General features: G+C 39.9%; 1 protein-coding gene across 2 annotated transcripts; it reads left to right on the top strand.

The window, feature by feature from the left end:
• The first annotated feature begins 23,551 nt into the window (after positions 1-23,551).
• Positions 23,552-111,757, top strand: grik3 (glutamate ionotropic receptor kainate type subunit 3). 2 transcript variants are annotated; one of them, XM_076106843.1, is made up of 16 exons: positions 23,552-23,666; positions 73,092-73,265; positions 73,478-73,735; positions 73,873-74,054; positions 76,969-77,022; positions 79,503-79,673; positions 81,855-81,998; positions 85,546-85,653; positions 87,823-87,936; positions 91,550-91,753; positions 97,894-98,117; positions 102,205-102,323; positions 107,526-107,743; positions 110,148-110,373; positions 110,600-110,850; positions 111,563-111,757. In XM_076106843.1, exons 1-16 carry the CDS (start codon positions 23,552-23,554, stop codon positions 111,755-111,757), a joined length of 2,757 nt encoding a protein of 918 aa, XP_075962958.1. The 2 variants fall into 2 exon arrangements, with proteins under 2 accessions (XP_075962958.1, XP_075962959.1); XM_076106844.1 differs by lacking the exon at positions 23,552-23,666 and adding an exon at positions 71,090-71,108.
• Positions 111,758-144,179: the final 32,422 nt, after the last annotated feature.

Genomic DNA, 144,179 nt, shown 5'->3' with positions numbered 1-144,179 from the left:
ATGATACTTTATTTACAGACTATTCATCTCCAGGGACCCGATGAAGAGGTGCAGCATGACATTAAGCTCTGTAATATTCTCTGTACTCTTCATGTTGCTCAGTATAAAACATTATTTTTTTGATGATTTCCTGCATTTTTTGTGAAATGGAAATGTACGATAGTGTGCAGATACATCCAACTGCCTACTCTACCAGCATCAATTGAAACTTGTAAGAAATATGCATAATTTGAAAACAATTGCACAAAAAAATGTTTAGGCAACTCTCCAACTATTTCCCCCAACATAGATATTGTACTGTAAAATGCATATATGACTTTGGAATTGACCTTTTTTTCATTATTGATGTCAACATGAAAATAAACAGTACGAGCTGTAAACTACTTGTAACGCATCCAGTGATGAAATTAAAACGTAAACTTTTTTCCGTCACAAGATATTACATTTCGGCTGCAGACGGGTTTGCAAGCAGAAAAATCTGGGACAAATTCATTCATTATTTATCCAGCTTTTATTTCCACACTTTCTTGTCTGATTATCTGCTTTCTGAAATGGCAGCGCTCATTTGCCTTCATTTATTAATAATTCAGATACTGGTGTTCAGACACAGATACTTTCACACTCGCAGTGTCGTGTAATAGCAATGCTTTGTTTCCTTGTTGCATTCAGTAAGAGTCCAACAACATATTTGCTCTCTAAATCCCTGTGTGCTGATATTAGGCACCTTTTGAAAACAATTGACAGCACTAAAATGTAGTAAATGTTCATGTTAGAATTGATGTTGTATTCATGACTGTATCATACTAACCATTATGAGCATGTAGGGAGGAAAGGGTCTGACTCATCCTGAGTGGAGACTATTTTGAAGAAGGAACACAAACAGCCGTGCATTAGTCAAAGATATTTTGCTTTACAGTAAGAGCTGTCTTATTTTTCTGCAGTATTTTCAGCACCGCAACTTCTTAAGGTTTGTGGCAGCAGCAATTTTGTACAAAAACATCTATGGCCTCTGAAAACTCTGTACCGAATTCACCGTTCCAACAGTAGCTGCTCATTTTTTTCTGCCTTCCAATGTGATTGTAAATTCTCTTAGGCTAAACATATACCACATTTATTCTTAAATGAGACTGGTTCAAATTTGATCACATTTCCCTTTTCCGTAGCATCAGTCAGAATCGTTCACGCCTTGTGAAAATTCTGAAGCCATGATGTGAGACGAGCCTTATCAGTGAAGACAGATGGGATTGTCGATAGTTGACAGACATGCTGATAACGGATTTTTTTTTTTTTTATCTCCAGTCACTTCATAGGGTGGGAAGCCTGACAGCCTACATCTTCAAAGCGACAAAAGGCCAGAAACACACTGTGCTCCAACAGATGGAGATCCTGTGTTTTTAATAACCTCAGTGTCACCGCGGCCCGACAATGATGCCAGACACGTCGGTGGCAGCAAGGGACACCACACCAGGCCTTCTTGGCTCTCACATCTGTAAGGTGGCAAAGGTGATAACATCTTTTCTAACATAAAAAAAAATGGCAATATGGTGAGAGGGACACTTGTGGAGAGGAATTTCCTCTCTTTGTTTGCATAATGTTAATGTCAGATGTCGGGTCACACGTTTGCATTCCTCCGAGGTTTCCCAATTTGCAGACGGTTAAACGCAGCATTCCTGAAGGCTATGCATTGAAGTTCATATCGAATGGCAGTTTGTTTGTTTATTATTCACTCACATGCTGCGGCCATCAAGTAAACACAGTCAATGTCAGGTCAAAGCCATTTATCTTAAGTAGCGAAGCTCAATCCATCTGACGTCCCCGCAGCTGGACTGACATTTCACAAGCTTCAGCAAAGCTGCTTTAACTGTCTCAGTGACAGTTACAGTAAGTGCCACAGAGGACCGCAGAGTATTAATGTGAACTGATCTTGTCTCTTAACAGTGCACTGAATTCTAATGCCAACAGTCATGCTCATTTTTCATTAGCATTACGAGCCACTGCCTCGGCTCGTCATACCGTTGCTCTAATGACTCACTGCTGTGTATAGGTTAGCTGTAGCACAACTGATCATTCCCTCAACAACTCCAGGAAACTTCTCGTTCGGTGCTTGACTTCTCTGGATTTTAATCCGGCAAAAGTCAGGATTTAAAACCACTGGAGATAATATTCAAAACAATGAATCACACATACTGGGGCACTTGTGCTCCAGTTGAGGAGTGAAATTGAGAGAAAAGAACAGACTATTGACTGGCCATTGATTAATAATGTATAAGTCTACAGTGCAATTTGATGTGAATTGCAGAATGATATATTCTTAATGTTTAATGTTTAAAAGTGTTGATAGATATTATTTCCAGCCATTGACACTAAACTTTACTTTACATACCTAAGTGAATGATGTTAAAAGCATACATAACTAAAGTTAAGAGTGTTGAATTCAGCCTCAGGCATGTACAACAGGTCTAGATGCAGTGTGTGTATGTTTCCATTCTCATTCCAAAGCAAATGCAGTGGTGTTAATACAGTTGTACTTCAGAGCTGAATTTCTCAGATATTATAGTTTTTTTCATTGCAGACTATTGGAGTATACAAAATATTTAATTTACACCCAAATTCTGATCTACCAAGTTGACAGCTTTCTCTGTAAAGTATACAATATACAATACAGAATGTAATATACACAACAAAGAGAGTATTTGTTTTTTTCTCAGATGGCATTCAGTTGAGAGGCGGACCTGTTATCAGGACCCTGTAGGTGTTTGTCTTGCTGGTGTTACATATATATGTAACAAATGGCGCATGAGCCAGAGAATGAAACCCAAACTGAGTGTTAAAAAGTGGACAAACTTGCTTGCTAAAGGAATAACAAGACCACGAGTCTACAGCCACACAAGCAGCTCTGTGAGGCTGTACTTAGTTAAACACCAGGGTGCTTTGAGCTAAATGCTGATGTCAGCATGCTACCCTGCTCACAATGATAATGCAAACTTGCTACAAGCAAGTATAACGTTAACTAGGTTATCCGAAATGCCTTTTTAGCAAGCTAACTTTTGCTAATAACGTGTGTTTCCAATCCATCCAATGATTTTTGAGGCAATTCAGTTTGGACAAACATGGACAAACATCCAACCTATCCCTACAAATGACAGCCGACTGTTGACGCGCAGAGGGGAACCTCAGGCTCAATCAATGCACATCTGTCAGGCAGGTTTGAGCAAAAGCATGCTGCATTATTAATAATACCCCGCTTAGGGAGAAGCTGAAGGCCAAGCCTAGGGATGACATCTGTCAAAGAGAAGCACATCTCTTTCTAGGCCGAGGTACTTCAGTCCAGACTAGCGTGAGGGGATGAGAAGTGTTCGTTTGAGGGAGGGTGGGGGGGTGGGGGGGGGGGGCGGTGGTGGTTCTTCTAGGTTGACTCCCAGTTTCCTTAACCTTTATTCATCAACCATTCTTCCTGCTGATTCTCTTACATTACTGTTCTTTCTCTGGTGCGGTTTTGCGCAGCTTTGTCAGACAACACACTTGAGGCTATTTTAGAACTCATTAGTTTAATTGGCAATAAACTGCAATTATTTTTGCAGCTGCGAACTGCATTTCTAAGCAGCTACAAACACTGTTGGACTAGCGAATGAAAAGACTGCCAGCACCAGCTTCCCTGGTTTTCTCCCTCTACGTCCTGCTTGACTGTATAGAGAGATAATAATTACTACTGAGGGGGTAAGCAAGTTCATCTTAAAAGTTCCCCTGCACCAAAAGAGTCAATTTCTTCTCCCCTGCCTTACAGTAATAATAATACAATTGTGGGCTTGTCTGTGGCTTTCCATGACTCAATAAAAAATAGATGAATAAATAATAAGCTCAATTGAAGGCACTTGGTAGACATTCAAGCTCCAGCTTCTTCTCTCTTACACAGAAACCGCCCTATTCCCTGCTCACATGCATTATTCATACTTTTAGGAATGCAAGTGTGTTTGGAAACCTGACTGATGATAGGGAATTGTACACATGAATATATTATGTTAGGTATACTGACAACACAATATTTTGTTGGAATTTTGGTGTTTTTAATATTACAACCACTTGAAAATCCAGAGTCAAAAGCAAATGTGTTAGATAATACATGCAGTGCGGTGCATGATAGCAGCTAGCGTAGTAGCAGTGCCTGTACTTGCAAATATAGATATTAACAGATTTTAAACAAGTGCACAATAAAGTGGCACTATACTAAGGGAAAACCAGCAAATTGTAGGATACTCGCTGAATAAAAATGAAGGTGGCAAGAGACAATCACATTAGTGAAGAAAATGGACCGACTAAAAGATCAAAACTCATTTGAGGCAAGTTAATGGCCACCTAGCCAACTGTATAATGTACCACAAATAGGTACAAGGTCTGGTTCAAGAATGTGTCAGAAGTTGTGCAATTAACCTATGTGAATGACTATTCACTACACAAGGATGAGTGGGGTGTGTGAATTTGTTTTTCATGTGTGCTTGTGTACGTGTGCACATGTGTGAGTATATCTCACAGGCAATGAGACCTTGGAAAGGAGAGTAATTGATTCAGAGAATCTTCAAATCAATTCTTGGACAGCTGGGACTGAGGAGATTAGAAGTGAAGCACAGGCGGTCCGGAGTGCAGTCAGACAGGGCCGAGAGCAAACAGTAATCTCAGGATTATAGACCTGGGGGAGATGTACCTGTTTTCTCTCATTTCGTTCCCTCTTGCTCTCCCAGCAGTGACGGTCTATATTCACAACGAACCACTTTCCTACAAAATGCTGCACTCCCATCCTCCATCTGTAGGGCTTCACAATGTAAAGGTGACTAAAAGCACTTGCTGACATCGAGGTAACAGTTCAATGAGAATATATGAACGTAGGGCAATTGGGGGAGGATGTAGTCTGGCTGATATATGCTGCCAGATGACTTTTGACCCTTTTTTCTGTCTACATTTTCTTAAAATAAAGCTCATTGCAAAATTAGCCAAGTCAGAGGCAAATGTAGCTCAAAGCAACCACTTAACCTAATGAAGAAAATAAGGTAATGTGTTCAAAGGTCATTTGTATAATTGTTTTGGTCGGACTGAGTGCAGACGAATGATGCAGACCTTTGTCCCACGGCTGGAATATATCTCATTGCCCTTTCCAATTGATTGAATTAAATCACAAGAGTAAATCTGTCAGCTTAATGGCGGAAAAATTGGCCTTAGAAGAAGGTAAGGAGGAGTTACTTTAAAAAGAGCTCAGGAACAGACAGCACCACAGTTGCAGCTGCAGTTGACGCAAAATAAACCCTTATAACTTGCTGTATGTGCCATACTTGCAGTTTGACTTTGTTTTTGTAATTCTGTCTCTGAGCAGCCATGAAAAATACAGTATATAAACCCTTAATTAACTAGAGCTGGCAAGGTCCACTGAATGCATCTTTGCGTTCACAAAACATGGCAAATCCATTATGCCATCTTCAGTATTTTCCAAAATCTGAATTGTTTCTCAGGGGATTTTAATGAACAATACCACAGCTGAACAAAGGGTAGTGGGGCAGTGCATAATCACCAATCACTCACACAAGGTATTCTCTAACTGAAATGATGCTCCGTTTCTCATTACCAAGTTTAATATTCAGAGAACCCATCCACATTATATGAATAAAGTATTTAAATACTAAAATGTAGTCTAATATCTCCCACAAATTAGGAGTGAATGCACTTTGACAGTGACACAGTGTATTTTGCCCATGACCATTTTAACAAGCTGTAGGACAAGTGTTTACTTCCACGACATAGCGGCAGGTCTGGAATAAAGAGATAACATTTACAAAGAATAGCAACAGAATGCATAGCAGTACAATTGAGCTGACACCACCAAATGAGCAGTCACCATAATGTTGTATAGTCTTCGGGGACAAATGAGTCACTCATGCTTGACTTATCAGTCTGTTCATCAAACTACCTCATGTTATTTGGCACTGCAACACCGAAGACAGTTTTTATTTTGAAGTGTTGGACATTTATTCCGAGAGAGGCTATTGAGATGTCTCTGTAGGTTAAGATTGAGCAGAATGGATTGAAGAGGCATCTTCATTAGTGCTGAAATGATTAGTCGACCAATAAAACAGATTGATCCACAGAAAAAAACAACAATATAGAATTAGAATTGAGAAAGTTTGAGGATCTGCTGCTTTTCTTTGTTTTGTATCTTGATTAAGTGAGTAACTTTGAGTTTCGGTTCGGACAGAACAAACAATTTGAAGTTGTCACTTTGGGCTCTGGGACAATAGTAAAAAAAATCCTTCTATTAATCATTAGTTGCAATCCTAATCTACATATATATCTGAAACTGCCTATTCTTTGAGCAATTTGAGATCAGACCTGGAGGTCCTCACACTAGTGTCTGTGAAAAGCTGAAATTGAAAATGTTCTGTGTGAGGAGATTAGAAGAGGAACAATAGCTGGAGGATGGATATCTCAGTCAGCATATTCCTGCTGGAGGGAGTTCAAATGAGGCCCTGTAACAGGATGAGACTTCTGTCAGCTGTGTGGTCACATTAATGAGAACGGTGGCTCCAACAAATGCTCCGTCAAGGGCTTGACAGGCTCTTAAGATGATTACTAGATGATTAGTATTACAGTAATCACAAGATGATATGGATGTGATTGTTGCTCCGCAGAAGCCTCATTCCTGGCTAGTGAGTGAGATCAGGACAGATAAGAAAACCTCCGACCGTGTTCAGTGCACGATGGAATATGGTGAATTCAACTTGCATGGGTAAGTCACTAGTTATGCAGGTATTTGGTCATAAACCAAAGTACTGGACAAATTTAAACTTTGACCTGATGATGGCGTAACATGAAAAGTCAGGGCCAATATTATTACAACCCATTCTGCGAAGGGCATGAATACGAGAACCAATTTATAGATATCCATCGAATAATTGTAGAAACACCTCACTAAAAACAAAAAATGTCAACATATTCATTAGGATAACTCCTCTGGGGACCATCAATGTGATGATAATCCATGCAATAGTTATGTAGATGTCTTAGCTGACCGACCTTGTCATCCTTAGAGCCACTAGCAGGGCAAAAAAAAGAAAAATGCTGTCTCACCTTTAAATTAAAAACTACACTTCATACACACAATATAATCACAATACATGCAAATCTCCTTCCCGATGTTACTGTTGAAATAGTAAATTCCTTGTGAGCTGCACTTTGAAAACAGCTAAGAGACCTTGGATTGACATTTCCCATTGGTGCGGAGGCAAAGGGGGGAATCAAGGCACGCTGGTGCAATAGTAGAATGTTAGTGCGACATTTGCTTGGATTGTTCCAGAAATCAGATCTAGAAAAAGAGGAAAGAAAGGGAGACGGGGCTTGTGAGTGGGTACTGGTTGTAATGCACCACTGCATGTGTGCAGTGATCCGAAACCAGGAGGGATCGGATCAGGAAGAGAAATTAGAAGAGCTCCTCGCAAAGCTTTCCGCTGGAAGCCTGAGGTTTGACAAAACCGTGTAATTTTTATACTTGTCAGAATGTGTACCAGATGCATGACATGTAAATTAAACTGGCAACAAAACACAGCCAGTGGGCCATAAAGGCAACCGAGGTCTGAAGTTACCCTAAAATATCCAAAAGTATTACCAGGAAATAGATTTTGAATGAGTGTGCCATTGTGGCTGCTGGAGGAGCTCCATATACCCTCCACAAAAAAAACATTTGCAGGGTTGAAAATCCTGCCTCACTCGTCTAACATTGCCAGTGGCAGTCAAAAAATCAATAACTCCAAAATAAGACTGCTGTTCCTCCAAATCCTCTATGATTACTCCCACATCACCAATAACTACTGCAAACACTGTCCTTAGCCACACTGCCTCGGATATATTGATATAGAGTCCAAAATGACCGACAACTGAGCATGAACTCTGTTTAAAGACAGGGACAGTGCATCACATATCGATGTCTCTTTCGCTTCCTTGATAACATGCTGAAACACAAATACAACAAAAGTACATTAAATACAGCCACTGGGGGGGGTTATGAGATTATGATGATGATGATATATGATGGCCCTCCTCCAAATATACCTCCAAAATACCTTATTTGATATAAAAAATGTTTGACATTTGGAGATTTCTGCAAGAACGGCATTTTTCACCAATTGGATGGCGAGCACTTCTATTCCGGAAATTGCTCAGAAACCCGATTATTGTCAAAAAACCTATTAAAGCCTTACATCCTCTGAGTTTACTGGGTATTAAATTTGTGGTTGTAAAGTTTCATGAGATTTTGATTATCATGAAGGTCACAACAGGTCCTTTTATACAGTGAGGTCATTTTTCTAAAGAATTGTCTCACTCCAATGAGATGGCTTCTATGGGGACTATCATCATCACACATGAATACATTTGGGCTCATTGAATCCACAGGAGTCTCAGCTTTCCAGTCATACCCAATGTATGCGATTCCAGGACTGTTTAGGGACCTTAGCACATCGAAATATTCAAATACACAATTTTTTGTGTATGAATATACATTTATACACATTTATACTGCATGACAAAAAGCTGCATGGTTTTTGTCCAAAACTGCATGGGATTAGCATATAAAGGGTTTTTAACAGATATTTTGAGGTGAGAGGTCAAAGTGTGAATATGGCAATGCTACTTTTTACCACGCCAAAATATCACCTAACTTTGGGGCATTATTTATTCTCCTTCCGGACATGCTAGCATGACATGGTTGGTACCAATTGATGCCTTAGGTTATCTAGTTTTTTTATTATCCCAGTATCTTCACGGTCTTTCAGCCTGCTAAAGCCTCTGAAAGACAGTCATGTTGGCCAAGGATGTTGACATCCTAGATGATTTTAAGAGGTTAATCAGGGTCCCGGAGCAGAGTAACTGCTTGGTCTCTACCTGAGCCATTTTGGTCACAGCACATTTTGCAGGATTGTGGCAGATGTGATTCTCACCATGCATATGCTAGCTGGCAAAATCTCCATAGTGGAATTCTGGGAGGATTTTATGCTGGCGAAGAGAGGAAAGAAACTGCTCAGCACCGCCTCTCTGATACAACTCTGACACTCTGATACAATGTAAATGTATGTAATGTGTTTTTTCAAAGCACCATTTTGTGACATGTCTTGTAATTGACCTTTTTCCTGTGCCTACGTTTTTCTTTTATACAGTATTTATCCCAGAGTGACTTTCTAAAATACATACCCAGAGATGACACCTGAACTTTTGCGGTTGAAGAGATTGATAGCAAAATAGTAACAGTAATAAAGTGGAATTTTTTCAGGTCACAAAAAGGTGAGTTGAACCCATTACTCAAAAACTTGCCCTTCGACTGTGATGGATTTCTTCCTGTATGATTGCTGAACATGGAGGAAACAAGGTACGTCTAGAAAGAGGGCCTTGCTCTCTGCATCTCAAGTCCTTACAATAAAACCTGATGTTTACATTTATGTTGTAGATAGCTGAGTTTCTCTCTATCAAACTCTAATATAGCTGCACTGAAAATATCTCAGTCACATCACATGGTCCATGGTTGGCCAGTTATCCACAAGACAAAAAAGAATTGGCTCATGTCCATCACTGATATCTTTAACAGTGTGTCAGTAAATAGATTATTTTCATGAATATTTCAATAAAAGATCAAATACAGCAAATGGTAAGATTCAAAAATACGAACTTGATAATTGAAAATGATTGTTCTTTCATTTGGCACCGCTGTCTTCGTTAGCGAAATGTTACTTGTTTATTTGACAAATCCTCTTAGAAATCAGCTTTTCACATACATGCTCACCCCCACATTTGATTTCAGGAGTTCGTTATGCATTCATGCAGCCCCTTCTTTTTCCAATTTTCAGGATAGGGAGCACATTAGCGTGATTAGCAGGTGGCCCCAAATGCTGATTAATGTGATTTCATAGAGGGAGATAATTCTGCCTGATGCCTAATATTTAGCTGATCCAAAAGACAATGTACATTAATTATCATCGTTACTAATGCTTCTGGCATGAAATGTTCTCATTACCTATTCCCATCTAATTTAACACCAGGAAAGGCACACCAGCGAGAGAGAGAGAGAGAGAGAGAGAGAGAGAGAGAGAGAGAGAGAGAGAGAGAGACATGCAGATTTAGCGGGCAACGGAAAATATAAAGAGAAAGAAAAACAGTAAGAAATAATCAAGTTAGATAGACAGATATTTTTTCCATTTCTCCACATTGCCTGGAACGGTGATGCTATCAAACATGCTCCATTATAACTAGAATTACTACACCTCCGCTAACATTAGCTCCATTACTTGGTCTTGGTATTTTTTTATGTTTTCAGCTAACTCGTATTAAAAAAGGGAACCCTGCAAAAATTGTTCTAATATTCATTAACTTAGAAATGACTTAAGGCTGAAGTTACATGTCCCTATAGTAGTCAATGCAAATGGAAATCAAGGAGCAGTATTGTTCTGCTGTTGCAGGCTGGAGCTTGTTAGCCCTACTATTACAGTACAGTATTATGAGAAGAAGCATAATATGACACTATTATTTATTTCTAACATAATGCTAATCAAACTGTCTACTATAGAAGAGCTGAATAATAGGTTACTTGGACAAGCAACAACACTTATCTTGTAGTGTCAGTATTTCTTTGGCTTTAAGGATGAAGCTGAACAACAGAGTTCCACAAGTACATTTCAGGTAAATTTCCTCACATCCAATATAGAGCAGGACAAAGGCAGTAATGTTGCTGTAACTCTGGTACAGTGGCATCTACCGGTGACACACCAACTGTGATGCAAATGATGAGGAGCTCAAAAAGAGAAAAAGACTAAAAGTGTCATCCTGCATTCGAGCCTGAACAATAATAATGTTGTTATATACGACTGTGTATTGCTGTTCTCCTGAATTGATTCAGTATTGATTTTATAAGGGATATTTTAGTTCCAATAGCAATACGGTTTGGATATGAAAGAGATTCTCAGAAAACAAAAGCTGTAAATTGTACACGGAACCCTCTAACCTGGTGCATTGTTGTAGATGCTAATGTTTACATTAATAACTGTACCAAAAGCAGTTACATTAATGTCCTTGTAATTTTAACACATTACCTGCCACCACCTAATAATGTCCTGTTAAGAGGTCATGGTCACTTCATGTATTTCTGTGACAGTCTAGACGATCACTGTTTGGGGGGAGGGGTTTGATGAACTGTTCAACACAACATGGGCATTTTCTTGGCGTTAAGGAGAGAACCTGACCTACATTTGTCTATTATGATGTTTGTAAAATACTGAAAGTGAAAAGCTTCAGGTAACATTCCTCACTTTCTTTTCACAGACTCATTGCTAAGATCTGTTGCTCTCATTCAGCCTGCATTGTGATTGTTAACACCACACAACTAAGAGGAATTTCAAACACTTGCACCATTTTTTTCTCGATGAAGACTTCAATTTAGTAACTGATCGAGGACATATTCTGAGCCTGTAATACACAACCTTTTGTCCTGTTGAAGTGAGATAACCAATCCTTAGGCAGAGCTCAAAAACTGCCTCTCCTTGAGATGACAGAAGACCTGTGCAATGCCTCCCTATCCAGCATTCAATGGGAAAACAATAAACAAGCCAGAGGGAGAGACGGAGAGATTGATAGGCGTGCAGTTCTGATCACTCAACCAACAGAAGCTCACTTTACCGGTTCTGTGCTTTATGCACATTTGTGTTTATGAAATTGAAATCGATTGTTTCAATTACATGCGCGGTTAGACCATGGCGTTGTCACAATTGATGTGCTACTCCGAGTCAACCTTTGTAAAAATCATTCAAGTTGTAAGTGGTGTAAACAACTTATTTTTGTTTTTCATCATATCCAACTGAAGTCTGAAACACTACAGTCATAACTTACAAACACTTGACTTGTATATAGACTTTTTATATTGTTTTTGTTGTTGGTCATATATATATATATATAAATGTGTGTGTGTGTGTGTGTGTGTGTGTGTGTGTATACATGTGTACATAATAGTGTATATTTCTGTGTAGGTACATTGAGATCAATTCAGAGAAAACAGAGTCAAATTTCTTGTTTACTTGTCAAATAAAGCTGATTGTGATTCTGATAATAATAATAGTAATACAGCTACTTCATTGGGCTACGGTGGTGAATGCAGAGACTAAGGTCTTTGTACTGACTCTCATCTATAGACAGAAGCTTTGGGTAGTGACCATAAGAAAGAGATCAGGAGTAGAAGAAGCTTAATTTAGGTTTCTCTGTGGGGTGGCCTGGCTCTTTGGGGTTGAGGTGTTTCTTTATTTGATATTTGGCCTCGCTCTTTCCCCATGAGTAAGGAGTTCAGTGATCTGAAAACACCTCTGAGTCAAACCACTATTTCTTCACATTGAAAAGAATCGCCAAATGTAGATGGTGCACCCAGAAATCTTAAAAGAAGACAAAGTATGATATGCAGTATGTTACTTCCTGGTTAAAAGCCACTGAAAGATCAAGAAAGCCACATAAACTATCATGACTAAAATTTGTTGTGTATCATATGCTGTAGCGTCATAAAGAGTGCTTATAGGTCTAGTTTTGTACTGAACTCAACTAAACCGTTTGAAACAGCGACACACTGAACTTAGAATCAGAATCTAAAGTCAAGACTGACCAAAAGAGCGTCCTCACAGTGTATCGGATGGTAATGCAATAGCTTACTTATGTGCGTTCGTACCAACTCATTGTGTTGTGTAGCTCCGTCAGGAAATCTTTTGTTAATTACTACCACTGCACCTGTGCTGAGTTACTGTATACTGTAGATGGTTTGGTGTGTGTCTCAATCAAGCTCAATTATGCTTTTCGTGTGTGTTCTGTATGTTCTTCTATTTCCTCATTTTTGTGGGACTTCTTGTTTCATTGTGTTGGGGCTGCAGAGACCTTTGAGACTGTACCTGCAATTAAGGGCAATAAGTTAAACTCGACTCTAACGCCCTCCTGTGCCACCTTCATTTTCAGTTTACTGTAAACATCACAAATACCCCAAAAATACAAAAAAACTTGTTGCCAACTCATCGCTCCTTTCCCACAACATATAAGACACCCTTCCTCACCCAAAGTCTTTCAATTTACTGAGGTAGCACTAAGGTGTTGCTGGGGATTTCATTGACTGTACACAAATCCCTGCCTCTAATCCCCATAATTCCAGCATATTGTATTGTCATTAACCACTCACTGGCTGATAAATTGAAATCCTTTCACTTTGCAGTCCATGGATAATTGCTGTAGCCTCTCCTCAGAAGCATTTCCATGGGGAGAACCAAGCAGTACCCAGGAAACAGGCACAGTTGCACTTGACACCATAATATGGAGCTACAGTAAACTGGAGCTCACTTGGCAGCGGAAGGGAGGGCCTTGGACAGGTCTGCCATCACTGACAGAGCAGACACAGTGGCTAATAAGACCTTTGCAACCTCCCAGTGGTGAAACACTTTAATGTGTGGTCTTTGAGTTGAAGCTCCAATCTTAAAGGCTGCTCCCTGGTGGAGCCAGAGCTTGATGTTCTGCAGTTTACTTAACAAAACGGACTTTAAACTGAAGCTCCACCACTCTGCCAGTGGAGAAGGGTCTATAAATACAACAAGGAATACAAACTGATTCTCGGTTGTCAATAGCAATAAACCAGTTATTATGTCATTTCAAAGGGATTAGAGACAGAAAAGCAACATTAAGCTTAATTAGACAATGCGTCTGCAACAACTTACATAACATGTACATTCACGTCAGGTCACACCCTCTCATTGACTATTCAAGTAAAGGAGGAGCACTCCGTTGCACTATTTCCCAAAGGGCCTTCAAGGGTTGTTATCAGGAACGATGTAGGTTAATTAATTCTCATGAGACTTGTTCTGGTCTATGATGACGATGAGATTCATGAAATAAGAGAGCAGACAACAAAAAAGCTTAGCTTAGATATGAGCATGCGACAGCAGAGGGAGCATCAGTGGTATGATGAAATAGTGATATTCTCTAATGATTTATTGGATCATGTCATTCAGCAACATTTCAGTTGATATCTGTATTGTCTTTTTTATTATTAATATTGCTATGGGCCCGTCGCCGATGTTGCACTCTTATGCCCGCCCGTGGAAAACCACATGCCCCCCCCCAATACACCCCCCTCAGAGGTGCTGAGGGTGTGTTGAGATTTTTCTGTCACATTACATCCCTCCTCTCCTGGTCCCTGTCACCTGCGATATCTATTGTTTTAATTATTGTGAGCAGCACAAGCTTTCCAGATGGTTTCCTGTAATATTTTGTAAAGTGTCTTGTAGTAATTTGTCAGTAGGCCTATTGATCTGTTGTGGCAGGAGGGGTTTGGACCAGATTCAAACGGCCTCTCTAGCATGAACAAAATATAATTTAAATGCAGCTTCCAACCATCAGCGGCACTTCAAAAAGGTGGTTCAGTCGCGAGTGACGACAACTAAAGTAACCTACATTTCTATGCTGTCACATTGTTTCCCAGACAAGACATACGGTGCTTCTGTAGAGGGCTGAAAGGGCATTATGACAGTATTTTGCACAAAACTGTAAAGCGGTGGTTTTATTGGCTGAATTACAAATGTATTGCATGCAGAAAATCACATTGCATTACAGCCTCTCACAAAATGTATTTATATAAACCAATAAATTGTAAATTTGACAATATTTCCAATATTATTAAATGTTGTTTTTAATGATTAATTAACATTTTAAAAAAAGAAAAAAAAAGAAATATCAGATGCCAAGAAGATTTATCAGGCTGCAGGACTGTATTGCTGTCACGTATTGCTTTGTTTTTAGGGATGCTGTATCTTAAATATGATTTTTCTCTAGTTAATCATCTTGCAAATTTGAAATATATCAATTTATTTCTCAACTCTCTTTCTAATGTAGGGAGCTTATTTTAATTTTTTATCAAAGAAACTTACATTGAAAATCTGCTAATTTAACTTAGATGTGATGATTTATGAAAACTTCAAACTAAGAACTACCACCAGAAATCTACTGTATTTAAACTCTCAAAGACATATTTGTCTTGTCAGATCTTCCAATGCAACTGATGAAGCCAATGTCTTTCTTTAGATCAGTGTGTGTAACGTCTATATTGGTGTTTAATTGTGGTTGCAAAACAACAAACTCATTAGCGCCACCACCAGGTCACCAGTGTGTTGGATGGACTGGTTTCTTCTATTGATCTCAACACGTTCAGACTTAATTGTATCTCCACTGACTCAGTAACTGTGGCATCATTTTCTTTTCTGCTTTTCTCTCCCTTCCATCACCCTTCGTGGGTAAGTGTCCCTGAGGGTGACCACAGGTTGGGAAAAAATGTCTTAGACTATAATGCGTATTTCATTAGGACATTATGCACACAATACACACATTGATGAATCGGCTATACGGTTAATTTATTAATGAACTGCACATATGGGTTAACTTTACTGTCTCTCTCTCTCTCTCTCTCTCTATATATATACATATATATATATATATATATGTAAGTCTATAATCGATTTAGAATTACATTCCAGCCCCCTATTAAACAGAATTAACATCAAACTATAACCGCACCGATGTGTGAAAAATGATTGGAAGAAAGTGCTTTTGATGTTTTCAGATCCTCTCAGATAACATCACATGTGTTGATCCAGCGGATGGAGTCTGAGTGAGACTGACTCCTGTAACTCAATATATGCAAATGTCAGCCAAGCTAGGTTCCCTTGTAGCAATTATCCATGTACAAGATCTGTGATTAAGCCAGCACAGTGCAGTGTACATTGATTGAAAGAGCACGTTTCCCAACGACCCCTGTCTCTTGTTACGTTTATTTTCTTTTTTTTAAGGGAGGTCATTTTTCCAGTTTGCTTAATGTATGCAGTCATAATCAGTCAAGCATTAAATAGCTGTTTCATACCTAAACACGAGAATGCCTTGTAAGCATCAGCATAAATCTTCCATGAATGAAGTCTTGATGGTAAGTGTAACACAAAAACAAATCAATATTTATGAACTTAATATCAAACTCACTACACCTTCATGGTTTCATCATCATGTTCATCTCATCAGATGTATCCCAAAGGTCTACCTGATGCTCTCTGGAAAATATGTCTCATGTCATTTAGGATATTGAGAAATTCCAGAGGGAAGAAAGTGTAAGAATGGAAGATTTGTTGGTATAAGACTGCACGTTTCCAGCAAGTTCCTTACATTACCCACCCCAGTACATATCTGATAAACTACTGAAGTAATTGAGCTCTTGTTGCAACAATTTTAACTGAACAGAATCTGGTGTCTACATGTTTGACAACGTGAGCTGCATAACAAAACTGATTCAAATCAGGATAAAATGTTTTTAAAAACAGAAAACATGTCTTAAATGTTGCTTTCTGCTCTTTTTCAGTGTTAAAAAAAAAAATGCCAGTTGATTTATGTTTCATATCTTTATGTGTTGGTCAAAACTGGTCGTGAAGCAATCATGCTGTGTTCCCTAACTCAAGTGTGACAAGAGGGACTTGCTCAACATGAAACAGTGAGTGACATGCTGCTGGTTGGTATGTGCTTCACTTCACACTCATCTGCTCCTACGATGATGGACAGCACACACACACACACACACACACACGTTCGTCTCCACAGGGAGAGCTGTTTCAGGCATAGGCCATGCAAGACATAAATGATCCACGCTGCCCGAGGAATACGTTACAGTGGGTTCATTCATTCATGTTGTCAGCACTGTATCTCTGCTATTCCCTTTCTTCAAAAAAAAAGAAAAGAAAAAGGACTTCAGCTCCCCTGCCGCCTCCCAGCTTCGGTAAGCATTACACGGCTTTGCCACACATTATTTTTTAATTCCTTATCATACATAACACAAAGGGCAATCCCTCACTGACATCAACCAATACCACGGTGTGAGTTTATCTCAGTTTAATAAACATGTTTTCATGATCTAGGGAAGCTAGTCCTTGTACACCACCAGAGTGAATGTAATCGTTCAAGACTCCAGCAGAGACATTAATGCAGGAGAGCGTGTGCACTTTGTAACATAATTAAAAGTTGTCCAGGGGTAGGGACTGCTGCAGGCTGCAATTACTCATAACTGCCAATGTGATAACATGAAAGTATGCGGATCACTGTATTGTGCACAAATGCAAGCACGTTTCAAATTAGTAAGACACTTTCTTTTACAGGTTGTCTGAACGTTTGCATGCGTGTGTCGGAGTGGGACACACACACACACACACACATTTTGAGACACACGGCTAGGCATGCTGTCTTCAAGCTGCCATCCTGTGTGACCTGTCTGACGTGAATGTGTGCTCTTTTACCAATACAACCAACTTGTGTACGTTATAACAAACAGGAATAGTAAAGTTGATATCAAATGCGGCACACCTCAAGGTCCCTCTCACCACATAAAAAAAAGATATATATTGTGTTCACTCAAAAATATTTGACAAGCTCATGTCTGTCTGACATTAAAGCTAAATCAATGAAGATCCCACAAGAGGATACTCATATACAAAAAGAAAAAAATGCTGATTCTTAGTGCTGGCATGCTCTGCAAACAACTGCGCTTTCATGATATCCTTTTTATGTTGCTGCAGATTTTTTTAATGGGCCATTGATTTGGCAGACGCAAACGAAAACAAGGTGGAAATGCATTCTAAACCATTTATAATGTAGTTTTGATGCCACTAAGCTCGTCTGGGTTGGATGCTGCATATAATTAATTTCTTATTGTTTGTGTTAGACAGGGTCATTGAGGTTAATTGAGTCTTACTTCAAAATTCTGGCTGGGAGCCACACGTGCAGTCCTTACTGTACATTCATTTTAATTAATATAGAAGGAGTAGGCAGTCTTGCCAAGCCTAATGATGGGCAAACGCTGTGTAAACAACAACAAAGGCTGGCCCTGTTCAACCAACATAGCGTCTAATCGTGCTGTGGCTGTCACCGCTGCTCCCTTTCCGTCACTGATAGATGGCCTACTCGAGTGAACTGAGTGGAGAGCGAAGATAACCTCCGAAACAAAGCCTTGTGGGTATTGGCTGCTGGAGTATTTGCAAGGCATGTCATGATACCGGCCTCTTACTCCGCCTCATTTTAAAGCTCTGAACGAACTCTCTGGAGATGGTAAACACACTTGAAGGGTGCTTCGCTGATGGCCTTCTAATAGTTCTAAAACAAAAACCCATAATTATGTTTTTACAAAGATTCACATTGTGGAAACTGCCAGACCTGATACGTTGCATGAAGCTCAGCACAGTCCACCTACCAGGAAGGAAATCAGCATCACTGCAGTCCACTGTCAGTGGAGACAGACAGGAAATGTGGGGGATGACATGTACCAATGGATGTCAAACCTGTGAATACATCTGCACTTTAGACTACTAAGCAACAGGGACTTTTATATAAAACATTTTTAAACTTTTCATAATGCATGAGTAAATGTGAATAGCTTCTGAGTACATGCCTTAAACATTCATATGGATGGAGCACAGTGAGCTGAAAAAAAAAAGGAACAACGTAAACAAAAACATGCCCCCAATCTAAGAAGCCGACACATCCAAGAGGTGATGCAAATGATGTGACCTCAGCATCGGACAAAAGCAACATCCTGGCCGTGACTACATTCCGAGCGCAGCATGAGTGTAGGTCAGGACCAGTGATGCATACGGTGCACGCAGGGTCAAGAATAATCACAGTGGGTTTTGGAAGAAAATGAATCACTCCGCGATTGCACCCTATAGGTTCTCCGACCGAAGTGTTCAAGTGTGATTTTAATTTCCCCGTTCACCTCCTTGACCTTAACCTGCTTGAACATCAAGCACCAGTCACTTAAGAGATGAACAACAGGATTTTGTTGCAGCAGGAGAATTGTTCTTTATTTGACAGGCTCATATATTGTATCTTTGTAGCAACGACATTCATCTTTTTTTATATATATTTGCTCAAACTCCAAATATAGAAGTGTTGATTTAAAGGTCATGAAACTGTGTTTTTTTTATACATGGTACAAACTGCTCCACAATTTTAAACTGGCAGTAGTTATAGAAGATAGATGACGGGGATGATAAAGAGGATCACACTAATAATTCAATTGATAAATCAGGTTGGGTCAGGAATCTATTATTACTCGGTGCCTTTCTCATCTATAACCAGTGGCTGAAACCCCGCCAGCAGTCATTTCCCATCTCACAGACTGTCTGGATGACTGATCAGGGTTGTGATTGTCTCCCCTCTCCCCAACACACCACGGCTACATACGTCAGCAGCAGCACATACATCTTGAGCAGTCTCTAACTCCAAGCCAGAGCAGCAGCCCCAGTAAACGTTGCAATCAGCGCCAGAATTGGGCCAATTCCTCATAACCTTGTCTGCACATGGCACCTTGCCTTGAATCATAGGAGCGTGAGGCTGTAGCAAGTGTTCAATCTATCAGCAAAGCTGCTGTATTGCCCCAGTACAGTTGAAGAGGGTAAATCGACATTTAATTATCTGTCTGCCCACAAAAGCTGCATGGGCATTGTAGTCCTGATGGAATGGAGTTGCCACAAACCCTGTCATGGCAGCAATATGTACAAACAGCAGCTGTATGACATTGAATATAGTTGCATAAGGTATGTTCCATACTCGGCCTGACAGCGGACATGTATTTGGAACTGAAGCTTTTTGAAATGTTTGAATTCTATGAAGACACAAAGCCTTCGCAAAAGAAAGAAACATGAAATAGACATCTCAGGTGGGCTTAAGTCCTCTCACAATGAATACCCAAATATGGATTATTTATTCCCAAACATCAAGCTTCTATGCCTTCAAAACGATTTCTGTTCTTCCAAGAGATCAATACAACTCCCTCGTAGTTTGAAAAGTTGACTCTGTGGCTTTTTGATGAAACAATCATCTTTTCTTTTAACAAAGCTAAAGCCACGCCATCAAAAACAGTGAATCCAATCAAGAAGACTTGGGGGGGGATAATTTAATTTATAACCACGCAGACTTAGACTTAGAAATGAGTTCCCATTGACCCATTGTTGAGGGGAGATGTTCGATCTTCAGCATTATGTTCAGTCTGGTGACTGGAGTTCTTTATGTTTCTCTTGAAGAGAAAAGCAAAATCAATGGTGAAAATGTTTCACATTATTCATTTGTTGAGGCTCAATCGAAGTGCAGCAATTTTTCCAAATAATTATGAACAATCTAACATCTTGGATTGCACATCTTCTCCAGCCAATCATAGGTGTATAAGCAAGCAGTGAAAGCCGCCGTGTGGAAATTGATTGTCCTCTTTCGCCACTCTCACAATCTTCAAAAACTAAGCAAAATGTGCTGATCAATCCAGTCAACTAAGTACACATCTTGTCAATATCTTTAGCTTCACAATGGGGACTTGATGTTTCTGAAGCCATTAGTAATGACCAACTTGCCAGACGAGGCATTGATCGCTGGCCAGTTGTAAATGCAACAGCAATCATTTCACAGGAGAAAAGTAGAGCCGACGGTGCTGTCGTGTATGGATAGGTGACCTGCTTAAAAGTGTCAACTTAAATTACTTTTTAATTTACTCAAGTAGAAACTGGCGTGAATTATTTCAGCAGGGGTTTGATGTTGTTATACTAGACCTCAGAGTCACTTTTACCCTTTATTTTGCTTCAACATTGCCTTGCACAGAAATCCTATAAAGACCATTTTACAACATTTGAGCAAAATAATACCATTTTAGATATCAATGACAAGTCTAGTCAACCATCAGTCTTGTGGCCGACAAAAGAGACATCTCTCCTCTAAACTTAAATACCTGTTTGAGGCCTGTAATAATCTCACAACCTTTCAGATCTATCTTGTAACCCCTAGATTAGGAACCACTATACCGTACTGTAGATAAAGCAGTAACAATACCTCCACTTCAACCAGATACAATAGTAATACTTACACATTATTGCATCAGTGATAATGATAATAATCTATTTATGTATTATTTAAATAACGAAACACTCATAGGGGACACTTATTCTGCAGAATGTACTTAGGTAGGATTTTGAATACAGGACTTTTATTTTTTTACATAGTTGTACTCGTACTTTTACCTGAGTAAACTGATGTCAGACTTTGTGGGCAACATAACATAAGTGATGTGGATGTGGGTGACGCCAGCACTGCTCTGGTCTCCTCTAATAATCCTCCTGGCTCCACTCCCTCTCACTGCTAAATTGCATTTCAAGTTCTTGTAATGGCAGGTGACATTGTAACATATAGGCACTTCTTACAATGATGAGGTGACAGGGAGACAAAAACGATGGCTCTATAAAGATTTAACGCCAACTGCTGTAAGAAACACAAACAATGCAAATCCAGTTTCCTTCAACAGCTCTTCCAAATGTAGAGAATCTAACTGCGATACTACAGCTTGTGCTTCCCGTCTCCTCTCTTTGTGTCACAGCGGGGAACTCTCCTGCTCCAGGGTCTGACTCCCTCCAGTTATCAGCCCAGGTGATTGAGAGCACAGACCGCCATCTCTCTATAGAGGGCACCCACAGACCCAGGATGTCTTGTTTGCGAGAGCTGTGTACATTTAGTATTTGAAAGAGCAGCAAGTCAATGAATCTCGATAATGCGAGAGCCGGGCCACATAACTCACGTTGATAGTCCTTACATTGTGCCAAGAGGCGATAAATCTGCTCTGGGAGACATGAATATGCAGTGGCAGTCAGTCTGGCTTGTTCTTGCTTGCATGCCCCCTGATGCACAGTTTATTCCTCTACCCCATTCCAAACAGAAAAATAAAACCAATGAGCCACAGCACCATCTCATCAACAGTGTTCTATTAAGCACAAAGAAATGTAGCAGCGCATTGTCAGAATATGCTTAAAAACGGCAAATCATTAGTGTAAAAAATGCAATCTATGGTGTTGGTTTATAGAATATCTCCTATTTGTATCATCATTTGTGATGTCAAATGGGTTTAGATTTTTTTCCAGAAATCTATCAATCCATCTATCTATCTTCCTATCTGCATATTAAAAATGTTCTTTATCTAAAAGGTGATTAAGCAACCAGAAAATATTTTTTGAAGAGCTTTCAGGTTTCTGAAGTTGATTTCAGCATTTTGATGATGCTACACGTTTTAGTTATCCGTTTTAGGAAAAAAAAATCATAATTCACTTACTGCAATCTGTGCCATAAACAGGTAATTCAATACCTTCAGCCGGGCTTTACCTCCTCCACTGCAGTAGTGAGAGAGGTATGAGTAGCACTCACTGTGTCATTGTATATATAACCTGCAGTTTGTATTTGAGGGCTATTTGTAAAGCATGAAAAATGGACAGCCAGATATGGCAGAAAGCAGTTATGGGGGTTTAATGTACTCATTGACACAGACTGAATGTCTCAAATAACAGCGATAAGAAGCCTGCTTTGTTAATGTCCCAATCCTCAGCTGACACTTATTTCCCTCATGCAAATAATTCATCACATTCACAATACAGGCGGGGGTTTCCTACTTGCTTGCTTGAGGCAAAGAAAATCCATCTCAGAGCAGTAAATAAGAAATAAATCTGCATCTCGAAGAGAATACAAAACCCTAAATATCATAATATCAAATGTATAATGTAGAACATGTTGCAAGTGTATACAACAACTGTAAAAGGAGAAGACCAAGTCATTATTCGGATCCATCTCACCTCCATAAAATACTTCTTGGACATAGTTGACAAGTATGCGTAACGACGCGTGCCTCTAGTGGCACCGTGGAAGGAGGGTCGTCAGACGCACGCAGATGCACGGCTTTCTGCACTGCCTTTCCATCCAGCACAAACTAGAAGGCTTTTTTTAAACGAACACTGTGCAACAAAGAGCCTTTTTGTACAGATTTGGACGTTCTTCAACAGCCAGCCTCGTACCATCACCGTGCGCAACTGGAGAGGAGCGTCGCGGAGCGGCTTTTCCACCATCTCAAAGTACATCTGTGTTAACAGTTTTCATGACTGGAATGGGAGACTGGAGTGATTCAACTGCAGAAAGCAATATTTGAACGTCTGAAGTGCGTTCATATTCCTCAGCACTCATCGTGTGACGCTTTTCTCTGTTTGTCTTGTCGGGCGACAGAATCGTTCGAGGCGACCCAAAGTTCCGCAGGCGCAGTTCTCCTCCTCTACAGCGTTGCGGGAGTCCGGCTCGGCTGTTGCCGTGGTACTTGCCAGTAGACAGATAGCATCGGCGGAAGGAGGGGATACAGAGACTCCTGCAGGGTAATTGTAGCAGCCTGCGTTCGCAGGTGTATCACTGATCCGCCTGTGAGGGGCTTGGGGGCTTCATCCTGATCGAGCCGCGCTCAGACTTGTGAGTAACAGAAAAAAAGAAAGGAAAAAAAAACCCTGAAGAATGTTGCACCAAGTACAATGAGCGCAAATTCATCGAAGACACCAAAATCCATATATGCTCCGTCGAATTCAGTTTTGATGAGCAATTCTGAGTCGTCTTTGGAATTTTAAAAAGTGGATCTCGCGACTTTACAACCATGCGAAATACTTGGCTGTCTCCCCGGAGTGCGATTTGGGAATACTGGACATTGCTGATTGCATGTCTCTTTTGGATTCACTACTCTAACGGGATGCCTCATGTTATTCGAATAGGTAAGTGTTCCACATTTATACACACACACGCGCACACACAGACACGTTTCTGTTCTTTAAAGTTGCCCCCTTATTCCGCGCATTTTAGTGTGGGTCCTCATTCGTGAGGTCATACCGGCAGCGGGTGTTTTTTTTTTTTGGGGGGGGGGGGGGTAAAGCCTAAACAAGCAGTTCGCCTCAGTCGGGTCGTTTCATTTGACTTAAACGAGGAGCAGCCAGCATGCAACAAGAGAGCAGTGCATTATGGCTGACGATTGCCTGTAAAATTGAGGATGCCTTCTCCACTCAGAGACCACGCCAGGAAATATTGTGGGTTAGCGTGACCTCTGTGCACTCTGCTTTGTCTGTTCCATTTTCTGCAGCCAGCATGTTGAGTCACCAGCTAAATTCAGGATCATTGCCATGCCTTCTGGGAGTAATGTTTAGCTTTTAAGAAGTCTGTTCAATTAAAAAACTACTGCATCACATTAAGGAATACACCATGCGAAAGTTTCAAACAATTTTACAATTTATTCAGGGGAGTGGAGTGTAATCTAATCTTATTTTATTTTTATTTTATCTTGTCACTGCGAACAAAACAAAGTGCTCACACTATACAAAAAAACAATCTGTTCAAAGTTGCATTGCATTGCACCGTTAAATCCTGAGTCCTCCCTCCGGATCTTTCACACACACACAAAAAGAAGAAGCAGGGTCTGTGCTGGTGTTGTCTTTTTCCAATCACTCACTGACGAACAATGTGAGAATTGTCATTTGGAAGCTGGCGATGCGATGAAACGTTTTGCGCCGCCAAGAGACAGGAGCAGAATGAAGATCAATAAGGTTTTTGTCACCAGGCAAATCGTTTTTGACATTTGGCGGAGTGCCATGCAGGACAATTACTCAAAATGGCATTGGCCCACATTAACATACCACTACAACAGCCGGGGTACAGACAGGGAGTGAGTGCAGCGTAATGGTATGGAGCTCTTTGTCTTCGAGTTATAAATGACGGGTGAAAGTGGATGCATGTTATAAAATTGCATATTCTATATTCCAGTCCTCTAAGAGAGGCGAATGGCCTTTCCAAATCAGTAGTCTCTTGTGTGACATATGTGCAAATCACCAACATCCCACTCTGATTTTGTAATACGATTCCTGTCAAGCTCAGCATGTGGTCATTGAGCTACATTTATTCAAAGGAAAGTTATTCGACTTTAACAGGATGACGTATCGCTATATCTATGAGCTGGAGTGAATGTCGTCCAGCCTTCTGTATATTTTATACAAATTCTAAAAAGCAATTCAGCAGAAACACGCAGAATAAAGTGGAAGACTGTAGAATAATGTTTCGTGCGAGGCGTCATATGCCGCTGTCAGGCAGGCCCAGGACGTCCGTGTGATTGACTGCTGCACTCTGAAGAGCCATGACTTCTGTGACATCGCTGTGCATGGACTTTGGTGATGTCTTAGAAGCCGCATAAATCCTTAAAGCTCTCTCTCTCTACTGATCTGAACTGAAATCGTTTGGTCAAAAGGACATTTTTTTCCTTTTTCTTTTTGACAGTGGCAGCAGCTCAAATGAAAACCTGAAATAGAGTTGACAGGCTTTGTTTTTAAAAATGTCAAAGTGCTGAGACAAATTTACCTTGAAATGTGCTACAGTCGCACTATTGCTTTTTATAGAATCTATCAATGCGTGTGGTGCAGGAGCAGTTTCTTTTTTTGTTGTTGTGTTCCTACGATTGTATTTTGACAAGGTTGCTGAATTTGCCTCAATGCCAAAGGAAAAAAACATCTAATTCAGAAGGCTTACGTCTTCATGTGATCTTTTGAAGCTCAGTGTTTACGTAAACGGCCATGTGTGCCTCCATTTCATTTTGTCCACTCAAAAATAGGCCTGTGTGAAAATAACAAGAAATGTGAGATAATATTCTATATAATTGAATTCATACAATTAAATTGTATCTGTTTTAAGAGGGGATACGCTTTGGGGTGTTCATCAGATAGGCCATGTGTATTATTGCAGCAAAACTGTCGTCTTTTCTCAGAGAGGACGTTAGTATTCAGTCTGTTGATTCGTTTTGGGATGAGCGCTTTTTTGAGTGCGTGTGTGTAGTGCCCCCCTTTCTTGTTGTAGTTTAGTTCTTGGTGTGCTAGTGTGTGTGCGCTCTGTGTCGCAGCCACCCCGCTAAAACCAACAGAGGGCTCTCTTATAGTCAGCGCACGGTGGCCAACGTCGCTCCTCAGCACTGGTTACCAACACAAACAAACCAGTGAAAATCATCGAGGTGGGCGGTGGTATTTGAGCACGGCGCTCTCTGTCTGTGCTGTGTCTGCTCTTGGTTAGGTGGCCTGTGCAGTTCTCCAAGTACACCATCTGGGTAATGGTGGGCATCCAAGGTAGAGTTGTTGCCATTGATTTTAGTGCTTTTACAGTGCACTGCTCTAAGTTGAGGCCAGATGGTCGCTCCGTCTTGTTCTGCAGCTTCTATTTGTTGGAGGGAATAAAAGACTGCTCCTCCAGTATTTGTCCACTTACACGCTGTGCTTCTCTTTAGACTCCCTCCGTCTGCCTTTCGTAATTCTTTTTTCCTAAACCCTGAAATGTTGTGCAACCTCTCATCTCATAGGAACCATTTCAGTGGATAATGCAATGTTGGTATAATGAAGAAGAAACTGCTGGAGGATGCCATTTTTCTCTCAGAAGGTAGCATGTGTCTGGAGATAATTTGTATGTTTGCCAACAAGGAAATAAGACTCAGTACACCGATGATTTCATTGAATATGATGGTGGCTTTTTTTTGTGCTTTGTTCTGTGACCCCAGTGAGCAGCATTCAATCTGCACAATTAATTATAATCCGTAATACATTGCGTTCCTCTCCATCAAATAGGGATTGCACAATTTTGATCACATGGAAATGCATCGATCTTTTGTTAAAGCTTACAGTAATAACTGATTATTATACATTGTGTCTTTCATCTGTGGATTGAAGAAACTAATTCATCATTTGGTGTCTCTTTTCTCTCCGAGAGAGGTTATTCACTGCCTGACAGGGATTTATTGTATAATCAATTACTTTATCTAATACTCAAAGCACTTAATCAGTGCCAGTTAATCAATCTCCCTCATGATTTCATGTTGATTTCATTTCCTTTGCTCCTCGCTCTGCCCCAACACCTGGTCACATGCATTTTTCATTGAGCCTCCCTAAAATGCTTTGGGCAGCCATGACTGCAGACTTAATTATTGTGTGTGAAACAGCCTGAACATTTAAATGTAAGCTGACAAATGTGCAGCACTTGAAGTTGTATGCGGTGTGACCACTCATAAGCTTCAGTGGGATAAATCGGGTCTGTGGTCACCACTTTGGTTGAAGTCTGCAAACACAGAGCCACTTCAGAGGCTTGTCTTTATCCCCGCACCAGCAGCAGAGAGAGACTGAGTAGTTTTCATGTGATTAACTCTTTAAGCGAGCTATAGAGAGTGCACCGTCTACTTGCACGCTCCCCGAGATCCCTACTCCCCGGCCGGGGTTTTTCGCAAATGTCTCATCTGAAATGACTCAGACATATTTCAAGAGACTGCGAAAAGCTGTAATGGTACTTTGCATTTCTACTTTTAACAAAGTGAAACCCAAAGGGCGGCTTGTTTTGAGAATTGCCCACATGAGGATGGTATGGCTGGCAAAAAGAGAGAAGAGGAGGACAGTGAAATGAAATAAAAAGTGTTTGGTGATGAAGAAGAACAATGAGGAGATGTTGCATCAAAAGTTGTATCAAATAAAGATGGCCATCAGCTGCTGAGTGGAAATGAATATTTCATTTTCATCTAAATTTAATCTCTCCCTAGACAGAGAGAGGAAGCAGGGAGAAGCCTGCTGGTGGAGGCTTGGGGCTGGGGAGTTGTCGTGGTGAATATGAACAAAGGCTGTTAGAGGTCACACAAGAATTGGATACAGGGGGAAGCTTCTTTGATGTGTAATTCCATTATCTGTTAGCGAAAGCAGAGATTGAAGGGGGAAGAATACAACGGTTGTTTTACCTGCGCTTACACACTCCCCCTTCATCCACTCGTATAAACATCAACTGCAGAGAAAAAAGCAGTGTCCTGTTTTCTACTACTCCAATCTCTGGCATGTGTATCTCACCTTCCACACACACACACACACGTACTATATAGAGCCATACTCCATCCACAACATTTTCCAAAACATATGTCTGGTCTCACTGGGCCTCTTGTACACAATCCAATTCTATTCTCTCTGTCAGCACACTCGCGGCTCGTCATTAACTTCAATCTCGCTGATGAGAAACGGCAGATGTTCGCTTTGTTGAGCAGAGGGCCCCGTCTCTGAACGTCTTCTGTACTCGCCTGTGATCCGGTTTAGACGCATTAGAAAGGGACATTCTACTTCCACAAACAAATATGTGCTCCAGGCGTGCTATAGTCTGTCTTTTCTGAAGCGCAGAGCCTGTTTTTAAGTCGGTAAGTCCAAGTCGAACTGTAATAAATGAACAGTGTGTTTGTGTTTAAGACAAGGTGAAATAAATGCGTAATGCTCTGAAAATGTGCTCATAATGTGTCTGATCACTAACACTAACAAGACTTGACTGCATCCAGGAAGTGCAGGTACTTAGCTTCTTCTTCAGTCACACATAATAATGATCATCCAATAATCCCAGCCACTAGGGGCTAATAGAGCGGATCTACCAACCAGTAAGATAATCCTGTGACACAGCAGGGCCCCATCTAGCCCCAGCTAGTTTAGCCTAGCCGCTGCTAACACACCAGATGGTGTTTTCATATCGTACTACAAAGTGGGTGCTCTGCAGTGAGGCCTGCTCCAAACACATGCTTCTGATGCCTATTGACATAAATAAGGTGCTGAATTCCTTATGACTATACCTTTAATCTTTTTATTCAGAAAAAAATGAGGAAATCACTGCTGTCATAAGGATTGGTAGATGTTATTTTGCAGGCAATATTTAATTTGCTGTCATTTGTAACCATGCGGGGATGGTACAGAAGGTCAATGGTCATCTTACCCAAATCACAACAAAACGTATTTAACTGTAGCGCTAGGAAGCCATGAGGATAGTTTTGGTTTCACATGCTTTGGTCGCCGCTGAAATTTCTACTTCTACCCTAGTACAATGCAAGTCAATGGTATTTTGTTTGTTGGGCTTACAGCATTTAGAAACTAAATTTACACTATTTTAATTTTACTGTAGATAATCTACATAACCCACTTTAAACAGTTTCCATTGGGACTATTTATGAGGTAGAAAGAAATCCCAATGAAACTTGTTTAAAACTTGAATATCCAGCATAACCTGCACATAGTTTGTGGGATAACACAACTCTTATTCATTTCTTTAAACTAAGGATGCACAGATCCAACTTGTTCTGTCCCGATACCTGTCGGTTGTTACAGAGTACCGACCAGATACCAGTGTTTAATGAATGTATGCCTCACTGTGTGGACATGACTGGGATTTTTCTTTTATCAGGCTTGACTTAAACATTGTTGTTTTATTTGTTTAAGAGAAAATGTAACAGGCTAATACCCGAACAGGCTAATTGAGTCTGTATCTGATATCGGTATCAGTGAATCACTACTAAATGTACGTTTTTAATGCTGTGGGCACCAAGAACAAAACCTCCTTTGTATTCAAATATGGAGGCAGAAATCTCACAGACAGATGATATTCACACAGCACTTTTTGAAAATATGAAGTGAACAAAGTGCTTCAAAACATATCAAAAATTACAACATACAAAATTATAAGAACATAAAATCAATGCAGAAAAATTAAGGATTAAAATACCAAAGGGAAGGAAAGGGAGGAAAGCAAACTAGAATACATGAAACAGAAACTAAATGACGACAACAATAAGAGTCCTCTTAAAAGCCACCAAGTGTGTCTGAGTGTGACAGAATATCTTATGATGTGATAGAATAAAACAAAACGTATCTGAATGTCCCAATCCCATTAAAGGTAAGTAATAAAAAAGTAGAATAATTTGTAATTTGGGTGAAGCGACCCTTTCCTACTCAACGTGGAAACGTCCATCAGAAACAACAGCCTGATTGATTTGGTCCACAATCGGCCTGAGTCCCCCTGCAGGCCCCTCAGGGACTCAACGTCCATTTCCCTGTGAATGTTTCCGTACCAATGCAATGAATCAAATTTCATGCTCCAGCCATTTGTCTTTATTATGTGCCCTTGTCCTTTCTATTTGACTCTGCCATCTCAGCCGTCCTCGGGGCTCTGCTGGAAAAGTCAAATAACATCGAAACAGTTTGAACAAAGCTTGATTACGAGGCATTTCACTCTCAGGGCCAAGCTAGCAATATAACATAGTTAATTAGAATGATCTTGTTGGAGGTAATTTGGTGATTTTCCGTTTTTCTTTTTTTTTCTTTTTGTACATTTCAGCATGGGGAGCAATTTGTCTACACTTTTTCAGACTCACTGTATTTGTTGGCAAACTGCACACACGGCGGCATCGTGGGCACATGAAGTACAGCAGCAGAAGAGACGGAGGGAGGGGGACAGAGAGAGAGGGTGGTTACATAGATGAAGCTAGGGGACTCTTATTTAGCTTGTTAATTAGCTTGAACCTTTTGATCCCAATTTTAAAACCCGCCACGTTGCAATGCTGGCCGCCTTTTGTGTGTTGCCCCAAGCCAGATAAAAGTAAGCTTTATTCCTGTGCCTTTCAAACACCATGGCATTCACCGGAGCAGTATTAGCTTTGCTTTTCCTCCCCGCGTTAGCGGCATCCTTATCTATTCCCAGACGCTCTGTGTAAACTTGGTCATCTCTGACACCTCAGTTACATGCTGTTACTCACCTGCATTACAATAACAAGACCTTTTCTTTGCGCTGCTTTAAAGCAATCAGGAATTGACAGTGGAGGTATCAGCCGCAATGCACTGGTTTAAATCCTATTTAACTTAGGCTAAGGACAATGAATGGACTATGACACTGTTTCATTCTGCCCTTTTAATCAAGCTCTCATTGTTATAAATGTCAGGTCTTGGCTGTGTGATTCCCTCAAATTGCTGTTCCATGACTGTAGGGAGATGCGTGTGCATGAGTGTGTGTTTAGGAGAGAGAGGGAGTGTGAGTATGTGCATGACAAGGGGATGTATAAGGGAAGCTGGCATAGAATCCCTGGAGCGTAGCGGTAGAGCAGGAGTTACTAATCAACTGTGAGAGAGTGGGCTAGAGAAGACTCACCCTCTATTTTCCCCCCAGAGAGAGAGATAGAAGCAACAGATAAGACAAACCTCTTCATGCCAACACCACTACAAATGAATGGCTATCACCAAAAATATCAAGGGAGAAACAGAGATATTTCCTCCACATTCTACCTCACACGTCTTTTTTTCTTTTCTTTTTTTCTTCTCCCCGTCTCTTTTTATCCCGGCAGTAACAAATGCGAGGACGACCGCAGAAAGTGCATAAGACTCGGCGGTTGCCTCTCTAGCCCCTGTGCTCATCCCTCCGCTGATGGATAGCCAGGAGGTTGAAAGCCAATGTCAATTAAGTTAACACAGCCAATACCCAGAAGATTTCACTCAGCACTCGCACTGCGTGTGTGCAGGCAAGACAATGTGGGATGGGCTCTCCTGTCTCAGCCAATGTTTTACCGGCTGCGGATCTACTGTCCATGGTTGCCCCCGGAGAGCAGCGTGGTTAACCGCAAAATGTTCCCCTGTGACTCGTCTGAGGATGGCTTGTCTGCATGTGACCAACCCCAGATATATGGAACAAGACAGAGATCACCATTGACAAGGAGGAGAAGAAGAGAGGAGACTCTGGGCAGTTTGTCTTGCGGTACATTTTAGTAAAACTATAGGGGATGTTTGTACGAATGCGGGCCTTTAATGTAAAGCCAGAACATGTAGTAACTTAACTGTCCTGCAGGTTTTCACTCCTTCAGATAAGGTTTGAGAATTAGAGATGGCTGTCATGGTAACCAAGTAGAAAGTGATTGGTGGAGATTATAGCGTGTGATTAGACTGTCATCTAAGCGGCAGGTATGTTTTATTTTTTTTGTCAAATCAATTTTCTATCACAGAGAGTTAATGAAAAATTCAGCTTCTGATTGCTTTGTTCCTAAATCACGTTTTACAGTCTCAGGTGCTTCTGTTTCTTCACTTCCAGCCTCAATTTATACTTTGGTAAATTGGTTCAGTAAGTTTACTATTTTCTCATAATTTGGAAATGTATTATAGCTCACAAGCAATCATTGTAATGTTATGATATATATATATATATATATATATATATATATATATATATATATATATATATATATATATATATATAATGTATACAACAGGTTATACAATGTGTGTTTTTGTTTACCTCCTCAAAAATTAGAAAACAGAAGATCCCCCCACACACACACATTAACACTTTAACTCAACCCCAGAGTTTTTACTCATCCAGAGCAAGAGAAATAAAGGAGAATTAATTTTGTGAAAGCCGGCTAATTTCTGTATAAAACTTGGCAAAATATGAGCGATGCTCCTAATTGCTTTTCACCAAGAGTGAAAATAATACCGTGACATTTTTCTGCATCAAAATGGGATGCAATCAGCAAGTATTATCTGGTGTGATGAGAAGGATCAGTTGAAGTAATGCTGCAATAATCATATGCAAATTTAATGAGACATCTGCAGTGTATTAGGCGGACTATTTTCTTTGGTAAAGCAAAACAATGCAGGTCCTTCTTGCCTTCCATTTTTAGTCAAATATACCATAAAAAAAAGACCATAAATATAATCTGTGGTCTTCAAAACACAGTAACAATATTCATCTGCGGTATTTTCAACATGCAGATCATTTAACGTCTGTATCAGTAAACTGTTATAGGATACGTAGCAAAACCTGAGCTTCATCTCTTGTGATATATGCTAAATATAATTTTATGTCTCACAGAAAATGTAAAACAAAGCTTTCTGTAAAGCCAAAACAAGGAAAAGAAAAAGCTCTTCACTGTTATTACATGTCTAGACTTACAAATCTATTAAGACAATTTAGAGCGCAACACAGTTTAGAAATGTCAATATTATAAATGTCTTGAAAGGTCAAATAGAAATGTCAAAAACTGTATGTAAGTGGAAGCAAGGTTTCTAATGGTGGCAAAAAAAGGACCTCTATAACCATCATCAAGCTATTACTCTGAAATACATTTCTACACTACGTATATGATGCACATGTCATTTCCAATCCAATTTACAGTACAAATTTCCTTTTGTTTTCATTTCAACAACAAAATTGCTGTTCATGCTTTTGCTCTAGACTTTCCTTTTTGAGTGCATTTTCACCAAGGAGCTTTTGTTAGCCTGATTGGATACTTGGAGAAATTTACAACCATCAGAACATTGACCACATTTAAAATAATTGGCATCACGCTGGCATCACATAATTAATGCTCAGTTAATGTCCTGCTCAGCCTCCCTCTGCACTGTTCACATATGGATCGGCTGTCTGCCAGAGGGGTAATTACTTCAAATGTGGTTAGGACCATTCCTATTGTAGAACTGTATACTGGGAGAACACAGGCTACAATATACAGCATAAAAAGGAGCAATCTCTGAATGAAGCCATTTAAAATAGGGCAAAATGATTAGTCAGTCAACAGAAAAAGTATTTTTTTAGTCATTAATTCAGTAAAAATAGAGTTGTTTGCTATGTCATTCACATTATCATAAATTGAATTATTATTTGACTATTGGTCACTCCACTAAACATCTTACAGCTATTTTAGCATTTTATACACAACATATAATATGAATAATTATAGAATTATATGAATTTAATGAATCGTCCAAACAAATCTAAAGCTGAAAGAATTGGTTGAATAATCGACTATTTTTCAAGCAAACATACCCAATGTTCCCTTTTTTTGTCATTTCATAGACCAAACAATCAAGGAAATAATAGACACATGAATCAATGATTAAAATACTCATTAGCTGCAGCCCAAAAGAAACATGTTCAGCAATGATAAAGCTAATTGTTTACTTTTAGCTTTATCTAATGCCCTAATGCAAAATTAGATAATAAGTAGACAGTACGTTTGATACAGATTCCAGCACAAAGACTTGGAAATGTCTCAATAGAGAGTATTATATTGTAAGACTTCAACATGCCCCTTTGTTAGATGAGCATGTGTCCTTTGCACTCAGCATGGTGGAGATTTAACCACACAAAAAGGAGGGATGGCTTCAAAAAGGGAGGAATATGATCTTCTTTTCCTCTATCAGGGCCTTCAGGAGGCCAAGTGACAATCAGCAGGGTTTGTCAGCTGGATTTCGAGCCTGTAATGATGGTGTGTGTTTCTGTGCTTTTCTGAGTGGAGCCTATTAGTGCAGTGGGGCCTCTTCAGCCACTGTCAAACTTAAAACAGAGGACAGGAGGAGGTATTACCTCTAATTACGTGCTGTGATGCATCTGTGAAGCCTGAGCACTATCGAGCTTCCGGGCTGGCAGACTTTTGTCTGTTTATGAATTCATTTTTGTTTCACATTATACGTATCTTGGTGACAGAAAAGGAGCCCCCTCTTCGCCATTTCTTGTCTCCTTCCTCTATTACCCATCTTCCTTTCCTTGAAAAAAAGAAATAACCATTTATTTGAAGTCATGTTCTTTTAAGAGGGTAAAAGATAAGCTTTTCTTTGGGTTTCATTCACTTTCTCTTCCTCCTTTCTAACCACACAGAAGATGTGGCTCTAACATATGCTCATTGTGTTAATCCCTTGCCAGGGTAAAATGAAAACTCCCTTTTCTCACCTTTTTTGACCCGCACCCCTTCTGTCTCCTCAACGCACTGTATTACAAGACTTACATTTCAATTTGCAAGCCCAATCACAGGGATCTTCTGTGCTGCTGGTTGGAAAGCAATTGCGCCTCATTCAATCCGTTCCCCTCGTGTTTCCAATCCATTTATGCTTATTTAAAGATATTAAATGGCTTGAATTAACTGCATGCAGAACCAAAAGTTTTTTCTTTCCTTTCTTTTCGTTTTTTTTCACACTTCATTTGATTGCACCCCCACCAGCCACCTTTGCCTCCATCCAGTGCTTCCCTGGTCATCTGTGCACATTGATTTGAGAGACGAATGTGGGAGGTGGCAATAACAGCACATGGAAATGTGCTGGTGATTGCCTTCCTCCCCGCATGGTGATGGAGGCTTGAGTGATCGTTCCCCTGAAGCCCCTCCTTGGTGGTTGATTAGCTGTGAAGTCCTGGAGCTCCGGAGTGACACACTGGCTCATCAGACCCCGCTCAGCCTGTCAGGGACCCCCTGATTGGATGGTGCTTCATAATTGTCCCCTATTCTGGGTTAGGGTCCGGTGTGCTGCCATCTCATCTTTGTGTCAGAGAACGCGCCACGCTATGCTCGACTTTTCCTGTTGCTTTCCAGAAGGTACACACTTAAAATTTTGCCATATGAAAAGGATGCTTCATAGAAATTTCATCCATTGGGAAGATTCAATTTACTAACAGGAGACAACACGGTCATGCTCTTCCATACATTCAATGCACAGAATTCATTCAACTGCCTTCAAAACATACCATCTCTTTGAGGCCTAAAATTATCTCACAATGTACAATGAATAGGAAATGAAACGATCCATTACAAATGATGGTCAAAGGAATGCTGTGTTGTAATAATGCATATTGAATTGTGGCATTTATTTCAAGAAGTGCTTCTTCTTCCTCCCTCTCCTTGCAAGCACCAGCAACTGCAAATGGGCCCGGTGTAATGTCCTTTTTTTTGTCTACATGATTGAAAGTTAAAGCAGTCAGAACGGAGAACTCTGAGGGCTCAGGCCCAGGTTATTGATTCCCATAGCTCATGTGGGTAAAATGCCCAAGGTGTGGACCTCATCAAATCATTGATTGTCTTAATTAATTCATGTTCTGGCATCAGTGTCTGAGGACACTTGAATTTCTTGAATTTTTTTAAAGACTTGTGCCCATGCCATTGCCATCAATCTGTGACAACTTGGCTGATATTAGCTTAAAACATGTCTTTGGACCCTGCACTGGACATCTGTGGGTTAGGACTCGAAATGTGTGAATTGATTCAAGGATTCAAAAGGTTAATTTCACGCATAACCAAACTTAAAGCTTTGCTCAAAGATTAGAGTGAAAAAAAAATAATATTAAGGTTACAAATTCAAGATAACATTTATAAATACATGGACAAATGTAGACGTCATCATTTTAAGGCAAAATAAACTAACATTTTGTACACACTCGACTGCAAATATGCAAATGTGCAGGGCAGTGTGCAGGAGTCACCAAGGATATTGTGCGAGACCGAAGATATAGAGGACAGAGTTGACCATCCCAAAAGCCTGAGGGAAGAGGATTTTCTGAGAGTAGAAGCTGGCGTACTGTGTGTAAATCCGGCAGAGTGGGGGAGTGGAGATGGTATGCTTGGCTGGGTGACTCTGTAAGGCTTCATGGTCCTGAGCAGAGCAGACCCCATACCAGTTGGTAATGACCCTTGCTTTCCACAGCACAAGATTAGAAGGTCTTTTGGACCCCAGAGAAACTTTTTAACTTCTTAAAACTGTCAGAAGTGGTAAAGGGGTTGTCTTTATTGCCAAAATGTCGCTGTATGTGGACAATGTCAAAATCTCGATGATGTGGACCCCAAAATGTAAAGTTTCTCGGCTGCTAACTCCAACAATCGCCAGCTAGCTCCTTGATTTTGCTGACTTTTAGTAAGATGATGTCGGCCATACTGACAGGTCTGCCACCACATCCAGGTAGGCCTTCTCCTTATTGTTGGTTATCATCATCAGAAAGCTTGACGATGGAGTTGGAGCTGTTCCTGACCATACAGTCGATATTGTATAGGGAGTGCAGTAGGGGCTTAATTACACTACGTTGAGGATGAGGGGTTTAGAAGATTGACTGCCCACCTCGATCACCGAAGTTCTGGCAGTCGGGAAGTCCAGGATCCAAGCACAAAGGGAGGCGTGTAGTCCCATTTCCATCAATGTGCTGTTATCCAATATGAGTCATAGTACGTTTTAGTGTCCAGTGATGCAAAAGACTGGAATAGAAAGACATGTGTCTTGTCTCAGAGTAACGGTCCTTCTTTCTACGTTTGTTGAAATGCCCATCAGGTCTGACATGTCCACACATAACTGTAAGGCTTTTCCACTCACCAGATAGTTGAGATGACCTGCAGTCACTTAGCTCCGCAGCTGTTTTTTTTTCACTCATCCATGACACATGAAATGACATCTCTCCTCCGTTTTGGCTCCTAGAAGCCATTCCCCCATGTTGAAGACACCGCCGGCACCAATGGAGCAAAACTTAAAATGTAAAATACGAGCTCCGTGTTTTGTGGAATAGCTTGCCCGCATCTGTGATGTGTGCAATTGCATTTAACTGCATGCCAGCTTTTATCATATTTTCTACCAAAGAAGTGGTGACTGCAGCCACAGGCTTTATCATGTTCAGACTTTTTACTCACCAAATAGGCTTTTTCCTGTTGTCAAGCTTTGGCTAAAATCACTCGCTAGCGTTGTTGGTGCGTTTTCTTTTATTTATTATTCTAATTTCCCTCATGCCAAAAAGGAAAATGATGGTCTTCGATGACTCCCGTTTGTACTGGCCTTTTCTCGCTCCTCTGGCTTTGTGTAATCTTCTATGTACAATGGAACATTAGTTTTCTCCACCCATTACAGTTTCAGTGACTTCACCTGCTACATGTTTACTAGATTTTTGAGCAAAAACCATGACTTTTTCCTTAGTGTTTCTTTGATAGAGATTATAATGTCACAGCTCTCAAATGCAATAGGGCTCAGTGTCAGCCTTGCACGGGATGATGGACTTTACAGTGCCGGAGGACTCTTGTATTGAAAAGTAAATCCACCATCATATTCAGCACAAACATTTACATAAGAAGTAGAACGCTGGAGCAGATGAGTGGTTTGTCGTAACATTACACATTTGTTCAGTCAAAAAATGAGTCAAGGTGTGTGCGGTGTGTCAAAAGAGAAGCCTCCGTGAAAATATTGGCTTTGTAAGATCCCTGAAGAGTGCTGCAACCAGGGTAAAGATGACATGTTGGTTTATACCAGCGCTCCTTGGGTGTCTGTGTTTGTATCTGTCTGAGTGTGCAACAGAGGGATAAGGAAGATATGTTGAGTGATAGTATTGCATCTTTGCACAAACTGGCTGTCGAACTTGATATTTTCTATTTTCTTTGTATTAGTGAAATGAATTAGGTCATGGCAATGATGCATGGGGATACATTCAACAGGGTTTTGTTTGATTTTGTAAAACCTTTATATATCTCCCCCTTTGTCTGACACATCTGAACTTTGTGTGTACTATTTAATTGGCAGATCTCCGTTTTTTGGTTATTTTCAGGGCATTGACAGAATGACGGAGACAGACACATGTTACGGTGCTTTGAGCACAGTGAGGTTAAGAGGTGAAAGTTTAGCTAAAGAGTCTTACATTTGCTGATACAGCCTCAGCCTATTCAGTTTGAACAGTCAAGAAAAACTGAGGGTAAACTTTAACATTAGGTGAAGTGTTGACCAAAGGGAATGAGGGACACTTACACACACGCACAAATAAGTCAAGTGACGCCATTTGCATTTTATCACGTACCAGACAGAAGAGCAGTGTTCACGGAGCCTTATCACATAGACATGGTGTGTGTCGGTGAACAATACTAGATAAGGGTTGGTATTGAAAATTGCTTCCTATTTTTTGAGAACTGGAGATTGATTCACAGTTGTGCTTTTTTGATTCCACTCTTCAAAGAGTCGTGGGAGAGAGCGGTTCATCATCCTGAAGGAGGTGGTGCTGGTAGCTTGGTTACATACTTGCAGGTCTCGCAGTAGCTACTGTTAGTTGTGGCTAGGGTCATTCGAGGCAAAATGGATTTAAAGAATAAAGCTCTACTGGCGTTGCTCCTCATTTGGCAGAGCAGGTTTACATAAAACTCGGTGGTGCTATATTACCTCAAAGGTCAACACTATCCGGATGATTTGAAATGTATTTATTTCGATCATAAACGCTGGTGTAACTTAAGAGGTGCTGCTTACCTCTGTAACATGTTCGAAGTTTTACGTTTTTAATTGCTGTACGTCGCAAAAAACCTCAACAAATTAGCTCACTTGCCGCTTACACCATTCCTCCTTTGTTGATGTATTGTATACGAACTGAAGAGTGAGCAGTCACTTAACGACTAAGGCTACAAGAAACGGTGACAGGAAGTATTGTGTTTGCATTAACACATGCTCAAATTCATCAGACCTCATTTCAGCTTTGTGCAGAGCGGATGCAAAAACATTGAGCCTGCTTCCTCTATCAATGTTGACTGATTGATGATGCGCGATAGCAGGCATTTAGTATAGGGGAAAATGAGAGCTTGAAATAAATGTGTTTTTTTTAACATATTTTGTTTCTTTTATGGCTCAAATACAGTTCCAGAACAATCACGAGTCAGGACAAACTGGAAGTGAAAACCATGGTAAGAGGTGTCGCTTGGTACCATGTTGGATGTCTGACGTTTTTGCCGTAGCTTGTTCATAATTGTGCGAATATAAATGAAACCCAGCCCTTACAGACATTACTGTATGTAAGGCAAACATGATTTCACCTCCTGATGAAAGCTGAAAACATGACTCTTCCTCATATTCCTCCTTTACGAGCTGAATATTATGTAATACCCTGCAAAGCTGCACAACTTCCTGTTAATGTGTCACTACTGGAGACAGATACACTCACCTCAGTTCAAAGTAAGGCATGTCATGTTGTTGACAGGCTGTAGCTGGGAGCCTGTGAGCATGTTTGTGCATGGGAAGAAGACACATAATTCCGTATTCTCTCTCAGAAAAAAATCAGCATCGTGACAGAGAGTCTGTCAGTGCTGTGCGCTCCGATCACTTAACTGGAGTACCAGAAGTAGCTAAAAAAATCAAAGGCCAAGTAATGATAGACCTGAAGCTGAGCGGCTTGTTAGGCGCTTCAACCACATTAATAATTTGGGACAAATTATCTCGTGTAGATATTTTTGGTGGCTCGTGGTTGTCCTTCCTGAGGGAAGCAACTCAAATTGTGAGTGGTAACAGGTTAACTGCCTTGCTCAAGGGCAGGTTTATTGTGGTTTTTGGAAGTGAGATAATAACTCCTTCAGGCTACAATACTGACCTCCTGGTTGTAAACCCAAATGGCCTACCTCATCTCTATAAGCCACATGAATGTGAACAGCAAAACAGTAACCTGTGGGGATTGTGTGTGCATTGTGGCTTTGCCCCTTCCAATGCTGAAGGTCAATGTTGATGTACATGTAGCCCAACCTGTGTTTCCCAGACTACACTAAAACACTGAAACAATCATAAACTCTCTGTAGCTACAAGGAATGTGTGAATCAATAGTGCTTGCTGTTGGCATTGTGTGGGCATAGTGATTAACTTGCTCAGAAGCTTAAGATACTGTATCTGTGCTCAATTCAGGACATGGAAATATGGGAGACATTTATTTTCTGCACTGCATTTGGTTCAGAAGCAAGAAGTCAGCATTGTGCCTACTGGTTATTATCTTGTTGTGATAATAACCAGTTGTGAGTCCTTCCCATTCTTTGCAGCCTCTTTCAGTTTAAACGCTCCTGGTACTTTGCCATTCTGCGCATATCCAGCAGAGTGTAAACATTATCACTTGAACATATATATTGTTAAAGTGTAATTACATTTTACCGTTTCAGCCTGCATGTCTCCACCTAACACACAATTTTGAGAAATGACCTTCAATTAAATTTCTGCCAAAGTGATGTCAGTGTATCTCCAAATGTAATCAGCGCAAAGTTTGTTCAAATATAAGAAGGAAGTGATACTGCTCTTCACTCCCAGTTCCGCTTAATTAACAAAAGGGTATCTATTACACTCCCTCCTATATCACCTCATGGTTGTCATGTTCTTTGACAGTGTTTGATTAAAAAAGGGTCTCTCTGATTTTCTTACCAAGTTCTTGATCAACACTGATCATAGAGTGTGTTGATGTTAAGTGAAACTTGTTTTGTTGTTGCAATCATTCCAGATTTTCTTAATTTTCCAGCTGGTTTTGTGGATTTCGAGCGAGTCATTGTTAGACGTTGAGCAATGTATCCTCAACGGTTCGTATAATATCTTACGAAAAGGTACTCCTCATTTTCGTGCGTTTTACTACAAAAGCCATCAACACAATTTCCGCTTGTTACATGCATACGAAACTCAAGTTAGGTTTAGGCAACAAAATGTACTTATTTAGGTTTAAGAAAAGTTCATCATTTGGGTTGAAATAACCACAGGAGTGCCGTTACTGAGGTACGCAAGTTACGTGACAAAAACATCAACATTGACTTCTCGTTTCACATAGGGAAGGAACAGTGGTCTCCTGGCTGGAAGATTGCTGTTTGTAGGATCTGTAGGCTTTAGCATCTATCCTTCTCATTTATTCAGCTGAATCATGACAACCTGGATATATCCTTCAAACACGCATTGTACGACCTTTGTCTGCTTCTCTTTGAAATGGCTTCTTTTTTTTTTTTTTTTTTAATATTTATTCAGGGAATGCAGTTAGTGACAGTGTGGGCTCCATCTTAGTCCCTTCTGGTGGACCACTATGGGACATTTTTTTGGAAAGAATTTGTACGTTTGTCAAGGGTGAGAGACAAATACTTTCATATCACGTTTCAAGTTGTTTGTCAATTAAAAATAATACTTTTGCATGTCAAGAAATTTGCATTTCGTTGTAAAACTGATAAAGTATAAGACTTTTTTAGAAAAAGTAGACGCCTAAAAGTTGTGTAGTTGACGTTTTTCTGAAGCTACAATGTCTGTGGTTTGTGCTCACACCAACAACTGCTCTTTAGCCGTTCTTTCGCTTCCCGGCTAATAAAAAGTGTCGCTGGATAAAACACATCACTTTAGACACTGTTACATTGTTCTAATGGTACGACGAGAAACCTGTGATAAACCTACGACAAACTGTGACTTTCTTGACTTGCAAAATTATGTTTTAAATTCACAAACATATTTCATGGCACAATTCAAATAGGATCAAACATTTTTTGTCTCTTGCCGTTGGCTACTGTACACATTTTTTCCCAAATTTGGTCCAATCGGGGACACCGAACGTTGTGTGGGACTTTGCCACTTGATGAAGTTTTCATTCACACAAAGTATTGCAAATAGTATTGTTGTGGAATCAGTATTGAATTCAAGGTATTGATAATTTTCCAACAATACCCAGCCTTTATCTCCCTTTCTTTTTTTCTTTTCACGCTTCCTTAATTTTCACGCACACACACACACACACACACACACACACACACACACACACACACACACACACACAAACCTTCACTCAGGTAAGACGTTTGTGTTTTCCAGGCTGTATTCTCACATCAGGCAAGCATAGATATGAGACAAGTCAACCATTATAAGAACTTGATTGGTTCTGTCGTGTCAAATATCACAGCCCCATTTAATAGCATCACTACACACGCACACACATACACCTCAGTGCTTCCTGGCCCAGCCTCTTTCATAATGTTCTTGTCAAGCATAGCAGACAGCCTAATGTGAGAGGGCAAGCACAGAGTAAACAGTGGACATATTTTAGATGTATCACTGTAATGGAGTAATTACCTGTCAGTGGAGGACTGCACAGGGATTTTTTGAACACTCTGGTACAACAGTATCAAAATTAATCTACAATTGAGTTATTCAATTTTAATTAGCATCCTTTGGCAGCTTAGATTGTGAAAGCATAAGTCAGTCCCTTTTTCAACCTTGATGCTATTTTCCCATCTATCCTCAAATCGTCCACTATACATACGACTTTGAATAAACAGATTGATGGTATGTTATACTTTAAAGTATCCGCTGACAGAGTGATGTAATGATATACCCTGAGACAATACAAATTTGTCCCCCGACTGATATTTTGCCAGGCTCTTTATACTGTGATAACATCCCCTTCAATATCTTCTTGTGCTGAAGAAAGAGTAGTACTTCTTTATGAAAGCATTGCATATTTCAGTCATAAAAAACACATTTCAATGTGATAAGGTACTTTGATTTGTTCTCAAACAAAAACAGACCTCTCTGTCTTGTTGTTTTATCTATTGGCAATTTCTCGATTGATTTGTGTTGACGTGATAAAAAAAAAAAGACTGAAATTGCGATAGAGGATTTTATCACTGTACTAGCCCACACAAGTACCTTTATAGCAAAGCAGTTGTCAGGATCAGGATGGAGTTAATAACCATGTGTCAGATTTTCCTCTCACTTTTTCTTTTCATTGGGAAAGCATGCACTGGGAATTATGGAATCACTCTGGTCTCCATAGTTTGTGGCGGCTGCTGTACTGAAAAAAAAAATTAGATTTAATAGTATGTAGGGGAGAGAAAAGCAATGAATAAATAAGAGGTTACACAGTGATGCAATGCAAATTAGCCTTGGATTCAATTTGTCGATGGAATGGTAATAGTAAGGCCGGAGAGAGGAGACAGAAAATGCTATATGATTTCCCCACTCACTTGCATCACACCATGCTAATTTGTGTTTCATGCTCTGCAAATGCAAGCCAAACTGCAATTTTTCTCCCCCTCAACCCTGGCGCACAATAATGCTTTCTTTTTGTTCGTATGTTCTTTCATTATTTATTAATCCATTCGGTTACTTGGAGAGCATCAACCTCAAACGCTGGTTTTGGTAGTAATGGTGAGAGCTGAACAGCTGTTTAGTAGTCTTTCACAAGAACTACTTTCAGCCCGAGTGGCGGCTCACGTTTCATTTTCATGATGTCTTCGTAGCCTTGTGGCTCTCTTCAAAGACCACAAAAAAAAAATGTGTGAATAAGAAAAGCACAGTGTAAATGGCCTTCCTAATGACTCTCAGCAGGACTACTTCTTGTATCTTTTATGAGCCAGGAAGAAAGGCGCGCATCATTATACAGTGCCCATCTGAAATCCACCAGCAGCATGATGCTCAACAAAAAGAATCCCCTCCTGGCAAATCGGGCGTAATGGGACACATTAGCGTATCGTTAGCCTGTTAGCGTGCCTGGAGGTCAGACACTGGCTGCCAAATTCCTGCTGCTGCAGAAAAAGAAAAGCTGGCTCTAGATGTCTGTTCGTTCATTTGTGAACAGATAAAACACGAGCGCCGACATGTCTCTGATATTTTGAATATTTTTCCGGGATTTATCAGTGATAGTGATTAATAAATACATTCACATTCATTTTGTCGAGAATAGACAATTGACCAACTCAGCAAACACCGACAATAACGAAAGTAGCAGAGTAGTAGAGAGTAGCAGCTTAGTTCCTCATGCTGAAATACAAGCAATGGTAAATGTTAGTAAAGTCTCCTGTATGCATTAGGAGCACATTTATTACTTGTTCTCTCACTTAAAATAAACTCAATACTGTATTAGCATTAGCATTCAATATTAAGAAAATGAGTGTAAGTCTTCGGCAATAATGTTAGGTTATGGAAGCACTAACTGAAGAAAAAAATGCACTTTAAAAGAGGAATATTGTGTTTCTCCATCTATTCTTGGAATCTCTGCTCAGGTAATAACGTACTACATGTGTGCTTTGTTTAAAATGTCACCAGTTAGAGCTCAGCAAATGTGAGTATATTATAGAACACGAGAGGCTACCCATCAATGTACAGTAACCAAAGCAAATCATTCATATTGACAGATGAAAATGAGTACACATCTTGAATTTGCCTTTCTGCATTTTGCCTCATACATCCTTATCCTGCAAGAAATGACAGAGTGAAGTGTGGGGATTGGTATTATCAGTGTCAGGAATGTGTAAAGGAGCACACGGGATTTAGGTCACTAATGTAAATTACAGGACAGCTAAGCAGAGATTTATAGGAAGATGGATGGAAACCACAGCAACAGATGATGTAGATGACGGTAGAGAAAGATTGATGGTTGTGGTCAGGGAAAGGTTAATAAGGAGAAAGTGAGATAGGGTAATGAGGGCTGTGACTGTAGCAGTCACCGAGTGTAATCTGTCACTCACTCTAAGGTGCTCTGTTGATGGGACCGAACCCCAAAATATCATCTAATTTGATTCACCTTCAAAATGATACGCACCATCAGAGGCACCGTGTGCTGCATTGTGGGAACATTTCTGAGTGGTAAAACAAACGACCTGCTAGGTCTAGATGCAGTAGGCGATGCTTTGATATCCAAGGAATGATGCGCGGTGTTTCAATGTGTCACTGTGCAATCTAGTCAGGGGTGAAGGGTGGGAGAGTGGGGAATTGTAAGGCTAACAAGTGCAGGGGCTAGTCAGCAAATAATGGGAAAGTCATCTGTAAGAGATGACTATCAATTAAAGGCACTTAAGGCACTAATGATCAGCAAAGGGTTCCTAATGAGGATATGTGAAGGTGGGATCACATCTCTGGAAGTCAAGTGCAGTGTTAAGATTCCAGCAGTATGCTAAAAGCCATGAATGCACACAAGGCCCACTCATCACACTATCAAGGTCATTAGACACTGTAATCAACTTAGCTAGCACTATTTCAGGGAGAAACAAAGTTGCTACATTTAAAGCAGCGATGGGAAGCCGTGTGCCGTGGTACTGCGGGTGATTACATTAATTAGATCCTTCTGTCAGCTAGAGGCATGCTAATCAGTGAAATCGCCCCGTGTAGCGTTTGGTTGGAATGAAAACCTGCACACTCTCGGCCATTCCCTGTCACACGGTTGCTTATTCCTGCCTTATAACAGAACATTGGAGACAATGAGCTGATCTTAACCAGTTCTCTATTGGCTGCTTCAAAAATAAAGGTTGAAATATTACCAGACAAGAAAAAAACAAGTATATTCTGGTATAAAATCTATTTTAAAGGGACTGTAAGACAAAACAGTATGTCATGTAAGACAAACGAAAAAAAACCTGTTCAAATGAACTATTCAAGCAATACATTTTACATCATGATTCTTCGAGATGTTTTTCTATATACAGTGCATCCGGAAAGTATTCACAGCGCTTCACTTTTTCCACATTTTGTTATGTTACAGCCTTATTCCAAAATGGATTAAATTCATTATTTTCCTCAACATTCTATACACAACAACCCATAATGACAAAGTGAAAACTGTTTTTTGCAATTGTTTGCAATCTATTAAAAATAAAGAACGAAAACATAACATGTACATAAGTATTCACAGCCTTTGCCATGACACTCAAAATTTAGCTCAGGTGCATCCTGTTTCCACTGATCATCCTTGAGATGTTTCTACAACTTGATTGGAGTCCACTTGTGCTAAATTCAGTTGATTGGACATGATTTAGAAAGGCACACACCTGTCTATATAAGGTACCACAGTTGACAGTGCATATCAGAGCATAAACCAAGCCATGAAGTCCAAGGAATTATCTGTAGACCTCCGAGACAGAATTGTATCGAGGCACAGATCTGGCGAAGGGTACAGAAACAATTCTGCAGCATTGAAAGTCCCAATGAGCACAGTGGCCTCCATCATCCGGAAATGGAAGAAGTTTGGAACCACCAGGACTCTTCCTAGAGTTGGCCGCCCAGCCAGACTGAGTGATCGGGGGAGAAGGGCCTTAGTCAGGGAGGTGACCAGGAACCCGATGGTCACTCTGACAGAGCTCCAGTGTTGTTCTATGAAGAGAGGAGAACCTTCCAGAAGGACAACCAACTCTGCAGCACTCCACAAATCAGGCCTGTTTGGTAGAGTGGCCAGACGGAAGCCACTCCTCAGTAAAAAGCACATGACAGCCCGCCTGGAGTTTGCAAAAAGGCACCTGAAGGACTCTCAGACCATGAGAAACAAAATTCTCTGGTCTGATGAAACAAAGATTGAACTCTTTGGCCTGAATGCCAAGCGTCATGTCTGGAGGAAACCAGGCACTGCTCATCACCTGGCCAATACCATCCCTACAGTGAAGCATGGTGGTGGCAGCATCATGCTGTGGGGATGTTTTTCAGCGGGAGGAACTGGGAGACTAGTCAGGATTGAGGGAAAGATGAATGCAGCAATGTACAGAGACATCCTCGATGAAAACATGCTCCAGAGCGCTCTGGACCTCAGACTGGGGCGACGGTTCATCTTCCAACAGGACAACGACCCGAAGCACACAGCCAAGATAACAAAGGAGTGGCTTCGGGACAACTCTGTGAATGTCCTTGAGTGGCCCAGCCAGAGCCCTGACTTGAACCCGATTGAACATCTCTGGAGAGATCTGAAAATGGCTGTGCACCGACGCTCCCCATCCAACCTGATGGAACTTGAGAGGTTCTGCAAAGAAGAATAGGAGAAACTGCCCAGAAATAGGTGTGCCAAGCTTGTGGAATCATACCCAAGAAGACTTGAGGCTGTAATTGCTGCCAAAGGTGCTTCAACAAAGTATTGAGCAAAGGCTGTGAATACTTATGTACATGTTATGTTTTTGTTCTTTATTTTTAATAGATTTGCAAAAATTTGCAAAAAACAGTTTTCACTTTGTCATTATGGGTTGTTGTGTGTAGAATGTTGAGGGAAATAATGAATTTAATCCATTTTGGAATAAGGCTGTAACATAACAAAATGTGGAAAAAGTGAAGTGCTGTGAATACTTTCCGGATGCACTGTAGCTGTAGGATGTAGATTTCTGCTGAGCACCAGCTGTTTCAAGCTTTAAAAAACCCTTCAAAAGCAATACCATATTCCTTGTGTCTTAGCTACAGAAGTATTGTCAAAGCCTAATGGGAACTGTAGCAAACAGTCTCTCATCTCTGTTAAAGCTCCACTAATCAACGTTTTTTTAAGTGAAAGTGGTTGCTCACAAGGCTGAACTCCAAATTCGATTTTTTATTTTCTCTTAACTTATTGTTTCATTGTTTTTTACGGCCAGCCCGTTTATTATTGTACGTCCTTCCGCTCTCAGCAAGCCTGCTTCCAGCAGCCCACTGTAAGCTATCAGCTCAGCACCAAGCTGACAAAGCTCGTGAACAGCTGGTAAAGAAAGTTGAACATCTAGGAAGCTTAAGACTTGTCTTTAGCTGGGTGCTGACTTTTCTCAGGGATTGGTTGAGACCAAAGCAGAGACGACAAGAGAGTAAATACTGGATTTCCAATCGTCAAGGTAGCGAAAAACATGGCTAAAAAAAAATGCTTTGCTCTGTGTTTGCTGGATATGAAAGGCAAAAGTCTGATGTAGGATTAAGAAAACAACGAGGACTTATTTTAGCTGTCCAACCTTTCCTTTCCTTTTATTCTGTTTAGACAATAATAATATATTATTGATGAACACATGTATTTCTATAAGAAACATGCTGAAATGGTCAGGTCTACATCAGTAAATGAGCAGTGTAGGCACAGCGTGGATGAATGGCTGCTCTGTCTGGGCTTTAGGAACACACCATTGTCTGGACAGGAAAGAGCATGATACAACTCAGCACTCAGCACCTCCGGGTATTTGATTATCTCCGTAGCAACCTGCTCACTGATGACCCCCATTACCTACCTGGCACACAGGTCAGGCAGGTATTGCATCAAATAAAATGTACATCCTGACAATCTCACACACAAGGCCACAGAAAATGTGGAGAGGCTGGAAGAGAGTCCTCGACAACAATGGAACCACCTGTGCATCTATGTGCCGATTTAATTGTGAGCTGCACTGCTATATATACTGTATTGTCTATCCCAGATGTCCGTTTGGAGATAAATTATATTTTTTAAATATTTATTTCTGCTTATGGGCAATGGAAGAGCTTTACATCCTGCTTTGCAAATGCAATTTCCCCACCACTTCACTCTGCTAACCATTAAGGTTCCAAAAACATACAATCATTTCGAATAATACACACCTTTATTTTGATGGTTATGCAAAGGGTTATCACCGCATGCTTTTTTACATTAAAGGACAGGAATATCCAACATCCAGGATTAACACTCTCAATACAGCGATTGACAACTTTACTTAGATTGGATTGACAAGACTCATTAGGGGGGAATTTGTCTGACCTAAAGTGTCGCCACATTTGTGAAATTTGGAGCACACCGAATACTTTGGGAAAATGGAGCAACAACATGCTGGTTTGTATTTGGCCAGAACCATGAGGATGTTGTCTGTGATCAAGAGCTGATAGTGTCCATGTGAGAAAACGCTCCCCTCCATTACTTTTTCATTTTGACATGACCACAGGTGTGAGGTTTGCCATGTGCAACAGAACTAGGGCACAGCAAAACTATGTGTCTCCCTCTGTTGGTCCTACAACTACAGACTGTAAATCCATAAGAAACCTTATAGATACTGGCATCATTTCAAGACCAGTATTTGCGTTAATGAGAGCAAGCTTCCCCTCCTGAGAAAAAAAATAGAAAGTGTGATTTTGTGGGAGCCAAAAACTGTAATTTTTCAACGATGAATATCATTTGAATAGTGGTATTTTTCACCTAGTTTCCATTGGCAAAGAAGAAGCGTGACTGAGCATGTCTGTGTCATTTGCCCATGTGGGTGTTTTGGAATAGAGTGCAAGCTTTCACATATCTTGCAGGTTATTTTTTCATTCATTCAACTGTGTTAAGAAAATGGGAAAAAAAAACATAGGCCATACATCAGTTATTACGTTCCTCTCATAATAACAATGTTTCGAAAATGGCCCTCCGCGTTTCACAATGGATTACGTTTCTCTTGAACTGTAAAATGAAGTCATTCGCAGTCTGCCTGTCATCTTAATGGCAAATAAGTTTGTTTTGTGTCCGCGTTAGTTCCCCATTCATCATTCCTCAAACAATACATTAAGCCGTACTGTTTATCATACTATGCCACGCTTCATGACACAGTCACACCCAATTTAACTGCTTCGGGTATTACATGCAGCAAAAAATATATATACATCTCTAGTTCCTGTAATGTTATGGTAATTAAAGACAATCATTTAAAAATCAAATGGAAACTGGGCCAAGCACATTGTCAACTTCTACTGTGCACTACTGACTGGAGGACGTCATAAGTAAATCGGGTTAAACCTTTTTTGTATGTAGCTTGGTGAAGTCAAACAATACGGTGGCCTAGAGACTTCAAATCACTAACAGGACTCCAGCGGTACCATAAAGTGTTCAACAAACTGAGCTACAGTCATGGCCCCTAGATCAGGCTCTCAAGAGAAGTCCCTAACACCCTCCCACACCTGCCAGGGACAGGCCTTCCTGCGGTTGCCTTTCGTCTCCCCCCTCCCACTGGCAGCAGGGCAGGCGGTAATTAATTTCTGCATTTTAACTGGGAGGCAAAACGCTAACGTCCTGGGACTGAGGCGCGTGCCACACGCCTACATTCTGGATTCAAGGGATTAGGATAATTAGCCCTCGGAAGAGTGGGCAGACAGATGGAGAGAGGAGGTGGTGGCATCTCGTGGCCGGGGAGGCTGATCCCTCCTGTTCCTTCCTCTAGCTTATGGAAGCTAAGAAGCTGTAAACAATAGTTTCCTGACCGAGAAAGAGTTAAAAAAAATATCCAAGCACAAACAGATTGCCAAATACTTTTGCCTCAGGATAATCCATCTGATGTGTCATTTGTTTCCATGCAGCACATCATTTTGGAAACATTTCAAACTGCTTCCTCTGCTGTGGAAAACTTATCGTGCTAACTTGTAGCAAACATAGAAGGGACAATTCATGCAATATTCTGTGTGCGTTTTTTTAGTAAGCACAATGTAAGCAAGCCCTGTTATATCTCAAAATGGGTGCCTGCTAATGTGTGTGACGGTTGGGCAGGGTGTTTTGACAGCAGCTCTGCTCCCTGCTCGGCACAGCCTGCAGGATCCCTCAGTCACTTAATGAAAAAGAGAGTGGACTTGTTGCAAGTCATTGATGCAGAAAACAGATTAACTCAGCTGGGCTGTACTTGCCCAATATCATGTACAACAAAAGCATCACCTCAAGAGGGGAGAAAGCACAGGAGGCATCGAGGGCGGGTTTATAGTATATGATGTGTATTGGGGTTGAAATCAATATCACAATATTCAAGTATTTCTCTAAATCATTGTATATTTCATCAAACTGTCATTGACTCTGTTATGCATTACATTAGACCACACTTTTTATATAAAACACAAACTTTACACACATTTCTTTGGTTATAAGGAAGATGTATAATTAGTTGCCAAATACCACAGCATGTATAGTCTTAGTAAGTTCATAATGCCTGTCTTTGGATGCTCTTTATACAAATACATACAGCTCAGGACAACATACAAACCCACAAACACTAATACAATGAAAAGTATTAGAAAGTTAATTTAAAGCAAATGATTGACACCTAAACATCTTAGAGTCAGGTCTGACATCTATTTAACACTTGTTTCAGCTTAAGTTTAAATTGATCCCATGATGCTTTTTGAGTTCTGTGGTGTGTAAGGAAGTCCACTTATTGACTCCCAGAGCACACCAGAAATTCATCCGAAGGAGGTTTTTCTGAAGGGCCCCTTACAGCTCCCTGTAGATGAACCTTACATTACTGAGCAAGAAGCCTCTGTAAGGTTTCATTACACTGCAGCACCTTGGGACCCTGGTTATGCAGGCATTCATCGTTGGAAATTCAAGCACCGAAAGATGCACCGATACAGATACTGATATCGGATATTGGTTCCGATACTGACTCAAATAGCTGGTTCAGGTATCGGTGACAATGGGTCGATCTGGTATCGGATATCATTATTTCAATAAATAACAATTCAGTACATTTAGATCTATGTGATTGTTTGAGATATTTTGTTTAACAAATCTAGGAAAGCAATGTTTAGGTGCAGCCTGATGTTGCCTTATACATGACAGAATGATCCCAGTCACTTCCACACAGTGAGGCATACAGCTTGTTAATTAAATGCTTTATCAAGACTGAAAAAGTCTGATAGGTGCATCCCCAGCACAAACCTGCATTAACTGATTTTTGTTTTTGGTCCATTTGTGGGCAGTGCAACAAGCTGTAAACACAGCGTTGACATATTCGCCTCATTAAGTTGTGAATGTGCTCATTTACACATCCAGCTGATACAGAGAAACATGAAACTTCATTCTAACCTCTGGCCACCCGACAGATGTAAATGCTCAATGGAATAGAGCATTTTCCCTGAAAACAGCTGTCCACTATTGCTGAAAATGGGGTTGATGAGTGCAATGAGAGAGAACAAGAACAGCTTTAAAACCAAAACAATGAGGTGAAGACGATACAATTCTCCATAGTAGTGAGGGGAAGTGCAAAGTCTGGTTTATCATTATGAGTGACACCTTTAATATAAGTTCATAATTAAAATGCAAGTGTTTTGTTTCTTGTGAAAAGGGCAGCTCCCCATCCATCTTTCCAAATGATAAATAAGATATAAGGGATAACAATGCACACACACACACACACACAGCCATTACTTTCATAATCTCCGTTAGCATATTGTAGCAACATCCCTGGCAATACTAATGCTACATGCCTCCTACCATGTGTATGCTTTAATGATTTCTAGCACTGGCTGACAGCTTTCGCCATATCTTTCCTCCCTGAGTGTGTTTCGGTGCTTTCCACTCCTTTTACTCAAGAGAAGCACAGGAACAAATAAATGACGGTTAGCTCCGGAGACTCTAGCGCGGTGGTGCACTATGTCTGAGGCTGGCATCTGACAGAACGCAATAGGAGGCCTGCAATTGTGAATAGGCTTGACAAGTGATGGGGGGTGGCATTGAAGGAGGGGGGCCAGCAGTACAGTAAAGGCTTTTGACAGGTAGACAGCAGGTGTGAGGAAAAAGGATATGCTTGTTCCTGTGAAGAGCGGCCTTCAAGTGTTTCTGATATCATGTTTTTGGTTTTTTTAAATCGGCGGGCTGTTTGTAAAACTGTGTGGACTGTGTTCAGTTCTGGATTTCATCCATCTATTCTTGCACAGTTGCACTTTTAAAATGTCAAAGTAAGGGGTTGTTGTTCAACAGTAATTGTAGCAACCTGCTGCAATAACTCTTGTCAGTCTTTCAACTGTATTGGAAAAAAAGCAGTGAATGAAAAACTGCCTTTGAGGTCATTGAAATGCTACTGTTTCCATTCTGTGGACATGTATAATTAGAGTTCACTCTGGATTAAACAGTTTCACATGAATTCATTTCCTAACGTTTCTAACTTTACTCCTAATCAAGTTGACCTTCAGTTTGCATTGAATTCACAAGTACCGCAGCTACTTCACTGTGAAGTAGGACTTCATTGTTAGTCGTGCAAGTGTGATGTTTATTTTGAAAGACCTAGCTGCAAGTATTATGTGCTAACTCATATCCAGTGAGGTTATGTCTCATAAGTCAATTGCCCTGTGATTTGTAGAACAACGCTGAACATGTAATGAATACCCACTCTCTTCAAGTATTAGGTAGATGCTGACCCAAGCATTTTCCTGTCTTAATTTTGTTTTGCATGAATGCTCTCAAAGGCAAATAAAATCTGCTGTTAGTGTCAAATTTCATACAGTGAGTTCACTACAGATATTAAGGCTAAATGTGGGTCACCAGAAGGAGAGGGAGGTGGGTGCTGAGCAAGCTTAATTGCCTTGGTTTGAAGGGTAAGAAGGTAAACGTGTCCTCCCTTAGTACATTCGACTAAAGTAAAATAAACCTCCAGGAAAGCATGGCAACACTATTTTTATCAAGACACGTGAATAAAAACATGATTATTTAATAGCCTGTGTAACATACCAATCCTAAATATCTTTCAATGAGATCAACAACATCTATAGAGCGCATGCATCATTTCCATAGGCTCCTATCTAAACTTAGCTATTTTTCATCTTTTGGGAAATACATAGACTGGTTCGCTTAACAACAACACATGTCAGAAACCAGATAAACCCTGTAGATGCTGCGCAGTAGACCCCAGATTGAAAGAAGACTAATTATGTCCAAATTACCTGGTAAGTAATCATTTAATTCCCCTTGTCACGTTGAATAAGGATTAATTTGCAGGCAAATATTACACAATGAATTATTGAATAACTCATCTCCCAAGTCAAATTAATCTTGAGGATTGATGGCGTGGATGTAACCTGTGATCGGAGTAACATATTTCATGAGTCATTGGTGGCGCGCTACACGTTCACAAGGGCATTACCAAGTGATGACTTGATTTTGACTGACTGTCCCCATTTGAATTCAGGTTATATAAACAAACAGGGGATGTCAGTCGACCGAATTATGATTACAGAGTCACTCAGCTTTTTAATTAAGTCCTTTAACGGATTATGACAGTGCCTTAAACATTGCATCACATGTAATGACTCATGAACCGTTGCTTCCTGATTCCTCCAGACACCCAAAATGATTTAGTGCAGTGTCCTTTAAAAGTTGACAGTGAGACTCCCTTGATGTTTGGGATTTGGACTCAGTGATGCACAACAGTTATGCGGCTGTACAACTTGATTTTCTGCAGTATGCCATGCCCCCTCAGAAAACTGTAACAGGATATTATGGACAAGGTAGAGCAGTTCATATTTTGGTTTCTTCAAACATCTTAGTGCTTCAGGCCCTTTCTGCTTTGAATGACAAAATAGGTCCTTGACTCCATCCACTCACTGGCTTTACAGTATCTCTGCTTCACGTTACAAGGACTGCCGTTAGAGTGACTGTTACTAAACTAGTACCGTGTGGAAGTCCCTCAGGACTTTCTCTGTGTGCTAGTCTCCTCTTCCCGCCACACTGTTGGCTCTCTTTAGGCAAGGCGCTAGGCTTGCTTCGGTCTCTTGATCCCACAAGCACCCTTGAGACTGGCCAGGCGTATTTAGTAGCTGCCTCCTGGCATATGGCCTTTTTTATACTGCGTTAGATTGGGAGAAGAAAACAATTGCACTTTCCTCTCAGTGTGTTACAGGCTATAGCGCAGGGTCCCACCAAGTTTCAAGGGTGTCTGCAATAAATACATAACATCCCACCAGCATTCACCAACCTCCCACAGAACAACCCTGTTCCCTAGAAATGGCTTTTGCTGACATGTTTTTTTTAGTATACAAAGTGCTACATTTATGGGCAGCGAACAAAGCCAAGGTTTTGACACCAGGGTCAGGGGTTAGGTTTAGGCAACAAAATACATTTTGATTGAAGGTACCCTGTGAAGTTCTTGTTTTCTGATTTACCATTTGGTTAAAATAAATGTTAATTGTGGGTCTGAAAAACAAAATGGCCACAAACAACTTTCTTCATTTATTCACAACTTTTAACCGTTTACATTATCGGCATTTCCTGTTCAGTCACGTGAAGCGTCGGGTTTGATGAGTTATGTCATTTCAATTTACCCCGAAACATTGAGCCTAATAAATTCATTCCAGTGTTCAAGAGAAACCATAATCTGGGTTATTTAATAATGACTTCACAATCAGAATTTCAGAACATACAAATAATGAATAAATAAGACAAAGGCATTCCGCTGGTAGAAATCGGTCCTGCGCTTATAAACAGGACACAGAACACAGTATCAATACTCAATGCAGTTTGTTGAACAGGTATCAGGCTACGAGAAAACCTCTCTACTCTGGCAGTGATGATGACTGTTTGTCTATATTAGTATAAGTACAGTTCATGTTTGCAGACACAAACTCTGTCAAAAGTCTCTCCAGCTGTTGAAGCCGACTGACAGCTGATCCAGCTGTGATCAGCGGTCGCCGTCATCAGAAACAGACGTCGCTTCACGTGACGCTACAGAGGAAAGGACGCCTCATTCCTCCTAAAACGTATTTCCTCGTTTCCTCCCTCCTCACATGGTTTTCTTGAATCTCTCCATGCATCCTATGATGAGAGAGACTAAGACTCAAGGAAAAGATGCACGTGAGGGAAACGTGGATGTAATTTATGTCTTCATGAGTGGGTCCCTGTCTTGTTTGTATCAAATGAGGACACAACTAAAAACATGCAAGAATGCTGGCGTGGTGGCATGGTGCCATTGGTTGAACGCTATTCCACTGACAGTTGGTGGCGGTGACGTGCCAAAAACACAACAACATAGTTATGCACCAACAAATGCAGTGTTTTATGAGGAAAGAGATGCAGCTGATGTTTGTTTGACCTCAAGAATAAACACAGGATGATTTTGGGGAGAAACAGAATGTAAACATAACTTTGGTTTGCTTACAGGGAAACTCCACAGGGCACGTTTCGGGGAAAACTATGGTTTCGGTTGACTTTAACTGAAGTCAACACATCGGTTATTTTCACTTTTTCAATATTTTATCAAGACAACAATCTTTCTCTAACTATTACCAAGTGCTTTGAGTGCCCAAACATACCACAAACTAGAATAACAAGTGATATACGATGTAAGTGAACATCCGAATAATAAGTTCAGTATCAACATTTTTGTGACTTGAAAGATACTTGAATTAATAACGTTTCCTAAATATGTTGATAAAAAAATAATTCAGGCTACATTGCGTTTCTTAAAAAAAAGTATTGGCTGTTGCACATCACTGTATATATAAAGGTAATTTTTAGGAGACCTGCTTGAACGGGCTACTGTGCAGTCTCCTATGAAACCCTCTCTGTGTGTTTGTATGCACATGCATATCTTGTACCTTTGCATAATGTGAGTTTGTAAAGTGATCCTTAGAAATATCTTGATTTAGCTGTCGTTCATATTCATCAAAATGCATTTTGTATGAACCTGACAAGCTGCAGCCTCTGCAGCTAAATAATGGAACAAAACATACTTGGTTTGAAAAGTAACAGCATCTATAGAAAAGCTTGAGTGTGAGAAGACGAAACATGGGATTAAAAAACACGACCTCGATTTGACACCAAGCCACAAGCAATGTGGTGGCCAGACAGAAATTGCAGCATGTGCAGTTCTTTTTTGAAACCTTGTATTAGTAAAAGCCTCATAAGAAAAGCTGTTAGCCAGCTGGTTTCAGCAGGTAATGAACTTGTCAGCTTTCCGGTTTTAGAGTTTGTTGGCTTTGTTGGTTTCTGTTATTATTCAATTCAGCACCTCGGTCGCTCTTCTCCCCCAATGGATTTCTCAAGTCTCCGCTTGGTCGCTTGTTTGGCACCGGGAGCACATTTTAGCTGTTCCCATTGGACCCAAGGTATCGAATTGCCTCTCATTGAAAATAAATAATCTGCTCCCATAATGCTCCTACGGTGTATTCTCACAAATGCTAAGCAGCCAAAATGTCATTGTAGCAAGGGGATTTTCTATTCTTTTTCAACAGCCCATCAATATTATTAGGCCTGCGAGATAAAAGCACTGAGACTTGACTGCACAAGAAGGTGAGGTTAGTATGAGGTATGGATTTGCCTCAGTCCTTTTTCGCCTAATTTGAGATTTCTTGCTGTTTTCATTTGGCAGAGGAAAAATACCGTTGGCTCAGGTAGCATACATTACTCTGCATTGGGTTTTTATGATGTATCGTATAGCATTGTTATCATTTGGATCAAACTCTCATGTAGAAAAAGAAGTAAGAACTACGTGATAACCGCCCGATTGTGTCGTAACATTGTACTTTAATAACACAGTGTGCCAAGATTTCACTCTAAGTGGGTTGAAAATACAATTAAACCCACAATACATAACAGCATCACATTATAACATTAACCAGCCAATAACATAATTGTCAATAATATTGACTAATGGAGTATTTATGTATGTTTAAGGTGTGCGCTAATGTACATTTATTTTTATTATTATATTTCAAGTATCTTTAATAACATTTAAGGTGGAAGGTGTAATGCCTGGCCAGCTCTTCTACTTTTACATCTATAATTGAAAAATAATCCAACTAACTAACAGCAGGGCACAAATAAAAAAATTCAACCAAACTGCTGAAACTCTGCGAGCCGGTGAAGTAACTCTGCTGTCTTTAATGTGGTGTCGGCCTAAAGTTCACATTAAAGCCTGCAAAACTCAAGTTTTAAGACTATAGTAGCAAGAAAACAATTACATCAAAACCCATATCTTTTGGAATGTTTTTCGGTAGAGTTTGAGATGTCATTAGTTGCATTAAAGATACATTTCGCTGAGTAGCGAAATGCGGCACAGTGTATCTGTGTTCACTGTGACACAGACCGCAGGCTGTATGGACTTTGACAGTTTGTTTCCTGGATTAAATCCAAAGTGGCGGAAACAAGAAAACAACTCGTATCTTTATTTCGTCCTCCCCATCCCCAGAAGACTACTTTGCCAAGAGGAGAGCATGCAGGAGCTCGGGGAGACAGAAAGTCAGTTAGCAGAGCTGTGGCAACTATAATTCAGCCGGCACGTCTTGTTCCTGACACTTTGATAAAAAGTGGCAGAAACAACACGTGTTCCTGTCACTTTTTATAAAAACTGTTTCTTTTCCTCATCCTTTCGATAATGTTAAATTATTTAAAGTAAAATTATGTCCACATCTTACACATTGCACCTCTAAAATGTAGAACTGGAATTTGCCATTTAATTAATTAGCAACATTTCCTGTTTTCCTCTATTTTATATCATTGCAAACTGAGCATGTTTGGGTTTTGGGCTGTTGGTTGGACACAACAAGATGTTTGATGACGTCACCCAGGGCTCTAGAAATGAGTGATTGACATTTTTCATTTGACATTTTATAGACCAAAAGCAAAATTAATTAATTGAAAGCACAATCAGGATAAATTCAATGATGGAAATAATTATTAGTTGCAACCCTATTAGCATCACATTTCCTACGCTTATTTAGCTTATTTTCAAACAAGATTCACTATGAATGGAATAAAAAAACAAAACAGTGCCTCACATATGAATAAAAAACAAGGTCAAGAACATAATATTAGCAGGCTTCATTGGAAAATTAAAATCATAAAAGTAACCCACGTTTATCATGCTCCAAAAGGTATGAGAGTATTTTCAGTTCCTGCATTTTCTTCATGCCATAACGGATGCTTTACTTGACCTCGCTCAAGCGGAGACAGTGATTTCAAATATTCAACAAACATCTAAATTCCATATAAACAAAAACATTCTCTATTTATATCTCACAGTACATTTATTCCACGTACAGTTTCTAGTCTCAAAGTTGTCTGAACTCTGATTATAAATCCTTATTGTGCTCCAGACAGTATTTCCAGTGCGTTTTTTTCAAGTGGATGACCAGACATGATGCACACAGCTTGTTGTATCGCCGATTCGCAAGGTGCACACATGTTATGTGTTCTTTCAACACAACAGAGTGTTGGCTGATTGTCAGTACTCCACGCGGGAGGCTGCTTTAGCGGGATGCCATGTCCATGTCAGGGATCAAAGCAAACAGTGAAGACAATTTATGCTGTGCAGCGTGTGTGACCGAGTGTGGAGGAAGTGATGTGAGAAAACATGTTGCGTAGTCAGAGGATGTTTGCGAGAAGTCAGTGCTGCTGTGATGATGCCTTTCCAACCCTTAAAGTCACCTGCAAATCAAATAATATTACATTTTAGTTTGATAAGGATGGACGAAGGATAAGTCAGGGCTACACTTTACGTTATCATCATACAGATTTCACAACACAAAGACCGATTTGATAAGACCTATTTAAGAATTATTTAAATATGTCACACAAAGTTGTTTTCGAAACATGAGATGCTCGGAAGCGAGGCTTTTGAATTATTATTTGAAGATAACATTCAAGATAACTTCAGTGACCTTCAGGCTAGAATATGATTTGTGATGTTTTATTAAAATATGTTGAAGTACGTCCTGTAAGGGCGTTTCTATAAAGTAGAGGTAAATACGAATGCTGGAAGATATGACAAATGTATTGCAGCATTTCGGTTTCAAGGACACGTGCACCTGACAATCAAATGTCTTTGGTGTATTTAAGAGAGAAAGGCAAATAAAAAAATCTTAAACGTATTCCATGGCATTGCCTTCGGACTTTATCAGGGCCTGTGTAATGAAACACGCACTTAATGGGTTTGTTTAAAAAGGCCTAATGGTGTTCTTGGGCTGCATCCAAAGATACTCGGAGAGGCAATACAGGAATAATTTAGACATTTAACTTTGGGCCGTATATTTTTGTCAAGGTCACTGATCTCATTAGAATTATTCCCTTATGCCGCTGACTGACGTTGCTTTTTGTGCTTTGGCTTTTGGACTCACATGTGTTTCTTTGATTTCGCTTTCACCGCGATCGATGGTGCGAGAGAACTTGGCACTATGAACAAAGATCAGTGATGAGACTCGTTGCACCTGTCAGAGTTGACCAGATCAGGTAATGAGGAAAGTCCCTCAGGATGTTAACGAAGCCATTAAGCACTCATGTGTGAAACTACTAGGAAGCCGGCGTGTTAAATTGGAGCGGGCCAAATTAAAATTCACTGCACACGGCACTGAAATGTAAATATCCTGCCTTTGCAAGGATGAGCTGGCCTCCTTCTCTGTGCTCTAATCGGCTTTGAAAAGACGGTGCAAAGTGCTTAAGAATAATGCTTGTGCTCTGTGATAAAACAGGCAGCCTTTTATTATAAACCTACAATAGTCAAGCCGTGTTTGAAAAAGAACTCAAATATAAGTTCTGCGCATTTTGTTCTCCACACTGAGAATAAATGGCTCTCATTCAGCACATGGCGTGTACACAACAATGTCTTATCATTTTCTTTTGTCTTATCATCCCGAGGACAACTCTGAGGTGCCTGGAAGCTGTAGATCGATAAGTTGAATTAACAAGTGGGTTTTGAAATAGAAAAAAAATAGTTCCTGTATATCTGTGTGATTTAAATATAGACCGATCTTGCCTTATCCGTTTCATGAAACTACATGACTCGTCGTCGATAGTGTGTTTACAGGAGAGACTTCATGTAGGCTGTCAATCACGTCAGTGCAGTCAAACATGGAGATTTACATGCAGTCATGAGGGAATGTGCTTTGAAGCTGATCATTAGGGATTTTTTTTTAGCTGTCTCTGGCTTTTTGATATGATATATTTGACTGCAGTGCGTTAAAATGAAAAAGGTCTACCTGTAGTAACTTCAATTTAGATTCTATAAATGTTGAATTTCGTTCAGAAGGTATCAGTTAATGTCCCTCGGTTGACTGGTCCCTCATAATTCATCGACCCGTGCTTTCTGCTAATCCTCGTGAGTACATGGCCCCTTACGTGCCCTGAGCGGAATAATCTCCCTCCTCATACCACCAGAAAAGTGGAAGAATGTGTGTAGAAATGAGCGCCCCGGGCTTCAATTCAGATGTGTTAAGATTGGTCTTGTTCCAGAGGATGTGAACGCTCTCGCAGACACAGTGAATTTCCATTTGAGTGCCTCCTGTCCCAGAAACTAGCCAGAGGTGTCCCAAATGATCTGACCTGCACCTCCCCCTCATTTGTCTACATTAACTTTGCATGTGTGGTCCGTCCAATAACAAGTGGGGCAGATTTATATTTGGCTGCGCCTGCAATGACTTTGAAAAACAGGGTGACTCTTGTCTTCGGACCCTTATCAACCTCTAAGCTCAAAGCCCTCATCCGCCTCTATAACATGTATTTGAGCTTTATTTTTAATATTGAAATGTCCACATCTTTGTCATTATTTGGGTTGCATTCAAGCTCTATGTAGCTTTCCGTCTTGCAATAAGATAATGCAATAAAAGCCTGCCTGAGATGTTTGCTGCCTTTCATGAAAGTAATCATAAAAAGATACTTACGTCCTGTTTTCATTATGCCCCTGGCAAAATACACTCATTTCTGTGGGTGGGGGACGATAATAGCACTGTCAAGGAGTTTTATACGTAGCTGAACTCAAACTCTTGTTCTAATTATGTTAAGCATGAAAGCAACTAAGTGGTTGTCAAAACTGCGCAGTGATAAGGTGGCCTAAATTAAACAAGGCCTTTCCATTTTAGTATGGCCTTTGAGGCAGCCGGCAGGGATAAACACAGGCCTTGATATTAATTGCACCTTTAGTTGTAAAATCAATGTCAATTACACGGCACCATTTTTGCGACCCAGAGTAGTTATCTAACCTTCCACTTTCGAGACTATACATCCAACTGTGGTGCTTTAACCCTCAGGAGGAGTCAATCGGTCTGCAACAGGTTTGTGACAGTAAAATTAAAAGGCCCTTTCAAAGTGTTTCTAATGAAAATGAAGCCCTGGAGTTCCCAAGTGACCCGTCAGAAAGAATATGAACATAAAACTCTGTGGTGAAGCCTTGATGTGGAAGGCTATTACGCTCAGCCTTCAGGGCTGCTGACACTCTTCACATTATATTGATAGAGACATAAAAATGTAACATACAGTAATGAAACAATGAAAGTACTTAAAAGAAGTTCTTCAAAGTTTTTCCAGGAACTTAAAACTGTCAGTGTCGGCCATCTTGTACCAACTGCTTAGAACGACTTGCAAAGAGAGAAACGTATCAGACTTCTGAAGGCAGTTTGAGTATTTTGAGAATAAAAAGTTAGAGTTGGTGAGTTTGTTTTACATGGAACCGAGTGTGACAAGTTAGCGGGGGCTCAGACTGAAAACAGCCCTGCATTAAGAATCTCAAGGGGCTGCGTTGGTGGGGGCGTGTTATTGCAAGTTCCAGTGAGATGATGAGATGCAACACAGACCAGTAGTAGATCCTTTACGCTGAAGGCTTATCACATGCCAACACTGTGCATATAACATAATACTGTGAAGATGTTACAACTCTCGAAAAATATCACCGCGTATAATTCTATCCTCCGTCTTTAGGATATTTAGGCAAAGAGTGCGCTTGCTTGTACCCCCACTTCATTGGTTAATGCGGCGCTTCGCCACGTTATCACATTACACTGCAGACAAAGTGGAGCCAGGTTCTACTTTTTTTGCCCAAATCCCTCTGTGGTGGCACCCCGGCTGTGTTAAAGCAGTGGTCTCATTGGAAGGACGAATGCACACGGTGCTGTTGCCTGTATCAATCCGGCATTTACTCCCCGCTGCTGCAGCAGCAGCTGAGATGCTCAGAGAAATCACTGTGTTTTGCTCGCATGGCTGATGCAGCTCACTTGGGGGTCTGACTGGCAAAAGGAGCATAGCAATGTGTTTATGGGTGACAGCATTTCTTTTCAGACCAATCTTAAACAAACAATACTCAGCTGCCCTGCACAGGCTGTTGGCTGGTTTGTTTTGTGTCCACTTCATGGTTGTTACTTTTTTTGCATGTTTTGAAGATTTCAGTGCATAGAGTCACTTGCAAAAAATAGTTCTCTTATGCCAGTTTCTGAAAACATCCTGTAATTAAATATAATCATGATCATGGTCTGTCACTTTTATTTCCTGTTTTTCTTTTCATTGTTTTTGCACAAACAATGTTATGTCATAAATTATTTATTTGACTGACACTTTTCTTTTCTGCATTACTTGCTTTAGTGTTGAATTAATATTTGCAAGTGAACTGTTACAAGGTCAATTTACAGGAATATTTGAGGAGTTTTGCAATTTTCCCACATGGATGACTGCTGCTGACAATATTGGGTTATGTTGAGCTAGCGACAGAGGGTATACGTGGCCAACGGCAGAATACAGTAAGTAAGAGTCTTCACAGCTGGTGTGCATGACTCTTCTTGGCAATATCAGGTTGCACTGAGGTTAAAGAGATTATTTTAAATTAATTAGCCAGATAAGACCTTTAATCATGGTATATATCCAAGTTAGGTATGTGGGTTAGAAATATTTATCGCAAAACAAAATGTACATTTAGTTTTGTATTACAGTACATAGGTTCAGAGGCGATTTATTGCTATTTAACAGGACTAAACACACACAGCACACACAGTATGCGTACTGTATTTTTAAACCACAGAAAGAGGAGGCAGCCACAGCATAGCTGGTGAGTAAGCTTTTTTGGGGTCATGATAAAAATTGGTTATTGACAAATGTTGCCAAGGATGCAATATTTAACTGTATCCTGTATTTATCTTTATGTAAGTCCACTTTCCCAAACACACACACACACACACACACACACCTTTTTAAAGATGTTGTGTATGCACAGTGTGGGGCTTTTTCCTGCTGTTGGCCACCTTTGTGTCCATCTCTGACAAACTGCCAAGGCTGCAGGTCTGCATATTTTCTGCTCCCATATGTGGACAAAGAAAGGCGGCAGCGGGTGAGGCGAGCAATGGGGGTAGGGATGGTGATGGACACAGGTAGCTTGGCACAGCTCGGAGCCCCCATCCACCTGGCATTAGTGACCATTGTCTCGCTCCCCGTTTTCCTGGCAGAGCCTTTTGATTGAACTGGCGGTGAGGTGAGGATTTGGCATTGGGAGGGTTTTACCTCCGTGATAACAATAGGCCACAGACGGGGGAGGTGTCTGTTTGTATCAGGCATTGTGGAGCAGGATTGTCAAATGGAGGTTCACTGTGAATTGTGCAGTGTTTCTGGAAAGGGATTTGTGGTTTGTAAAAGGGCATCCGAGTCCCACCTCTCGGTTTGGCTAATCAATTCTGTGTCCTCGCCGGGTTGTCCCACAATTGTCCTCATACAGTATGAGGCAGTTTCTCTTTACTAAGGAATCTAATTGACACAGCCAAGTTTTTATAGCATGCAGGGAGGAAGATATACTCATTACTTCTAGTTTGGCTTAAAGGGGGAAAAAAAAGGAGATTTTCATTGCAAGCACGCCCCGACACCCCTAATCATGACCGGGGTGCCCTGTACGGTGCAGAGCACAGGCTCCCGCCCTGACAGATTATCCGGTGTGAATGTTTGGGAATGATAATGAGATCAAAACACCTCACTAAGCTGGGAAGAGAGGGTGGAGACTGGAGAGGGAGGGGGAATAAGGGAAAGTGAGCAAGAGCGAGCATGGGAGAGGGTGAGCGATAGCTGCGATAAATTGCAGAAGCAGAACCACTTGAGCATAAAATTAGATTTTACAAATGTGTTGTTACCTGACAGTCCTCTGACAGAGGAGATATCACAACATTATAGGGCTGCATGAGTACTACTAATCGTATCAAATAAATAAGAATGCCTCTCAGCTGTGAGGGAGCAGGATGGATATTCAATATGGACAGTGAGTTAGAGGGAGAAATAACATAATTAAAACAGCCTTTCCCATTATGGACTCAAACATTAGAAGCCCAAATTCAATTTATATGATAATGTATTATGATCCGTTAAAGCTGTACACACGACGCATTTGTCCAAATGCTGTGACACTTAAAACATTGTCAATTAACTTTTAATTTCACATTCTGAAGAAAAGGTTTTGGCAATTTAAAAATAACGGTTTTCTAATGGTGATAATTCTCTCCTTGATGTGCCTTTCTGTCATTATTTTATAATGTTTCTATGGAAAAGCTTCAGGGCGGTCTGTGCGGCTGAAGGACACATGTGTCGGACACATATTTGATATTAAGTGGGCTTGAACCTGAATCATCTGTCCCTTCAATTACCAAACGGTCCTGCTTCTATCAATTATCGAGATTATTATTATCGAGAGATTGTTTGAAGATAAGAATCTCTTCGCTTTGGATCCTATAATACAGTGAAACTAGTTGATGATACATTTAAGCCGTCAGTGGTTAGAATAAATAAGTAAATAATACAACAAAACATACATTTACTACAAGCACAGCCTGTCAAAGTAATTCATATAAATCCCCACTCTACATAATAGATTGCTGAGAGTATTTGAGGTAACAATTATTTGCCATGTTATTGGTAGTTACAAATAGTAAGATAAATGCATCATTAAGACAACAAAGAAGACTGCATTAATCAGTCTGAGTGACAAATGGGAGCTCTAATTCAAGTCGGCTTTGCAGAGAGACAGTGTGTGTGTGAGAGACAAGTCACTGAGGCAAACTTATTGTGAAGAAATATTGTGTATGTGTGTGGAACAGAATAAATATATGAAGGGTTTTATTCCCCAAGGCGATACATCTACGGGGAAATAATTTACCTGATGTTTATTGCTTGAGATTTCAAATAGATACATATGGTTATATCGGTTGTAGCGCATTGGTCTTCACACTAATAATGTCAGTAGAAATCTGTTGAAAGACACTTTTTATTATTATTTTATATATTTTGGAACAGTTGGTTTTATGTTTTTTTCAAGTATTTAATATTGCATTTGGAAGTAAGTTTTTCACATATGAGAGTAAAGTCTGTCATTTAAACTTCCCTGCATCCAGACCAGATGCCAGTGGGAGGAGACTAAAGCCAGATTTGCATGTATTTGGCATTGCTAATATAGAGGGTCAGTTGTCAGAGCTAATTTGATATTCCTATTCTGGTTTGAATGAAACATTAGCCCAGTGAACTCTTAGTTGAATTAAATGAGACTATTGGTAAAAACCAGTCACTACATTCTGTTAAATGTGTTATCATTTACTGACACCTGGTAAATTCAGTTATCAAATACAAATAATTTATATATAAGTGCTACTTATATTTGATACTGAAAGTAGAATCTAGCAGTGCTGTCACAGTATTTTCATACTGCTCAGTGACATTTGAATGTGTCAATATTAAAGCATAATTACTATGCTAGAGAATAGAAATCCATTTATAAGTATAAGTGCTGTCCTACTATATGATTATATGATGAATACAACAGTTTTGTTTTAAAGGGCTTAAACAGGCATTCATAAGAGCTTAGGATAATGTCATTGTTGACTAGAATTGTTGAGGCTACAATGAAGCTGCCATTGAATTTAAGTGTCGGCTTTATTCTTCTATTCATATTCATTTTCATGGATTATCAGTGAACACAAACACTTAACAGCAGATGTCAACCATAACATGGGCCCTATTATAGTGTAAGCTCCATCACTGCTTAGCTTACATAGTCATCCACATTACCAAAAACCTTTTGAGAAGGCCTCAAACAATCTCTTCAGAAAAACATACAACTCATTTACAACAAGAATATTCTCCTTTTGGTTACAACATCTTTATAACCGTGTGTCTGTAAACATAGTGCTGGTAAGACAAAGGCTGAAACATATCGAAGTGATATATACAACCTATTTGATGGAAGATGTGGCCAATAGACGTTAGCTTAGCATGTGGACATTTTCTGGTTTCACTATTCTATACCACACGAAGAGTATATGTAATATTTTTCCCATAGATTATGTTCGGTGACTCGAAGTTGGAGCACTATTCTGCAACAGAAAAGCGTTTTGAATTATTCTTCTCTTTGGTAACGCAGGTTGAGGATCATAGTGTGGTGCTTAAAGCCATCCACCATGCTAACATGAAGGACAGAACATGGAACAAAGTTGGAAGAATTAAAACTGGGGCGCATAAAATAAACCGAAAGGATTGTAACATCATCCAGGAGAGTAATCTGTTTGTATGTTTGTATGCTAATACAGGTGTTTATTTCCACATGCACACTTCTCATATGTGTTCCTCTAATGGTGACATTTAAGCAATAACTTGTCGAGATTTTAAATCATTAGTTAGCAGACCATTAACGAGAGGAATGAATCATCCGTGCCCCCTTATTATTAAGGGTGGTTGGAGCATTAGGAGAAAGACACGGGAACACCTGCACAGGGTCACTGATTCGCTGCAGGGTTAACATGTTGGCAAACACCTTCACACTAACACCTAACAGGCAATTTTAGAGTCTTAGATTCTCCTGACCTGCATCTGTTCGAACTGCAGGAGGAAAGCAAAGCAGTGGGGGGAAACATGGGGAGAAGAACCAAAGCTAAGGTCAAACCCAGAACCTTCTTGCTGTGAGGTGACTTTGCTAACTAATGAGCCAACATGCTGCCAGACACTATTAATTAACGAGTACCCTTAATTTCCTCTCATGATACTCATCATTGATTAAATCTAACAGATAACTGGCCTGCTTTTTATTTTACCACTTGCCGAAAAAAAACTGCAGTATTGGGTAACTTAACCGCTGGTCTCTGTATTGTACAACAGTTAGTCCCAAGTGTTGTGTTGTTATCCATAATTATGAGGGAACATATTCTTCTCGGAATTGGCTGCATTTCCAAACGTTTGTGGCGGTTTGTGTGTGTTTGCTTTGTACTGGTCATTATTTGCAGCCATCATTGTGTAACTGAGTGTTGTTGCACATCCAGGGAGACAGGAAGCTATTCATAGGGAGATTGGGAATCCCACCAGTGAAAAGAAAGTACAAAAGAGCACCACTCAGAGATGCAGTGGGCGAGCACATACTGTATGTATCCAAGAGCATAATGAGCTAGTTTCATTGTTTGGGCTTCCACATTGGTTCGTCTGGTGGCAAGGAGTTTGTTTTAACAAGCAAATTGTCTCATAAAATGGAGGGCAATAAAACTACAATATGTACTCCATCCACTTACAGTATATGTCCATCTATTATGGTCTATATCCAGCAGTTATGGACTTTTATATGCTGTAGAAATACTTATCTATTTGTTCATTTTGATTTGCAGTTTTGGAAGAATAACTTACTGTAGTATAATGGAGTTACACGGGTTTAGAAGGACAAGTGAGGTAATGACATCATATTCAATGTTTTGTGAAGCTCGTTGCATCTGCAAGTAAGGTCAGATTGTTGCTTGGCAGAAAATAACAGAACAGGTTATCGATCTTGCCTTAGATTTCATGTTGAACAAGGGCAATGTTATCACAGTTTTTACCTCAGTAGTAGAACGTGCAGATGCCAAACATGACCTTGCCTTGTGGGTACTGCATTTATTTGAACACATATTGTTGGATGGAACAAAAAGAAAAAAATGAACTGTTTTAAACTCTAAAGTGATATTTTTTCTCCTGAAAATCAAAATGTTCTGAGTCCCTGAGACATTGGATGTTAATCTGACCCTCTTTGGGTTGTGTTGTTGTGTGATTGTTTTAAGGACAGGGACAAAAATGTTCACGTACACACCGATGTTTACATTACACTGCAAACAAATATGACTGCTCCAATCTTGGATGCAAGCCCAAACAAATGAATGAATAAATAATCATAGTTGGGAAAACAACAGACTCCATCCTAACGGAAAGCAGCTTTGCTTTAAATTAAAAATCAGCAATATATTTAAGCTACTGTACTGAGATTGTAAGAAAAAAAACAACATCTTTTAGGTAATTCAATTTCATTAGAAATGAGAAAATCAGTAACATCACCAAGTGTAATATTGCAGAAACATGTTCAATTCAACTGTATAATGTTTATCTTTACCATAATGTTGTAAAAGTCATCAAACCATAAAACTGAAATAGCAAAAACAACCCCGACATCAGTCTATTTTAATGTTGCTTTGTTTTGTCATTCTGTCACTCAGATCACTCTTTCAAGTCTTTAAATCGCAGTAGATGTTAAAAATAAGCATTTTCAGTGGTACCCCGTTGATTCCAACCTAAAATGGCTTGCAGGCAGTCTGCCACTCCTTAAAAGCAGAGGGTGGGTTTATGCGTGTGCACTTGCCCACGTTGTTTGAACATAACATGTGGGGCTTTCATGCTACAACATGGATTTTTGGAAGCTCTGATTTTGACTTGACACAGCTTGTCTCTGTCCGTTCCTTTAGGCCTTGCAGACCCCTCTGCACTCACAGCTTCTATTTAAGAATAAAAGCTTAATTTTCCTTCACACCACAGTTTACCAAAGGCTTTCATTTACATGCAGGCCATGTGTTTTATTAATGTATAATTTATTAGCTTAAATAATAACATCTTTTTGCACATGTAATCTGCATTTTGGTCACATTTCTTAGTTGAAGGGTTTTCAAATCTTTCTGAATACTATGTGTTTTTGGTATCACAATTTAACAGTATAACAGTATAATATATACTGAATGTAGCTATTACCATGCAGTTGCCGGGTTAGCTGCACTTAAACATCCTGGATTTGTACTTTGTTAATACCTTTGCATTGTGTGACGAGGTCTTCAAGTCATCTTAACATATGCTATGATACATGTCAGCACCGTTAAAACACCACTTGATGGCATTATCATCTACAGAAGTGTTTTTCAGGTTATTTTTGTTGCTGAAGCATCGGGATAAAACCAGCAGTACAGATTTGTGAAAAAGATTAGGAAAATACCTAATAAAGTGACTCTGATTGACAGCTGACAAGCCTTATTTGTTACATATTAAATCATTCTACACTGAGCAGTACTTTAGCATTCATTTCATTATATTTTACACTACTGTAAAGTTAGAATGGTCTGGTTTCACTTCCTGCAGTTTAAGAGTCAAATGTGGGTCGTCTTCTCCTCACATATATCACTCTCTGGCTTTTGAATGCAGCTGATCCACTAAGTCCTCAAAGGACAAATTACGGAAACAGCTGCAATTAGCAGCTGATTTATATATTGTGGTAGGACCTTAGAGACCAATTAAAGCCCTTTGTGTTCTTGTCTATTGGAGGCATGCTAATTTAAAGCCGTTTGACTGATTCACAAGAACAAGTCTGAAATGCATGCATCTCAATTTGCAAACGCCCACCGCAATAACGAACATTCAGTGCGGTTGTTAAAATGGGAACTTGTAAACATATTCCATAATATTCTAATCTCTACATCATTAGAGTAGATTTTGTGCGATGCTGAAAAGAACCGCTTATCCCTTATTGGATGAAAATGCGGGAGCTCTTGTACATTAAGGCTTCGAGGCCATTGTGCTTATGGCAGACTTCTAAAAAGGGAAAGCAAATTATCCGCAGGATTTTCCTCCTAAGGAGCAGGTTTCCCCCTGTTTATTAAATTTGTTAAAGTGCTTCTGAGCAATGCACATCTTATCCTCTTAACAGTCAAATTACTATATACTCCAGCAATTACTTAATGTACTCTAATGAGATTTCCCCATGAAATGGAAGGATTCATTTATTTTAATGTGACGCATTCCACCGGGCGGTTTATGCATCACGTCCCTTTGCAATCCAGGGAGGCTTTGAGCCATAAATAGTAGGATGACCATGGCTTCCAGAATTGCCACTCTGCCTACAGGAGCCGAGATATGTGAGTCAGTGATCCAGTAACCGGGGGTCTATTCGGGATCATCAGCAGGTCACAGGTGCTATCTCCAAGCTCAGCTCTCTGTAACCAGGTATTCTCTAGGATTAGTGAAATAATACCGGGTTGGCAGGCATTATTTGTGTGCTAGGCCATGGGAGTGCAAAATCCTGAACATAAATAATACAGAAATAAATCATTCTGTGTTCTTTAAATCCCATTAGGCCTAATTAATTTAAAGCCTTTTTATAAATCTGTTCCCTGTGCCTTTTGATATATAATAATGGTGTGCATGTGAATCCAGTCACTGTTTGGGAATAGTGTACCTAATTCAATATGTTTTCAAGATTATTTCAAGAAGTATTTCAATCATCCAATTGAAGTACTGAATATCAATATTCCAGTTAGATGTACTGAAAGTTCATACACTCCAACAAATTAAAGCAACTGCTGAAACCATTGGTCGATTAATCGATTAGTTGATCGTCATTCTGATGATTTCTGTCAATTATCAAGCAAAAATGCCTAACATTGTCATGGGTCCAGAGTCTAAAATTTGAGGATGTGCTGCTTTTCTCTTTGCTGTTTCTTTGTCAGCTGGATATCTCAAGGTTATCCTGAAGAGTGATCTGAGTCAAAATCAGCATAAAGAGGCAGCAGAAATAAATTAAAAGATATCTACTACGGTGATTTAGTGTTTCGAAATGTTGTGATCTCACTGCGGGGGGAGACAGGTTTCAGAAGGCTGTCTCTATAACTTAAATGACGGCCATAAAATATCAACTTAGTGAACTTTCTTTTTTTTTTTGGAATTGCCGGAAGATGGCAGAGACATTTTGCTTTGTTATTGAAATGGCTGTTATGATGGGAGTGGAGGTGGAGTAGCCAGACTCTCTATAAGCTGATGTTCCCACAGGCATCTTTTAAGAAACTGTCTAAACTGTCTTCCACAGAGGGACTTTGTTGTCTTACATTTGACAGTACTTGTAATGTTTCTTATTTTACCAATTACACACAAATGGTGGATTTTTATTTTTATGTTAGATGCAGAGGTTGACATGACAGGGAAAAATTGCCAAAGAAAATACTCTGACTACTGAATAATCTGTGTTAAAGTGAAACAAAAATAACTGCATTTCCATACATAAATTACTAAATAGAGCAACACATGGGGTGATCACATCTTATATAAGGTCTGTAAAGATGTATGCACTTATGCAAGGCTGCATAAAGTGTTCATCACACACACCGAGTCACATCACGCAACCTTTTTCTCTGGGTTTCCTCCGTAAGGGACAATTCAGTAGGAACTGGAAGTGCACTTCCATCACAAGAGACATCATGAGATAGATGTTAAAAGTAAAAACGGAAGTTACAGAAGGAGTGTGAAGGTGAAGTTATTCAAAAATCTGAGTTGGTCGTTTCAAAAATGTTTACAGGTTTAAACAAGTCTGCCTCTCATCCATGAGCAGTGTCTTAAATGAGCTATATATACAGCATATGTTACAAAAACATTGGATCATAAATTTCTCAATATGCAACCAATTGTATCAATTTGTTAACCCCCGGCCTGTTACATTTTCACTTCTTTCAAACTCTATGAAATACAAGCTTTCAGTTATACTGTTATAAATTGCAAGTCTCCAAGGCCATCATTATGACATCATCATTTAAAAAGCTAATTTTAAAGCTACAGAAGACAACTGTTTTCACACAATGCGTAGTACTCTCCATGATAAATAAACTGGTCTAATATTGGTGGAGTCCCACTTTAAGTGACCTGAAATAAATGTTCTATATTTTGGTTGTTTAAGCTTCATTGTTGGCCCTGCAAGTCCAATATATCATTACAACTTCATTCATCTGGCTAACTATTGAAAAAAAATATATATATATTTGTTTTGCTCTACACTGAAGGATGTAGTGCAGCACTGATGGTCTGATACACACCACCATCTCAGGCGATGCTCTACTTTGATGTTCACATTGACATGTTTTCTAAGTTTTGAGCAGTAGTCCAGCCCATCAAATAAATGGAAAAATACTTTCCTTTGAATTTTATATAAAAGAAGAGTGCTCGCGTCCAGTTCTCTGCTCCTACAATGTGGTATTCCGGTGAAATAAAAGGACATTTTAATGGAGAGACAAGAGCCTGAGATATCCTGCTGCCCTGATGGACCATACAGACAGACATACAGACACACACACTCACACACACACATACACTCCTTAAATCCATTATGGCTTTAGACTTCAAAGCTGATATTGGGTTTTTTCAGCATTCACTGGAAATGGAGAGGGTTGCTCCATGTTTGCTGAGCAAATTTAATACCTCGTGTTATGTGCACTGCTCCCCTCACAGTTAGTCCTAAGTGCAAACGCCCTCTCAATATTTTTCTCCATTTAGCCCTACCTGGAATTGTGTATGAGTTTCTCCTTTTGCTGTGATTATGTTTTGAGACCGATTGTCACGGGCCTCACGTGTCTCTCTCTCTCTCTCTCTCTCTCTCTCTTGTTTTTCAGGTGGGATTTTCGAACAAACAGACGGACCCGTTTCACTTGTTAGCCCAGAGGAGCTTGCCTTTAAATTTGCTGTCAATAACATTAACAGAAACAGGACTTTGTTGCCAAACACAACATTAACATATGACATACAGAGGATTAATATCTACGACAGTTTTGAGGCGTCAAGAAAAGGTGAGTGGCTTGTTCTGTGTTCATTTATGGACTGTGATTACATTGTGGAAGAGAATTAGTCAAAAGACAGCAAAAATCTGTTGTAGCTTTCATATCAAAATCTGGAATGTATTGGAACAAATCTTTAGTACTTGTGAATCCTTACTAAATGGACTGTGATTGAAGAGCTAACACACTATATTCTCAAGCTGTCTTCTCTTGCTCCTCTCTAGCATGTGACCAGCTGTCTTTAGGTGTGGTTGCAATATTTGGGCCCTCGCATAGTTCGTCGTCAAATGCTGTGCAGTCCATCTGCAATGCATTGGAAGTGCCGCACGTCCAGGTGCGGTGGAAACATCACCCCTTGGACAACAGAGACAGCTTTTATGCCAATTTGTACCCAGATTATTCTTCACTAAGCTATGCTATCCTGGACCTGGTGCAGTTTCTAAAATGGAAAACAGCCACCGTCGTATACGATGACAGCACAGGTGAACAGACTATTACATTATTATATGATATATTCTCACAAACAGGGTGCACATGTGCAAAGTACGACACAATAGGATTGCATTTTCTTGGTGACACTCATGGCCCTGTCTTCATGTGTGCCAATTCTCTTCCTCAGGTCTGATAAGACTACAGGAGCTGATAATGGCCCCGTCCAGGTACAACATAAGGCTAAAGATTCGTCAGCTTCCTCTTGACACGCAGGACACGAGACCCCTTCTCAAAGAAATGAAGAGAAGCCGGGAGTTTCGCATCATCTTTGACTGCAATCACCAAATGGCGGCACAGATTCTCAAACAGGTTAGTGAGAGACTGTGGAACACACCCTCCTGATGTTGGATCTTAGCGTTGTTGAACATTGAAAGCATTTGGCCCTCTTCCACACTCTCACTGGCACCAGCTGATTCTTTAGCATTCAGTTGATCAAATGTGTTGAGAATGAAAAGATGCAGGCTTTGAATTGGCAAGAACGCGTGGAGGAGAGCAGCAGCAGAAGGTGTGTCGATAATAATGAAGAAGCATTGAAACTCTGCTTTGAGAGTATGGGTTTTCCACTTGTGCCACCTGCTTGCTGAGACAACTACAGTCGTGTCCAACGGTAGATATCAAATCTAAAACTGTATTTATTGATATTTGAGAACTTGTGGAAGATATACATCTTGGAGTGAACAATATCATGATGTTAAGCAGAGACACCTGTCATAGTTTGATGTTGAAATGTGATCAGTTGTGATGCACAGCTGTTTATTTTTGCATCTGTTGCCACCGGCTTTGTTGTAGAGGGTAAAACAATCTCAATGTAAATGGGTGGTTCTCACAATGGATCCTGGGCCTTCACCATTTGATGCAGCCAGGTGTTAGCCAGTTAATTCTCTAGATCTAAAATTAAATCAAATATAGAACATAGAAAACAATGCTCAAAATATGCTTATTCTGTTTTTAGTGTTCAGGTATGGCCTTAATGTGTTACTGTATGTACACATTCTGACCTTTTCCAGCTCTCTTCGTGGATGGCCAGACTTTCACATACATCCCACAAACAGGCATAATATCAAAAATGCTTCATTATTACATGTTTTAGGACAAATCATTTTCCGTCACAAAGAACAGTATGATGCACAGAGTAGATATTGTGTAGTTGGTCTAATGCTCTATAGATGTCAGGAACAGGCTGGTGGATGCCCCCCCATCCACCCTCCATTCAGTGTGCCGTCAGCTTTTGTCAACATGTTTACCAAATGCATCATCTCCTCCAAAGTTATTGAGATCTAAGTTGACATATATTCGCTCGTGGCCAGTCTGCACATCTCGCACCAAAGAATCAGTGTCCTCTTGAGAGAAGAAGTGAGAGAAGGTTTTGAGGCAAAAATGCTCCTGACAGTTCCAGTCCATGACTGCATTGTCGGGGTGCTGTGCTATAGCGCAGACTACAGCTTTTAAAATAAGGGGAAACAGGTGATTGGTTATGAGTTTGACTGCCTTTTGAGCATAATTGGTCAGTTACAATACAGCTCTAACATGAATGTGTGAAAGCTTATGTTGCTCAATCGTGTACAGTATGTATGGTTGCAATTGAAGGGTTGTTTTGTTGTGACATACATTGTGGTTTTCTGTGATATCTTAAAGAAAAGCTCTGTGCGGATTTAATTTGAACAACTGAGGTATATTTTTATTACTTTCATTCCATCGATTTGGTACGTTAACTGTCAAAAATAAATGATGAATGCCCATCACAAGTAAAAAACCCATAGGTGAGAAATTCAATTAGCTTGTCTTCTCAAACCAAGAGACCAAAACACAAAAATGTTTATTGGCAAAGAAACACTGCAAATATTGATATTTGAGTGTCTGGAAACTTCAGAAGGACTTTAGAGATTAAAAAATTCTAACTGTCTGGTAAATTCGGTCACAAATGATATTGCAGCACAGAAAGTATGATCTCTCAATACAATTTGGTGTGACAGTCGTGTCAAATAACTTTCTCACTAAAGAAAAGTGTGGATATCATCTTTTTGATCTGCAGTCAGCAGTGACAAAATGTACCAGCTACTGAACTACAGTAAAATAAGTTTTTCAGGCAGATCCATTTACAGCTTTACAAAAAGGTTGGTCCCATCCAAGACAATAAGGAGCATTCAAAGGACTGAACTAAAATGATGTGTAATCTGACTCGACTGGTACAGCAGCTGCACGCGTAAAAAGGAGGATCTGACGCGACTATTTTAAAAGAGTTTAAATATCAAGTGCTGCATTATGCCCTTGGAGTATTTCGTTTTTCATGCCATGATTCTTAACAATGTCGGGTCCTGTCTTCACCCTGACAGGCTTACCTGCATTACACCTGCCTCTGTTCCGTTATATTCCCTCTCAGATTGGATAAGAATGAGGAAGACTGTCCCCGGTGTCTTTTACAAGAACTCTGTGTGCCCTTTATTGTCATATGTTTTGAACCTGCTACTATATTGGTGGGAGCACGGACATATGGAGGTTTACCAAAATAAAACGCTGATGAATAGAAATGATGACAGAATTATATCGTATAATATTATTAAATGTGGAAATAAAGAGGAAATAAATACTTAAGAAAAGAAAACTCCTGCTCACAATACAAAACGTGACACAAAGTTTCAATGTCATGTATTTGGCTTGATGTCGATAGATGGAAAAGGGAATTCGTCTCAACATAAGCATGGCATCTTATTTATATAACCTTGGCTTTTTTTTTTTCCACGGCAGATGGTACAATTAAATAGGCAGAACAGCCGCCATGGGAATGTGGGGCCTTTGAATGTAGATTGAGTGAAACAAGTGGCAGTGATGGAGCGTTCGGATATGAGGCAAAGATTACCAAGCTCTTTTGATTGAAGGCTCTCTCCTCTGCTGGAATAACGTCACGTGCCCCAAGCCCTTGCAAAAACCATTTAAATGCATAGAAAAGCATCAAGTGCTGCTGCTATTCTCTGTAATTCTGTGGACCACATATGGTGCAGGAATCCCGACAAGCGATAACAAACAGTTGTCCACAAAATGATCAGCGTGTTCGTCAATATGCTCATTAAAACCTGGCCATTTTCCTCTTCAATGATGAAGTCTTTTTGTGCATCTCTTTGGTATGGTTTGTTCTGACTGTGATGTGAAAAATGACCATTTTCTCTATCCTGTCTCTGTTCATTCACAACTTACTTTCTCATTCTCTGTCTCCGTATCCTTTCAGGCCCAGACCATGGGGATGATGACAGAGTATTACCACTATATCTTCACCACTCTGGTAATGTACCATGCTTGTTAATGCAAATAGAGTCTCGTTTGTTCTCATCTCCCTACCGCTTGAGTTTTTGATGAATAGTGGCTAATTGCCAATGGGGTTTGGATCCAGTCCATAATATCAATTTTGTTTGACAAGCTGCAGGCATAATGGCGTCTCCAGTGTGCTGTAGTAAACACTGCCCTTTATAGTGAAGTCAAACGAAGTCAACAGCTTGAGACTCAAAACTGAATGTGGCTCCGAAGTTACAAAGACCGAAATTGATCCTTTGTGAGCTCTTACATTCTATAAACTAAAGTCACAATATATTTAATATTAAATGTTAAAAATATATATATATCGACAACCTTATCCTTTAAAATTACAAATGATTTAGGCTTGAACATTTTTTTTTCAGTAACAGATATATTAAACGTGACTTGGGTATGTCACTATTTCATTCCCATCTTGAGCATTTTCAGTTCTCACTCTGATAAAAAAAAAAAAAAAAAAGATCTCCCGTCTGACTAATACAAGCAGACCCAGCAGGGAGCCGTTGCTGCTCGTCACTGGGACGCTGCCTATCTGGAAACAAACAGACTGAATGGGAATGAATACCAGCATGATCTGTGCTGTTCCTTTCACTCTCTGTTATCATCAATGTTTCTGCTTCTCTCGTGCACACACACCCTTCCCTGTCTCTCCGGACTCATCCAGTCTGTTGTGATAATGTGACGTGAAAGGTCCAGGCATCACGTGTGTCATCTTTCACACTCGTCAGCGTGGCTACGACACTGTTCCGCCAATACGTTGTGTTTGTATTGCATGTCTATTGATTGCTTAAAAAAAAAGGGATTCAAAAACTTCTTTTTATTGTCAATATATTGGTTCATGTGTTTGAGTGGAACAGTTTCATAACACATGGAAGGGGAAAATATTTACAAGAGGATTAACTTTGAAACTTTTATTTGATAGGATTTTCCACGACAACAGCATTTTTCGCATAAAGGCAGGAGATATCTTTATAGAATCAGGAGTGTGGTATCAATCTGATGCTGCAATAAGCTGTCATATTGATAGACACACCATTAAGGAGATAACACCTGGCGGCTTGATTTGATCCAAAATGATGAATACTTGTGTGGTATACATGGCAATACAATTTCCTCTCGATGGAATCCACTGCTGTCTGTGTTTTATCTTCCGAGGTGAGGGAAATGCCGACTTATTAGAGCATGACAAGGCAACAGCAGTGTATGGGGATAATAACTTCCTTGTCCTCTAAAATGAGTCTGTCACAGCTATCTTTGAGAACCTGAAGCTGAGAACTTTGTTATGCTTGCCACCTCCACAACACTTCTGTATGCACTCAGACACCTACAGCATGTTCTCCGGGTAAAGATTTCAGTGTGATGGTGCTGTAGGATTTTGTTGATTTTGTGTTTTAAATGTGTGTGTGTAGAAGGCAGCAATGCAAAAAAACAGATAAGTGAACTAATAATTGGAACAAGTCACTTTTCTGACATGTCACAAAAGAAGAATTATATTTTTTACAAACAATGCTGTCCCAGTTAGTTTGGATTCTTAGCTTCAAAGAGAGAGGGAACTTGTAACCCGATCTACTTTTCTGAGCATTTTTTAACGTCATACAGAATAACAGTGATTTACTTTGATCTCTGTTCACAAAAGACATTACTGTACCGAGATCTGGTGGGGAAGAAATAAAAGAGGAGAAATGTTTCAGAGACTGGCGGCGACCGTTCCTTAGTAAGTGTCTTACACGCTGTCGTTCCCCCAGCTCTAACCCCACAGGGTGCTAATGAAATATCTATGTTCATCCAAATGTATTTTCCAAGCCCCCTGGCCTATTCCGGCACGACATGTGTCAACATGTGACTTCACACTTCAGCTACAATGGCTGCCCCAGAAATTACAGCGGCTCAAATTGAATTGCTGAGGGAAGTTGCCAAGGGAATGCAAGTGTTGAATTATTAATATGATCCAGCGGAATTTGTTTGTTTTTATTCTTGTTCTTTAATATGTCTAAGCTACAAACAATAATTACTCCCGAATAAGAAATTTGCACCTATAAAGATTCCCTTACATGAACATGATTAAGAACGACAAAATATATCACAGGCTTGTACTTTGTGCAGTGTAATTCACTATCACGGAGGCACAAAAACAATAACAATTTGTCAATTCTAAAAGGGTTTGCCAGCAGAAAAGCGACTCCGCCACCAGAGCCCTTTTATATTTCATTTATTACACAGACACTGCTTCCAGACACCATGCTTAAATCTCCTGATTTGACATTGAAAACTACTGTGTTTCTCCTCCCTTTCACTCTATTTGGTCTTAATATAGCATCTCTTTAATGAGCAGCTGCGTCATTCTCTTTTCATGTGAGGAGAAAGCATCCAGGATGAATACTTAAAACGAGGATGCTCGATGCTGGCAGACTAAACAAGAATCCGTCCTTCATTGCTGTTGTCTCTCAAAAGGACCTGATGGCCATTGACCTGGAGCCATATCGCTTCTGTGGTGTGAACATGACCGGCTTCCGCATCCTCAACGTGGATAATCCCCAGGTCGGATCCATTGTGGAGAAATGGTCGATGGAAAGGCAGATTCCACCTAAACCTGACTCGGGCCTGCTGGAGGGCGTCATGACGGTATGTTTTATTACTTTTGTGTTCCATCTAAAGTCAGTCACAAAAATGTCAATATAAAGCCACCACCGCATCCATCTATCTGTCGGTCTATCTATCATGGCTTTTGCCCATGGTAAGAAATGGCTTTAACCTTAACACCAAACCATTAACAAAAACTCTTTTACCTCAGCAACTGCTATCACTACTTACCATAACCACTTTAATAGGTACACTTTCTGATCTATTCCAACAGTTTGACTCTTTCAGGCTGTGGCTCATGTATGAAGAAAAATATGTGTGATGAACAGATGTGAGAGATTCAGCGACAGTTCAACGGAATGTTGAATGGGGAAGATATTTTAAATCATTTTAAAAGTGGTATGACTATTAGTACCATACCGACCAGTCCAGCTCCTAATAAACAACTATTGTCCTGGAACGTGTGCACCCCCAATGCCTCCTAATTACTCATGTTTCTTGTTGATTAGAGAGGTTAGAAGACTAACAGCAGTCAAGCTTTCATATAGCAGAGGTATGCAAGGTGTGTACATAACTTAGTGAACCATGTATATACACAAGAGGTCTCAGAAAGGACAAGCTGTCGCGCATTAAACCCATGAACAGCATAAAAAGAGGAAAACAATCACAGTATTAAAAAGAAAAACTCAAGAACAGCACAATACAAGCATACAACCATAAGACTGTACAAAATAAATTTAAAAATAAATCATCCAAAAGGTAGAATAAGTGAAACTATTGAAATCAACTTTAAAAGTGAAAAAAGTTCACTGATGTACTCTGCCACCTAAATCACTGAAGAGGAAGAAAAACGCCGCCTCGTCAGAAGAACATTCCTGGTTCTGCTCTGGCTTGTTAATGGCAGGGTCAAATATTGGCAAGAATAGCACAAATCCACTGGGTAATCTTTTACGCTTTCAACTGTACAGATGGGGGTGATCTAATGCTGTGGAGAACATTCATTGAGCCCTTACGCACCAATTATCCCTCGGACACGCCATTCTCCCTTCACATTGTTTCAGAACAGGTGCATCCCTTTACAGCCAATCTTTTTCAAATGGATTGTTTATAATGGATAATGCACCATTGTCTCAATATGTTTCTAGGAAAATGATAGGGACTTTGGCTTACTCCAATGGCCACACCGTCCAGATATCAAACGCACTACAGCCCGTTTGGGATGAGACAGGACATGAATATGCTACAAACAAATCTGCAGAAATGTAATTATGCCATCCAAACAGAAAGATGTTTATGGAAGGCATCCAGCCCTTGTTGAACTCACACCCTTAAATAAAGGCTGTTCAGGCTGTTCTGGTGGAGAACTCAGACTGTTACAGATTGTGTAGCTACAGTTGTGTTGACAGTAAATATATGTATAGTCTGAAATAAATGATTCATTTTAGTGCAGGTGTTGATAAACAGTGGGGCATTTGTGACGTATTGACTCATTTGTGGTGTAAGTCTAACATTTCATCAATATAGACTTTATTTAATTAGCCAGTTTAAGGTAAGCAATAAGATCTTATTTATATTTCAAATGTCCTTTTAATTTGCACTTCTCAGTGTTATGATATTACACATTAATCATTTAATTTCATTAAAATGTTTCCTTTATTATTCTGGAATTAAGTTTTTAAAGGTCTGTTATCCAAAATGTTAAAACTACAGTATATGCTGGCCATCACCATGAGTTCAAACGAAAAGGATTTAACCTGCTTTTAAATCGATAAAAATATTTTGCTGTACACTGGCTAACAGCATACAGCAACTAAGTCCAAATAACTGATGCTGTCTAAAGGTGCAGAGTATATATATATATATATATATATATCATAACCAGATATGTGTCAGTTATGTAAACAAGACGAAAACAACAATATTTACTGAATTATCAGGTGAGAATATATATACATACATTTTAATAATGAAATGATGTATGTTAATAACTTTTAATGTTGTTGTATAAAGTACACATTTAAAGACTACATCATGTAATAAAATGAAAGACTATTATAAAGTATATAATTGATCTGAACATGAAATGTCTGCACTAAAAAGTGATTTGAGAAAAATCCTGTCAGAATTCCTTTGGGTCTTTCCATGTTAGTTTGATGGTGACCAAACCATTATTCATGTATTTCCACAGGCATCAGCTGAATTAATGTTCACCCCTTATTCCAGACAGATGCGGCTCTGACCTATGATGCAGTCCACATTGTATCCATCTCATACCAGCACGCTCCACAGATGACGGTAAACTCGCTGCAGTGCCACCGCCACAAACCCTGGAGATTTGGAGGGCGCTTCATGAGTTTCATCAAAGAGGTGATGGGACATATTTGGCCTGTTGTTATTTGATTATTGATATTAGAGCATAATGACTGAGTGGCGAACATGACAATAGCAGTGGATTGTGGACTGTGTAGTCATTTGGGACTTCGGATATTTACCCAGCAAATCAATCATATCCACACGCAAAGCAAACCAAGCCTTGATAGACACATCAAAGCAGTGTTGTTGTCAGCTTCATAAATCCCCTGTATTCATAACCTATTTTCCAGAAAAGCACGTACTGTAACCTTTTGAAAGCACAACTAGTGTAGTCGGCTCTTATTTAATCTAACATGAGAGTCTGACACTGCCTCGGAATACACAAACAAGCCTCTGCAAAATGGCAGATTAAGGGTGTGCAGAGATGCTTCTATTTGTATCTTGATTTGTTCAAACAACAAAATCATTTGTATTTTTATTTGTCCTGGGTGTGGTTTATAAACGGTAGGAAGTCCATTTGTTTTTCCCTCTTTTAAATTGCCACTGTTATCTCAAAATTAAAGCTTTAACCTCCTGGATCTGCTGTATTTCACACAGGCTTCGCCCTCTAACCAGGATCCCTCATCTGTGGTAACTGCCCAATAAATTTACATATACCCACAGAGCAATCAGAATGATGGCTATGGGGGGCTGTCCATATAAAATGGCAGAGCTAAACCTCTTTCCTCATCCACTTATCATTAGCAAAATGGCTGACAACTTACGTTCAGTGCCCATGGCTTTGTCCAAAGATTGTGTCCTGCACAGGTTAGGTCTTTACGTGCCTCAGTGCTAAGCATCCTGCCAGCATATACAAGTCCCAAGCATGCTTTTTGGCATATTTTCCAGGGATGATCCCTCTTGAGCTTTACTGTGATGACAGTGAAACTGTGGCCATAGATCTCCTGAGGCCTACTCACCTAATCATAGCATGACGACATCTCTCTCCATCGAGATGCTAAAGACTTTAAAAAGTAAAAATGCTACAACACTGAGGAACCAAGACCAAAGTAAGAGGAAGCTGCCATTGTGGCTGTGGCTGGCCACCTTCAGATGACACAACTCCTCTGTCATACTGTGCCATTGCCTGGCCTGCAGTTTTCCTCAAATCAGAAAAAGGAGGGAGCAGTGGGTAAGCAGTGTCTTTCATACACTGTAGGTCCACTGATCTGTACCTTCAACCCAGGTGCACAGAGGCATGTGTGTATGCCCCTCAACCTGTGTCGCTAGAAGCATCTGCTTTGAAAGAAAGTATGGATAAGTGGAAGATTTGAAATGGCCAGCGCTGGTGGTTCCTCCAAGGCTTCTTTCATAGTGGTAGCAGGCTCGTTCTCTCCACTGCTTTTCAAAGACAAGGACCAACCATTTCCTCTTGAGCTGCAAAGATAGCAGGGGTTGGATAGATGTTTTAAACCCTCATCCTTTCTGTTCAGGAGCAAGGATGACAGTCCATGTGTATTCAGGACATTCTTGAGGTCCGTGCATTGCACTAAAAAGGACTTAAGCACCAGTCTTAAGGATTTAAGACTGGTGCTTTTTGTTTTCAGTGCAGCACACTAAGACCAGTGTTGGCTATTGCCCACAGCTATATATAGTTGTATTAGTTGTGTGTCTTTTGTCTTCTGGTCTTCTACTAAAGCAGTCTCACTTGGCCACTCCAGAGAGACAAGTTGACAGTTTATAGAGGCCTCTTAGAGAGATAAACCTGTGGGAATCTACAGTAACCCTGGCTCTATAAATACAGCTGGGGGTCTCAAACCAGCCTTCCCTGCTGCTTCCTTTAGGTTCTGAAGACTTAGTAAATAAGGGGAAAAACTAAGGCGGTGGCGAGGGCAGGCCAAGCCTTTAGGGATGAATTGAAAGTACATGTAATCTGATTTTCAGTATGCAGTTTGGCAAAAAAATAGGGGGTCAAGCCTACATTATTGAGGCCTGTTGTCTGTCTTTATAGAGCTAGAATTACAATGTGTAGCCATCCATTTGTAACGACGTATCAACAAAGAAAACATTACTGCATCTTTATTTTTAGTATGCTGGAAGCTGAGAAAATGCAAACGCAAAATCCTTACATTCATGATGTGGCTGTTTTCAACCATTTCTATCATAGCAAGAATGTATTGTGTAAAGTGTAAAATTGCGCTCTGGAATGCCCCATATTATTATGTTTCTCAGCTTCACATCGCCAACTGGCACAACATCGATGAAAACTATTGTTTGTGTATGAGTTGTAGCAGCGATTCCTGCTTGTCTGCCAAATGTGCAAACATAGCATCGCAAAAGGCCTATACCATTACAATGCACAACAAACAATGTCTTGTGTGGTGGATAAGGTCAGTTGAAACAGTGAGCATTGTTAGCTACCCCAGCGAGCTGTACTACGAGCAGAACAGTGACCTATAGTGACCTGTAGTGATCACGACTAAAGCCTGTGAAATAGTATTGCGTAGTCCCTATACAAACGTACTGTAGTGTTTGGTTATAAAAACACATACTCTGGGCTGATTTACACTCTTTTCTAGACAGGCGTCTGACATGTTCTGAAGGTCGACTTGGCCCTTCGGGTGGGATGTGGCTGAGGCATTTATGTCACTCTCTGAATTAGAGCTGTTTGAACATGCCACCCACCTCGGTGGCGATAGGCCAGATGGAATGAGGTATGAGGGGGTTTGAAGAAGAGTGCCACAAATGTATCCTTGAAGCTTCGATCTTCTCACAACACATTCTGGCAAGCTACAACAAAGACAAGTGAGAGCTATAGCCTGTAGGGTTGTGACAGTTTGGATTTTCAAAAATCATAAAAGCGCAGCAACTCGACACACAAGGATTGATTACTCTATTGTACCGATAGTAATTTGAGATCTAGTGCCTGCATCACAGACTGTGACTGAATGAAAGTGACACCGCCAGACAACTAAAAACCTGTTTATGCAGAAAGATCACAAGAGACAAACGGAGTGAACGAGTAAGCTAAAAAATATATCTTGTCCATGTGTCCACCACACATCCCCCGCACCCCAACTCCCCCATGGGGAATCAAGCAAAAAGAGGTGGTTGTTAATTAACTCCGTAGTCTGGAGGGAAATGCGTTGGAGGCGTTGAGATGTAAAATGTAATTTAAAAAAAGGAAATGAAACCTGTACGGTTTGTGTTTGTACTTTTGATCTAGTAAGCTAGAAGTTAGTGGGTGTTGTACTGTGTTGTGCTTTGTTGATAGCCGTTGTACATTGCTCTCTGCTTATTTGTTTATTTTTTTGTCATATTGTAATGTGTATCAAATTCTTTGTTGTAGACAGTAGGCGTGACATAATAGTGGGAACATGATATAATGCAATGCATTCTAAACTACAGCCTCAATACTTGGCTGAATCAGCATCTCTTATAAGATCTGATTGGTCAAAAATTAGGCATTATAAGCACCCCGAATGTATTGATTGCATGAGATTGTACAGGTTTAGACTCTTATGTGCAGTATTCTACATTACCAAAACAAGGTTTGCAATGTTAAACTTACTACATGAATGTGTTTGAATGAGTATAACTATGTCGACATGCTATCTTTCAGTCCCACTGGGATGGTTTGACGGGGAGACTGTCATTCAACAAGACGAGTGGTCTACGTACAGACTTCGACCTGGACATCATCAGTTTAAAGGAGGAGGGACTTGAAAAGGTACATTTCTGTCTCTTGAATTTTTTACTTCGATGGAATAAAAGCACAGCAGCAATGTGTCACCCCATGCAGTGTACAATAAAGTGGAACTTCTGTAATGAATATACCATAAAACAAGAATTTAATGGATTATTGATTTCACAAATACGTTTCAGATATTTTCTTCTTGATGTGGAACGAATAATGCAAATTTGACGGTATCATTTACCTCCTAACAAGGAGGCAAATTGGCTGTTTCAACATAAGCATAAGTTAGTGGATCATAAAGCAAATTGGATTAGGGTACACATTAGGGTGTTAATTGCAGCCTCTCTTAATGATGATTTGAGGTGATGCCCAAAATGCTGTTTGGTGGTAATGAGCTGTATAAACATGTTTTACAAAAAACGAACTCAAAGGTTGGTAATGTAGAACTTATTTTATTATACTGGAAGGCAAAGTACCCCCTGGACTATAACAGCGTTTCTCTACTAGAGGGCTTTCATACATTATGAATACATCAAATAGGGATAAGTCCCATTATGACTTCCTCAAGTACTCCCTCAAGGCTCCACGCTATAAAATAGCAGCAGCTTTTCAGCTTGTAACCCTTCTGTTCAAGAAAGAAAAATTGCTGTTTGAAATGATTCTTCTTTTCTATTTCACTGGCATCTTGTCCTGCGTGTGGTCAATTAAGTTGAAGCACAGACATCTTGTAAAAGTATTTGATGCCATATTAACATCTTCTCATTGTGTCTGTGACAAATCCCACGCTGGAGCATGTTAGCGTTGATCCAGCAGCGGGCTGAGGATTTTTTTCTCTCGTGTATATCCGTGGAATCGGCTTTAACTGTTTGAGCCGGTTAAGATGTGGACTTTTCTCAACTAATCCATTGTAATTGAATATTAGCCCAAGTTTGAGCTTCTGCTGGAATTATGAACAGGTTCTCAGAGTGCCACTTCCACTCAACGCCAGCATACTCAGGAGGGTGAAATAAATGTAATGCTCTCCATGTGGTTGCATGAGTAAATAACTTTTGATTCAAATATTTGGCTAATCATGTTTAGTGAATGAAGCTAATTGTAATTGGGTACAATTAGAAGAGAATTTTGCAAAGCCGAAAGCATTCAGAGATATTTTTAAATCTCTCTCCTGGAGTCCTCTTTGGTTGTGTGACAAGCTGTAACTAATGTGCTTTTCAAATTAGAGCACATGCCTCTCTCTGGATTAGGCAGGGAGGACATTAACAGACGTTTTTCATGCTTTTTTTTGTGGGGGGGGGGGGGGGGGGGGTATGTTTTTAAATGGATCGACCTCAAGCACAAACCCCAGTGAATATTAAAAGCTGTGTCTGTAGTAATAAAGAAAGCAAGAGGGATAGGAGGAGTGTTTGGTGGAGGGCTCGACTTGCAAACAGAGATTGTTACCGACAGCCACAGGACTATTTGTGCTAACGATATGTTCCAGAGTGTGGCCCTACAATATGCAGAGCTTGTTGCCTAAGGGCTTCTTGCATGTATCCCTTTATTTCTTCAAATCTCTTGGTTTATCTCACTGCGGCTGCAGAGCAAAATTACTTTTACAGTGCAATCCAACCTGCAGCTGTACCTTCAATGTACCTTCATTCAAATTAACTGTAACCTTTTTTTGCAATAATTGCTATTTTTAATAATGTTCTGCTCGTCTTAGCACCATTGTTTAGCCTTATATTTATTTTTCATGCACTTTTACACCACGTCAGAAACCAATACAATATAATGAAGCATTATTTGTCTGCTTAAATTGATTCATGTAAAATATGGCAACATCTGCATGAAAAAGTGGCACAGCTTAGTTTGAAGATGAGGGAAGGTGATTCAGTCTACATGTTTTGAAAATCTCATTGCAATCTACAGTATTTTATTCTGTTAAAATAATATTCATTGTTTTAACATACAATTCATCAAATGATTCCGGTTTCTGTGATTTGCCCATCATGCTTGATTTCTTTCAAGATACACCTTAATACCCCCTGCTTTCAAAAACAACCAGGCTTGCTGATATAAAGGTGACTCAGCCAATCATCTAATGCTGCTGGAGATGTGTTCAATGGCACTAATGTGGGAGACTGGTTGGAGGGGCAGTCTGCTGGGGTCATAGCACACCAACAGACACAGAACACTTAGCTACATGCTTTTCGTCTTCCGCAGGTGGGGAAGTGGAGTACGTCGGGAGGTCTTAACATCACAGAACTGCCGAAGCGAAAAGGGATGAACATCACTGATTCCCTAGCTAACCGCTCTCTCGTCATCTCCACCATCCTGGTAGGTCAACCTGTGTAGCCTTGTGTAAAATATATCCTACCCTTCATGTCTCCTCAGTTTGCTGTCAGGTAATACACTGAAATTCAAGCTTTACAGCAAGGTCATATATTTAGCTCTTTCCAGCATTAGCCACGTTTTATTCTATAGTTATTGCAGCATTTGGAAGTAGTACGCTCAATTTACATTCGCTCATTTACCTGGCTACCTTACGAGTTTCCCCCACTGTGGGTAGGCCACTATTTAAGAGTTTAGACTAATGTTGCTGGCTCTGTCTTGCTCTTTATTTATATTAGGGGAAGTTTACATTCCAGGTTCACCAAACAAATTATACGAAATGGCTTTAAGTTTGTCCAACCCTTTGGTAACCTTCTACTCCTTTTATTTCTTGTTTCTATTAAAAGTGAAATAAGAATATGTAAGTATATAAGGTACACAGTACAATTCTAAATCATTGCTTACTTGCTCGGACAAAAAAAACACAAACTATTTCTACACTGCCGTACAAAAACAATGCTATTTCTGTGTGTGACATTCAGCTCTTCAGCATGATCATGTATGAAGCCATCTTGCGTATATTTGAACGAGCAGTGTGTGAAGGATTTGGTGGCATCTAGCGGTGTGATTGCAGATTGCAACCAACTGAATACCCTTGTGCTCGCTCCTCCCCTTCCAAGACTGCAGTAACGTGACCCGCCAAGTGCAAAGCAGTGGTAATGCTTTTTATCTTGTTCAGAGGCCATCATTACCTTAATAACACTACTACAGGAGCAACGGAAGTCAGACGGCACCTGACGGTACCACGGTTTTGCACTCTGCAGGTCAAAATGCAGTTTTAGAGTGTGTTGGTGTACCATGGTGGCCTTCAGGTAACACTAAAACGCAAAAGGCTTTGTGCTTGGGCTACTGTAGAAACATGGCGGTGCAACACGGCGGACTCCGTGAAGAGGAACCGCACTCTATATAGATATGAAGGGCTCATTCTAAGTTAACAAAAATATGATTCTTAGTTTCAGGTGATTATTCACTAATGAAAACAAAGCTATGAATACTATATTCCATTTCTGCTAATAAATCCCTGAAAAGGCACACTGGCCCTTTTAGACACTTTTTACAGGGTTCTAAGGGTTTTTTAAAACAAGTTTAAAGAAGTGAGACAGCGCTTTCAACCACCTCATTGAGCTAACTTGAGCTTAATTAGCTAGCTAGCTACATCTGATGAAAGAGACTGTAATGAGAAGTCTGCTTTTGTCTAAAACCAAGGGCTCATTGTTTGAAAAAATTCTAAGAATTGTAAATGTTGGATCTGCGACCATCATTATAAACTGCATAAGTATGCTGTGCAAGAATGGGAGGCTTTACAGGTTTAGTAACAGGACCCTAAATTATCAGTGATTCAGACTAGATTCTAAAGTCACATCATGAGCATGTTAAATGAGGCCTGGAGCACACAAAAAACAAAGTAATAGACAGTTACACAGAATGAACTATTCTTGAGAACGCAGTAATTACATGTGCAGATAGAAAAAACTAGGTGAACCAGCTCCCCATCGCATTCATTTGATCCCTAGTTGTATGTACTTAACGCTGTCACTGGATGTTGGGGTCTTTATGGAGCTACCGGGGAGGTGCTGACACAGATGCTCCCCCTCCTGCACCTTTTCAGGATAGATATACAAGCTGCAAGGATAAACACCATCATTATGCCTATATTGGACTACAAGGCTGTAATTATGACAAGTGAGGTCAAGGCAGGACGTAATTAATGCCTATCAGGTGCCATCCATGTTAATTCCGTCTCAAAGAGGAGAAATTGAACAAGGATTTAAGTGGTATAATATTGAACTACTGCACTAGGAAATGCCGGTATTGGCTGATTCTATGTTGCAGTTGAAGTGGTGTTAATGTAGATGTGTATCAGTTAGATTTCAAGTTACCTAAAATGTTTGATCATTTTTTGTCTTGAAGTGCATTTGAGTATTTTTGACATTTGCTATTTCGTTGGGATTCATTAGTTTAAGATGATACAATTGCCTACTTCCAAACTGCTGAAGAGAGTTTCAACTTTAATATCAATCTCCCCCCCCCAATGTAATGACATTGCATCAAACTGATTCCAGTGATGCATGAACAAGACGTCTGACAGCTTTATAGTGATAACTTTCTCAAAGAGATTAAGGCACTTAATGTGTTTTCCCTCTTACATTAATTGTTTGCACTCCATTGCCTGTAATGTCTCCGTGCGAGCCCACCTCCCTCCTCGTTCTGTTATGCACGCCCATGCTGCGACTGTGAGGGTAGAGCTGGTATAAACACTTTGATTTGAGTCCAAACCTCGGGGAATAGCAAAAATTGGAAGGCTAGAAACAGATGGTAATGACTTTTTCCCTTAACATGCAAACTTTTTGATCAAGTTAATTGGACAACTTGAGCAAAGTTGGTGGCTAAGCATTTGCTCTCTAAATGCATTGTCATCATCATGTATTCATAACTTATTATTTATTTAAGAGGCCATCCTAATTGTGATGTCCAAGTGGCTTCATATTTTGATCACAAACAATTAAAGATGTTAATCATTTATGCATGTATTTCTCTGAATTTTATTTTGTTATAATTTACAGAATAAATTATGCCTTTCTTAATGTTAGTTTTACACTGTTCTTTGCATGAAACTGAGCTCAACAGACTACCAACACTTGTTTTATTTTCATTGCCCCCAACCTCCACCCTCATCACCTCCACTTTGACCCATGGAAATTGCTGCCTATTTTCTCCTCTTTGACTGTATATTTTTACTTAGTGCCACACAAGCTGCAGTTGAAAAAAAAAGAGAACACAAAGCAAGGGTCACCTTCACCAGAGAATTAATTACGCTGCTACTGATCTCAGTAATAGCACCTGGCTGTTGGAGGCTGTAAACTGTATTACATGTTTTGCAATGCACAGTGGGACATGCGAGTTTATCAGGCAGGGAAATGGCAACAGGCACTAGATAAAGGAATCCATTTATGAGCAATTCTGTGTCAGTCATTCTCACTGCAGGCTTCATCTCTGTTGCTCTCCCCTGGAGATTGGTGTCAATTGATGAAGGCAACATCGTGGGCATGTTCCATTTCACTGCGGCATTCTGTTCCTAATCAAGCTTTTATATAGCCCAAATTATGAGCAGCCAGGCAGGATATTACAGGCCAGTAAAGAGTGTCAGCTACCTGACCATAAAACGAATCGACCTGTACACCAGCTATATAGGTCAACACACAGCAGTGTGGGGGAGAGAGTAGGTTTAGTTAGCTCAACACTACAGGCACATTGACAGCACAAACATTCATTTGATGTGCATTACCATCACTATAGCAAGACACTTTACATCACAGACTTAAATTAGCTGGGTTCTCCTTTCTTTAATACATCAGGGTAGGAAAAACCTCAGCCGTCTTTCATATTTGAACACTCCCTGTACCCACACGCTGAACTTGAATCTGCTGTCACTGCCTGTTAAATGCAACAGCAACTCATCGGCTCAGATCACTTTGCTTCAATTAAGTGCATGTGCTGAAACAAATTGAAAAAGCTGACCTCAACATTGCTTTTCATTTGATCTTTTGGGTCTGTGCAGGAGGAGCCATACGTCATGCTTAAGAAGTCTGACAAGGCGTTGGTTGGGAACGACCGTTTCGAAGGATACTGCATCGACTTGCTCAAAGAGCTGGCCAGCGTCCTGGGCTTCACGTATGAGATCCGTCTGGTGCCTGATGGGAGATACGGCTCCCAGGACGAGAAGGGCCTGTGGAACGGCATGATCAGGGAACTTATAGAGCATGTAAGTTGTACTTGATGTTGTCTGCTTCACATTTTTTCTTAAAGGAACAGTTTGACGTTTTGTAAAATATGTCCATTTGCTTTCATGCCAAGTTGCAAGCTTAGCAGTTGCCAGGGAACTCCAAGAAGTTACGGCTCTCAACCAAGGAATAGTCCAGGATATTAAAAAAAACCTGATTTTGTTTTCTGTTGTGATTAAACAAATTAAGTTTTGTGTTAATTAGTGAGCTTCAGAGGTACTAGTTTTGTCACATTTAGATGGGGCCAGGCACATGTTTACAGTCTTTATGCTAAGCTAAGCTAATCGACCGCTGGCCTCAGCTACAGATTTATTGTACGAACATGAGAGAGGTATAAATCTTCTTGTCTAACTGGCAGTAAGGAAGCTAATGAGCATATTTACCAAAATGTCAAACTATTCCTTCATGATGTCAAACTATTCCTTCATGACTATTCCTTCAAAAAAAATGACTGTAATGATGTGCTGCATCTCTAAAATGATGCAGCTTCACGCGCCGTAAAAATATTTTACATCATCACGCAAACTTACAAAAGCATGCCATTGAACTAAATTGAAGGTTATGTCCTCTGTGTGGGCAGTGATATAGTTATGATTGAATACAAGTCAGGAAGAGCCTGCAAAGCTGTCAGTTACATTTATGGCACAATTATGTCAAGGTTGCCTAAAAGTTACAAGTGTGTTGATGTCATTCAGCGAGGCAAACCACTTCCTTCAGCTGGATAAGCCAGAGATCCAGGATGAGCATGTGATCCTGCATATATTCTCAGGATGCAGGAGAACTAAGCGACAATCATCTTGGTGAGGCATAGTGGGCATTTCAGCTGTCTTTGTCAAACTCAAAGCCTCAGCAGCCATGAAACAGCCACACACCGAAGTGATGGTGGCAATTCTCTGCTGGCATTTCATAAGTGTCCCTGTCGGTGCTCTCTCTTTGTCCTCAGCCCCATCGGGTCAGCGCTGTACTCAGCTGAAAACTTGTAATAGCTTAAGTGGCATTTAGTGCAGGGAATCGTATGGCAGGAGTCAATGGCTTGGTGCTGAAAGGGTTGGGAAAGGTGGGCTCCCACTGCAGCACTTTATTTCTCCATCCAAGCTTTTCGCTAGATCCATGTTAATAACAATAACCTTGAGGGGAACAAATGGATTACTAAGGGGTAGAGAATTCTGGCGAGATATACAGATGCATGACTCCATCATTAAACAGCACATATGCTCTCTGTATTAGTCTGTTCTTGGTTTAAAGGGAGATTTTGCTCGTGGTCACAGAAAGTTCACTATCTTTACAGCACAGCAGAAAAAAACTGTGTTTTTGCTGTTATTGTTTGTGACATATGGTTTACATGTGTTTTGTGAAGATGTAGCATTAGGTGAGGACTGAGACATCTAGACCGAGCTTACTGTAAACCTGGTGAACACACACACACACACATACCATACCACCAATTTGCTCCATTTGCCTGTGTTTTACACAAGAGAAAGAATCAATCAGCAGAAAAATACAGTTGAAGATGTATACATGCAAGAATTTTTAGAACTTACTTTTATATTTGAGCTTTTCAGTAGGTTTATTGCCTTTGTGAATACCAGCAGAAGTGAAGATTAGAATCTATACCACTATTTATTGCTTTTACTGCTCCTTATCGCATAACCAAGGGTGCATGAAGTCTGCTTTGTGGATTTTTAGTGGGTTCTATTTTGTGGTCTGGTGCTTTTCTTACCCCTGTCGGTATGGACAAGCTGATCCGTGACTCAGAAGACCTGAAACATAAACTTTAACTGAAGCTCAAGAGATCTGACCCTGCAATGATATGAGAGGCTACAGATTCCTTGGGAGTAAACCTCAAACTACAGCATTGCCGTCACTGAGCTAATAACTTCTGTATTTCTTCCCAACTCAAACTACAACTGTTACATGTACTGTAAAATGCTATTTTCTTATATATCTTATCTTATACTAAATACAATTTATGAAAGATATTGTATGCATGAATTGCATTCATTGTGTACACCATACACAAAGAGATAGAGAAGGGAAGAAAAGACTGGTATTCTCATAGTTTTTATCTGTTAAATTTGTATTCATAACTACTTTCTATTAACCTCAATTGGTTCAATTAACCTAACTAAACATATTGCCCCCTCATTGTTATACAGACAGATTAGATGTATAACAGTTTACGGGGGATCGGTGCGTTTGCTTACAAATGGATCACAGCATTAGATAAGGTGTGAGGTAGAAAACTAGGGAAAGCGGTTGGTTTGAGCTGATAAAACTGGGCTAACCACAAGGCTCATGCATTAATGCTATCAGCTCACATAGTGCACCATCATAAATCACAGTTCCCCTTCACTGTGCATAATGGGGAGACTCGGACATACTGGACACATCACATAAACAAATCACAACATTTCTACTGGTAGCATCTAACTATCGCCAAGAAAACTATTCTTTGAAACTGGAAAAAACAGAAGCAAACTTACCATTTCATTGTGATTAAATCTTTCAACAGAACAGATAACACTGGAATAAAACTCAGCTCTACAAAAACAACAATTTGAACAATTCAATGAAAAGCATTTAAATATTATTACTGTCACATATTGATTTACTGGAAATGTCTTTCTCCCCACATTCATTTCTATTTATTTATTGACTCATTCATCCACGCATATTATTCAGTTTCTGTCGTCCTATTAACCACTGCCGCCACAATTGCCTCAAATATTTTTATGCCCAAACTAACGCCACACAGCTGCTTCCCAACAGTTATTATTCACCACACATCTTCTTCCCCATGCACAGCTACAGTTAATGGCTCTATTTTAGTATTATATATGTTGTTAACCTGTATCCAACCCTACTTGCCAATCTGTATGTCATTCCTGTATCTTTGTTGTTGAAAGTAATTTAAAAAAATAAGATCATAGAAATAGAGCGAAGTATGTGTTTGCCTATATTTTTGGATGCATACTATAATGCGATTTTATTTTTCGACAAACTGCAACGTTGTCAAGTGCAACGATTTAGCACTCTGTAACATACAGCCTTTATTTAGTGTAGTCACAAAGCTCACTGCGGTGCCAAAGGGCATTGTTTGGAAGGTGCTAAATGATGCAACAGGCCTTGTTAAACTTGATTTAGTCATAATAGATGATCACTTTAATCATGCTGTGATGCAAATGTTAATAGCGTGCTTAGCACATCATTTGTTTCTGTCATGGCAATTCCTGTTCCCCTCGACAGATACACTGGGAGGTAGTAGCCAGCCTACATCATCTATGAAAGACACTGACTAGTCGACTAGATTTAGGTCTGAATGAAAGGCTGCTCTACGTTATGTGTATTCTGGGAAAACACACATTTTGTTTTGTTTTTATGCTTATCTAAGGATTTTTTTTTGATGATGGTGGAAAGCATGTGAATGGACAAGTGCGACTTTGATTTTGATCTGAGACAACAGGATGACATGGTGGTGGGAGTGACTGACCCGTAGCTGCAAGGGCAAAAGTTCAACTGCCTCAACAGCAAACATGTCTGTCAAAGCCCCCTTAAGTAAATCACAGTTCCAGGCCATCACGGCTCTGAATGCACTGCTAATGCATAGCAACAGTTGCTTGATTGCATTGCATATGCTTCATCATTAGCCCTTTGTGTAGCATGACATTAGACATAAGAGGCATATCTACACTGTTATGCTAAGAACGGTCACGCTGTACATCCATTTCTCATCATGGGTCTTTTAAATGCATGTTCAACTGGCGAATCAGAGCTTTTTATATTTCCTCGGCATCCCTGTAGCAAAAATTGCTCTCTGTTATCGGTGGTGACTGAAGCAAAATCTGCTCTCGTATCTTCTCTAAACGTTTGAAAAAGGAGAAAGGGAGCAACAAAGGGATCTCTATATGCAAGTGCTATACAATCCTTGTATCAGCATTGTGATTTCAAGCTGTAAAATACACATACAGACCGTATAGCACAGTGTGTAAATGTTTGCTGAGAGATAAAAAGCCTTGGTTGTAAGCAGTATGTAATTACTGTGTGTTTGGCACTGTAGCAAATGCACTAATGTCCTCGGCTGTATCAATTCAGAAAAACTAAGAATAAGAAAGAGCTCACGGTAATAATGCTCAGGTACTGTATGTTCAGTCAATGGATTGAAGAGGCATGGATCGTGTAAGTTGTGACTTTATCATCAGGTGAGGAGGTCCGGAGGGAGAACACTACTAAGCCCACCATCTGCAAACCCAGATAACACAGAGCCATGTGGCACGCAGCAGGGCACATCAGGTAATCTTGATTGTGCCCAGTTTGTGTGCCTAAGCAGAACAAGGACATGCGGCATGTATATTAGCGCACCGTAGGGATATTTGGAATCGCATGCTGGTTGATCTTCCAGCTGAGTGGCAGGTTGGTTCAAAGCTGCAGTTGGCAGCAGAGAACAGAGGGACCGGTATGTGATGTACAAATTTGAATAGTTTAAGAGGGACAGCAGATGCACGGCAGGAATCATCGGTTTTCCCATCTTTCCATCTCTTCAGAGGCCACCGTGTATTTAGCTACCATGGTGCTGACCACAGGAGTGCACAATCCGCAGTGCCAGACCCAAAGTTGAAATGTTTCCTTCCTGACCTTTGTTTACTGCCATGTGGTAGTTATCACATGAATCTGAGGAATGAGCTGTGTAAACCACAGGGAAAGTCAAACTCATGTTAAGAACAGCCTTGACGTGGTTTTCAGTGTTTTAAAAAACAAATAAGTTGCCATACAGTACACCACATCACAAGAAGTTTGCAGAACATGGCTCCATCATTCAGCTCTATGTCTTTTCGTCTGATTAAAGCTATGTGTGGCTTTGGAACCTGCAGATTCAGTTCCTGTGGGATCAGGTCTAACGGTTTTGCATAAAGACCCAAAACAAACATGAGATCTCATTTTATTTGGTGAAAATGCTGTACGGTGAGCGGTGGACAAGCCCTGTTCCTCTCTTGCCCCTCAGTATGTAGGAAGAAAAGAAAGCCTCCTTTTTTGAGTTGTGTCGTTTCTCGGAGGAAAGAGTTATCCAAGCGTGAACCAAGCAGCTGGTTTCATTAACCTCCTGTCCAGCCGGGTTGCAGGGGAGTTGTGGGGGCCGCAAAATTTAAATGGTCACCTTCTGAATATGCAGTCAAACGCATATAATAGTGTCGGCAACTTATTTGTCATGCTCAGCCGTGTCCATTGCATAAAGCTATTTGGTGTCATATGTCATTCTATTGACACTAGATAAGGGCTTCATAGATGGCACTGCATCTGATACATTGGAGCATTGCGAAAGGCATCATCAAAGAGACAGAAACATATTTCACCTTCACATTGTACGTTTCACAGAGAGTGCCACCGCCATATATTATTGTGTGTATCCAAACTTCAAATGAAAGACAGACCATATATAACCCGGTTGTATCCTCCCAATAAATAATTGACAGTATCAGTGATATAGCACGATGAAGAGTCTACAGTGGCTGTGTGAGACAGTGCTTGGACATAGCTTAGATATTTTTTGAGTGTGCATGCTAACATGCTCATAAGTTCAATGCTAGCATGCAGCATGTATAGCGTTCAACATCTTCACCATCTCATTTGAGTATGTTAGGATGTTAATATTTGCTAATTAGCACTAAAAGAAAAGCTGAGGCTGATGGGAATGCCGTTTGTTTTGCAGTTATTTGGTCATAAACCAAAGTATTAGAAAAAAAAGTGCAACATGACAAGTTAAAGAAGTTAACAAAAGTCATCCTGAGGGGGACATGGAGGTCTGTACCAAACTTCATGGTAATTCATTCAATAATTGTTGATACATTTTACTCAAAGCAGCAATGGTCAATCTCATGGTGGGACTACAAGAAAAGTCAGGGGCTCACCAAAGTCATTAGAATTCATATTCTAGGGAACTACAAATTACTGCCAAACCAAATTTCATTGGTGCGATACAGTATTTCAGTCTGGACCAAAGTGGTGGACCAACAGACAGACATTGTGAACTCCAGAGCAACGCTGCAAGCTTTGCCAAAAAAACACTGTCAATATTAAAATAGAAATCTGATTTTCTCTATTTATGTTCTATGTTTTTCCGCGACAGAGAGCTGACTTGGCAGTGGCTCCTCTCACCATAACCTACGTGCGTGAAAAGGTCATCGACTTCTCCAAGCCCTTCATGAACATGGGCATCAGCATACTGTACCGCAAACCCAATACCACCAACAACGGCTTCTTCTCCTTCCTTAACCCCATGACTCCTGACATCTGGGTCTACATCCTCTTGGCCTACCTAGGTGTTAGCTGTGTCCTTTTTGTCATTGCCAGGTAAGTCCACAAGTTGCATACTGTTTGTCGTATCCGTCCTTCATGCATTTCTCCTTGAGGTCTCTCAATAGACATAGTAATTTACTCTGATATCATAGCAGGCTGAGATTTGCGTAAACCAGCCAGTTTCTCATACTGTGTTAGATGCTGGGTAGTGATCAAGGCAGTTATGTCTGCATGGGCTGTGGGAGGACGAATATAAATAAAAAACCTTCAGTGAAGTTGCAAAGTCCCATTCAGTGTGCAATTTCTCATTTCCTGTGGTATGTCTTTTTTTTATTGCCAAGGCAGCTTTACGATGCACTTTAAAATGATTACTTAAAATAAAGAAATACTTGCTGAAGCAAAAACCAAATCATAACTTAATGATCATATTCAGAAGTACAAAGAGAAAAGATAGACACACCTGATGGGACATTTCATCAGTGGAAGCTATTTATAGTTGATCATTAGCATTTACAAAAAAAATGTAATGCCTGGCAGTAATAACTTACAGAATTATTATGGTTGGAGTTGTGTTGATTGACTGAAAAGTTGAATGGCTGAAAAGTATTTCACTTTTTTTTATAAATATGCTGAATATCCTGTTAGTGTCATTGTGAGTATTTCCTGCTGCTCCTTGTGCAAAATGGTGCTTGAGGAAGTTCTAGACAAGCGGGAACTGAAAGGCGTTCTCGGGCTTGAGAGCAAACAGCTGCACTCCTCTATCCTCATTCGTTGTTGCGAGACCAAAGAAATTCTGGAGTGGCTTCACATAAGTACAAAATCATCTTATTAAATTGTTGCATCAGTTTTTTCGGAAGCCGGCCCTAGAAAGCTGGAAAGCTGCTGCATCCCTTAAATCGTGTGAGCATAAAACAGACAGCGGTGAACAATAAGAGGGCTACTTCAGCACAAGTAGGTTGTTTTAAATACTGGACTCATGTCAAGGCATTACCAACAATATTAGGCAGAAAACACTTTGGCTTTCAAAAGCTATGCTGCATCATAATAATTATGTTGCAAGGTACCCATCCAAAGGCACATTTTAGTCCATAGCTGGAGATGAACGGCATCTAAAACAACCTATATTTAAAAGCGAAGGATGATTTAAGAGGACATTAAGCAAGAATATATTTTGTCTCTCTCATTCAAACCCATAGCTCGAAACCTGGAGAAACACATCTGAAAAATTATTCGAAGATTTTGGTGACGTGTTGCTGTGGAAGAACATTTAAGCCTCGCTAAGTGTGTAATGATTAGAGTTTCTCCATGTATATACTTATCATCTCTCATAGTTACACAGGGACCTGGTTTCGGCTTCTGTCTAGGCTGGTATGGGTGCAAAATATCTCTTTCTCTTAGTGATTGGAATTATGATTTTACCACCATTTCCAATAGTGATAACAAAAATATTATAAAAGGTAGAGATATTAAAAGCAATTACACTTGTATTTTCGGAGAAAATCAAACTGTTGCAATGAAAGCAAAACAACATTAAATCACTTTGTGGATCCAAGTATGTCGCTAGAAGTCTATCTATAGCTACTTACAGCCTTTGCAATATATTTCAAATGGCTGACATAGCAACACTTAGTGTTTCCATTAACCATGCAATTTATTTTTGGCCAAATATATGACATGTAAGTGTCTTTGGGTATTTACATCTTGCCAATGAACATAAACTACCGATGTATTATAGCTGCATATTAAATAACTAATATGGGACAGAAAAAGTACAGTGTTATTGGGGTGTGAAAATAAACTGAAACTGCAAATGAATGGATGACACTACCTGTTGCTGCATAGGGCTGGAGTAGTTATGTTTGGACACCAAGCTGTTTCTAGACCACCTCCTCTACTGTACGTGTGGGCTGCACTCTTGGCAGACAGCTAATAGTGTTGTTTAGCAGACAGTTTTGTGTAGGGGTCGTTCAGTCTGAAGCAAGCTTATGGCTGTGCTAACCGACACAGCCTTTTTAGAAATTCGCAGAGAACCAGGGATATTGAATAGCACTAGCACCTTGTCTGTGTAGAAGTTGCAATCAAATGAGTGAAAAGGACCATTGCCCTTTTCTTCCCGTGTGGCCTGTTTAAGTCCAGTTCATGTGTAGTTTTGTACTGTGCAGAAAGCCTCTCCCATTTCCCATGCCTCTTCACTATTACATATTATTTGACCATGGCTTTGCATTTCACATTGAAGTCAAATGAAATGAGACTGAAGGAATTAATTGGAATGGTAGGGAGAACCAAACAGCTGCCCAATGCATCTCTGATGTCTGCAAATGTTATTAAGGGGACATGAATGCTAAGAGAAACACTTTGAGATGAAAACACTAGACAGCGTATTGTATTTTAATGCACAATAAATAAAACTATGGCATGCCAACATTGACTAAAAGCACCCTCTTATTGTCCATCACTTTAGATGTCTGATTGCTTAACTACGATGAGAAATACTTTGGCTGGAAAAAGCTCCATTTTAGAGGCTTTTAATGATTAACCATCAGTCCCGTTCAGTGTCTGATTAAAATAGATTGCTGACATGTTAGAAAATATCTCTGCACCATGTAATTAGATTGAAGTGTAACTATCTCTTGAACAATATACATTTCAGCCAATTCAATCTTTCTAGAGAATTCTAACGAAGCACTTGAGGATACACCATTGTGGGTTCCAGTGATGTGGACCATTTTAGTTACTTATCTAGCTTTTGAAGAAATAGTTTTTTTTTTCTGTCATTAGCCCTTTCTACTCTATCTCATCAAAGTCACAGATATGCCACTTATTGGGGAGATTCTATCTGGAATCTAAGGGATCCAATTGTACCCAGAGTAAAGAGGCAGAAAAAGATATTTTACATGATATGAATTTAAAAAAGGGGGAGAAAGTAGTGACATTTACAATGTTTTATCTCAGAATCTGCCTCTGAAAATGGCTTGTGCAATGAAAGGTGTGCAGCTGGTGTCAAACTAAATGGCAGAGATATGAAAAGATCTTCTTTATGGTTTCATTGGAGTCTTAAAGCCTCACATTCTCAAATATGACATTTTGTACTCTAAATAAATGAGATTTCTGAGCCCCTGTTGGTCAGCTTTAGTACAAGGTATACACATACTGAATACAAAACTGTTTTGAGCTAAGGCTAAATCATGACCAGAAGTTTAAAAAAATGTTTTTATATGACATTTGACAATAGTTTTTACACTCATGAAAGCAGTGAAACTTCTGCATATAAACAACTCAAAATGTATGGGTGATCACATTGTTCCCAACATGTTATGAAAAGTAGAGTCACATGAGCAATGGATCAAAAAACTGTTTGATTTGAAAGCTGTTGCTCATAGTGATGAACCCACAGAAAACTGTCAACCAACTCTACACTTCCCCTCACTTTTATAGAGCTTTTCAACGTCAGCACATTATGTAATGGCTTGCAGCTTAATTGCTCGGGTTCAGTCTTACTGCTCTCATGAGTTTTGTTTAGAGCAGCAGTGGGCAGTTGTTCTCAGTGAAAAAGCTCTCATCAACCAACTGTATGCTGATCTCCCAGCCCCAAACGTCCGACAAACAACATCTGCGACTAACTAATGAACATAGTGGAGCACGTAGCAGCTGAAGAGACAGATATTAGTCTTAGGAGTAGGTGGAGACCAAAACAGAGCGAATATTGGACATTATCAGGTAGCCACAAACATACATTCAAACAAATGCTAGTATTGCTCTGTGCTTGCTGGATATATAAATATCCAAATTGCTAACACGTTTGCCAAAACAACTCTATCGGGTTAGTCAAGGTTGTGTTTACTGCTTGTTCTGCTGCCACCAAGTGGCCCAAAGCATCAGTTAATGCGGGTACTGTTCTGTAGAGCTGCTGCTCTACTGCAGTCATCAATACTGTAGTTGTGTTACTCCAAACCAAAGGTGGAACTCTAAAATAGCTTTAACTCTCAGAATAGCTCTCAAGCTGATATGATTCAGTTTTTGTGATTCTACTTGAGGAAGGAACGGTGTTCAAGAGGGATCAGAAACATATTCTTGTATTTTTTTTTTAGATCTTATAAAGATTTATTAAAAAGAGCTTTCCAACTTCCTTTCTTGTTCCCAGGTTCAGCCCATATGAATGGTATGACGCCCATCCTTGTAACCCTGGATCTGATGTGGTGGAGAACAACTTCACCCTCCTGAACAGCTTCTGGTTTGGAGTCGGTTCCTTAATGCAACAAGGTTTGGTGGCGCGCACATCCTCTTCCCTGTCAAAAACGATACTGTCAAACCACCCCCCTTTCCCCATGTGCTGCTAGCGCTCTCTTTCTCCCTCTTTAACTGACAAGCTCCATGATTTCCATTCCGTGACTGTTTCATAAGACATTTATCTGTCAAGAACAACTGCAGAGCTCAGCCTTACATGACAAAGGAAGGCTGTTGTCACCTACCTGCTGTTTAAAAAGGTTAGAGTAGGTGCCAGGCACTTGTCAGAGATTGTCAGGAAAGGATGGAAAACATTGCTGCATTTATTTCCCCGTAACGCAGTTGCTGGCCCTGCTCAAGAGCTTTCAGTGTTGGGACGAAAAGGGTTAGTTGAGGAACATGTCTGACAAATGCCAGCTGTCAGCCATGCTAGAGCTGGCTGGTGTGATGTTTTCAGCACTGTGCGGGAGAAACTTTGTCTCGTGCCTAACTGTCCAACAAGTAGCCTAACAATTAAATGTCATTGTGAGCTTTAATGGTGCTCAGCTGCTGATTTTTGGGGCCAACCACCTATCGCTGGAAGCAGGATCGTCTGATCCGATCACTGATTACTGGGTCTATATGAAACCATTTCACCGATCAACAAGCAATTCTGCTCCTTTGCTCTTTGAATGTGTATTTGCGTGCGCGTGTGTGTGTGTGTGTGTGTGTCGACATTAAAACATTTTCACCCCGGTCCAAAAACTTTCTCTCTCGCGAAAAAAAAATTAATAAATCAGACAGACGGACGGCAAAACTTCCGCTCGCGGAGATGGGCTGGCGCGCGTGTGTTTGTCCAGCTGTGTTGCTCTAAGAGTAATTTAAAGAACAGGCGAGACAGCAGACAAATGAGTATTGAATTAATTTCAACTTAGAATTGATGCGACATCGCCGACATCGGAGCACCCTTAGTCTTGTTTGATGTTGATGTATAATGCTGAAAAAAGTCAGAACAAAATAAACAATTTCGTCATTCAGCACGAGAACCCACCATGTATCACAAAACCTCCCACTGCAGATTTAATTATACCTTTTGACTGAAAAACCAAAGGGATACAACCCAAGTTTTCATTTGCTAGATGTCTCTTAAAGGGATAGGTAAGTAAATTAAGGCCCAGGAGTATAATAATGAAGTCAACTGTGGAGGAAAAAAGACCCAAGTAATAAAATCCTTAACCTCTATGTAACAAGACAAATCAAAGAGGCTTAGAGAGACTCGACAGTGGATCTTTGCCCATAAGGATAGCAAACACATTCAGCAATTCATTAAGCACAGAAGCTCGGCAGCACTCTTGTGAAACTGCATAGCAGCTCTGCCAATTTGCCGGTGCAGGCAACAAAATGAGCTAGTTAGTTGCCTTTATTATTAAACTAAACTGGGAAGAATTCCCTATTATAATTTGTATCATGGCTCGCAGGGTTGTCTGTCATATCTACAGCAGTTAACTGAAACTGCTGCTGCTAATCAGTTTGTATTCATAGTTCCCTAAATAAGAAAATGTCACATTTGGATATGGAAGTTAATATTAAGATCATGTGTGCTTTCTAGCAGGTTTATCTGCATTATGAATTGATATGTGATGGGTGTATTTTTCATGTTGCATCACTGTTTCTACATGATTTTTACATTGAGTATTGTCAAAATTACCTTCACGATGATTTTAAACATATAAATTATTTAAGTTGAAATTGACAGACAGATCCTGGCTTCCACCTTGTAACACATGCTGCATGGTGGTATCTGCAGCAGGGTTTATTTTGTCTGTGTCACATTAACAGACATCCTCTTCTTGTCTTGCCAAACACAGTGACAGCAGCTGAGACGGAAGCCATTTCCTTGACATGTTTAAAATGCAAATGGACGTGTTTGAGGAGATGCACAAATAAAAAAACAAATTCTACCAGCTTGTCTGTGGGAGGGAGGTGTCAGAGACAAGACAAAGAACGCAAAACATGAGGAGGTGCAAAACCAAACACTTTGTGTACTTCAAATGCGTTCCTGGGGGTCTCAGTAGGCTGTTGCTCACAACAAACATATGTCTGATCATTTCCTGTAAATTGGTTTCTCCACGTAAAATAATTTTAGAAAGTATGTTTGATTTATGAGTTCACTGATTCCCAATTCTCTCATTCTCACTGACATTCTTTGATTTTCTAAAATATATTCATACTCTAAACATCACCGAGATGCATAATTAAAGCCCAACATATTGTACTCTTTATTTGGTTCTTCTAATATGCGCTGACATTTTGTCTTGCGTTTAAGAAACTGCAGTTGTGACATTGCCCCTTCTTGAGATTCAGAACAAGATTTACTTGCAATGGAATACACATTTCCATTCACAAGTGTTATTATTCAAAAGCAATTAACAAGTAAAAGCCTCAAGCTTTGAACGGGAGTTATTGTGCAGTGACTCCACAGAGCGAATGCTAAGTGCAGGTAATCATTCTCATGGGAAAGCCTTGTTTTCTAATGTTAAAGTGAGGCCTTGCTAGTGGGCAGACTCAAGAAAACCGGTACATCATGTTTAGCATGACACACTACTGAATCCACAGAGACCAGCATTTTTTTTCCCCAGACTAACAATTCAAAAAAGCATCATTAGAGACGAAGCATTCTGTTCATTTATTCAAAATGAGAACAGCAGTGTCAGACTGACTTCTGCATGATGTCATCTTAAGAAATGTATGCTGACATATTAGTAGTGGCTATAGATATAGTGTATCCATTATACATTAACTCCCCTTGTGTGTATAGTATTCACAGATGCCGCAAGAAAAAGAAATGAATGGAATACAGGAATTCAACCTCAGTCAACATTCCGTTTAAAACCACTGATAGTTTCCTTGAGTGCTGGTTAATTGAGAATATTTATGCATTAGAGAAAAACAATTGAAACAGACTGGAAACACAAGCCTCACAACTCTATGTTCACCTTGATATATAAATCATAAGGCTGGATGATACAGCAAATCTTAAAGGAGTTAAAAATGCAACAGCACAGTTTTCTTCCGACCTCAATTTAAAGTTGAAAATTCAAGACTACTTTTTAATATAATCAACAAATAAGCTCTCTCAAGCCTTTTGATGCTAGTAAATAGGCCCTGAGTTAAGATTGTTTTTGTTTTTGTAAAAGCACTTTTGAACCATCTCCTGGGGAACTAAGATTTTATAAATAATGGCAAACAAGATAGATAGGAGCTTTTGCACAACCCATACTGTGAGTAGAAGTTAAAGTTAGGATACCTCATATTCTGATTCTCACTTGTATTTTTTGCAATAACAAACAAATGCAATTTTGGGGTTAAGTGTCTTGCTCAAGGACACATCGACAAGCGCCTAGTGGAGCCGGAGCCGGGGATCGAACCGCCGATCCTCTGATTGAAGGACGGCCCTGCTCTCTACTTAGCCACAGTCGCCCTATCATGAACTTGTGTTTGCCACAGACCTTATTTTCTGCAATAATCCAAAATCCAATGACAAAATCCCATCGGCTTTTTGTCTAGGGCACCAGTGCAATGCTAACTTCTAGGATTGGCCTACAAAGATACACATCCCTGCAGCACTCAAAGAGACAGTAAAGTATTACTGTTTACGAATTTAAAGCCTGCATCTTCATCAGTGACTTTACGAAGCACTCTTAATTCAACTAATATGGCATAATAAGGATTTATTATTTTCAATTACAAGAAAATTCCTGAGCCTGGTCTCAAAATCAAAAATGCCAATTTTGCTACAACACATATCCTGCAATGTTACTTGCACCTCAGTGTTGTGTAATAGTATGTATTCTTAGGCAGCTATTTACAGCATTCATGTGAATGAGCAGTGCGACAGTCAGTGAGATCGATGTGATGTTTTGGTTACTGAAATAGAATAAGTATCGTCTTCTCTGAACAAACATTTATATTGCCTTGGCTTACAAGATACGAGTCCTTCCTCAAGCATATGTATGGCATATTGACACCGTTTCATTTCCCTGGCACCATATGACTGATCTGCGTTTTGTATTTATTAGTTCTCTGTTCCAGCGCCATATACTATTCCATGCTGACAACAGCACTTTATAGTGTGGAATTCAATTGAGTTACCCGTTGCTTCATTTCATTTTTGGTGCAACAAGAGAATGCATTTGGATCCTTACGCTGCAATAGTGAATTAAGCGATGCTACTGTCTTCCCTTGTTTGTAACCATGTAGTGTTTGTCAAGCCACAAAGGACAATTTGGTGGAAGAGGTTAAAGAGCTGACCACTCTGCCCCCCTTCTGTGGACTTGTTACTCTTTAGAATTGCCCTCATAAATCTTCTCAGTAAAGTAACAGTGCAAAAAGCACAAGGGTATTTTAAAGGTTGTCAGATATGAGGTATAAAGTAACTTTAACACCAGTCAGTGAGCCATTATAATCATAGTATTACTTAGCAGAGGACCACTCAAAGTCATGGCTGATACTGAAGTGGACTGTCAGTCTGGCTATGCACTATATCTTGCTTTTTAGTTTTCTTTATACAGACTGTAATGATTTGACTGCAAAATATATTAGTGTGTACATCTGGTAAACATGGTGAGCTATAAATGACATAATAGGAAGATGAAAGGAAACAGTAGTAGTGTGAATTACATATGGTATGTCAACTGGTTCATCAAATCTCATTTCAGATGAAAGATTCAGTCCTAGACTAGGATCAACTGCAAATGGTATTAATCAGTTCATCTTTTATGTTTTAGCGACAACAATTATGCAGCAAATGCGTCAATCAAACTAAAAACTAGAAATAATGAAATACGGTGTAGGGATAGATTTTATACTCCCTCATTAAAAGTTTTTGATACACATTATATTTTCAATAAAAACACTTTATTGCCAATATAAGTTAACAATATAAAAATGATAGTCATCTGCCAGTGTGATTGAGTACATAGTGAGTATGTAAGTTATTGCTCAGAACCGAGTGTAGAAGCCTGAGGAACACACACTTTACTGGTCTGATCTGCCCATTCTGAATAGTTAAATTAGATTTTGGCTAAACTGCCAAACTGGCTTTATTTTCAGTGGCACTGCCAAAAAACATTTGCAGGCTAATTAACAAAAAACGCAGGCCATCATGTTTCTGCGTTTGTTTAATTTGGTTACAGTGTTGGCAGGTACAATTTCATCTCGATAATCACTTAATGGTCTCTCACTTTGTGTTGCGTACAGGCTCAGAACTGATGCCCAAAGCCCTGTCTACCAGGATCATCGGTGGGATCTGGTGGTTCTTCACACTCATCATCATATCATCCTACACAGCTAATTTAGCAGCTTTTCTCACCGTGGAGAGAATGGACTCGCCTGTGGACTCAGCCGATGACATCGCTAAGCAGACCAAGATTGAGTATGGTGTGGTCAAAGATGGTGCAACCATGACTTTCTTCAAGGTATAGCATGAATACAAGTTTGATACATTACTGAAGGTACTACGGAGATAAGATAACATATGTCAACAGCAATAGAGATCGGTTCCAGTGTAAAAACAGCCATAGTGTAGCTGAAGCATGCCTAGTGCAAACATGTACAGTAGTAATAATAATGATGTAAAATGTATGTGAACTTAGGCAAGATGTTGGTTCTTGAGTTATTAGTGATATATATATATATATATATATAATATAGATCTTAATTCCCACAGCAAAGAAAAATTATTCAGCTTCTCCACTTTTTTACACTGTTTGATGTGTTCCTCCATAATGATTTTTTTATTCCAAAGTTTCAGCATGCCTGCAGGGTCTTTGAATTTATTTTATTATTTTGAGCATTGCTTTAGATGCTTCTGCTTCTGTGGTGCTGAATAACACATGTAACAGAGTGACAGTTTCTCTGAGTAAGAAAATGAAAACACTGCACATTTCAATTGAAGGCAGTCCATAAGTTTATAAAATTCAATAGCAGGAAAGCTAACAATTCTTCCAGGGCATCTGTCTGCCCTAGTTTTAATGCCTAAAACAATTGTAGTGTAGCTCATGAACACTGCATGCCTCATTGTTGAATCTGCAGAATTGTGTGTGTTCTGAATCCCCCAGCTTTGATTATGTTATTGGGTTCAGGGTTGTCGCTTATACCATATAGATTTAGACAATAGTGGTGACTTGGAATTGCAGCCACATGCAAGCCAAATAATCACAATACTGTAAGACAACTTACTTTTTTGCATTGCACCCCATGAATACGAAATGTCATGTAATGACAATTAGTGCACCTGGATCCAACTCAACTCGTTGACACTTTGAAAAGAAATCAACCTTCTGTTCCTCTGAATAGCCACGTCAAAGAAAGTTTAAGATCGTTTTGCGTTCGTCGATAAATCATCCTTGTGATTTCAGCGTCATAAATAGGAGAAACAGGTGTTTAATTACCTCATCAGAGTTGCATGGCTCAAGTGCCCTCTGCTCCCCCTTGCACTTCCAGAAAGGCCTAATGAAGTAAATTCAATGAGCCAGAAAAGCATGATAAATACTGAGGAGACCGTGAAGTAGATGAAGGCTTTGCAGATGGATGTAACTGGATGGATTTGGTCCTTAACTCATGATTCGGTGACATACTTAACCGTCTGTGTTTTTTGCTCTCAATTCGGCTCAATTCTTGCAATTCCAAAAAAAACACCATACTGTAGTTATACACCTCCAAATATGCATCCTGGCCCTAAAAGACGGAGACAGTATATTGTAACTTCTCTTAGATACATGAATGAATTCACCAGCAAACTTAAGTAATGGCTGACCAGAAACTCTGATTGCCAACAAGAAGAAATGATCTACTGTACAACTCGATATATCGATGGCATTAAGATTAAGAATGGCAACAGACACGTTGCTTTATAAATGTCATCAGAGGTTTGTAGCCACTGCTGACCAGGAGGTTGTCATGTCACTCAAAAGCCTTCTTTTCAACAATCCCAATATCAAAAATGATAAATGTTAAACTTTTAGCCTATTATTTTAATGTAAAGTGGATATTTGCATAAAATAGGAAATGCACATATTTTTTATTAAATACTTGCTTCGTTAAAAACACAACTAAACCAAGCCTTGAAGAGTAGAATTTTTTGAATTACACATCGCTGCAATGTGCCATATGGTCCATCTTCCTTTCTGACCTCATCTTCAAATATCTAGCGACAAAGATGCCAACTTGGCAACACTTGTTATACACCCTAATTGGTACTTTTAAGTTTTAATATCAGACTATCATACCTTAATTTTAGGCAAGCAGGACTGTGCTTCTACTGTAGTTAAACATAATGGAGGGCTTCTTATAACAGCATCTTTCACAATTTGAAATGGCTTATAGTCTTTAGACAGTAATTATCTAGGATTAGACATGGCATAAATGTGACCTCATACAAAATTGCACGAAATACCACATAGCCTGATGCAAGACTAATGGAGAGGCATTCTATTATTGCTGCTTCAGTAGCACTTATGAGAATAGATGGGCACAAAGCTTCAATTTACTCTCCTTTAATCCCGAGACAATGGCGATCAGCAGGACGTAATCATGTATATCTATTTCATTACTGGCTGAAATCTGTATTCTCTAATACTGTAAGTGAACAAATAGTATATGTACCTTTGTAACATTATACACACTTTATACTTTATAACACCTTTGGCTATAATGTTTCAAAGTAATTCTGTTCAAGCTCAAACCTTTTTTTTTTTTTTAAATGGTAAAGAGCATTGTATATTTTTCAACCACTTTCTATTCACTTGCAGCCAGGGAGATTGCTCAAATGAGGTTCAAAGTCACATGTTTTCTTTATCTGGCTCTTTCTGTCCCTTACAGAAATCTAAGGTTTCCACTTTTGAGAAGATGTGGGCCTTTATGAGCAGCAGGCCGAGCACATCACTGGTGAAGTCTATTGAGGATGGGATTCAGAGGGTGCTGAAGTCAGACTATGCCCTCATAATGGAGTCCACAACTATCGATTACATCACTAAGAGGAACTGTAACCTGACACAGGTGGGAGGGATCATCGACAGCAAAGGCTATGGCATCGGCACTCCCCTCGGTAAGAACCTGTGAACGTTTGAGGCTGCCTGCTAAAAAAAAAAATCAACCTCTTCAATCTCTTATATGTTGCCTTTTGAAGGGGATTCATTTTTAGACAACGCAGCAGCATACGTTTTTTTTAGCTACCAGTTAGACGGTATGCCACAACATGTTTATGAACCTTATTATCACAGACTCCAGCTGGCATTTCTTCCAAAGTAAAACAGGCCTTATGTTGCTTCCAGGCTCCCCATACAGGGACAAAATCACTATAGCAATCCTAAGCATCTTGGAGGATGGGCGCCTACAAATGCTCAAGGAGAAGTGGTGGAGTGGGAGCAGCTGCTTGGATGAAGAGCGCCACGAGACAGGCCCCATGGGGATCCAGAACCTGGGTGGTATATTCATTGTGCTGGCATCTGGTCTCGTGCTGTCTGTTTTTGTGGCGATTGCTGAATTCGTCTACAAGCTAAGGAAGACTGCAGAACGTGAGCAGGTACATGTCCCCATAAATCACATGCCTAATGTGTTATTGTCGTTATTTGATCTTTACTCTGTGGTTTGGAACATTAGCCCAACACTAATTTAATTACATTCCACTCGCATTTCAGTTTAATTCACCCTCGATTTTAGCAAAGGAGTTGCTAACTAAGCCTATTTTGTGATGATACTTACACGTAGCCTGTAAACCAACGCCGTGCTCTGGCTTTTAGTTCAAACACATTATTAAAGGATTTTCCTGCCTTTGGCTAATCCCTAAGAGTACTTGTGCCATAACACCACAACATTGACTTATTTTAACAGGCATAATTGCAAATTGGAGCATAGAGAATGAATCCATTATTAGTCATTGGAGTTGTCAGAATAGCATGAACCCTTTACTGTTGTAAATCACTAATTTGAGTGCGTAGTTGCATGCATGCTCATGCACCACACTCTTCCTGACACAGCAGCAATAATGAACCGTGTGCCGGCTACATGTGGTGGTGGTGCGATTCGACATTGCTGACAGCCATGGACGCACGCGCCCACATACACACACGATCACTGGCACAACACGAATGTTACGTTCTAACGCATGTTGTGCTCTTTAGACTGTCGACACTCTGCTGTCAGAACAATTTATAGCTAAAGCATTTACCCTCCCCCCGTCCCTTTCCCCTCTTCTCCTTCTTGCTCCCCTCCCCGCATCCTCCCTTTTCGTCCAGAGGTCTTTGTGCAGTGCCATGGCGGACGAGATCAGACTGTCGTTCACCTGCGAGAGGCGGGTGAAACACAAGCCTCGGCCTCCAGTCATGGTGAAGACGGATGCAGTGATCAACATGCACGCCTACAACGACCGACGACTCCCGGGAAAGGACAACATGAGCTGCAGCACTGGGATGACTCCCGTGTTTCCGTGACAATGTGTTCCCCCCAGGGCAAGAACCTCCTGAGCAACTTGTCAGGGGTGATGCCAGAGACTAGAGACAATGGCATAGACGGGATCACCAGATTCACTATTAACCACAGTGACATGGGGACACTAACAAAACATGGGCAACTCAAAATGACAGCATCAGCCACACAGGTATGACAACATTCACCACTGTATTCCAAACCACAAGAGGTACAAATAATATTTATAATATTTGGGGGAGGTTTTAGGAAAACAGTACACCCAAAAAATCGGTTTCAAGTCTGATGTTTACGTGCGCAACACAAAAACACAAGAAAATACACATTGTTAAAGGAATCCTCTCTCAGTGAAAAGACTGAAATTTTTATTGGAAAATATGGACTAAAGTGAGATGAAAGGCTTTGTTACGAATGGCAATAAGTGACAGATTCATGGAGGAGAGTTGTTTTCATTAGACAAGAGTTTTGCCATGCATTAAGATTATGATATCAAGTTCTCACCTTCATCAAAACTCCTGAAAAGGCCTCTGACGGCAGAAAATATTGAGTCCTAAGCTGCAGGTTATGAGACAGGATCTTTTGAAAGCAAGGTTCACAGGTACACATATGATAACCTGAAAGAATACTCAATCAGTTACTGCAATATTATCGTTGGTGGAAACCCATAGAGAGACAGAACTGTTCCACTGTCATGTGAAATTAACTATATTGTTACACACAAGCAATTAATCATTGATACAGTGATTGATTGGAGCAGAAGAACATTTTATGTCTGAAGGATTTTTTTTACGTTATTGAATTTTAATCAGTTGCCAAAGGTCTGGCCATTCAACAAAACTAGATACAGTACAATTCGGGCCAATTCCTGCTCGCTCTGCTTTTTAGAAAGCACTACTCTTGCGTTCAATGCAAAGTAAATTAGAGTGGTTTAAAAGGGACTATTAAGGGATCTTTGCAAGAACAGTTTTTCCAACCATGCAGGGTAATATGTATTCAAAGCAAATTGTATTTGGCACAGTCGTGGCACTGTAATGTATTAGCTGGGTGCAAACCACGTCACCTTAAAGTATGGTTATCAACACTATAATGTAAAACAATCATAGCATGAAAAACATAACGAAAAAAATAAAACATAACCATGGTCCTGTGTAATTTCTAAAAGGATAATGACAGAAATATTGAGTATATGGAACAATTTTAAAAGTTCGTGCTCAACTCTGATGAAATGGTAGCATGTCTGTACTTATATGTGTATATATGTTTTTGTATATGCATATACAGTATACAGACTGGGTGGAAGGCATCGGATCAGGTATTTCTGTTTATATCTTTGTTTAATAAATAATTGTAAGTCACAGATAACGGGTAAGAGACTGTGACCTTAAAACTAAAGAGCATTTTTTTGAGTGCATTCAATTGTGACATATCCATCAAACTTCGTGCTGGACTTGTGTGGCTACAGGATCATTGAATGTCCAAAGTACTTCTGAACACATTTTTTGAACAGTTGCTTCATTTCTTTCAGGTGATTTTTGGCAGGAAACTGATTGTTTTGCATTACGGGCGTTTATGAAAACTTCGCCATGGTTTGGTTTGAAGGTTATCTCAGTCACCAGCTTTTCCTGTTAAATTGCCTGGTGTGTGGACAGAGTCAATCCATACGTGTAGTGTGTGAACATGCTGAGTTGATAACGTGGTGAATAGATAAAAGACAGATGATGATTTTGTGTGGTCATGTTGACTTTAATACCTATTGAATAAGTGTTTATCTTCAGCAAATGTCATGCCGTAGGAAGATTCGAGGAGTCTATGAGCTGCTATCACCCGGGAGCCCAACGAACAGCAAACCTCTGTGAGGTTTGTGAAGTCAATAAGTCAAGACAAAAAAAAAAATGAAAACGTACCCATCTATGATTCAAGAAAACTCCAATCTGTATAACTTAGCATTGGTTTGGTAGAGATTCACTGTATAATTGTCTATGGATTCCCTTCTGCAAAGTAGAGTATGTAGATAAGATCAGCAGGAGAAAATGTATTTTGCTAAATTTATACTGTTATAAATGAATTATGTTCACAGTCAAATATGTTATAGATGCTATTTATTTCATTAGAGAGGTCTCTTTAATTACTTCCTCACTTTACCCCGGTTCCACAGCCCCAAACCTTGTTTATTTATTTAATAGAAATGCATTATATTATGGTATATCAGAGTGCTATCATCCAGATGGGAAACTGTATGTAAATCTTCTTTTATGATGGCTGATATATTTCTTTAAGTTGAATATGAAATGGAAATAGAGCTTCCCCAAGAATTTAGGGGACACTCTTGAAATAGGGAAAATAGGATTTATCTTGTGTAACTGGACCTTTACTGCTCTTGAAATCCCGATCAGGGCGTGATCTAAAGTACGGCCGCAGCTGATGCGTGGTTATACGATATTATTGTTACCTTCATGTGTACTGTAGCTTCCCATGCAGGTGATTGAAAGCCTCTTGTATTTCACCTCTGTAATATGTGAAAATAATTGAAAATATCATCATAATCCAAATTAGTTGGAATTACGACAGAGTTTTCTGATTTGGCTGATTCAGTCAGTTTGGTTGCTGAATATATACATCTTTTTTTACAAATTTATGTGAATAATAATGTCATTTTACACAAAATTGTATGAAACGTGGGAGAAAAGTAACGCAAAATGTAAGCTACATAACCTGTGTTTCATTAGCAGTGTGTGTGATATGAGTTTTGATTTTCCAGCTGTCACGACGGTATGCCTTTTTATGTATACCTTTCTTTTGAGTTGCACAGCTAACCATCATTTGGCGGAAAACCTCACAAACAAGATGATAATGATGTTGGTGACAACCAGGGTTTTCTTTGTGGACATGCAGAATTTCTATGAATATAGTTTTTGTAAGGTTTTGTAAAAAAAAAAGGGAAAAAAAGATGATTTTGTTTTCCTAGTAACTGTATGTGTTAAGAGTACATTAGAATAACTGACATCTGAGTAAAACATGGGGAAATTCAACTAAATATTAAAGAAAAGCTAATGAATTATTTTCTTTTTAACGCATTGTGAATAATTCAATTGTACAGTTTGCTGTATGGGTTATATGAAGTTTTAAATAAAAAAATACAAACTTTATCTCCTGATTGGTGTTGTGTTATGTCTCCCTTTTATCTTGATATTTAACAATTTTTGGGCTCTAATTTGAGTCTCACAATAAAGAGATTATAAGCAATGCTGTGATTATGGTTGGTTGGTTCTCGGCTTAGACCTGCTTCAGTATTACGATTTAGAAATTTGACATTAAGTAAAATATTGATTCCAACTCAATTTTAAAACCCAGTATTTTGTATCCTTACTTATCCAAATTAACGGCAGCATGATTATAATACTGAATATTACATAAGATATTAAATCATTTAATATCCCCATGTAAGGTGCAAGATATGGCTAACGAACATCCAAGATACAATGAATAATCAAAGCAAGCAAATGTATTGAGAATTAATTCAAACAAATGGAAAAGCTGTTAATGATTATGTCTTATTTGCTATATTACCAGATGTCAGATGGAAGAATTTATGCATTCTTCAGATGTCTCCATGCATGCAGATATGAAAATATCACTTACTGAAATTTAACTAATTTGCAAGTTTCAGATTTCATTTTCAAATTATTATTTCCTTTGAAGAAGACAAAGGATCCCACTCATTGTCCATCACTTGTACTCACTTTATTCATTTATTTTTTTCATAAAGTGAGTACATGTGATGAGAGTGTGCAGGATTCTTTGTTTTCTCAAAACAAGTGTGGCTGAAGTTTGGTCAACAGATCATTCCGGACAAAATATCATCCGGATCCCAGTATTGAATGTCGACCATTTGTGGCGGATTACATTAAGGGACACGTTAACATAATAACATAAAGCCGTTGCCAAGATCGGCAGCATGATACAGGTCAGTAACTAACAAACAGGCTAATGCCTGTGGCAGCCCTGTGTGCCGAAAACAAGAAATGGAAGAAGCTTTGAAGGGTGAACATGTAAAGACCTCTCAAAGGTGTCTCATGGTGGACTAATATATATTGTCTTATACAATAAACAAGAAAAAATCAGCATGTTTTATATTTGTATTACGTTTGCATGCAACAGCTGCTGCATAAGGATATCGTGTAAAACACAGAGTATTGCAAAACTAGAAAGGGAGAGAGGAATAAACATGTTTGCTTCAAATGGTGTTCATGCATGAATGAATATGTGCTTTCAGGTAGCCAATCGACTGCCATAGGCAGAGATTAACCTGGCTGGCGTTAGGATGACGGAAGTGCGTGTTAAAAAAGCAGGGGGAACCCCAGGCCATGGCGTTAAGGAGCAACGGGCACATAATGAGCGATGGGCAGGGGCCTTGTGCCTAATGGGAAGATTTATTATCTCTCACTATCAATTAATCCCTTCGGACAGACCGGGGCCAGCAGGAGCGCATCAGGAGTATGTAAAAGAGAAAGAGGGAGGGCCGAGGGAGGATGAGAGGCAGCCAGTTGAAGAGAGAGAGATGTGAAAGGACATGAGAGGTGGAGGGAAGATGAGCAGTGGGGCGAAATGCAAAAAAGATGGGGTGAGAATAGAAAAAAGGCAAGGGGAATGAGGATATGATTTGAAGATAATACCCACAAAGATTTGAGAGCTATACAGACAGCGAGGGGAGAAGAACAAAGGGTTAATGACAAAGTGAAGAAAGAGGTATATAGTTTTATAGTAAGATATGAGCCAGGAAAGACAATGCAGGAATGCAGAATCACATGAGATAGAAATAAAAGGGAGAGCATATAATGAGTGAAGCAACAGTAGACAAAGAAAGCCCACAATCTATGGTCTATGGGAGACTCAGGGGAACATAAAACAGAATGTGGAAGACTGATACAACACTACGAGCTACTTTGTGCGCATGCTTTAAAGATTAGCTATGTTCAACTTGAAAAAAACAGAGCTGGACTAGTGATGCAATAATGTAGATACTCTCTGGAAGTAGGTCAACAAATATCAACTATTTTAAGTAATGAGCCTTTTTGAAAATGAACTACACAGTTACTAAATGGATTTTAATAAAAATAATTATTCCATTCAAAGACAGATGCATGTGGTGGTGCTTAATTATGTTGGAGTGGCTTTTAAGAAAGGATATTTTCTTTTTTTTTATGATGGAAAGTCTATGTTTGATTTAATGTTAATGGGACAAATGGGCTAAATGTAGAACAATAAACTATTTATCTAGAGTGGTTTTACACAATGTTCTTCATGTTGTCAATAGCAGAGGCAATGAATGACATAAGGGCTTTGCAGTACCTTTACAGTTTTCAACATCATGTCGCCAGATTTATCCTCAATTTGTTTCACTGTACTTTACCATGTACGATAGGAGAAGGGCTCCATGGGGAAAGCACAAGCTAAAGCTGACCTCCATCGTCTTTGCCATTATGGAGACTGCTTCGGTCTGTTGCTCATGCATGCTCGGGGCGGTTTTTTCTCACTCTGATGGCACATGTCCAGACCAGTGCTCTTTTTGATGACCTTGACAGGGCCGTCGGTGGGTGATGTTCTGCTTGACACCCCAGGGCGATGTGCCTTAGCTCAATGGCTGAGCATCATTGACCCATTTGGGGGTGAATGAATGCCCGACCCATGCCATGCCCATCTCAGTGGTCCCACTGGGTGAGAGACCCATCTTAGCAGAAGCTGCACCAGAGGATTGCCTTGATAGGAGAGCCAGTGTGCACTGAATGTTATTATAGGCAATGTCATCATCCCAGGAAACTGAATTCCCTCCAGGAAGTGGAGGATATGGAGCTGTGAAGGATGCAGCTGAATAAAAATTGTTCTAGAAAAATGAAGGCAGATATCACCTTCGAACAGGAGACCAGAAGGTATCACAAACCAGGGTATATAAAGTTAAAGTTATGATTGAAAGATTATGTAATAAAACCCCATTTATGATAGAAAGTAAGGTCAGCATTTCAGTAATTGCCATTCAGTGTGTTTTTACATCTGTAATTAGTTCTCTATATACAATAGATGTCATTGTTGGTGGCGGAGTCGTTTGAAAAGGAAATAGTCGCACACTATTAGCCACGATGCAAAAATGATTTACCATTTATTTAATTTATTTGGCAAATTATTGAATCTTTTTTGCATTGTGACTACGAGTGTGACTATTTCCCTTTACACTTGTGCTTTCACCGTTGTCAGCCCCTCTACAACACTGGTCTTTGTTCCCTCTCTCTCGCATCCGGAGAGAAGGAATGGCAGAGTGGGACTGACAACGTATATCATCTTAAAAAAAACAGAGGAAAACGTTGTTTTTTTTGTCAGTGGATGATTTAAAATTTTTACAAGGGAGTAATGGAACAAAAAAGAGCCACAGTGAGCGGTAAGATGAAGGCGACAAGCTGCACATCACCAGCTCCTCAGCAAGGAACAGTGTCGTTTACAATTATCGATCACGTGCAAGATTGTATTGACTCTGATACATTTTCACTTTCATATGTGCGCAGTGTGCCAAAGAAGCTGGATTACAAGACTATCAGAAGGTCGATAGCACTGTCCATCCCGATAACGTTAAAAATGATAAACAATTAATGAGCGTGTAATTACAGCTCACCATAATGCTGTAATGAAGTAGCACCACAGAGGGAACACTCATGCATATTCTACCTTCCATAATGAGCTTGGCATTAGGCTACATGTATCGTGTTTGTACAGGGAGACACCATATGGCAGAATGTCTGAATGAGAAAAAAACATTGTTTATTCCAGACCCTGTCTCTTTTATTCCAAATCACCGACACCACCAGTATCAGAGCTCTAGCCACACACCATCCTGTTGAATTATCCATTTGACTTTAGGTGAAATAGGCTGATAGAGACATTGCCCATGAAATGCCTTAGTGACTTGCTCTCTCTGTTCTCTGTCTTTGACCCTGGTAATGACTGGAATAGAGGGTTTTCATGAATATAAATACAGTACTAGATGAAAGGCAATTTTCTCCAGTGTACATAAAATAACACCCTTGAACATGTAATGCGGAGTAGTTTTTGTCAAGAAGGTACTGTGCTTTTTCAGTTTAACATTGCGTCGTGCACTCAGGGCCACAAGACCTCTTCATTTACGTAAATCGCTCGGTCCTCTCGAGAGCGTGTCACATGTCAATGAAGCCAAAGCAAACTGTCAAGCTTACACTCACTAACAAGCTAAAAGTTAGAATGCACATGATGCAATAACTACATGTTTAAATACACAATGGTTTGTGCCAGCATCTGAGACTTTACAAACATTTGTGCAGCAGACAAAACACATGCAGTCAGTTGCAGTACTGAGGGCAAAAACACCTTGCTCAAAGGAGGTGTCAGGGAATGATAAGACTCATTCAAGCTGACAGGCAGGCCACAAGTACACAAACCATATCCCGGTACAACAGTATGTGTAAAGGGCATCTCATTAACACACAGCTCACTGAACCTTAACGTGGCTAGGTTAAATCAGAAATGTTGCTTCAGCTGTTAAGCTGTACAGTGTGATGGAAGAATGGAAAAAGTCTGCATGGGTTTCTACTGCAACATGCCGATGAGCAAGAATTTGATGTGGGCATCTGATGGTAGTAGCAGTGGTGGTGGTGCTGTATTGATAGTGGATTGTTTTCATTCCACCATTTCATACAAAATGAAATATCATTTGAATGCTCTTCTTGCTTACTATCTGTAGCATTAAATTACTTTTGCAAATGGATATTCCAGGTGTTGTGTATGCTGATGTTATACTACATTTAATACCCTTATCATTGCTTAATGTTAGTAAAATGGAGCGTAAATATAATTATATCAGACATAAAATGTACAATTGCAATTATTGTATTGATATTTTATTAAAAATGATTATACAAAAAAGTTCTACAACCAAATAAATACTGTCTGTCTACAGATAGCTTCAGTAACTTAAGACTCCAAAAGCCTTCATAACTCATAACACTGATTGTTTTCAGTTTTGCTCAGCTGTTACCAAAATAACCAGATTTGTTAAAGGGTGCTGCATTCAAGTGATTTGCACCCAGATTGTGTGTCTCCACACATTCAGAAATTGTCGTGTTTTCTGCAGCAAGAAGACGAAACATATCAGCCAAAACAATGGATCACAAACCAATAAAGCGCCTTTGAGAAGAGCTGGATGAAATGTTAACGCCATGTATGTTTCACTGAAATTACTTTAGAAAACGTCACCAAATACCAAGATCCCTTGGAAAACTTCTAGTATCTTGTTGAGTCCATGCATAGAATAATTTCTGATCAGCCAAGAGCAAGGTTTACATAATATTATGGCCACAGAGTATTTTAATGTTTGGTTTTGGCAGGTCTCTCTCATCATCAAATACAAACTCCAAACCTCTTTGCTTGCTTCTACCTGAGGAAATACTGTCAGTGTTTTATCCCAAGGATGCATGCAGCCTACAACAAGGCTGTTTGATGTTGGCTCAAGACCAGACTTCATTCGGTTCCAGAGGGGGATGAAGTTCACCAGCAGATGATTTGCTATTCTCTATCAAACTCAATCCCTACATTTCCATCCCTCAGCTTGGGACACTGCCAATACATCCAGCATGTAAACCTCTCCAAAAGAGTTGTTGTGAAAAAAAACAACATTATGATTGAACAAAGGCACTGTTCACCATTTATGGTTTGACTTAACTTTGACCATTATGGGTGAACGGGTTTGTGCTGGCTTCTGTGCGCAGCCTTGTCAGTTATCGGCTAAAGGTACATTTTCAGAATTGGCTAACAGCAGCTATACCCTGGCTCGGCATACTCACTATATGCAAATAACCTTGCCTTGCCTATAATGAGTTGATGATACGTTTAATGGGGGCTTTCTTCTACTACAAGACCATGAGTTCAATTTAGCATCACTATGGCAGAGAAGAAGTAATTATACCAGAAACTAAATGTAAGTATGTCTTTCGCTATTTTTATCTCCTTGGTAAAACATGAAAAATCCTTAGTGATGGAAGCCAGGGAGTCTCTCTTCTCTTTCGTCTATAAGAGGACATTATATGGCCTGTCCACAGGGAAGGTGCTCGAGGGTGTCTGGCTGGCTCGGGGGAAGTTTATGGGCTGTGAAGGCCAATTTGAGCAGCCTGCAGAATCCAAAACCGTCATGTCACGTTCTTCCCTCTATCGCTCTGCAGTAGAACATTGAAGAAAAAAACCAAAGCTATTATCACCAAGGAAACAAAACTGCTGTTCAAAACTATTTGACATTTTGAGTGGTAGTGGCTTGGACTTGTGTACCGTAAATTGCTCATTAATATTAAACAAGTAAGTGACAGTTGGAGGGACTTGGCATACACTCTTGGCACCTCAAGCAGGATTGCAAGTGATGGCTGGGTGCTTTGTTTAACCCAATATGTGGTGGTTAAGTGAAAGAGCAGCTGCTTTGGACCTCTAAGACCAAGGGTGCTGCTTGGCAGTGTCGAGATAATGTGGGCCAACTGCAAAAACCTAAAATGTTAAAATTACAATTCAATGTATTTACTGTTATTTATTTATGATTACTCTTCCAAATTATATCCTGATACATGTTGATTCAGAGTTGGTTTCAAGTCTTTTGGATCTAGTGTTTTGTAGTATATTTTAGCAGGGTTTCCCTTGATTCAGACAGTAAACTAACATCACCTTATGCCACACGATTAATATGCAGTTGCAAACCAAGCCGCGCACTGTAGCCATAAAGTGCATGATTAAAACGTGTCCTGCTTTCAGTATTTATGGCAGATGACTTTCGTCGTGCTAGACTGGTTTTAATATCCACACAAAGCTACAAAAATGTTAATGTGTAGCCACTGAAAATAACAATTTATGTCCCCCATTGTGTTTTATTTTTGTGGCTCCGTGATGCCTGTGTTTACGGGTAAGGCCAAATGTAAAGTCATATTTAATTACAGAGCATTATTGCTCAATGAGGCTTTGTTAATGCAAGCTAGTGTCTCTGATATAAAAGATAAAGAGACAGCACCTGTAGCCGAGCATAAATGGGACAGTGAATTTCAATGACATGGAATAACGGACTAATTCAATTCATCAATCCCTTTACAGCAGTGAATTTTAAAGGTTTAATGATTAATATATATGTATGTCTTGTTGATTAAATTAGATGAAGCACTGAATTGTGTTGATCAAAATTAATATGGGTCGGGAAAGGGACCTGGAAAGCTTCTTACTGGAACTCCTCCAACCTCTCAAGTCATGCTTTGCAGTAAAAAGCCTGCAGGTTTGAGAGAAGATGTGGGCCACCCACAACAATTCCACAGCAGTGCCGTTGACTTCCTTCCCCGACTAAAAGACCGTTAGGAGATGCTGTTTGGCATGAAGCGAGTGGCATGGGCTTCGTTGGCGGTTTGTGGCATTGCATATGGGAAGTCCTTCAAAGTCAGCCGTCGTGCCGCAGGCAGCATTCTAATGAGATCATCAATAACCTGCAACAGCTGCTCAGAGAGAGAGACCTCATCTGTTAAGCTCTAGCCACCAGTGACTCCGCTGTAACTGAACAAACCGCTCCAAAATAATGAGAGCTATTCTATGGAACATACAGCACCACCACCACCACACAACCATTAATTGGTGGAGCTGCAGTAGATTTATAAAAAAAAAAAAAAACAGCAGTGACAGTAAATGAAAAGGTTGCATGTAAGTCCCTCAGGAACTGTCACTTGTCCATTGTGATACTTTGGGGAGGAAAAGCCTCTCGAAATGAGGCAACGGTAAACATGTCACCCACTACAAAGGATGCAGTCCCACTTTGGGCCAATCAGGAACAAGTAAACAAACTTTGTAGCACTGAACACTTAATTTTAAAAATGACAAAATTCTGCCTTATTTGCTTTGAATTCTTTTCTCATTATTTTCAGCCACAGATCCATACACATATTCACAAACTTTGCCAAAGCAAACAAACTTCAGCATCCAAGGTATTGTGCATTATGTTGAAGAAATAAATGTGCCAATGCCTTCACTTGTCAAGTGTATTTTTTTAAATGTGGTCCTAAAGCATTGACATACTTCATTCCAAGATGTTTAAAATCTGATTGGCAGCATCAGGGATAACGTTTATTACTGATGGATGGATGCAGACAGACCAGAGGAAGGATAAACGAGGGCCAATCCACAACCTTTGCCATAATTCATCGTTGGAAGGAACAAAAGTCTACCAGTCCAGAAGAGCTGGTTGATTTCTAGTGTCTCATTGCTTGCTACATGAAAAGTCTGTGAGACAGTGACCCTAATTTAACTCAGTAAACATCGTAAGCATTTTTAGTTTATGTTACAATGTTTCAAGTCTTCTTCCATAGAGCATCATGATCATTTAGTTAATGATGGTCCCGTTCAGAGTAAAATAGACAATGAAGCAGGGTTTACTTTGGGATGCGGATCTTGTGATTGACAGGTCGCTATCCCGGCATTGTTCAGTCTGGCAGTTTTTTGTGAGTCTTCGCGTTTTCGTCTTTCGAACTTTAAGCTTTTCACAGTGTGTTTTCAGTTCATGCAAGTGATGGTGATGATGGTGATGGCAAAAAAACAAGATGGCGACGACCAAAATGCCGAACTTGAGGCTTCATCAGAAATGTGCCCTTACCTCTAGAAATGCAATTTCAAGTCAAATAGGGACAACACCTGCCATTGGCATTATGTTTAAGGTGTCCTATATTCATTTTGTGGTGCCATATATTTGCTCCTAACTCTGCAACTTTTTGAATAATATATCTGTAGAGAAGCGGGATTCCACTCCTTCCACTATCCATTATGAAGCTGCAGTGCACCCTGGCAGGGAGTGCAGTGCTTTTTAGACAAAAATTTGAGGGACAATTTGATTTGCCATGACGTATGCTAGTTCTTATTGCACCCATGATAACTCTTGTTATGACTAAACTATGCCACTGGTGTAATATACACCAAAAACACCAAGACACAACAACAACAGTTCATACTGGACCATTGGCCAAGTCATCAATTCACAAAATTGCAGTTGTGTATGCTTGGTTAGCAAAACAGAGATATTTGTTATCGTTATTTGCGGTTGAATGGATAATTACTTTAGTAACATAACAGTGTCAATAAGATTATTTTCTGAAGTCATTATCAATTAAATTTGAATTTACCTTACAACTAATGCAAAGCTTTAATTTGAAATGCATAGCAACACAGATGTAGCTACACATGCCCATTTGAATCCCGTTACTTTTAAGATCATTCTCTAGAGAAAGATTTATCCTTTGATGGCGTAGTCAGCCTAGCCATGATGTTAGGCAACATGAATAACGTTCGTGATAAGCCCCTTTCTCTCTGTAGTCCTGCCATGACGGCTCACACGCAGAGGCAAGTAGGGAGGTGGTGGAAGGATTAGGAAGAGGTTATATCCGAGGCTCACTCGAGTAGGGCAAACCGAGGGTGGCGATACAGGTTCAGCAGATGCTGCTGGAGCATGGCCACAGAGTCACAGATTAGACATGGAGGCCCTAGCTAATTATAAGAAAAGCCCCAGCTGACAGCAGCCTTGCCACAATACTAATATAAATCCAAAGGTGGAGAAAATAAATGCAACAGGATCTTTAAATAAATGCATGCCGTCTTCTCTCTAAGTACATTCATACAACACATACATCTGCTTCTGGTGCTACTGTGTTAACAATATACATTTCTTCTGAGCATTTAGACTCTCCATCCCTCCATTATCTCAGTGTTATTATGTCGGTTTGCTTGCATTAATGTACCTGATCAGTCAATTAATCTCCTAGATTATACCTTTATTTACCTAATGGAATTTACTTAGACCTGCCAGTCCTCTTCAAAATGATCTATTGCTCTTATTGATGGACTGATTTCTGAACACTGCTTGCGTTCCCCCGTAATTGTCCTCATTGATTAATTTCCCCTATCTTGTCAAGTGTCTCCTTCATTTAGTCCGCACATTAATTTGTGTAGGCACATGTGTCAATAAATTAACATTGAACAGGCCCTTCCAACAAGGCTTGGGATGGAGATCAACTTTTCATTACGTGGTGAGGGATCCCGGTTTTGCTGATAAAATCTGATAAATCCAATTTAGTAGCAGCACAATGTGCCTTATATGATTAGGGCATTAGATGCAGGCAACGCTGCAGTATTTTGAAAATACACCTGCACACAGGAGTGAAGTTTGACAGGAAAGGATACTTGAAATGAGACACTGGACACATTTTGGCAAAAAGTGAGTGTAACATGCAGTCTGACCTCCCCTTGTCCTCTCTGTAACTTCAGCAATAGTTAACATCATAATGCTGCTATTTATGGCACCTGTTAAATAAGGCAATATCTCAGGATCGATTTTGCTGCCGCTCGCTCTCCCTTTTGGCACCATCTTCCAACACACGTTGGATTTGATAACTCAAGCTCTATTGATTTTTCTATAAGCAAAAATAGTCTGCACAGAGGCATAAACAAAAGATATTGGTTGTGCTTTTTTAAGGATCAATATTTCAATGTTTTTGTTTGGTTTGTGTGGGACATATATATATACTTTAGTATATACAGTACACCTATACAGTGATACATTATTTCTGAAACATGCATAAGCAAAAATAAAATTAAAGGGGTCACTATCAATATATTTCTTTTCTACGAGGCTGTATCAATTTCCAGGAAAATGCATGCAATCTGGTTGTCGCATCACAACTTCTGAAAAGAGTGTCACTTCTCCAACTGCAAGATTGCCTTGTATGCTATACATCTTGATGAGTACGTGAGGGGAAATATGTTTATGGGGGGGATGATGCTGATAGAATGGTGAGAGATGATATACAGTGAGATTGCTGCCCAGACACAGATGGAAATACCCAGTATGCAACAAATGTGGAAAAGGTAATGGTAAGGCGGTGTTTGGAAAGGTCTAGTGGGATGGAAGAAAAAAAGATCTAGGGGAAAATGGAAAGAGAGGGACCATAACATTCTGATGGCAGATTGGGATCTAGTTTCCTGAGTTGGGGAGAAAGTGACAGAGACTAATGGATTTCTGTGCCTGGTGTGATTAAGAGGCTGTACTAAACCTGAGATAATGTGCTGATATCTGCTGGGAGCTGCTTGACGCTAGCTGATCATAATCAGTAGACCCAAGGCAGTCGAGAAGCCGATCACCTCTCTGCAGCACTCAGCTCGCCCTACATGTCCTGTCTGGTTATGTCTGAAGAGGCACACCCATCTTCTCTACAATCTCCTACTATTACAATAATACGGGGCTGATTTGGTTAATCGGTTTCAGCAATGGAAACATGTGTCTCCTATTCAGCATAATGGAATGCATAAGAATGTAGTTCCCCCTTTTTATGTTTTGTGATTGCAAGTGAAGGAAACGTTCTATTTCCGTGATGCTATTTAAGCATCGAGTAGTGAGAAGAACTCGAAACACCACTCGGTGAGCTGGCAGAGCAACACTTTAAGTTTCATGGAGTAAACAGGCCGTGGTGCATTAAACATTGCTGATGTTCTTATGCATGGTCCTTGGGCTTCACTGTGCCGTTGCACATTTTAATTTTAATCTTAATCAATGTTCCGTGCTCTAATGAGAACATGGTTTTTACACGCCTGTTGACCTGCCAGATCAGGATGCACTAAATGTGATCAGAGGCTTATTAGCCTTGGGAAGGTGAGCACTTGCCTCTAGCACCATAACAACAAGCCCAACCAATGCTGCAAGCCCTCACCATGCAAGAACTACCACAACAAACAGCATTTTATTTTCTAAAGGGTTGACTCTTTGATGAGCTGGCGTATCAATTTTAAAAGGCCACAAAATCCATGAGTGGGACTTCAACGCAGCACCTGTGGAAATATGACTCTCGTCAATTCATTCCATACTGTCATTACTACTTAACTGGTCCAGTGGGACTCCTTTACTGCAGAATAACAAGTCCCTGCATCGCAACAACCATATGTCCACAGTTTCCCTGGGGAAGACGCCTCCGGCTGTCCAGATCCCCATTTCCGTGTTGACAGTTTCAGGGAGAGGAAGCCTGACAGCTATATGTTGGACCGTCAACATGGATCAGGATGAGGTACTTTGCTAACTAATCTGGATAAAAATCCACACTTACAGTATGAGGTCTCTGTTGCTTAATCTTTTCTGTGATCTTGTGAGAACTTTCTGTGTGACTTACAGTATCTTGGCCTAGCGGTACTACTAGGACTTCAATTGTGTTTAATGCTACAAAATGCAAAAAGTGAGGTGCAGAATATTCACCAGATCAAACTTTGCTATTTAGGGGGACTGGATACCACAGTATCCAGCAAATCATCTCATCTGTCCAATCGTAAATCTTTCTAGATCAATGTTTGAGATTAAATAGGGTTCAATCTAGCTTGATTTGGATAAAAACTGAAGGAGTAGAATGATAAGACCTGTTCAGATCATGCAGTGTATGTGTATGAACTATTTCAGGCATTTTACAAGCAATCTTTTAATATTCCTGACTCTCTGTGTACTGACACTTAAAATATGACTTGGAATTAATTGCATAAATGAGTAGGATAGCTCATTTGTTTATTTGTTTCCCCTTCTTGTTCATTATTGAATTAAATGACACAATCCAATTAGTAGTGTGCATTGCACTTTGATTAAGTACGTACAATATTAAGGCAGATGCTCAGCCAAATTATGTGGCATTACAAATCCTCCAAATCACAGGGATTTTAATTCATGTGCAAATATATTATGCTACAGAATCTCTCTGAGCTGCAGGCTGGGAGCAAGAATGCCTTCATCTGTTTTGGATTAGTACCGTATTGACTGACCTGTCCAAAGATGTCTAGTTGGCTCCGTCTGGTTCTGAAAAGGGAAGCCAATGCTTAAGTGTCTTAAACTTGCATTCTTTTAAATGGTCATCAGGGGGCGACCCTTCTGGTTGCTAACAGAATTCAGATTTTACAGTATGAGAAAAATTCCCTTGATTTATTACTCAATATTGTAAACATGAGGTTATGGTATCAATCACTAGTTTCACTATTCATGTAAAACGAGCCTGGCATGCATGCATTAATATTCTACATTCTGCCTTGTAATTATGAACACAATTTGATACACAGAAAGACTTCTCTGGTTGATGTCTAACAATGCTATCATTACGCAGAATGTTTCCTTTGTCATCACAGTTATTCTTGTAATATGCTTTCCTTCCTGTGAGGACAACAAATATTTGAATAGAAATTACCTCAAATTTCATTTGGCTGGAGTGCGTGTCATACATATTGAAGAAATGGCGACATGTCAGGCCCGCCAAGCTGATTCCCAAAGTAGCTAAAAATGACACCGCTTAGAGCCAGCACTGTCTTCACTGTATGTGTGTGCCAAGTATTTTAGATGTCACTTAAAATATTTTACACATTGGGTGCAGAGGATGTTTTGTTATTTTGTCTCACTCTGAATATATTCAATTTTTTCCCCATCCTCCTCTGGCGAACTGCGACAGTGACGATCCGTGTTTTCATTGTAAATGAAACGATCACCTTACTAGGTTCCCTAAAAACACATGTCACCGTTACCTAACACATTACTGTGGTGGTATATGTCTGCTGGAGAACAACAGCTGTTGGAATATTTGAAGGTCATCACTTCTTATTTTCTAGAAAATGTGGCAGGTGTCATTTATAATCCACTGACACGTTGCTGCTCGCTCTAAAGAGGAATTGCTTCAACATGAGGAGAACTACATAGGCTTTTTTCTCCAACCATCTATTGGGGTGAATAAACTGCCGGAATATATAACATATGACCCCAATTTTCCTGATGCTGGTGACAGATGTCTCATTTTACAGCTCAGAGTGACTGTGAGGAGGTTTACCTTCTCTTTTAACCAATCTTTAGCGAGGGTTGGGACATTAACTTGGCAAAGCGAGTGATCTGTAATCTGGGTGAATGGCTGTGTCATACATCAAAACTCTTGCCAAGAGTCATGGGTTCAAAACTGTTTGAAAAACCAACAGACGAAGAGCAATACTCTTGATAAAAAAGAATGAATCTGTCCCTTGCACTCAAAGGAACACTTGCTTTTAGTCATACTTGTGCTCTTCATCCTGAATGATTGATTTAAGGGCTTACCATTACCATATGTTAGACCAACATATCTATTTGTCTAGCAGTGTGGTGTACTTGACCACTCCACACAGGCCACTTGAGCAATCGGTACACAGCCTTTCAATTCAACAAAACATTGGTAGCAAATATAGGCAGAATGCTAAATTGCGGAGCCCAGCCAGGGCTTTGTCAAAGGGACATCAGCTGAGACACTGAGCACTCATGAAACAATGAAATAGAAAGGGAGAGTGTCTATTTGCAATAATAAAGTGCAAATACAAGCATGGAACTCCTCACTGTATCGCTCATTGCTGGGGCCCCCCAAGGCTTAGCAAGATTGAATACACCATATGTTTGTCTGGAGCTTTTCCCCTTGTAAGTGCCACTGACGGCATGGTTTTGGCACTACCCTTGTACTTCCCATAATGCATCAATCCAAAAGCTCATTTAGGCAGTCACTTTCCAGACACCACACACAAAAAGGGACTGGGTCTCTTATTTGTTTGTTAGATAACGGCTATCCATCCACTTTGTGTATCTTGCATCTTTCTGGCTTTACTCTGTTGTGCTGTACATGTACAGACTACCGCATACAGAAGAGGATTTCACTTGCCTGACCAATAGATGCATGTCCAACCCTTTCTCCTAGAAATTACACTTTTTCTTTGATGCCTGAATTATTTACCCTGGCAATGTTTTTTAGTATGTTCTATAATTTCTCATGCAGTTTCATACAACTGCACACGTTTGTACAGTTGGCGTCAACTTTTTTCTGGGGACTCTGCTGCCTCACTGGGGTGGTGAGCTGGCAGGTGATTCTTCAGATTTGTTGTAATCTGGAGTAACGCAGCTGCTTTTATAAAGTTCAATTCTAACATCTGCGGTGTGGAACCCAATATACTTTGTTTTAGTTATTATGTCGTTTATGAATCTTAATTAAAATATATTACCAGTGTAAATTCTCGGGCTGTCCTCGACCCAAGAAATTCTGACTCAACTCACACTTTTTTATCGATTAGTTCAGATTCTTCTCAAAGCATCACACAAAAGCACCACTTTGAATCCTGTGGTTACCAGATATCTGCTCATAAATGTCTTGGAAATAAGTAATCCAGCATGAAAAAAGCACAAGACAATGACTTATCGACTTCAGAAATCTTAGTTGACTAAGAATAAAATGTCCAATTAGTCCACTAATCGACGAAGGGGGGGCATACCCAGGAAATTTGTGGATTTATAAACATAATTTAGGAGACATGGTTGTCATATCATTGTGCTACAATTTGTCAATAGTACTCTTCAATTTGCTAATCCACACAGTCTCCCGCCTGCCGAGCTCTGTGTGCGTAAAATGATTATTATTTTGTCATATCCGTATCTCATCTAACCTTGTAATGATATTCCCTATCCTGCCTCAGCAGCCCTCCCCCTCCCCCTCCCCCACAGTTCCCCTGCTGCTGCCGTACGGCCATTTTTAGCCCCATAATTTCCTTGGCAGTAAGCTCCTGATGAGGTTGGTCAGGGATGAAGACTTCTATTAACTCAAATGTTGTACATGAAGGGAATTGCAGACCCATAAAGCAAGGTCTTGTCAGTCTCCCAGGTGAGCTCTAGCATGAAGAGCATAGCCTCCCTCTCCTCCCACTGGCAGATTTGCTTTAAAAGTTTCACTGCCCGAGGGGGAAGGTAACAACTTTGAGAAAGCTGCTTGATTTTCCCCTTCATTTCTCCCGCATTCATGCTTTATCTGCTGTTAAGTGAAACTGACTCTCTCCATCACTACAGTACAAAAATTACCTAATTTGTGAAGATGGGTATCATACAGTATAACTCATGTCGACATAGTGTCCCAATATAGCTTCAAGCGTATTGTTTTTGGTTAATATTTTCCCAGAAAAAAATACAAAAAATCCTTTCATAAAGAGGGAAATTCCCTAGACACATTTGTTAGACCTCAAAAGATACAACAAGGCATTTTGGTGAGCAACACTGACTTTTTCTTTTTGTTTACAATAAAACTCCATATGCCACTTTTAACTTTTTATTACTAAAAAACAGTTTGGTGAAGTGGAAACCTCTCAATTCTGTTCTCACCTCTAAGAGCTGATGAGGGTTTAGTGAGATATTGCACTCATACTGGCTGTGTTGCTCTGGGATCTGGAGGGAGGCACTGAGACTTGTCAGTCCAAATGTCAGCTCAGAAAACTCTTTTTTTTAAATCTAGTATCTGTTTTTTCCCCCTTTCTTATCTATGGACAGGGCTGTGTAGTATATCCTACCAAATGTCCCAGTTATATTTAATTAGAAATTCACCTCTAGCTTTTTAAATTGAAGGTACACATTTTTTGAAAGCTTACGCTTTGAGATACACTCTTACATACAGCTGCCATTAGCTTAGTTCTGGATGGAACACAAATTCAAGGACAGGAATTATAGGGGCACTGCAAACCACAAGGTCACATTTTCATTTGTGAATCGATAAATACATCTGACAGGACAGCTGTAAACTAGAATCTCACATTAGTCGTCTATCTGGACCTCAAGAGGGCAGCTTCTTTAGCTCACAGTTAAATTAGAGGAAACGTATAGAGCGAGTAAGTCCTGTTAGACCCATGATGTTCTTGATTAAGACAATTGCTCAAAATTCAAAACTGAATGACACTGACCAAACACATTCTGTATTGCATACTGCATACAGTTTATTGCCTCATATTTATTTCGCTACAGCTGTTATTCTATGGTAAGCACCCCACATTGCTTGCTTGCTAGGAAGACACAGAAAATCATGTTGGCAGTTGCAAAGGATTCGGGTGCAGTAAAATATTCCTGGACACAGCACAGTAAGATGCTATGCAGACAGCAGAAACAGTGTTGCTGATGGACACATAAAAGCATATTTGCAGGAACAGGAAATAATCTTCGCAGCTGGAATCAGAGATGATGTGTTTTCACACCACTGACGCAGATTCATTTGCTGGCAAAATAATAAGTGAAAAATTTGATGTAATGAATTAATGAGGAATTGCTACTGCTTGAGGGTTTGATATGGGATTAAAATTCTTCCTTTTATACCTGGGGTAAGAAATATACACATTTAACTGCCAGAGAGTACCGTATTTTCCGCACTATAAGGCGCACTTAAAAGCCTTTCATTTTCTCGACAGTGAAAACGACAGTGAAAACGACAGTGCGCCTTGTAATCCGGAGCGCCTTATATATGGATCAATTGGTTAATTGGTTGATCCATACTGGTTGTACACGGCGCTCTGTCAAAATGTTTCAGTACGACTGGTAAACTACAAAGCCGCACCGCGGTAAACACCGGTACTGTGCTTACTCCTAGTCCAACACCACTTGTGTGTGTATAAAGACCCCAAAATGGCACCTTTCAAGAGACACGCTTACGACGCTATTCTATTCTATGCGCCTTATAATCCGGTGCGCCCTATATATAAAAACAGTTCTAAAATAGGCCATTCATTGAAGGTGCGCCTTATAATCCGGTGCGCTTTATAGTGCGGAAAATACGGTAGTTACTATGTCTTGCTACAATATTGATTTTTCCATTTACTCCTCTTGGGAAAGCATGTACACAAAAGTGTTAATATATTCTCTTTCATTTTTCTTTGCACCACTGTTGCTTCCAGTTTGACTCGACTTGAACATGTGCAGCTATGGATATTCCACCCACGTAAAGTACTGAATGAACTCTTATAATTTGGTTGATAACCTCCTCTGTTATGTCAGCAGTATAACATTCCCAGTGAGGTGGGATGTAGTGTAAACAACAGTGATTAAAGTGTGTTATCTATCCTGCCTTTTGACACTTGTATATCTGTGGCTGGGTTAAGAAGACACATGCTGACAGGCAATGAATCTTAGTTATTTCCCAAGGTCTAACCATGTTCACATTTAGAGCGCTGCCTTCAGTTGTGTGGAGAGAGCAGTATCTCAGCAGTCCACATCAGTGTTTGGGGATATGTCAGTACCCTTTCTGTCAAAACAGGTGTTCTTTTAAATCCAGATATTTTGAAGCAAATTTGCGAGTATCAGCTATTTTCTTTGTATGTATAATATATATTTTTTTACATTTTAGGCAGGTTGTATAAGCAAATAAATTATGAATATCCAAAGTAACATTTTACGGAGTCAAGTTCTGTTTGTACTTGTGCCTCACAGGCTAAACTGTGGGTGCATAGACAAAAGAAAAATGGAGCAGCGGTCTTTTCAATGATCGTCCAACAAAAAAAATGACTATGTCATGAAAATGAACAGACATCGTTGTACTGCCAAATAATTCTTGACAATTTATGAAGGATTTCATTGCACATTTAAGGGCATACTACAGAAGACTCTCCATGTGGAAAATATTCCACCACAGTAAACAATGGGTTGTACCTATGAAGGTGTCTGCGTGCACTTTAATGAGAGTCGGGGTAATGGGCTGTTTAATCTGGCCTCAGAGCTGGGATGAATATTATGATTAAGAATATGACAGCACCACTTCCACACCTTGAGAAAGTGATGATTCTACACGTGTTGGTTGTCGCCTTGCGTTAAACGGTTGTTTCATCACTGTCAGTGACAGATGTTGCGATCCCACTCCTGCCATACTGAGCTGCTGCAGAGGAGCCTCGTCACAACAGACGAACGTGACAAGGGGAAGCATTCATTGGTGTAAATGAATCTGTAAAGAATATCAATCCAGCTATATGTGTTTTGTGACAGCACCAGAGTCTTGTTGCATGGTACTGTGTGTGTGTGTGTGTGTGTGTGTGTGTGTGTCTGTGTGCTTATGTGTGTGTGTGTCTGTGTGCTTATGTGTCTTGTAGGTCTTTGGCTGGGTGGAGCTGAGGTGCATTTTCAGCTGGGGATCTGGTAGTAAATGGGCCTCTTTCTTGGTAGAGGCATTTTTGTGACACCAAATTGAGCCAGAAAGCAGGGGGACACTTGTTGTTTGGGATGATACAGTAACTCCTGTACAAACCATTACGACCGGCTCGTGTGCCGCAACAAAGGAGGGAGGTATGCAACCCTTGCTGTAATTCATCATTGGTTTCAAGGGAGGTGCACTGCTGCAGGCCATTAGGACCACTGAGGGTTTAACTACAGCCCAGCAATGCGTTGTAGTCATAAACTACTACAGTGTAATCGTGTGGATCTGTATGAGCAGGTTGTGCACTCGGTGATGGAGTACCCAGACTTCGCTGAACCTCTGAGCTGGCCAGCGTTGGATCATTTGGACGTCATGCTGTTGGAGTGCGATATAAATATAGATTGTTCTGCTCACACTGGGGCAAAATCTATAACCATGACCTGGGAGGCTTTGATCTTGGGCTTACATATGACCAAGGCCAGTTTTGTTTGCTGAAGGTAAAAGCAAACTATAAAGAAACCTAACCTCTATGGATTAAACAAGTACACTTGTGCTTTTGAGAAGATTCAGGGGAGGGAGGGAAGAGAGTTTGCGGATGAACAACACAGTCCACTAAATGTTGGCTGTCCTGGTTATCTGATGTACTGTATGAGTGAACACTGGATTTAAATGTACTTGAGGAAGTCTTTGGCCTAAAGATACATGCAGTTATTTCCCTGATCAGTGTTGATAGCAAAACGTTTTACATATAGAAAAAGAAAAAGAAAACTCCAAACAAAGTGCCCTTTATGTGCCTTTATGAGAGCCCCAATCCGAAGAATGCAAGTATTATTGTATGGTTATAAGATCTTCATTTATTGACTTTCAGTGGAGTCATACAGTGATTGATCCCATTAAGTTATCAATTTGATCCTTTTTAATATAATTTTTTTTAATTCAGCTGCAGAATTAATGATTTGAGCAAGCCTCAACTTAAGAACTTTATACTCAATCCTTTTTTGGCTTTTTCTTTATAGAGTTATAGAGATATTTAAGAGTTTTATATGATTTAAACATACATTGGTTTGCTTAATTAACATTTTCTATTTATGAATACATATTTTCTATAGTGTAATATATCGTATATTGAGAAAGTAAAAAATATATTTCATTAATGGAATAATTACAACTATTAGAATGATGTTACTCTACACCTCAAAATGTTGTGCTAAGTTTGCTTTCAATGCAGCTCGAATGACAATGTTTGGTTATCCAAATTCACCGAAGGGGGTCGAAAAGACCCGGGCCAGAGGGGTTAGCTGGGTTGTTAGTGTAAACAAGACCCTTTTGTTCAGGAGACTGAACTCCCAGTTAACGCTGACATGATGATGGAGGGAGTCCGGATGGGGCCCTGTCAGCGGGCCACGGCGCCATCCCCCAGAGCAGCGCCACAGCGGATGAGGGTGCCACCGCTCTGGCCGTTAACATAGAAAAAATGAGAGAGAAGTAAGCCGAGGACTGTAAAACAGGGTCAGTGGGGACTCCCTGTGTCTAGTCCCACATCAAGAGACGAGAGAAGACACACAAGCCTGGCTTTTAGACAGAACACATTCACAGAGCAAGCAGTGAATGGCGCTCTGTCAATTTGCCAAAGTAGCTTGGGTGATTAACATTTGAACTGTGGCACATCAAGAGCCCCCTGTGGATGAATGGTCATTCTATCAGCCTCATTAGGGGAAACTTATTCAGGGATGCCAAGCACAAATTGCCCAGGCCCAACTGTCAAGCTTGGGTTGAGAATGACAATGGCAACCCAAAGTAAACAGTCGCGTCTCGCAGATCGCTCAAATCCTCCAGTAAACAACGTCCAGAGCCAAGATAAGCAATGAGCTTCTTAAACTGACGGAGTGTGTCACAATAATAACCTGTGTAGCACCATGGTAAATCGCTTCAATGAGGTCCCCTCCTCGGAGTAAGTAACATCATGGGACAGGCAGGATGGTAGCAAATCGACCAGCTCATGAGAATTTGATATAATCTACTATTCTTCAACATGAACACACAAAAGTTCATTTTACTGCTTTTATTTTAGCTAAAGGCGATGTTTTTTTTCATGGACATAAACAATTAGTAGTGTAAACTCCATTGAATAATTGACTTTCTAAATGCATTTACAACGTGGTTCCAACTAATGATAAATAAAAAGCCACCAACGTCCACCAAATGCGTCGGCTGCCACAATTGTGGAGACATAGATGTGCCTTGCCAGTACTTTATCCTTTTTTCCTTGGCTTCCCTGCCTTCTGCAAACCCGTCATCAACAATTTATGGAGTGTACTCAAACATACACAAGAACAATAAAGGCCAAGAAAAACAAACGTCTGGACGAGAAGCCAGTTTCGCAAAAGCTATAACAACAGCCTACATTCATGTTGAGAAATACAAACACCTCAAATGAAAGAAAACACAGTCAATCATATTCTTATGTGAGCTATATGTCAAACTGATATTTTCATGTTCTTAGGATATGCTTGATATTCTCCCTTCATATTCATTCCTGCAATACAACTACTGAAAAACTACTACTATTAGAAAATTGGTGAAATGCTCAATATTTATTTTCTTAAAAGTCTTGAATGAGCTGCTGCTTGTGCTTATTTGAAACTTTTGTTAAATTTGATCATTAAAGGTTATGAACTGTCATCCCATAACAATCAAAGTAAACTTTCTCCAACAGCCATTCAAACTGATGAAACGGTTGTTTTTGCTTGTATTGTTTTGGTTGAATATGTGTAATCCACACTTTGCATCATTTTGTTTATTGATGACACCAATTTGCCCTCATATTTCATTGTTGTATGTCAACATTTGGGTAGGAATTACACATACAGATGGTATACTGCTACACAGCTATGAGAGCATGTAGGTAGTATGGCTCTGCCTGCATCCATGTGCTGCTGTTTGCTAAAGCTATGATTATACCTTGTAAAACAGTGTATAGCATAACTGGATTGATCTTCTTTTTTGTATCCTGGAAAAGATAATGTTCTAACATAAATTAATTCATAGGGGTATTCAGTTATGCAGGATAATAGCACTACGACACCGTTTTTCTCTCCTTTTAGCAGTAAATTGCTGCTATTAGAGGTAAAGAATTGTCTCTCTTCCAAGCCCTTAGTGGGACCGCAGTCATTTTGGCACAGAAAATGTTTATGGTTAATAATTGCTCTTCCATATTTGTTTTTTCCCCCTTCTCTTCTCCTTTCAGTTAAAAAAAATCAGCATGATCTTATTTGATAGACGTGTTTACCCGAGCTCTGGATGGAATTCATTAGCCATAATTAAGCGTTTACTTGATCAGGAGGGTAAAAAAAAGGATTATGTGAAGTCAGATTAAAGGGAGCTGAGTGAAACCAACGAAGAGATTATCAAGCGCTGCCAGGCAAGCAGGCTGCCTTTGGAGTTGGGCCCTCTCTGATCGCTATCTCGTTAGTGCTTTCTTCGTCAAGCGCAAGCTTAATGCCTGAAACAAGCTTGGCTATCCAGATTCTTCTGCAGGAGCATAACACTGAAGATGTCGTATTGACCGATCGGTGCAGTGGAAGGACTGACTCAGAGATGAGGTTAAAAAGACTGGAGAGGCCATGACATTATTCATCTTTGCGAAGCCCCTCCCACCTCGGTTGCTGTTGTTACGCCTGTCCAGTTTTTGCTCCCAGCATGTCAATTTGAACTAACAACGATATCAGTGAGAGATATTCCAAAGGAAATAATAGTACATTTCTGAAATAATCTTGAGAGAATATGAGAGAGAAGTAGATAGAGAGGTTGCATTTAAGAGCTACATTCAAGATATAATTTGTCGGTAGAGTATTGTGAATGAAGAGGCCAATGAAATCGAGGGAAAAGCTCACTGGTCCCAATGCAAGCTTCCGCGGGCGAGGAGTGGAGCTTTGCCTCGCTGCTCCGCCGGTCCCCACTAGCAGCCAACACCTACACCTCGCTGCTGGAGGCCCAGGCTGGAGGGAAAGAGGCACGGGAGAACTAGAACCAGGACTGAGCGGGTCACACTGTCAGGCCTTGCTGTAGTAAAATTAGTTTTCAAAAAGGACTCTGGTGCTTCAAAACACAAACACTTTTACCCACAGGGATCGCCAAAATCAACAAAAAAGTTCCTTGTTTTAACTTTAAGATAAAAAAAATAACCTTGAACTTGATTTAATTAGTAATTAGATTACTAGAACCTTAATCGAAAGCAGATTATACACTGCATTAGTATGTAAACATGCCGAAAAGAACTGTGACCTTCCTAAAAGTGTGGAGATTCAAGTCACACACGTGAACTGGAACTCTCGCTAACACAAACAAACTCTTGTGAGAGTCTCAGACAAGACGGATCCTTTTTCACCATAACAGCTTGACAGACCCCGTGCGACCTAGTTATGGCTGCTAACGTAGGATTGGACATTCGCTGTTCTCGGGAGGAGCTTAGAGAACGGTCAGTTTTGTTCATTTTGTAAATCGTTAATTTAATCGAATGGATATCTATGGACTGGAGAAGCACGTGGCCACAGAAGTATAAACTCTATTTTACACAAGGGTATGCTGAGATCAATAAATCAGATCAATCAACTTGTAGTAACTGCCCTCGTACAATCTCGAGTTTTGGTCCGGCTGCTCTTTGTGGATGGAGTATTTTGTTAGAGTTGAGTTTTCAGAGATTTGTGGTTTTTCCAACTTCAGTCCCAACTTGTTTACCACACAGCTTACAAATCACTTCGTTCTCCTTGTTTGGCTCTCCTTTTTTGTTCGGTTGGGTAATTACTCGGGCTGTACCAATTGTTAGAAGCTTTATTCATAATGTTGACATTGGCATCATCAAAAATAACAATTTACAGAAACATTGTGTGCGAGAGTAAACCTTACGCTCTCTCTCTCTCTCTCAAACACACAGTGAGCGTCAAGGCACTCTGTGTGATTGTCTCAGTCCAAATGTCAAAATGTTTTGGCAAAAGATTGATGTAATCATTTCCAAAATTCACAACATGTTTTTATCTAACAAAATATTTATTATTTATTTGTTGCAGGTCATACAATCAAAACAACAAGCTGATGAACACTACAAAGCTAAATAGAGCTGGGGGGAACTGCAGCTTTGGTTGATGATTCTCTGTGGGTCTGTCACTATGAGCAACTCATTGTATCTTACACATAGTCATTTCACCCATTGTTAATACAAAAATATTGATTAGTGCAGCTTTATATTTTGGAAATCAGGGTTGGATATTAAAACTGAAAAAATAAACATTTTACCATCCTTAATTGTGCGTCTATGTTTTTATTTATTCAGCCATTTATGTTTATAATGCCTAAATAATTATAAAAAATCCACCAATGGATTTTACGCAGTCAGAATCCTACAATCTATCTAACTGCAGGATTGCCATTTACGTCTTGGAAGTCAAATGCACCCACTGTTTTTCAAAAATCCATTAAAAACTGCTTGCAAACACATGCTGCTAAGAAACCTGCATTATAGAAGACATGAGGAGCTTCTGGCTGTTGGAAATACATTACTTGGTTTAAAGTCTTCATGGGCAGTAATGCTGATGGGGGCAAAAAATTACACTGCGGCTTTTGATGTTGGCAGCTGCACACTTTCTCACAGTGGATAACACAAACATTGGAACATCTTACATTTCACAAGAATATCTTGCACCATTCCTGTACCTACAGTATTCTGTCAACATTTCAATTCACATCTTTTATAAAGAGCCTTTTCGTGCCGACGTCACAAAACAAAGGAAAGACTGCAGGCTATAGAAGGCTCAACTATTAGAAAGATGGAAAGAAAATGTTGCTAATAGTTTAGCCTTATGCTAACCATAGCAGCAGCAATGAGCCTTTGGATGCGATTAGCGGAAGCTAAACTATTAGCAACATTTTGTCTCCATCTCTGAAACTCTTTGCCAATATTTAAAGACTCAAATTTTTGGATGACTTTATGGGTTTGTTTGGAGAGTAGGCAGCTGTTGTAAATGCTGGAATACAAACATTTTCTGCAATATACAGTAGTTATGTGCATCCAAACATTTATACACTCATGTATGTACATTTTCAGAGAATTGTTCTACCTCCACTTATGCTCTATCCACAAAAATATGTCATGTTTACGAAGAGAAAATGGGTTTATTGTGGTGGCTACAGAAAAACAGCCTTGTGAATATCAGAACTACTGTTGGTGTTTTCATGAGGTAACTGACCCTTTAAGTGTCACTATACTGTCTCTTTTATTAAAGGCCTCAGTTTCTTTTGGTTGCTTGCCTAATGGATAAGACATAGTTGTCAGCAGATGAGTAATTCCTCTCACATCGCCTTTGCACATCCCATCCCTCCAATTATTTTCTTCCCACTGATCTTGGTCAGAAGATTTTATATAGGAGATCAGTAATAGAAAAGGACACTGGCATGCCCCCATAGACACGAGTCTAAGCGCAGTGATTAATGCTAAAGTGTGATTTTGGCCTAACATTACTGACCTGTTGATTTGAAGTACTGCCTGTCAGATCGCTGCTGGAACACTTAGAGGAACCTGTAATGAGGACTGTGAGAGATGCCAAGTGGTTGGAAACCAAAGCATACCTGCTGCAGCCAGGCAGGCCAGTTTTAAGGATTAATGCCTTTTTAAAGGGAAAAAAAGATGATGGATTTAAAGTTAATTGGATGCTAGATGTTAAACTTTGATTCCAACGTTTCCTTTTAACCCAGATGTTTCTGGTGCTTCTTTTTCAGATCAAGTATCATTTACTAGAGCCAGGGTATGCTTTTAAACGTGTAGATATTGAATCATGGCTTTAAAACTTTTTAAATTGCACTCAATTTGAAAACAAATTAGAGAAAATAATACTAACTAACTAAAAAAGGATATAGCTTGAGCATATAGGTGATGTTTGATGGCGACTAAAAGGGACATCAGGCTATGTTATCATAAATCTGCAGGACTATCACTCAGGCAGCAGCCTCCTAAATTCAACTTTGGGTTGATAGTTTAAGAGCCAAATACACTTGTGACCATGGTCAAACAAAACCTACCAAAACAAAAGTCAAAGCTAACCAAGAGACAGTGCATCTTTAGGAAGAGCATCCTTGAACATATGCGGCCACTTGTTATCACTGTAAAGGAAGTACCGTAGAAAAAGCTAGCTAGCTAGAATGTTTTACCACACTTTTTCAATGTGCAATGATGTAATGACTAAGGCTGAATACATCCCAAAACGCTCTCTGTTCTGGACACACAAACATAATGAATATTGATCTTATCTGTTTGAAATAGCGAACCAGCTTATATCCCCTAATAAACATGAAAGGGGAAGACTTTAACAAGAGAAAGAGTGGAGGGGCAAAGATTCATCCATGCAGAACAAGATGCAGCTGCACCTAATGAATCTGTCTATATATCCGTGTTTTTGAGGAGGCTGTGAGATGAACCAGTGAACTGTCCAGTGACCAAGTTGCCATGACAGAGTTCTGCTTGGAAAGGCAACGTGTTTACATGGACCATTGGCTTTATGCCTCAAACAGGATCTGTGAATCTGGACTTCCTGTTGCCTGATTTACACTCTTTTAATTCAGAACCAACAATCAAACAGAGAGGAATGTGATCTCCTTCAGCCTTCTTCACACTGAACTCTGAACAGCCTCACAACCGTATATTTGGCTTTCATCCATTTCCTACAGCACTGCCACCCTGCAGACATCAGCACTCATTTCACCAACGTGTTCACTTTGTGCACAATGAAATGTTTGCATGCATGCACATACAAATATTGTACACACACCCCGATAAGCAAACTACACGAGGCTATAAGAACTTTCATTGTGTGACAAGAAAATAAATCAGCTTGTACTTGAATATCTGCACATCAGAGCAAAGCCCTTTGGTTATTGTAATTACAAAGTGCAATAAATCAAAATAGAAACTGGCTGTGTTTGTCGTGGCTTTTCTCTCTCCCAGTGGAATTTTTTTCAGAAGATCCTAACTGCTGATGCAGCTTTTCTTGAGACAACAAGCCCTGGAGAATTGCGCATGTCTCAGCAAATATGAGAAATCGACATCAGGGGTAATGAAGTGACTGAAATAGGAGAACAGGCAGCCATATGATGTTGTGATGATAATGTATTTCTTCCTGGGGATCTGATTTCAGTACAGTGATTACCATGCTTTTGATCACCTTGTGACATAAGTCTTTAGCTCCTCAACAGATGTTTCCACTCCGATGGACACCAGGCACTGCATATTCACTGTCGGTATAGTTTAACAGGCTCTGTGTAACAACACGCTATGAAGATGAAATAAGGACAGTATATGCTGCAGAGTGAACCACAGTGACTGTATTAGGGGTGTGATGACCAATAGTCCCTAATGTGATCGACAGTTTGTCATCTTTACTAGCAGTGGAAAAGTCACAAATGTAAACCAGCCCTCTAAAAACAAACAGAGCATTGGGTTTCCAAATTAAATTGCATTTGCAATAAAACTACCAGATGATTGACATCCAATTCCGTTGAGCATTTAAAACATCAGTCTCATTTTGCTAACCACACATAAAAGGAGCAGTTACACCTCACTAAAAGGTAAATAAAAAGTGCCTCTCTTACAGTTTTGAGTCTGATTTTTCACTCAGCTTGCTGTCATTGACAACCTACAAAAGCATTCAGAATTCTATTTTAGCATTGTCGGGTTTGGTAAAAGAAGAAGTGTTCTTCAGAAGGAAAAGTGTACCACATTTCTAATAGGATCTCACGTTGCTACAGCCAGCGAAGCCAGATTATGCAGCTTTATTTCTGCATTGCTGTAGGGATACATGTCATATTTAGTTAGGTGGCTTAAGGAAATGCATGGCTCCATTCATGCATTCTCCGTACTGGGTCTGCGGCGGAAGCAGTAGGGTAGAACTCTGGAGAGCAAGCTGCCCTTCGAACTGCCCTTGAGGCCAGCGGGCTGTCACTATTGCTCTGGAACAAAAGTCAACTCTCCAGTTTGATTCGTGGGAATTTCAGAGATGCACTTTGCAAGCCGTCAGCATCTGTATGCAGCGAAGGGATGAAATCATTTTAATAAAGACAATGTTGGGGAAGTTACTTAAAAAGTGTAACCAATTATCCATTACATACTACTCATTGGAGAAGAAACTACAATACAGTGACTGAACAACACAAGATATTAGTTTTCTTCCATTGCTCAGCACAGCCACGTAAAAGAAGCCTTTAAACAACTCAAAAGCCTGGAGGTGTTTACTTTCCATCAACAGCTAAAGGTGCTCTGTGGAGTTTTCTTGTAAACAAACAAAAGTTATGTTTACATTCAGTGTTACTGATGCATACTAATGCATTTCCTTCCTCAAAAACTATGTGCAAAGCATATTTTGTAATGTGTTGATTCCTGCACATAAAGATAGCAGTCTTTACTTCACTGTCGTTGTTGGCTCAGTGCTATGTTTCTTGGTGCATTACCGACACCAACTGTCCTCAGCAGAATACCAGTGGCAGGATGTGAATCACATCTCTCACAATACAAACACAGAAGGATTGTAAAGACACGTCGCCATAGCAGTTCTGCAAGTAAAAAGAAAATCCGCTGGTTGCCTTTAACGATAGTCCTGGTTGAGGCAAACTGCCCGACAACTCCAGCGCCTGTGACAAGCAAACATGTACAAGACCAGTCTGTCGACTGAATGCTGAGAGACCAAACTACCAAAATGTCCAAGTAACATTGCATTACAATGTAAATATAATTACTGAATTACATTGTAATCCCTTAATTTATTCTAAAGAAGTACTCAAATTACTGTTGGGCATATAAATGCAGAAGGGCTACCTTTGATCATTTAGATCTGCTTACAACAACGATTTCCAAAGTGAATCCCCAAGGCAGCTATAGGGAACACATTTAAGGAGAATCCTGTCACTTATCTCAACAAATTCCACTTTTAAGATTTTCACAAATGTCCATTTGCTGTTGCTCCCACAGCAATCAAACAAGGACAATGAATCGCTGATTTTTAACGAGCAATTCTTTTGGCTTTCACTTTTGTTATAGCTTTTCATGTCATGCGTGTGTCTTTTGATGATTGGTTCAGTCAAGAAAGAACAAGATGTTATATCAGGAAAATGTGAACTTCTCATGATCAAGGATGTTCTCCGGTTTCCATGGCGACCAAGAGATCCTACGCAGCGGAGCAGAATTGTCGGTCTCAATTACAAAACGGCTGATTAGCATCAAGGTACTTGTGCAGGAGGAAGTACTAGAGGCTTTCAGATCCGCAGACAGCTGTGCGACTGAGGGGCAATCAGAGTGTGTGATTGCCGTCATTTCATAAGAACTCTGTTTGTTTTACAAATAAGCTAAAATTACAAAGAGGTCAGA

The sequence above is a fragment of the Anarhichas minor genome, unplaced genomic scaffold (genome assembly GCF_050575085.1).
Source record: "Anarhichas minor isolate MPS153535 unplaced genomic scaffold, ASM5057508v1 ptg000035l, whole genome shotgun sequence".
Lineage (NCBI taxonomy): Eukaryota > Metazoa > Chordata > Actinopteri > Perciformes > Anarhichadidae > Anarhichas > Anarhichas minor.
Note: the sequence above shows the minus strand (reverse complement) of the source record. Positions and strands in the feature narration are given on the sequence as shown.

Coding starts and splice junctions, on each gene's coding strand:
- grik3 (XM_076106843.1), top strand. CDS start 23,552: ATGCGAAATACTTGGCTGTCTCCCCGGAGTGCGATTTGGGAATACTGG. Junction 79,674..81,854: donor TGCTGGAGGGCGTCATGACG/GTATGTTTTATT, acceptor CCCTTATTCCAG/ACAGATGCGGCTCTGACCTA. Junction 110,374..110,599: donor TGGCATCGGCACTCCCCTCG/GTAAGAACCTGT, acceptor TGTTGCTTCCAG/GCTCCCCATACAGGGACAAA.